This window comes from Pipistrellus kuhlii, unplaced genomic scaffold (assembly GCF_014108245.1).
Source record: "Pipistrellus kuhlii isolate mPipKuh1 unplaced genomic scaffold, mPipKuh1.p scaffold_m20_p_20, whole genome shotgun sequence".
In the NCBI taxonomy this organism is placed as follows: Eukaryota; Metazoa; Chordata; class Mammalia; order Chiroptera; family Vespertilionidae; genus Pipistrellus; species Pipistrellus kuhlii.
The window spans coordinates 11,899,154-12,019,004 of record NW_023425516.1 but is presented as its reverse complement, the minus strand read 5'-3'; the positions used below and the strand labels follow the sequence as shown (position 1 = coordinate 12,019,004).

At 50.4% G+C, this 119,851-nt stretch overlaps 5 protein-coding genes and 1 long non-coding RNA gene across 17 annotated transcripts in view; 2 read left to right on the top strand and 4 right to left on the bottom strand.

Moving 5' to 3' along the window:
* Nucleotides 1–32,512: 32,512 nt before the first annotated feature.
* NRGN (neurogranin) lies at nt 32,513–38,234 on the top strand. The gene is made up of 4 exons (XM_036449421.2): nt 32,513–32,701; nt 36,550–36,776; nt 36,984–37,001; nt 37,426–38,234. Exons 1-2 carry the CDS (start codon nt 32,687–32,689, stop codon nt 36,769–36,771), a joined length of 237 nt encoding a protein of 78 aa, XP_036305314.1. The 5' UTR covers nt 32,513–32,686; the 3' UTR covers nt 36,772–36,776; nt 36,984–37,001; nt 37,426–38,234.
* Nucleotides 34,502–37,416, bottom strand: LOC123652840. Its single transcript, XR_006742352.1, has 2 exons — nt 37,121–37,416; nt 34,502–34,571 (listed from the first exon to the last, which is right to left on the bottom strand). It is a non-coding gene; the product is annotated as an uncharacterized LOC123652840 (long non-coding RNA).
* Nucleotides 38,009–44,602, bottom strand: VSIG2 (V-set and immunoglobulin domain containing 2). 2 transcript variants are annotated; one of them, XM_036449420.2, is made up of 7 exons: nt 44,459–44,601; nt 43,852–44,015; nt 42,606–42,813; nt 41,153–41,311; nt 39,648–39,767; nt 39,407–39,551; nt 38,502–38,679 (listed from the first exon to the last, which is right to left on the bottom strand). In XM_036449420.2, the coding sequence occupies exons 1-7, from the start codon at nt 44,517–44,519 to the stop codon at nt 38,547–38,549; spliced, it is 990 nt and encodes a 329-aa protein (XP_036305313.1). In that variant the 5' UTR covers nt 44,520–44,601; the 3' UTR covers nt 38,502–38,546. The 2 variants fall into 2 exon arrangements, with proteins under 2 accessions (XP_045441435.1, XP_036305313.1); XM_045585479.1 differs by lacking the exon at nt 39,407–39,551 and having other exon boundaries at nt 38,009–38,679; nt 44,459–44,602.
* A 1,789-nt stretch (nt 44,603–46,391) lies between these two features.
* On the bottom strand, nt 46,392–57,119 carry ESAM (endothelial cell adhesion molecule). Of its 2 annotated transcripts, none has more exons than XM_045585478.1 (7): nt 56,936–57,119; nt 51,878–52,065; nt 49,799–50,000; nt 49,445–49,600; nt 48,244–48,366; nt 47,826–47,952; nt 46,392–47,201 (listed from the first exon to the last, which is right to left on the bottom strand). In XM_045585478.1, exons 1-7 carry the CDS (start codon nt 57,102–57,104, stop codon nt 46,943–46,945), a joined length of 1,224 nt encoding a protein of 407 aa, XP_045441434.1. In that variant the 5' UTR covers nt 57,105–57,119; the 3' UTR covers nt 46,392–46,942. The 2 variants fall into 2 exon arrangements, with proteins under 2 accessions (XP_045441434.1, XP_036305312.1); XM_036449419.2 differs by lacking the exon at nt 56,936–57,119 and adding an exon at nt 55,775–55,962.
* A 3,044-nt stretch (nt 57,120–60,163) lies between these two features.
* On the bottom strand, nt 60,164–88,121 carry MSANTD2 (Myb/SANT DNA binding domain containing 2). Of its 10 annotated transcripts, XM_036449191.2 has the most exons (5): nt 73,153–73,618; nt 70,894–70,983; nt 67,102–67,201; nt 65,301–65,361; nt 60,164–61,684 (listed from the first exon to the last, which is right to left on the bottom strand). In XM_036449191.2, the coding sequence occupies exons 3-5, from the start codon at nt 67,175–67,177 to the stop codon at nt 60,832–60,834; spliced, it is 990 nt and encodes a 329-aa protein (XP_036305084.1). In that variant the 5' UTR covers nt 67,178–67,201; nt 70,894–70,983; nt 73,153–73,618; the 3' UTR covers nt 60,164–60,831. The 10 variants fall into 10 exon arrangements, 9 of the variants coding, with proteins under 9 accessions (XP_036305084.1, XP_036305082.1, XP_036305083.1 ...); XM_036449189.2 differs by lacking the exons at nt 70,894–70,983; nt 73,153–73,618 and adding an exon at nt 87,252–87,823 and having other exon boundaries at nt 67,102–67,357; XM_036449190.2 differs by lacking the exons at nt 70,894–70,983; nt 73,153–73,618 and adding an exon at nt 87,252–87,823.
* A 29,076-nt stretch (nt 88,122–117,197) lies between these two features.
* ROBO3 (roundabout guidance receptor 3) overlaps nt 117,198–119,851 on the top strand; it is an 18,333-nt gene continuing 15,679 nt past the window's right edge. The window contains exon 1 of the mRNA XM_045585475.1: nt 117,198–117,433. Coding sequence (XP_045441431.1) covers nt 117,268–117,433 — 166 coding nt within the window. The 5' untranslated portion in view covers nt 117,198–117,267. The remainder of the gene's footprint in view (nt 117,434–119,851) is intronic.

Sequence of the window (119,851 nt, the reverse complement as noted above, 5' to 3'; positions counted from 1 at the left end):
CACAACAGTCGTTTACCCAAGCAATCTCATACAGATGGCTTATACCAGTGGTCGGCAAATTGTGGCTCTTGAGCCACATACGGCTCTTTGGCCCCTTGAGTTTTTAGCAAAGGCCAGCTTAGGAGTACCCTAATTAGGTTCATAACAATGTACCTACCTATATGACTCTATCTCTCTCCCTTCCTCTCTGTAAAAAAATCAATAAAAAATATATATTTTTTTAAAGTGAGGAAATACCCTGCTCACCATGCAATCATAGCAATGACCTCATGTGCCCCTAATGCTACCAGAGGACAGTGAAAATTTGTGAAGAACCAGTAATTCAATTGAGTGCAGTTTGCTCTTCCTTTTCTTTCATTTTTTTTTTTTTTTTTAATATATCTTCATTGGTTTTCAGAGAGGGAGAGAGAGTTAGAAACATCAATGATGAGAGGTCATCATTGACCAGTTGCCTCCTGCACGCCCCCTACTGGGGATCAAGCCTGCAACCCAGTCATATGCCCTTGACCGGAATCAAACCTGGGACCTTTCAGTCCACAGGCAGATGCTCTATCCATTGAGCCAAATCAGCTAGGGTTGCTCTTCCTTTTCACATGCAAAGTATATTCACTCCTATCCCAAGACTCCTGAAAGGTCCACCAAATACTTGAAATGCAGGATATACATTAGGTCCAGATATGGCTGTTCTTTTTTTTTTTTTTAATATATATTTTATTGATTTTTTTACAGAGAGGAAGAGAGAGGGATAGAGAGTTAGAAACATCGATGAGAGAGAATCATCGATCAGCTGCCTCTTGTACACCCCCTACTGGGGATGTGACAGCAACCAAAGTACATGCCCTTGACCGGAATCAAACGTGGGACTTTTCAGTCTGCAGGCCGACGCTCTATCCACTGAGCCAAACCAGTTTTGGCCAGATATGGCTGTTCTTGATGTCCTGTTGTCCTTCTGCCTTTAAACATGACATCATCTCCTTTTGCTGTTGTTCCCAAACCAACTAAACAGTGACTTTCCTAATTTCTCCATAAAGTTAGCCCAGTAGTTTCTCTTGATTATAACATTTGAAAGCTTTCACCAGGTACCACATTTTCTTAAAACTGTGGTTTTCCTCCTGTAAGATCATTCCCATGTGCTTGCTTACTGGGAAGGAGAGGAGGCCATACAGGAGCCAGGCACTAATTTCCTACCTGCAGCTTTCATGGCCTGGGGATATGTCTAAAGAGCACATTACACACATAGGACTTCGGCTTTTCATTTTTAGTCCTATTTTCCTCTCCCTGCTCAAATATTAAAACGAGAGAGATCATGGTCACTTAGCTACCAGGATCAGATTTTTCTGGGGTGGCCATATGTATCGGTGATCAACATATAACGATGGCCTTATGTATCGGTGATCAACATATAATGATTTTGTACCAATTTGTGATGTGGATAAACTCATTTGCAAACTGAAGTGCTTTTGACAAACATAGCCACTGGGAGTGACATGTATGCCTAGGAGGCTCTCAGAAGTGGCCAAACCTGCAAGAGACAATACTTCAGAGTGTGACCTTATTTTTGTGAATGAAATGTTCTTGGGAAAAGCAGTGTTTTTGGGTAGAGCCAAAAATAAAAGCCTGCTGGGTGGTGCTGTTATTGTAACTAACACCTTAAGCATCATCACACTCATGACTAGTTAAGAATTATCAACATTCCTAGACCAAGAGGTCACCACAGGAAGTGCATAAACATACTGTCCCCAAAGATCAGATATGATATGAAGTCTGCTAGTACTTTAACCCCAAAGACACCCGTCTCAGAGGTTTCTGATCAAGAATTAAATATTTTACTACTAAAAAGTAGGGCTCAGTTTGAGAAACCAGATACGAAACCAATTTTGAAAGGCATCAGGAAAACTTGTTATTTGAAATCCTGAAACAAATAGAAAACATGCTTGCAGTGCTATCCGAATAATGAGTTTAGAATTCCTTGCTTTTATTTGTTTATTTTTATTAAAAAATACATTTTTAATGATTTTAGAGAGGAAGAGATATAAGCATCAATGAGGAGAGAGAATCACTGACTGGCTGCCTCCTGCACGGCCCCTATTGGGGATGGAGCCCACAACCTGGGCATATGCCCTGACCAGGAATCAAACCATGACCTCCTGGCTCATAGGTCAATGGTCAACCACTGAGCCATGCGGGCCGCAAGCTAGAGTCCTTTGCTTTTAGATTGCTTGGGTAGTGTCATGAAGGTTGTGACTTGCCCTCTTTTTCAGGACTAACGGCCACAACCTTTCTAAGAATTGCCTTTAGCATTGGGGAGCGGGTCATTGTGGGTTTTACCCTCCCTGGGGGCAGCTTCTCTCTAAGGGCAAGTCACAGCTGTGGTAAGAGGGCTTGGCCCCTTGCCTCAAATTGAGGTAGCTCTACTCTCAACCATAGGATTTGTTACAGTTCAACTTCACCCTCTATTCAGCCCTGCTTCCCTACCGTCCTTACAGGTATTGTTCCTGAATGCACTCGCCAATAAACCACCTCTACTCAAACTCTGAAAACCGTTGGTCTCAAAAACCATTCTCAGCAACCCGACCTATGACAGGTAAATTGAAAATCTCTGACTTGCACATTAAAAAATTCTTTGATTCCTCTAATATCATCTATCCAAAAACTCAGTGACAGGCATACCTGCTGGTCAGGGGCTAATTTATAATAGAAAAATACATATTTCTATTTCTTCTCTAATTAAATTATAATTACCAAAATTCCAAATAGTAATGCTATGTACTGAACTGTGTCTCCAAAATTCATATGTTGAAGCCCTAACCGTTAATGTGATGGCATTTGGATATGAGATCTTTGGGAGATGATTAGGTTTTGATGAGGTAATGAGGGTGGGGTCTTCATGATAGAATTAGTGCCCTTTTAAAAAAAGACACCAGATATTCTCTCTCCCCCATCTCTCCTTTCCCCCTCTCCACTAGAATGAAGAGCTAATGGTAAGGGCTAAGGATTAATTGATGATCAAATATTAAAATGAGAGAAGTAATGATCACTTAGCTGCCACTTTGGGCCTAATATCAGATTTCTCTGGGGGTAGCCATTTCCTAACTATTCAGTGTCACTCCCACCTCCTCCCTTCCTACTAGTACCTACCTTTTATTTTTGGTTTCTACCCTTTGTAAACATAGACCAAAAGTTGACACAGCTCTAGAGGTAAGTACAAATTGGAGTAACCCAATTGGCACCTTTCAACCCTCAGCAGGCCCTCGTGGTTTCAGAACCAGAGGAATGATGAAGGCTCATCTAATTAAGATAAAAACTCTCAACCAGTGGTGCTGTCACACCCGTCCCCCAGAAGACATTTGGAAATGGCTGAGGCACTATGGTTGTCACAACGCAGGGTGGGGAGGAGCGGTGTTACTGATATCTAATGGAGAGAGGCCAGGGATGCCTCTTAACATCCCGTGATGCTCAGGACAGACCCTCTCCCTCAAGAAAGAATTTTTCAGCCCAAATGTCTCTAGTATCAGGTCGAGAAACCCTGAATTAGGCATCAAAAAGTCAAGTGGCTGCAAGGGAGAACAAGCTTTATAGTAAAGCTGACCCAGCAGGAAGGAAGGCAAAAAGACGGCTACCGTATCTATTTCTTTAGTGATTCTGTCAGTGATCTGCTGAATCAAAACTGAAGTTCGGCCAAAACCGGTTTGGCTAAGTGAATAGAGCGTTGGCCTGTGGACTGAAGGGTCCTGGGTTTGATTCCGGTCATGGGCATGTACCTTGGTTGTGGGTACTTCCCCAGTAGGGGGTGTGCAGGAGGCAGCGATGTTTCTCTTTCATTGATGTTCCTAACTCTCTATCCCTCTCCCTTCCCCTCTGTAAAAAAATCAATAAAATATATTAAAAACAAAACAAAACTGAAGTCCCAGGATTTTCCAGTTGTGTGAGCCAATTAATTGCCTTAATTTTTTTAAATCCTCACCTGAGGATAGGTTTATTGGTTTGTATTTTTGAGAAAGAGAAAGAGAGAGAGAGAAAGAGAGAGAGAGAGAGAGAGAGAGAGAGAGAGAGAGAGAGAGAGAGAGAGACTGATCGGTTACCTCCCAATCATGCCAGACCAAGGATCAAACCCAAAACCTTTGGTGTACTGGTGATGCTCCAACCAAGCCACCTGGCTAGGACTCCCTTTAATTTTTAATAACTCTCAGCTGTAACCAATATTCTTCTAAACATGTGAGTCCTGCATTCAAGAATGGTAAGAGGGACTACAGATATGAAGAAGGAGAAAAGAGGACACAGATAGTGACTAGAGGGAGCAGCAGCTAGAGCTGGAGAAGCAGAGAAAGAAGAGGAGTCAGGAGTTACTGGAATTAACTCTGTAGAAAATGAAAGAAGTCTATAAATCATGACCCTTCCCTCAAGGGAACATAGACTTTCATCAAGAAGAGAAGACATACATTTGCAAAACGAGTGCAGGGAAGATGAGAAAAGAATTTTTAAAAATATAACACACACACAAAAAAAACTCACAAACCGTAACATCTGATACGTATGATCACATTAAAATGTAAAACCTTCATATATCAAAAACACCATAAGCAACATGAAAAACACAGCACAGAATGAGAGAAGGTATTTGCAATTCAAAAGGCATAAAATTAACAAAGGATTAGTATTCAGAATATAACTCCTACTCAGTATAAAAACTTTTGCATGGAAATGATAAACAGTAAGTTTATGATAGTGATTCTTGTGGGAGGAATGGAGAAGAAATAGAGTTGGAGAAGGGGGCTAAAGAGGTATCAGGTATATGTATGTGTTTTATTTCTTTTTTAAAATCTGAAAAAAAGTGATGAATGAAGACAAAACAATTTTATGGGGCTGGGTGGTAGGAAGATGAAGATTTTTAAAAATTATATTTTATTGATTTTTTACAGAGAGGAAGAGAGAGAGAGAGTTAGAAACATCTATGAGAGAGAATCATCCACCAGCTGCCTCTTGCACTCCCCATACTGGGGGTGTACCCACAACCAAGGTACATGCCCTTGACCGGAACAGAACCTGGGACCTTTCAGTCCACAGGCCGACGCTCTATCCACTGAGCCAAACCAGTTTCTGCAAGATTTTTTTATATTGTCCTCTGTCCTTATCTATATGGTTCATAAGACTTTTTAGTGAATTCCAGCAAATCATTAAGAAGAAAAAATTTAAAAAAAAATATGAGCAGAAGAGGAAATCTGAGTTCAGTAAACATATATAAAAAAGTTCTGCCTCTCCCATAAGAAAAATGTAAATTAAACAATAGTGAGAACCATTTCCCATGTAAAGGTTTGGCAATGCTAAGTGGGTGATATGCAACCACTGGAACTCACTATCCTGCTTTTAGGAGTGGATGTACATTGGCACAACAGCTAATAAACTTGCTGACCATAAGCATACCTGTTAGTGTTTGAGAAGGTCCACACTTCTACCCCTCTCCTCCCAACTCACATTTTGAACCAATTGAGGGAAACTAGGGAGAAATATTAGGATCAAAAGACAGTATTTAGTGCCGGAAACAAATCAGTTTCACTAAAAGAGAGATGTTGACAGGGAGCCAGGAAGGCTGGTCCACAGCCTAAATGCTCTAACCACTCACCCTTCAGTTGGGACATTGTTTGCTGAAGCAGCCTCCACCTTGTTTGTCCCATGTAAGTTTCTGTTATTTCCTGCCTAAGGGCTACATGTAAATTTCTGTGTATCTTGCCTAAGATGTTTTCCCCAAAGCCTCAATAAAAAGGATGGCAGGGCCAGAGCAGGGAGAAGTTCTCTCACTAGAGTTGGACTACCACCTGCCCTACCCCCCCCCCCCATATTGCCAACTTGAATTTCTTTAAGTCTCTTTTAATTTATGTGCGGCCCTTCTCCAGAACCCAAATCCTGAATTGGAACCCTTTCCACACAGAACATGAAAGAGATTCCTACTATTTAGCTCTAACTGGTTTGGCTCAGTGGATACAGAGTTGGCCTGTGGACTCAAGGGTCCCGGGTTCGATTCCGGTCAAGGGTATGTCCATTGGTTGTGGGCACATCCCCAGTGGGGAGTGTGCAGGAGGCAGCTGATTGATGTTTCTAACTTGCTATCCCTCTTCCCTTCCTCTCTGTAAAAAAATCAATAAAATATCTTTTTTTTTAAGATAGTATTTAGAAACAGGATATTCAGGCTACAACGGAATTTGAGCAGTAATTACTATAGCTCAGAAAGAGTGAAACCATCTCCCACATATAAATACAATTGCTATTGGACTTTGTGTCTTCTCATTGGAGAAGGAAAATGATTTTGTAAGAAGGTAGAAACATAGAGTTGATTTTTGCTGTTGTATGGAAGTTTAGCTATGGTTAGTAGGGGACACATGAATTTGAGTAGCCGAAAGGGTGGACTATAGCATTAAGCTGTTGTCCCTCAGCCTCAAACCCGCCTTCTAGTTGGCTTTGGGATACTGGGATTGGGCTCTGAACCCCACATTTCTCCTCAGCCAGCTGGGTCTCTTTGGGGCTCTGACAAAGGGGGCCAGTAAAGCTGGAACGGGAGGATGGCACATGCTCCTTTTTGTTCAACTTCCTCTTGGTTTCCTGCGCCTGTTGACTCCACTTAACATTGCTTCTTCCTCGCTCCAGAGCCGTTCAGTTCAGAAGCAGCTTTCCAGTCCAGCTTTTCCACACTCCCAGTCAGCCTCGCCTCCTCACATTCCCTCAGAGACACCAGCTGGAGCCTCAGCTTTTGGGGCCCTTTCACTGCATTTCTAAGTTTCAGTAACTCCAGCTCCTCTTTGTTCCTCCAGGCACAGGAGGGGTAGCTACTTCCTGAAGTGTCTACGTCTGAGATAGCCGAGTTTTCTTTCAGCTTTTGCAGTCACCACGTTAACAATTCTTTTTTGTGTTATTAATTCTCACTTTATTTTTAGAAAGGGGAAGAGACACAGAGAGAGAGAGAGAGAAACAGAGAAACATCAATGTGAGAGAGACACATTGATCAGTTGCTTCCTACAACCAGGCCCCGACCAGGACTGGGGATCAAGCCTATAACCAAGATACCTGCCCTTGATTGGAATCAAATCTGAGGCCCTTCTGTCGGGGACTGAGGGTCTATCCATTGAGCCAAACTGGCTAGGGCCATGGTTGGCACACTCCGGCTCTCGAGCCACATGCGGCTCTTTGGCCCCTTGAGTGTGGCTCTTCAACAAAATACCATGGCCTGGGGGAGTCTATTTTGAAGAAGTGGCATTAGGAGAAGTTTAAGTTTTAAAAATTTGGCTATCCAAAGAAATTTCAATCATTGTCCTGTTGATATTTGGCTCTGTTGACTAATGAGTTTGCCAAAAATAAACTGTCTGTCCTTTGATAAGATGGTGCCAAATTCAGATAGGAATCAAAATAGATTTCTTTCTGTTCTCTTTTTCTTTCTTTTTTTCTTTCTTTGTTTCTTTCTTTTTCTTTCTTTCTTTCTTTCTTTTTTTTTTTTTTTACTTAAAAGGGTGGATTGGAGACTTCTGGATTAAGATGAAAGACTGAACATATGCTTCTAATTCTGTATCTTCCAGAAACTCCATTAACACAACAAAACATGATTTTTAAAAATTAAGTGCATCGGAAATTGAGACAAAATCAACCAGTTTGGAAAGCTGTTAACCAGATTCAGCAGAACTCAGAGAACCAAACCCCAAAGCCAAAGGGAGGAGGGCTGAGAACCAACACAATTTGCACCAAGATGTCACCCAGGCTCGGGAACAGGCAGTATCAGTGTCCTTAGCACTGGAACTAGAGGTATTAAGGGGGGAGGCTAAATAAGAGAAAGCTGGGTAAAAGCTGAGAAGCGCTGAGATCCTTAGATTCATTTTTCATCTCTTTTTTCATCATCACCGTTGGGAACCTGCCCCACATCCCCATCCTAGCAGAATCCTGGAGCTTTAAGTCTAGAACAAACAGCATAGCCTGTAGACTAGAAGTTAGTATGGGGGACACGTGAATTTGAGGCACCATCCCCTGAGTTTGAGCAGGAAGATCCTAAAATTCCACATGAGAGATTGCAAAGTTCTTCTCTGAAGAATCTGACCTACGTCACTGACATGGGGAGTTCTCAACCAACAGCCCATCAAGTTGTCGGCAGCAGGAACAGCAGCACCAGGTGTGAGATGGTGGGGTTAGACTGGACCTGTGTTCAACAACCTCAGTATTTGAGTTCTGGCTAGAAAATAATTCGGAGTCCAGATTCAAATTGTAAGAGAACATATTTATAAAATCTCAGAGGTGAAAGAAGGAATTCCTAGAAGAAATGGGCTGAGGGAACAAGTTATAGAGATGAAGGAAGGGCCCTTGGAGCTCAGAAGTGAGGAAGGTCAAGGTGACAGGGGGATGGGAGAGGGAAGGAGGAGGGGAAAGGCTCCTGAAGGGAGAATACACTGGGTCCTCCATCCTAAGGGTTTTAAGGGGGAGATTTTAGGGGCAGGCCCAGGGAAGATCTCAACAGAATACTCAGCAGCTTTCCAGTGTGTCCTTTCAGGGCAGAGTCTCCATTGATTGGTTAGTTGGGGCATAGGAGTTGGCGGGAAACTGAACCATGACCTCCTGGTTCATAGGTGGATGCTCAACCACTGAGTCACTCCAGCTGGCCATGCTAGGGGAATTTTTTTAAAATATATTTTTATTGATTTCAGAGAGGAAGGGAGATGGAGCAAGAGATAGAAACATCAAGGATGAGCCGAAACCGGTTTGGCTCAGTGGACAGAGCATCGGCTTGCCAACTGAAAGGTCCCAGGTTCGATTTTGGTCAGAGGCATGTACATTGGTTGCGGACACAACGCCAGTAGCGGGTGTGCAAGAGGCAGCTGGTCAATGTTTCTCTCTCATCGGCATTTCTAGCTCTCTATCTCTCTCCCTTCCTCTCTGTAAAAAATCAATAAAATTAAAAAAAAAAAAAAAGAATTGAACTCAATTATTCAATCTACCCGCCCTGCCTTCGTCTTCATAAATAGTTTCTTTATGAAATCCACCTTGATTACATTATTGGAGTGTGTCAGGTGTTGCCTTACAGGCTCTAGACTGATGTAATTATAGATACCAGAAAGGGCTCCAGTAAACAGCCGCCCCAAATAGGATCCTGATATTCAATTCTCATATTTAAGAGGCACACAACTAGCCTCTGAGAGGGCAGGGTGGGGCTATCCTCCATTTTGAAACTGGACCCTAGCCCTCACCCAACCAATCAGGGTCAGCAAAAGCAGTGACATCACCACCCCTATAAAACCCTTTGATCTGCTGAAGCTCACTCTCTTCTGCCACACAGCTGTCGGTGTAAGTGGGACAGAGCCCATGCTGGCATGGAATACAGGCTTTCTGCTATTGCGTGGGACTTGGCTTCCTGGTGGTCTTTGGGGATCACAAAATCTGGGCATAATACCTCCTTACCAGGAGGAAATGGGGTACTGGTCTACCATGGCATTCACTGGCACCACAGTGAGTCAGCTTATTATTGGTGGTGACAAGGAATAAAGTGACTTGTTGTACTTAGTCATCATGGTGGCAATAGTGATTATAAAGATTGTGGAGTTACCTGGCTGCTTCTGACGGCTCCAAAGAGAGTAAACAGAGAAAAGAACACATGAATAACCAACTCAGAATCAGGTGGAAAGTCAGAGAGTCTTTACAGTAACCCTAAAGGATGCCTGCTCCAGTAATCTCCGGACTGATATGGATGTAGACCAAGCATAGAGAATGATTTTAATGGTTGCCGAGTTGAAAACCTAATTAAACACTCAAATTCTTCAGCTTCAGTCTCTTACGATAAGCTGAGGGCACTGATGGGGGAAAATGGGACACCAAGATATGGGATGGAAACATTTGTGCAGACACAAATGAGACCACGAACTTGAATGTTCAAACTCTCTTAAATTGCCCTGAATATCCAGCAACCCCATTTCCACACGATGAAACCCTTTCAATGACTGCGCCAGGGAAATGCTACTCTCCTCTGGACCCACCTCCACTACCCTGATTGCTTCCAGATCCTCAAGGAGAGTTAAATGGCGGCATAGTTCAGATTGTAAAGTGCAAGACCTGGGCCTAGAGGAGATCGGCAATATGTCAAAAAAGTTGTAGGGCTTCAGTAACTTGTGTCAGCTGGAGTCTGGGGAGTATTTAAGTGGATTCTCAGTTTGTTAAACTAAGAAGAACATAACTTATGACTTGATTAGCTAATTTTTTTATATGGGTGTACAACTGGGAATTGGGTTTTAATGTCATGGTTTGAGTACTTGGGAAGTGGTATTAATAGTCAATTATGCTGGCAATCTCAAGAGTAAGCTACAGCCAGTAGGAGCAAAATGCCAGAACTTCCCTGGCATACTACAGACAGAGAAGTTTAAATGTTATAGGCTATGAGTGCCAAATGGATCTGTTACACAAAATCTGCTCAACCACTGCCGGAGGTCCCAGAAGATGCTGTATTCTTTAGGCCATTAAGAAATGAATTGAGCCCAAACCGGTTTGGCTCAGTGGATAGAGAGTTGGCCTGTGAACTGGAGGGTCCCAAGTTCGATTCCGGTCAAGGGCATGTACCTTGGTTGCAGGCACATCCCCAGTGGGGGGTGTGCAGGAGCCAGCTGATCGAGTTTCTCTCTCATGGTTCTAACTTTCTATCCCTCTCCCTTCCTCTCTGTAAAAAATCAATAAAATATATTCTTAAAAAGAAATTAATTGAGTCGAAACTGGTTTGGCTCAGTGGTAGAGCATAGGTCTGCGGACTGAAGGGGCCCAGATTCGATTCTGGTCGGGGGCATGTACATTGGTTGTGGGCACATCCCTGATAAGGGGTGTGCAAGAGGCAGCTGGTCAATGTTTCTCTCTCATTGACAGTTCTAGCTCTCTATCTTTCTCCCTTCCTCTCTGTAAAAAATCAATCAATAAAAAATATATATATATTAAAAAAAAAGAAATGAATTGAGATTCTGGATGCAGAAAGGTAACAAACAAGCAGCAGAAAGGGAATAACCCCCAAAATAAAGTTTACTTTGGGGGGAAAGATGAATTAAACTCTAATCCTAAAACCTGAAATGCCACCTTGGTTCACTATTCAGAGTTGAAAGTCAAGGAAAAAGATGTAGTTTTCATCCTAGTCCCGTGGGACCGTGGATCTATTTCACATACTTGGATTAGATAGATTAGTCACTGGGCCAAGACCGGTTTGGCTCAGTGGATAGAGCATAGGCCTGTGGACTGAAGGGTCCCGGGTTCAATTCTGGTCAAGGGCATGTACATTGGTTGCAGGCACATCCCCGGTGGAGGGTGTGCAGGAGATAGCCGGTCAATGATTCTCTCTCATTGATGTTTCTAGCTCTCTATTCCTTTCCCTTCCTCTCTGTAAAAGATCAATAAAATATATTTTTTAAAAGATTAGTCACTGGAAGAGTCTTCATGTTAGTTCCCTTACCCTCAGAGTGAAATCTATTATGGCCAAGAACTGTTCATCCCAATACGCTCCCGGCTGCCAAGCAAGTGATCCAATAGCCAACCACTATCCTGGAGGAATAGCAGAGTTAGTGCCCTGATTACAGACTTGAAAGAGGCAGAGGTGTGAGTCCAACTACATCCCCATTTAACTTCCTGGCTCTCGCAAAAGCCATATGGCCTTGGAGAATGGATGTAGATTCTCGCACACTTGATCAGCGGGGCCACTTACAGCTGATTATGCATGTGGTGACTTCGCTGGAGCAAAACAGCGGGAGCCCTTGGAAGCTGGTACACAGATATTTGCCTAACAAATTCTCTCCATACCTATCACCAGAGGTAACCAGAAGCTCTTTGTCTTCCCGCGGCAGCGACAATAGTATCTTTTCACTGGTAATGCTCCTCCCCTTTATCATAGTCTTGGAGAAAAACTTGATTGCCTTGGTAGCCTCTGGAACATCATAGTAGTCCATGACATTGGTACAGTGACAGAAAGCTCCAGGGCAGCCCTAACCGGTTTGGCTCAGTGGATAGAGCGTCGGCCTGTGGACCGAAGGGTCCCAGGTTCGATTCCGGTCAAGGGCATGTGTGCAGGAGGCAGCTGATCAATGTTTCTCTCCCATCGATGTTTCTAACTCTCTATCCCTCTTCCTTCCTCTCTGTAAAAAAATCAATAAAATACATTTAAAAGAAAGAAAGAAAGTTCAAGGGCATGCCACATCAGTGAAGTTCCTATGGCTCTAATGTGGATTATTCGTGTCAGGATAAACTCTCTATAGTAAAAGGCAATGGGTTGCATCTATACACACACACACACACACACACACACACACACGAGTCACAATGCTTGGCAGGACTCTTTGGCTTTAAAGACAACATGCCACATACAAGTGTGTGGCATCTACCCATTTATCAGGAAAGTCATAATAAGGCCATCGGTTTGGAGTGAGGGCTGAACAAGAAGAGACTTTGCAATAGGCTGCCAAGTGAGCCATCCTGCCACTTTGGGTTGCATCGCACAACGCACATGGGTGGTAAGTAGATGAGACAGGCTGGGCATTCTCTGCAAAGAGTATTTTTGCACAGCTACGGCCCAGGAGAGCTTCTTGGGAGGGTGAGCGGGGAAGAGGAACGGGGTCATATGTTGGAAAGGAAGAGTGAGTTCTTTCTAGTCCGGGGAATAGCTCACGTGTTTGCATTTGGCTTTGTTTCACAAATAACCCCAGTCCCGGGAAGAAGTATCCTTAAATCAGAGGGGTCCCCTGAAGCTCAGGGTTTCCTGTTCCTCTGGTGACAGACACAGCGAGGATTAGGAACCATCATCAAGCGCTTCTGCTCCCCAAGTTCTTCCAAACCCCGAGGCAATCATCTATGTTGGAAAGGAAATCTAGCAGCGCCCCCTCCGGCCAAAATGGGCATCGGGCGGTGAGACAACATGGGGGAAAAGACCTTAAAGTCCCGGGTAAATCCATCTGCCCGGTGCAGAGGTTGTGTCCACTCCTGCCTGGTGGATCTCAGGATGATGACGAATTGTCTTTTATTCGATACCAACAGGCTCCTTCCAGGGAGCAGGGCTTAGCTACCTTAGATTCTCTCCGCCTCGTCTTCCCTTCCCTCTGCCCGCGGGGTGCCCGCGCCCCCATCGCCCTGACAGCTGGGCGCGCCCGGCGGACAGTCAGTGCATCATCCCCCGGTCTCGTTCTGGGACCAGCGGAGGGTAATCGGGACACAAGCTGCAGCAGCCCCCGCGCCGCCCCGGGCTCTCGCCTCCAGGATCTCTCCGGAGGGAAATGGATCAGAACCCGTCTGCCAGTCGGCGCTGCGGGAGGCGGGAGCGCAGTGAACCCCGCAGAGCCCCGCTTCCAGGCGGAGGCAGTGGTGGAGGTGAGGGTGCAGGGCTAGGCAGGCTGAGCACCGCCCCAGCCCCAGCTCCAGCTCCAGCTCCTGAAAAAAGAGCAGATTTTCCCGCGCCGCCGCCTGCGGGCAGGGCCGCAGCCCCTTTCCCGAGGCCCCCAGTCCCTCTCCGCGGAGGGCCCCCCTGGAGGCAGAGCCGGCGTGGGAACAGGGGGACAGCGGGGTACAGAGGGGGCAGTGGCTGTTTTCCTCGTCTTGGTGAGCACGTGGCAGCCCTCCCAAGACTCTGCCTGCGGGGAGACCTGGGTCCCAGCAAGCTTTCCCTCTGTCCCCCCTTCCCCCTCCCCCTGCGCATCCCGGCCACCGCGTTGCCCGGGAAGGCGGGCGGGCGGGTGGCACGAAGGTACTAATTGTGTTAATGAAAATGACAAACACATCCTTCCATCTGGCGGTGCAATTACCCGCCGCCGCCAAGAGTGAAAGATGTGTCAGGTTTTAGCAGGTTTTAGCAGCAACACTAATATCCCCGATTACTAGGACGTCACGGAGGAGATGAATGCAAAGTGTCTTTCCTGGTTTGCAGGAAGGAAGAAGCTGTCACGCAAAAACCCACGGTGCCATGTTCCCCAGGAAGCTCTGCCAACCCCAACAGGCGGCTGCCATGTCTGAGGGTTTAGGGTGGCAACGCTGATGGCTTATGCCGCTGGTCCATGGGTGGGCATGGGCACCCTGGCACTATCACCCGGGGTGTGTATGTGTGTGTGTTTGTGTGTGTGTGGGGGGGGTGTCCATCTAGACCTGTGCCCCCAGGACCCCAGAGGGCTCTGGACACATGTCCCCAGACCTTCGTGACTGGATGTCCAAGGATCCCCCCCCACACACCCCTGTGGCCACCGCGTCCCTTTTCCCACGCCAACCAACCTCCCAGGTCTCCCGTAGCAAGTGGCGGCACCCCACTGTCGCCCAGATATTTCCGTGATTTCCAACATTATTTTCCTTCGTGAAATTTTGTATATAGCCAAGCCGGTGTGCTTTAGGCGCAGCATATGCTCCATAGTTATCAGAATAAGTTATTTAGTTCCTTAGCATTCTGTTCGCTGATATTCCTTATGTTAAAAATATCTCGGCTTCCCCCCTCCCCCCAATACTCAGTAGTAGGCAGCTGCAGTTCTTTGCAGGTTTTTTGTGTGTGTGTGTTGTTTTTTTTTGGGGGGGGGGGGGGGTTAGAAACCAGAATCTGCGCCATGCCAAGCCCAGGAGAGTCGCCTGTGCCCGTGAGGAGGATGACCTGACTGCCCAGCCACCAGTTTCACAAAGATGGATATCATTTCACGAAGATTGATATCAGGCAGCCCAACCCCAGCGAGGGAAGGCTTTTGCTTTAGAAATGAAAAAGCCAAGGCCAAATGCTCTCACTGAGGGATTCTGAATTCTTGATTGATGGATTGACTTCAGAGAGGGAGGGAGAGGGAGGGAGACAGGGAAACATCAATGATGAGAGAGAGTCAAGGATCGGCTGCCTCCTGCATGTCCCACATGGGGGATCGAGCCACAACCGGGGGCATGTGTCCTGACCCGGAATCAAACTGTGACCTCCTGCTTCATAGGTCGATGTTGAACCACCGAGCCAGGCTGGTGGGCGGGATTCGGAATCCCGACTCCTCTTGCAGGTCTGCAGAACGCTCTCAGTGTAGGAAGCAGAAGAGGATCTGAAGGCTGCAATGAGCCTGTGACTCGGGGAGATGGCACATCGGTTCAGTGGGGGCCCGCTTCCCAGGAGGAGTGGGTGGGGATCCCCTGAGGATCGCACAGACCCAGCCCACAGCGCCAACAGCCCCAGTGATTTCCCAGAGGGCCCGTGGGGAGGCCATCCTCCCCGCCAAGCCGCCAGGAGACGCCGGGAGCTTCTGTCTCAGCCACTGGGAACTGACATTTATGACAACTCCAGCAGCAAGAGAACCAGAAACAAGCCAAAACTATCCACATTTTGAAAACAGAATTTGGATTTAAGATGGTAGAATTAATATCCAAACTCATATGTACATGTGTGCTTATCTATGCATGTGTGTTTGTGTATGTGTGGAGAGAGAGAGAGAAAGAGAGTGTGTGTGATCGTGGGTTGGGTGATGTATACAGCTACGAGGGGAGAACAAAGCAGTTTTTGGAGGAGACCTCAGTGCAATATGCCCTCATCTGCTGGAAGAGAGGGAGAGGGATGAAGTTGCCAAGGTCAAAGCTGACTCTATTTCACCGGCCCCCATAGTCCTCAGAGATCTCTTTTGGAAGACCTTCCCCCTCTAACCCACTTCCTCAAATGACCACAGCTTGTTGTTTGCCCTCTCTGAGCCAAGACACGGTCCAGACCTGGGCTACAGGTCATGTGGCTGGGTAGACCCTCTAGCAGATGGGGTACCCATCCTGGATCCTGCCCTGTTTTCTCCCAGCCTGGCCTCAAACCGATTCTGCAACAAGGCCAAACAGGAACTCCTTATGTTTCAAATATTCTTTTGTAAGCTGGTTTTCTTTCATTTGAAATGCCGCTTCTCACATAAACAACATGAGTTCTTTCATTCGCTCAGCCATTGTTTACCAAGTGGCTACTCTACCAGGTGCTGGGGACATGATGGCAGAAATAACACACCTAGAGGTTACATTCCCAAATCAGTTCATTAAACACACACACACACACACACACACACACACAACAACCACTATTAACCAATAGCAAAGGCAAGCTGACTTGTGTGTGGGGGAGAATTACATTCTGAGCGCCATCTTGGGCTACCTGGAAAATAGCATCCCCTGTCTTGGCAAAAGCAGTTGAAATCCCCACCTGGTCCCTGAGCAGCAGCAAGCACAAGTCAGAAGCACAGAAAGCACAAACGTTCCACGCCTGCTGTGTGTCTGGCTGTGCTCGCACCTGACGTACAGCGAAGAAGAGATGGCTGCATGAGAGAGACAGACGCAATTGCTCTCAGTTTGCAGATAAAAACATCCAATTCTGCTGAAACCGGTTTGGCTCAGTGGATAGAGCGTCAGCCTGCAGACTGAAGGGTCCTGGGTTTGATTCCGGTCAAGGGCATGTACCTTGGTTGCGGGCACATCCCCAGTAGGGGGTGTGCAAGAGGTAGCTGATCGATGATTCTCTCTCATCAATGTTTCTAACTCTCTATCCCTCTCTCTTCCTCTCTGTAAAAAATCAATAAAATATATTTAAAAAACAAACAAAAAAAAAAACACATCCAATTCTCAGGGCTTACGTTGCTGAAGATGCCCAGGCTGCTGACACCAAAGCCCATGGTCTTTCTCTAGGGGTGTCGAACTCAATCAGAGAAGGGGCCAAAATCTAAAATCCAGCCTAAATCGCGGGCCGAATGGTTTACTGAACAGTCATAAACTGTCATTGTGATGGAAACGCAGCGGAGTGCAGTGATGACAGCGCGGTGCGGGCCACATTGCAAGGCCTGGCGGGACGGATTTGGCCCGCGGGCCTTGTGTTTGACACATGTGCTTCAAGCCATCAGCTGACTGCCTTCATTGGGGCTTTGGCCCAGAAGGGCGGAGCAGCTTGGGAAGTGGAGGGACTGGGGGCACCTTTCCTGGGCTGTGGCCACAGGGGTGACCCAGGGCCACGGAAAAGGGAAGCATGCAGACATCGAGGTCCTTTGTCGCCAATGCTTCTGAGAGGAAGCTCTGAGGACAGCAGCCGTTCCCCTGGCCTGGCTTGTAGCTGTAACACACCTGGCTCCCTGTTCCGGAATCCTTGCGACGGACCACGCACTCAAATTGCCAAGACTCGGCTGGGACTGAGGACACCCTTCTTCCACTGTGTCTGCCGGTGAGATGCTGGACACTTGCAGGAGAAAGGGAGTGTGGGCAATAAAAGAATGGCTTCTGTGACAGGAGCTCACACCGCTTGGGGCAGGGGTCGGCAAACTCAATAGTCCACAGAGCCAGATATCCACAGGACGACGATTGACATTTCTTTGGAGAGCCACATTTTTTAAACTTAAACTTCTAACGCCAGTTCTTCAAAACAGACTTGCCCAGGCTGTGGTATTTTGTTGAAGAGCCACACTCAGGGGGCCAAAGAGCTGTGTGTGGCTCACGAGCCACAGTTTGCAGACCACGGGGTCTGGGGCATGACTGCTCCGGGAGCCAGCGAGCCAGGATTCCAGGGTGCCGTACCAAGTTCTACACTTGGATCTGCCCCCTCGAGCAAGTCACCAACCCTTGTCCGGTCTCCTCCTAGGAAACCTAGCCAGCTGGTACTCTGCCTCCCCTTTCCCACGGAGAGACTCCACGGAATGCCTGCATCGTGGCCACCGGGAGCTGCGTGCATCCTGAGTGACAGACATCCTCCTGTTCCTCCCCCCTGCGATACCTCTCACATCCTCAGATGCTCATTTTCCATGGCACTCCACGGCGGAGGGAGGGGCTGCCTGGAAAATAGCATGTAAGGTCTTTCAAATGTCTTTAGACTCGTTTGATGAGCCGGAGAGGAGTGGTCTCCTCCCGGGCGCCCAGCAAGGGGATCATGGCCTCTCATCGCTTTGCTGTGTGCAGACCATGGCCAGCAGCAGCTTCACCGTGAGATGGGATGAGTCTTGGCCTGATACCTGTTCTCTGGGTTCATCTCTGCCACGAACCCATCTGTGTCCTGGGAAGTCTGCCTCCCTAGGCCTGTTTCTTCATTTGCAGCAGAAGGGATTCAACCCGGTGTATCGAAGAGTCTTTGCAGTGTCCCTACGTGGATCCCCTTACCTGGGAAGCTGAGCAGGTTTTTTAAAAATATATTTTATTGATTTTTTACAGAGAGGAAGAGAAAGGGATAGAGAGTTAGAAACATCGATGAGAGAGAATCATCGATCAGCTGCCTCCTGCACACCCCCAACTGGCGATGTGTCCGCAACCAAGGTACATGCCCTTGATCAGAATCAAACCTGGGACCCTTCAGTCCGCAGGCCGATGCTCTATCCACTGAGCCAAACTGGTTTCAGCTGAGCAGTTTTTAAACCTCCTTTTCATTTCATAACCTCCAGAGTGACAAGGCTCCATGGGTTGCTTCAAATGGACACAGAGAGACATGCGTACAAACCCAGGCCCTTCCCCATCATGCAACTGGTTAGACTCCCTCGTGTCAGGTTCTGGAGGCACCATTCCGACCACAGCTGTCAAGGGGTGTCTTAAACCAGGGCGGCGGCTGTCTCCCTGGCCTGTACCTCCCCCCTCTGCACCATCCTCTGCCTCAGGCCAGTTCATGGAGGCTTTTTCGGGCACAGCTGGTGGCTGCCCACCAGACAGGCTCTCTGGGAAGTTAGAGGAACGAAGCTGTGACGGGAGAACTTCCTCGCCCCAGCCACCAGCATCTCAGCCCCAGGACAGCTTTGCTCTGCTCCACACGCCCTGCGTGGGCCGGCTCCTGTTGCTAGGAGAACCTGACCATTTGCATTTCCGCTGCTTTTATTTAGAGCAGCAGCCACTGCTGCAGGAACACAGGGTATTTTAAGAAAGACGGGAAAGGGGAGGGTGAGGGGAGCCCCTAGCCTGGGTCCTCCTTCCCAACGGCCTCCAAAGCCCCCACATCCAGGTGGCGCCCGCCCCAGGCCCCCACCCCACTCAGATTTCTTGCCTCCTCTTCCCTGAACAGCTCTGTAGAGGGCCGCCTGAGAAGGCACATGCACATCCTTTAAATTGTCAGCTGAGCCCGAGGCATTGGCAGAGTCCAGTCTCTGCCCCGGATACACCCCCCACCCCCATCCAAGAGGGCGGGGAATATTATTCAGTTTCTAACTTACCTTTGTCTAGGTGTCAGCAGGGGCGGGTCTAGATATGTAAACCCAGTAATGCTAGGGCCTGGTTAAGAATGCAAATAAGCTCCTTTGACCCTATAAACTAAACCTGCTGCCTGGCTCCAGTCCCTCGCTGCCTCTCTATCAGAGAGGATGGCGCCCACCTAGAGCCCAACTCGATGAATCTATTTCTGCCTCTTGGTCTCTTCTTTTTTTCTTTTATTTCTTAATCCCCCAGCTCCTCCCCTCAGGAACCTGACTGTTTCCTTTTCCGTGATGGAGATGGACACGGAAAATAGAGAAATAGCCCCCCGCACAACTCCATCTCCCAGTCCTGACACCTTCACAAGCACCTTCCAGTTCAGGAACAAAACAACGCAATCGCCTTCTAGACAATGGCCAGGGCCTTGTGCTCAACCTAACAAACACAGAGCATCCGTTTCAACATGTGAAAACAGATAGGAAAACTTCTAGATGCCATTGCAATTCTCCAACCATGCAAAACACAGACAGCTCATGTTTTCTCCTTTCTTCTTCTTCTTGTTTTAAAAAAATATATTTTATTGATATTTTACAGAGAGGAAGGCAGAGGGATAGAAAATTAGAAACATCGATCAGCTGCCTCCTGCACACTCCCCACTGGGTATGTGCACGCAACCAAGGTACATGCCCTTGACTGGAATCGAACCTGGGGCCCTTGAGTCTGCAGGCCGACGCTCTACCACTGAGCCAAACCAGTTAGGGCTCTCCTTTCTTCTTGCCCCTTCTCTCTCAGTCCCTGCCCTGAGGATAGGGTTTGACTTTTCCTTCAAGGTCTCTCACCAATCAGTTACCTTCCCAGATCCCCCTCCTCTGTTAATCTCTCTCTCTCTCTGTTCTAAAACTACCAGTAGGCTAGGAACTCCCAGAAGCCAGTGTCTACATCACTTTTACTTTTTAATTCCCCTCTTAGTCCTAGAATATTTTGCTGACAGTAGCTGCTCATTAACACTTTTTAAAATTTGTTCATTCACATCAAACTTGTATTGGGCCTACCCAGAGCTATCTGGGGCGGGTAATCACGGAACAGTCTCTATCATTAAGGAGCGCTTTGCCCAGTGGAGGAAGACAAGTAAAAAGTTTTCAACGATATGATGAATGTCATGATGAAAATAGACTCAGAACTGCAAGAAGTTTCTTGTGGCAGAGGTGGGGGTGGGATGGAGTACGAGCAGGAGAAATCAGGAATGGTTCCATGGAGCTAACTCATAAAGGGGATTAAGGGTCTATCATGGATTGACCACTCCAATGAGTTGACCACTCTTGCTTCTTACCTAGAAGACAGATGTTCAGCTAAGATGCTAGCCACTGTCTTGAACCATGAGATGACCTCAAAGATGGGTACCTCATGCTGAGGATGACATTGTCGGCATCGTACCAGCTCTGATGGAAATTCACAACTCTCTGCATGCACAGTTTTGCAAACAATTTCCAGGGTGTCATGAGCACTAAAACCAGTGCGTGCACCTTAGGTTAAGAATCTTTCCTTAGCCCAGCCAGTGTGGCTAAGTGGTTGAGCATCAGCTCATAAACCAGGGAGGTCACAGTTTGATTCCTGGTCAGGGCACATGCCTGGGTTATGTGCCCGATTCCCATTGAGTGGGGGGAGGGGAGCAGCCAATCAATGTTTCTCTCTCATCGATGTTTCTGTTTCTCTCTCCCTCTTCCTTTCTCTACAGTCAATAGAAAGAATTTTTTTTTTTTAATAAAAGAATCCTGCCTTAGAGATGTAGGGCAAGTCAGCTCTATCCCAACTTCTGAGATGATGCTTGTTAAAGTGGGAGAGACTAGGATTGCATGTGAGCATCCTCTGTAACCTGACAAGCCCTTTTCTCCCCTCCTGATTTCCAGCATCAATACCTCCCTTGCCCCATTCCTCAGACTGGTTCTGAAGCTGCCCATCTCCCCTCCGCGCTTCTCCCACCCCCTCCCCAGCCATTCTTCCTGGGCTGCCAATCCCACTCCAAAGTGACTTATTCAGGAAGGAAATTAGCATTTGTGTTGGGACAGAAACTGACACTGTTCAGCTCCCGCTGTCATTCTGCTCTTAATTAATATTTAACCTCAGATAGATTGCGTAGTAGACGAACCGGTTGATGGGAGAACAAAGCCTGGGCTGGCTTTCCTTTTTAACACCGTCTCCTCCACTTCCGGCTCTTCTCCCGTACCTTTGGGCTCCGAAGGACCCCAGCCAGCCCTCTGGGATGTGAGGAGGAGTGGCAGGGGCCAGCCCTGAGGACCCTCGATTTGATTGCACTGGATGAACTTGTCTTTTTTTTTTTTGGTTAATCCTCACCTGAAGATATTTTTTCCCATTGACTTTTTTTTTTTAGGGACAGATAAAGAGAGAGAGAGAAACATCAATTGGTTGCCTCCCGCACATGCCCTGACCCTGCAAACACCGGGGATCAAACCTGCAACCGGGTATGTTCCCTTGACCCAGGACCCTTCAGTCTGCAGGCAGATGCTCCAATCATTGAGTCAAAAGGGCGAGAGCTGAGAAAATGAGAGCAGCAGAACCCAGGGCTGGCTTCTGGTGTCCACAGCTAGACCCAGGCCTGGCCAGCCAGAAAGGATGAAGAGACAGGCGAGGGGGGAAAAGCAATGCAAATGTGCCCCTCAACAGATTATGTATAGGGCGCTATTTTTAGTTGCCTTCAATCCCTTGGGGCTGTCAGGGCGGTTGCAGCCCCACTCCCCCGGAGAGGAAATGACAGGCATTATTACCCAGCCCAGAACTCTGGAGCAGTGCGTGGTGGGTGGGGGAGGTGCTGTCTTGCCAGCTCCAAAATTTGGGAACTGAACTTCCACGGGGAAATTGAGGACACCAAGGAAGATCGGGTTACAGGCACAGGGCCCCCCCAGGACGTCCTCCTCCATGCCCAGCTGGCCTGCCAGACCATCCCCAAGTCCACATGCACTGGGCCCGGACCAGGAGTGTGGGAGTCGCCTCAGTCCCCAAGCGACTCGAAAAGTAGGTTATACAACACCCCTCGCTGCCAAGTTCTTCCTTCTCTCTAATCTTAGTTCTGCCTTCGGTCTCAGCCCATTTCCCCTCGCAGGCAGAGGCACTGGAGGACAGCTGGTCGCCAGCCCCCGGCAAGAGAGCCCCTTCCTTTCCCCTTCTCCAACCTGAGTCATCCCAGCTCCTTTCACCTTTCCACACATGTCATGCTTGTAGCTCATCTCCTTGTCACTCCTCTAACCTGGCTCTAAATATATCCCCAAGTTCCTCCTTGGAAGCTGAACAGACACTGGTCCTTCTCCAGGGAACACCTGAGCATCATTTTGAACGGAAGAACTGATCGCATCCTGTCTCTGCTAGGCTTTCTAGTTGTCTTAGTTATCCTGCCTCGCCACGGGACCAAGCTCTCCTATAATCACGTGCTCCACTTCTGTGACCTTCTCTACACTCAGCTAAGTGCAAGGCTTGTAAGAAGCGGTGCATGCATCGTCATTGTGTTTAGGTTTAAGTGAGACGCATTTATAAAAATAATGTCAGCAAAGTAGTCATCATTTACTTTGCAGATTATACAGTGGCATCTAAGTGGTGACTTTTATTGTTGTCAGACCTCTGGGCAATGCTTTTTTCTTCTTCTTCTAAACCATGGCATTCTATTCAGTCATTTAATAAATATACAGTGAGTTCCATCTGTGTCGGGCACTATGCTAGATGCTGAGATGTCAAAAGAAGAGGCCAGATCCTGGTACTCCCAGTGTTCGTAGCCTCCTGAGAAGGGTGAGAGGCAAACAATTATTGGGTGGTGCGGCAGCTGCTAGGAAAGTGCACGCAGCAGGCCCAGAGAGATGAGCAAGAAAGGGACGGACCACAACTCTTCACAATCATGATCCCACTCATTAGACATCGATGCGGGCATGTTTATGACTGCCGGCATCTCGTCTTAGGGTTGGCCAGCCTGTTGTCCTGGAGCGCTTGTCAGTTATGTGGGCACATGCCCAGGAAGGGCAGTGCAGATCCCACTCATGAGCAAAAGCTTTCCCAGAAGAGCTCTCAGCAGGAATCTGCTTATATCTCATTGGCCACATCTGGGCCTTGTGACCAGCTCTTGCGGTCATACAGCTGAGAAAGTGGAAACAGGTACAGACACATGACTGCCCAACAAAATGACAGTTTTGTTAGCAAGCAAGAAAGGGAATGCATGGATATTGGCAAGGTAACCAAAGGTGTCTGTCTTGATAGTTTTAAGGTCTACACATCTTTTTTAACATGTTTTTTTTTTATTATTATTATTGATTTCAGAGAGAAAGGGAGAGGGAGAGATATTCAATAGAAACATCATGATGAGAGAGAATCATGGATCAGCTGCCTCCTGCACGTCCCACACTGCGGATCCAGCCTGCAATTCATGCATGTGCCCTCACCAGGAATCGAACTGTGACCTCCTAGTTCATAGGTCAACACTCAACCACTGAGCCACACCAGTTAGGCAAGATCTACATATCTTCACATAGTATCCCAAATATCTACACCTCTTCACATAGTAGCCCAAATACGGAATTTTCCTGTTATTGAACTGACATGTGTTTAGCAAATCATAAAGCAGCATAGCTCAAACATCCTGTTCCCGATAGAAGCACTCTCTTCTTAAAAGACCAAGTCTTACATTCTTTCACCGTGAACAGCATCTACTATTATACATAGGACTGTGTCTACTGTCTAGGTCTTTGACTCTGTCTCCCAGGTGTATGGGAACGCTGATCACCTGTCGAGAGACTATTTCAATACCTTACGGCTTCAGGGTCAAAAGGACAAAGTGGTTTTACCCAATATGACTTCTCTTTAAGCAGCAGGAACATTTTTACCAACAATCCAATCCAAAAACAGCTCATGTTCCTGCACTCCCCACCCTCACCCGACTCCAACACACAATCCCACGGCAGGCACAGCAAAAATAACAGAAGTATGTCAACCTAAATAACTATCAGTACTTACCTCCTTAACCCGCTCCACCCAAATGACAGAGGAACAAAAGTCAGTCGCTATTAATCCTTGGCTTCCCAATGCTCAGTCTGACCAAAAAGGGAGAAGAAGAAAAAAAGAAAAGAAAAAAAAAAAAAACAGACAAAATAAACATCACTTCTCAAGATTAGAGCCAGGGTTAATCTGGTAGAACTGCTCAAAAACCTTTAACCAAATTATCAAATTCCTGCCGAAACCGGTTTGGCTCAGTGGATAGAGCGTCAGCTTGGGGACTGAAAGGTCCCAGGTTCGATTCTGGTCTAGGGCATGTACCTTGGTTGCAGGCATATCCCCAGTAGGGGGTGTGCAAGAGGCAGCTGATCGATGACTCTCTCTCATGGATGTTTCTAATTCTCTATCTCTCTTCCTTCCTCCCTGTAAAAATCAATAAAATATATATTTTTTAAAATTATCAAATTCCTGTGCCATAATCTAGTCCTAAGGGTGCATGATGTGTTTTTTTCATGTTGATTGGTGCCATTCCAGGAGCTTTCTCTTACAGGTAGCCCGCCACCAAGCCCTACAATGGCTGAGTTCTAATATCTGTTCACCTATACCTTGGCCATACAGGATGGCAGACTGCTAGAACAATTTGCCACACCATCTCCAGCCAGGTGGCTGATCTGTATTGGTTTAAACAAAGTAATAGGTATTAGGCTCTTGGTTCCTTGTAAATGGCAATGTCAGGCTGGTCTTCATCCACCCAACAGGCAGAAGTCATTAACACAAACTCATTCAAGGGTACTGAGATCAACTATGATCTCAGGCCACCCCAATGAAAGGAACTTCCCACTTTTAAAAAATAAAAATAAAACCGCCCTAATCGGTTTGGCTCAGTGGATAGAGCATCGACCTCAGAACTGAAGGGTCCCAGGTTCAATTCCGGTCAAGGACATGTACTTTGGTTGTGGGCACATCCCCAGTAGGGGGTGTATAGGAAGCAGCTGATTGATGTTTCTCTCTCATCGATGTTTCTAACTCTCCATCCCTCTTCCTTCTTCTCTATAAAAAAATCAATAAGATATATTTTTTAAAATAAAACAAAATAAAACCCTCCAAGACTATCAATGGAAAGAGAGATGCCAAATGGGACAGAGCAGCATGACCACAACTTGACTCTGACTCCCTGACAGCCAGCTTCCTCTTGAGATGCTTCACCGATGACGTGTGCCACCACGTTGCTTGTTTTGTCTTGGGCTCTCTGGCCCATGACTAAGTATTACTCAGTCTTCAATGTAAAACTCTTCCTTCAAAGTCCCCTTGAATGGCTAAGTCAAAGTTGAAATGCTTAACAAGACAAAGGAAGGAAATAATAAAACAGAAAGAGGTGGAAACATTAAACTAGAGAAACTGGTTTGCAGGCATGGCTCCTTCCCCGACTCTCAGGCCCTGGGATGTTCTATCTCTCATGCTGTTCCCATGAAGCGGGGCCACCTCGTGTGTCTATAAACGTAAACGTGTATCTGTATGTCTCAGCTCCTCAGAATGGAAGCCCTGAGACTGCATCTCAGACGGGTCAGAAGTTGCCTCCCTATGTAAGGACCACCTACTGAGTTCTTACTGAAGAGATCCTCTAACAGAATTCATGCCAGACCTCAGAAATATGCACTTTTCTTTATTCCTTGCTCCCTCTTGACACTATTATTTATTCAGCCCCTTATTCATATGCCATTTGAAAAATACTTATTGAGTATCCACTATGTCCCAAACAATGCACTAAGGCTACAGTGGGGGGGAAAACAAACAAACTCTAATCTCTTTCCTTCTGAAGCTGTTCGTCTAATAAACATATGCTTTAAAAATAGGTTTTAAAGAGTCCTTATATTTGAGAGACACATACTTAAATATTTATGAACTAGAGGCTGGGTGCACGAATTCATGCACAGGTCCAGTCTGTCCACTCCCATCAGGGCTGATCGACCTGGCCAGCCAGGGAGAGGGGCAGTGGCAGTTGGCGGCTGGCCCTGCCCCTGATTGGGGTAGGGAAGGAGTGATCAAGGTTGGGGCCAGATCGAGAGAGAAGGCCATGGGCGGTTGGCCAGTCCCACCCCATGGTCAAACTCCAGGTGGAACTCCCAGTTGAGGGGACAATTTGCATATTAGCCTTTTATTATATAGGCTAAGCTGGTAATTAGGAGTATAGATTAAATAAGTTTGATGATGAGCTGGGAATTATTGAATGTGGGTGGTGGGTACAGTGAAGCTTATCATAGACTACTTACTTTTGCGTGTGTTTAAATTTTTCTAAAACAAAGCAAAAGGGTTTAAAAAAGTATTCATGTGGCAGTAATGGTCAGATGCCAATGAATATCAGTCAGTGCATTCCACGCTCTCATATTGGAGCGTCAGCCTGGAGGAGTGTGGGGCTGGGATACTGACCACATACACACACTCCAAGAGATGCTCATTCCGGGTGGCTTTAAGAGCGTCTCCATGTTCTGGGTAAGAATTTCCCCCTTCTGCCCTGAGGTAGACAGTGAGGGAGAAAATGGCCTGAATGCTACTTGACACACATTGCTGGTAGAACCAGGAATTTCTTCTATCTAAGCATCCTGTTAAACCACAAAAGGAGGAAGGGCTTTTAAATGGACTAAGGAATAAGAATTATACAAGGTGTAAACCCTTTTATAAAAATGAACTTGTCCTACTTGGTTTGGCTCAGCGGATAGAGAGTCAGCCTGCAGACAAAAGGATCCCGGGATGGATTCCAGTCAAGGGCACACGCCTGGGTTGCAGGCTCGATCCCCAGTGGGGGGCCTGCAGGAGGCAGCCGATCAATAGTTCTCTCTCATCATTGATGTTTCTATCTCTCCTTCTCCCTTCCTCTCTGAAATCAATCAAAATGTATTTTTTTAAATGAATTAAAACAAGCATTATTCAAGGCAACTGAGATTAACTATGATCTCAGGTTATCCCAATGAAACGAACTTCTCACTTTTTAAAATAGAAATAAAACCCTCCAAGACTATCAATGGAAAGATTTTAATGAGAGCCAGGAAAATTGAGGCAGTTATTAGGTTTGTGCTAGAAATTTATTAAACTATTAACAAAATCATTGTTACCTTGTTATAAAATCGATTGTGTTGGCCCAATTTTCACAGGCAGGATGTGTAGGCCCAGGATTGCTTGACCATTACTAGCTTCCTCTTTTTTAATATATACTTTTATTGATTTCAGAGAGGAAGGGAGAGAGAGGAAGGGAGGGAAGAAAGGAGGGAGGGAGGGAGGGAGGGAGGGAGAGAGAGAGAGAGAGAGAAACATCAACGATGAGACAGAATCCTCCTGCATGCCCCCCAATGGAGATCGAGCTCACAACCAGGCCATGTGCCCTGACTGGGACTCAAACCATGACCTCCAGGTTCTTAGGTCGATGTTCAACCACGGAGCCATGCTGGCTGGGTTGTCACTAGCTTCTTATGCACACAGAACACTGAGGAAAGGGAAGTAGAGTGGTCTAGAACGAGTAGATGTTTGGGGCAATATACAAACAAGTTGCAAATCAGATCCAGGACTTTGAACTCCACGGAGACACAGAGAAAAAGGGCGTGGAGGGGAAGGAAGCAGACAGGTGCAGCACCGGGAGGAGAAAGGCGTAGGCGTGTGTTCGAGCTCCAAGGGACAGCAGGAGCCCATTTCTGGGGAGCTCCTGGCGGGCTCCAGTAGGTCACCATAAAGTCGGGGCACTGAACTTTGACATGAAACCATGTGTGAGGGGAAGGAGACTGGGGTCGCTGTCCTTCAGGCTTTTCTGGACGAGGGTAGCGTAAGCTGACAGTGACGCTAAATGTAGTGCCTGGCTCACAGCTCTGCTGCTGCCTGAAATGTCCTCCCGCCCAGTCCCCGGCCCTTCCCCTTCCCTCCCCTGAGTCCTCCTCTTCCTCCAAACCATCCTTTTTCAGGAACCTTTCCTTGATCGTCCAAATTCTCGATCACGGTCTCCCACACCGCAGCTCCCATACCATTTACCGTCGGCACCATGCGTTTGGACTGATCATTACTTTAGAAAATAGAAATACATCTCATACATAGATACATATTTATACAGATCTATATGTGTGCACATCCATATGTATTTTTATCATCACACTGGAAGATCCAAGAGGGAAGAGACTACATCTGATTTGTAACCACGGCGACCCATTCCACCCAGCCCCATGCAAGCGGCACACAGCAGTTTCGAGGTGAACGTGCACGGAACTTAAAAGTCAGAATTCCTGTGTGTTTAAGCCCGAGTCCTGCAAGTCACTAGCGCCATGGTTGGCAAACTGCAGCTCGCGAGCCACATGCGGCTCTTTGGCCCCTTGAGTTTTTAGCAAAGGCCAGCTCAGGAGTACCCTGATTCAATTCATAGCCATGTACCTACCTATAGAGTTTAAGTTTAAAAAATGTGGCTCTCCAAAGAAATGTCAGTCATTGTCCTGTGGATACTGGGCTCTGTTGACTAATGAGTTTGACGATCACTGCACTAGAGGTCTGACATTGGACAAGTCACAGGTTACTTAGAGGTCTCCTCATCAGGAAAGGGGTTAAAAATGTCGAATGCTCCCTCAGAATTAAATGATGGAGGCGGAAGCACTTTGTAAAGCACTATTGAGATTTAGGATAACATTATTCTGCTCTGAGTGTTCCTCTGACTGTGTAGCCTTGGGCACGGTATTAACCCCTAGAATCCTTCACTTCATCATCTCTCTGTAACATAGGAGACATACTGCCAGCGCACTGGGTGTTTTAGGAATGAACTGAAATGGCACAGACAGTGTGCCCAACACAGCACTCGGTGCCCAGTGCTGGCTCAGAAGCCGGCTGCCTCCAGTCTTAGCAGGCCATTACCTGAAGCCTTCGTCATGGGTCCCTAGCAGTGCCCCGCAGAGTTCAGACGTATTTACTCTCCCTGATAATGCTGCTAAGAAGGATGATGCTGACGGGGATTCGTAAGAACTGTTGGCAAAGATGAGCTATTAGTCACTGAATGTCCAGCAAACCTGCTTTACGTTTGCATACACACACACACAGCCCTGCACGGCTCCCCTTCTCCTTCATGATATGTGGGTGAGGGTGGGAGGAGGCCTCCAGTCTGGCAGCGGCCCCTTTAAAAATGTGCCTGGGCTCCTCCTCTGCCAACCGAGTTGCTAAAAATACTATCACAGCGAAGCTGAAATATTTGCACAGAAAACTGAATTTCTTTGCTACCTCCACGCCTTCCACTCAAACGGGTAGAATCCTGACCTAAGAAGCCCCCAGATCGGCTCTGCCGACGGCACAGGCCTCTCCTGGCCGTGGAGTCCCTCCGTGGGCTCGAGCCATGGGGTTCTGCTCAGATGGTGCCTGCTCCGAGGAGGGGGAGCCACGAGCATTGGCAAATAGCTTACCATGTTCTTTGGCGTTTCTCTCCGCTTCCAAGGACCAAACCCTCTCCAAATCCCCTCCATCTGTCCCAAGAAGGATCTGTGTGGTACCCCAGAAGCTTCCCTCTAATCCATCTTTCATCCTCTCTTTCGTCCAACCACCTCCTCCTCCTGGCCTGGGCTTCTAGGCAGTGCCCCTCCCTCCTTGCTGGGCCCAGCCCGCCCACCCACCTACAGGCCTGGCTCCTTCTCTCCGCTGGCCCTTCTGGAGCTCATCTGCCTGAAGTCCTTTTCCTCCTGTGGCTGCGGGGGCCGAGAGGTTTGGGAATGGAAGAGTCAAGAAAGACCCAGGCCCAGCTAGTTAGTAACAGGTAATTCTCCTAGAGCTGAACTGGACACCAAGGCCGTTCCCCTATGACTCCTCAGAGGGGAGTGTCACGTGGCACAGCTCTGAAAGGTCCAGAGTCTCGCCCTGACTGGTTTGGCTCAGTGGACAGAGCCTTGGCCTGCGGACTGAAGGGTCCCAGGTTCGATTCCGGTCAAGGGCATGTACCTTGGTTGCGGGCACATCCCCAGTAGGAGGTGTGCAGGAGGCAGCTGATCGATGTTTCTCTCTCAAGTTTCTAACTCTCTATTCCTCTCCCTTCCTCTCTGTAAAAAAAAAATAAAAAAAATCAATAAAATATATTTTTTTAAAAAGGGTCCAGAGTCTCAGAGCAAGGCAGCCATTCCCCAGCTCCTGCTGCTGAGGTCCCTTTTCCTAGCGCATCCACTGGAGGCTCAGCGGCTCCGAGTTTGACCCAGCCCATCTACCTGGCCTCCTGTCCAGAAGAGGAACCCTTTCCAGGGGGAGCATGTCCCTGGCTTCGTGGTGGAGGAGGAGGGGTCCGCCTCTGGGCATGGGCAAGGATGTGTGTCTGCGCTTTCTGGGTCTGTATGGATGTGTTATGGATGTTTGAGTTTGCGCCTGTCTGCCTCCTCATCACCGTCTCTGTCTTCCTCTCTACCTTTTTTCCTCGCCCCAGAGCCTGCCCATCCCCCAGGGCAAGCTCCTGGCCAGTTCCCCGAGTAGGCGCCTCAAGTGGGCTGCTGCTGGAATGGCTGTTTTGCGAATGAAAAAAACTGACAGTTGCCGTACCTGGTCCCCCACGGGCCTGCCAATGCTGAGAGGCACCCTCGCCCCACACAGAAGTGCCTTTTGGGAAGAGGGGAGGACTGTGCTGCCTGTGTGGGAGTCTGGATGCCAGGATACCCTCTCCCCTTCAACTCTGACCGGCAGGAAGGGCGCCCAGAGGCAGCGCACGCAGGCTGCAGAGGGACCGTTGCCTAGCAACTTGGGAGACTTTCCTGCAAACTCACTAAATCCCGACTTCTAATTTGGGAAGAGAAAAAAAGCACAGGGTCCAGGCCTGGTATCCACTCTGCCCCCAGTTTCCTCCCTTTTCCCCCTCTCTATAGTCTGGAGTTCAAGTTCAACCGGAAGTGGCACAACTCAAGGGCCCAGCTGTGCACATCAGTTGGGCCAGGGCCTGAGTTTCCCCCGAGGACATCCTGCCATTCGGTGGAGGTGGGGGATGGAGGACGTGCCAGGGACAGATTGGAAAACAGATTTTCAGCTACAAGGTGGGTGGGTCCCAACCATGCTTGGGAGAGAGACACCCTGACACCCCTCGCCCTGGAGCCCCAGCCAGCATCCAGCTCAGCTCGGGGGGGCCCAAGCCGGCCAACAACCCTGTCTGCATCACGAGTGGCCACTGGAATGTCCCTCCTCCCACTCCTCTTCCCTTTGGCAAGCAAAGCCCACGGCGCTAACGTGCAGGTAGGAAGGCCGCCTGGAGCAGCCACGCTCTGACGGGCCAGCGGCCGAGGACTCACTGCAGGGCAGTGTCAGACTCCTCGGTCCCAGCCATGTCCCCAGAACATGCTTCCTCCTGGTTCTGTCTCAGTCAACAGGCCTGAGGAGCAGCCTGCCTTCCTTCCTTCCTTCCTGTGGGATGTTAGCGGCAAAAGACGGGATAGGTTTTTCAAACATGACCCACCCAACCCATAGAACAAGCCTCAATGATGCTCTAGAACCCGGACAGGGTGGAGGAGGCTGGCGGCCACAAGACTGGAGGCTGCTCCTCCTAGATGTTTCGGCCATATCTCCCCTTCCCAGCCTCTTGGGAAGCCCACATCCTTCCGCTGGGGTTTGGGGTATCTGTCTTCCCGGGGGAAGAGTGAGAGGGGCCAGTTTTCCTCTTACTCGGAAGCAGCGGATCGAGAGATTAGGGAGCCTACGGTACGGAAATCGGGAGGAAAGGGTCTTTTCCCCAAGTCAGTATCCATATGTACATGCCTACAAAACGAGTGCTGTGCACCTAAGACTTTGGAGAAACGCATACGGAGAGATAGAAGGGTGGATGGTAGAAACAGAATGCAGACGTTACATGTGGTTAGGGCGGCCGCCTGTGTAGAGAGGTCTGCGTGGTTATTCCTGCAGGTTTTGCCTGTAGGGTTCGCAGGTTGACGGTGCACATTTTAGTGAACCTGGGGGAACCATATATAGGACACGTGGGCTTGTGTTTGTGCGTCCACGAGGCGGTTGTATACCGACAGCGTTCTCCATTGCGCAGCTGTGTGTTGGTGGGGCTTTTGAACCACACTGTATGTGGGGCTTTTCTTTGAGGACTGAGGGGGGAGGGAAGCTAGAGGGAGCCCTATGGGGGGGACTCTGGCTAGGTTGTGGAAGTGTGAGGAGGTGGGGAGGGGTGTTTTCCATGTATGGGCGGGAGGGTGCTGTGCCCAGATGTGTGTTTGCGCCTGGATGTGTGTGTTGGGAGGGGGAGAGAACCTCCATCAGCCTGGCAGTCTGCCGCCTCAGCAGCAGCAAGGGGCTGGATAGGGGAGGAGGAGTGTGTAGGAGGAGTGGATGGAAACGTGTGGGAGGAGGGACTGGGAGCAAGGCGGAGGGGGGCGTGGCCATCCCCCCAGCTTTCCCCGCCCACCTTGCCCGAGGCGACTCGTGATTGGCTGCCAGGCCGCAGGGCTCAGGTTACATTCGCGAGCGGAGCCGAGCGCGGGAGAGCGGGACCGGGAGCGCAGCGGAGGGTTCGGCGCGGGTCAGCCCGCTCTGCTCGGCCCCCCGAGGCTCCACCTGGCACCCCTCGGACCCCCCACCCCCACCCCTGCCAGCTCCGCCCAGGCGAGAACCCCCCAAAAAAAACACCAGTATGGACTGCTGCACGGTAAGTTAGAGGGCCCGGGGGACGGGCACCCGGAGAGTCCTGGGATCCCCCGGAGGGCAGGGGCAGGGAGAGAGGGGAGTGGGTGCAGAGACCTGGGAGCAGCCATAGGTGTGTGTGCCTGCTGAGACCCGGCGGAGGGCGGTGGGAGGCACCCGCCTGCCTTGGCAGCCCTAGGAAAATGCTCCCCAATTTGCGGGGGCGTCCGGGCGTCTGGGCGCCCATCCTCCAGGCGGTCTGGGGTGGGACTGGGAGCTCGGCGTGGCTCTGCAGAGCAGGGAAGCTGCAGGTTGGAGGAAAAGAGAAACTTGCCCCCCCCTGGAGAGCGGGTAGAAACCATCGCCTAGGGATGCTGCATCGGCTCCCTTCTGACTCTTTCACGGCCCCCAACCCGTTCCCCATCCCACTGCCGCCGAGGTGGGCGGGCGCCCGGTGGGACCCTCCGGAGCCTCGAGCCCCCGTGTGGCGCAGGGTTAGGAGAGCCCGTGCGTGCTGGTTAGCTTAGTGATGAGGCTGGAAGCAAAGAGCCTAATCCGTGTGGTTCTGGGGAGGAAGGCTTGGCCCGGCTCCCAACGCCTCCTAAGCCCCGAGGGGACTGGGTGACCGCGAGAGAGCCCTGCTGGCGAGAGGAGGAAGTGTCTGCAGCTTGTCAGCGCCCACGGAGACCTACATGCCCAAGGGCCTCTCACATCCAAGTAGATTGCTCTCCGGGCGACTCTGGTAGGGAAGTGCCTGGCTCACTAGAGGAGTGCGATGATCAGACCTACGTAACATTTGTTTTTCTTTTTCAAATGATCGATTGTTAGCCCCTACGTGTGGAGAAAGAACGACTGCAAAGTCCTTGCATTCTCAGCTATTCAGGCGGTCCCACCAATGATACAAGAGCTTATGACTTTGCTTGCTCCCCACCCTCCACCCTTAAAAAAAGAAAAGAAAAAAAGAGCGAGGTTAGGAAGGAAAGGATAGCCCAGATTATAAAAGGTGAGAATTCCTTGTAACTGGGTAGCAAGAGGCAGAGAGAATTTAGGATTAAGAACTTAACATCTCAGGTCGCTGTGGATGTTACGATGATTTCAACTCATGTTAATATTAATATTAATAATGGTTGTAAATGCTTACCATGTACCTAATAGTTTACATTTCATCATCACGATGGCCACATGAGGTAGATATTATTGTCCCCATTTTACAGATGTGCAAACTGAGGTTTAGAAAGATTGAATGATTTGTCCATGGAGGCACAGCTTCTAAGTGTGAAGGCGGGGCTCCAACATAGCCTTGTCTGGTGCAAATACATTGCCTCCCCTCTACATATTTACTATTTTCCTCATTATAAAAGGTGATTTGCTCACACGAGAAAATGTAAGAACTAAAGATAAGCATAAAGAAGAAACCTGTCAATCATCTACAACCCCACCCCCCGGAAATGCCCTGATAACATTTTTCACTCCGGTCTTTTCCTTTTATACTCCAGGAAGCAATTTTTGGTTGTGGAAGGAGGACTGGGCTCTTAATGGAGGCTCTTGGGTTCCCCGGAGGAAGGGCTCCTTCCCCCTAACCGTATTTTATAGAGAAAATACGTGGATGGAGGGTTCTGCATGTGTGGAATGTGGGGGGTGGGGGCAATATTGCCGAGATGGGAAGAAGGATGGGGAAGGGAAAGCAGGCAGCACGGTGAGTGAAAGGAGGTGAGACAGCACAGAACCCAAGAGGCTGGGGAAGGCGTGAGACTCACCTCAGGTGGCGCCTGCGGGAGACAGCAGGGTAGAACGTTGGGTCTCTGCCTGAGGGCCCTGGTTTGCCCTGCCCATGCTCTTGAGTGCCCAGATAGCCAAACTGAGTGGCTGGTAGGCATGTCGGGAAGGAGAGTCCCCTGAAAAAAAGGAGAAGCTGCTCTCCAATCACTGCAGAAGAGGCGAACACACAGTTACCCAGGTGTTCTCGCCGGGAGGGCTGGCGGCCAGAGAGGTCAGTGTCAGTTGCTGGGGAAAGAAAGGCCTTCCTCGGTTCCAGCTGCGGAGAGGCGGGCTGGGCTGGTGTCCGTCATTCTCCTCTTTTTATTTATTTATTTATTTATTTATTTATGTATTTATTTTTAAACATTCTATTTTGTCTGGAAGATACTCTCATGTTTTTGTTTGTTTTAATATATTTTATTGATTTTTTTTACAGAGAGGAAGGGAGAGGGATAGAGAGTTAGAAACATCGACCAGCTGCCTCTTGCACACCCCCTACTGGGGATGTGCCCGCAACCGAGGTACATGCCCTTGACCGGAATCGATCCTGGGACTTTTCAGTCCGCAGACCGACGCTCCATCCACTGAGCCAAACCTGTTTCGGCTCATTTTCCTCTTTTGAGGGGAAACTTCCCAGTTCCCTGAGAATATCCCAAGAAAGGCTTAAGCAGCGTCACTTTGGTTTCTAGGTGGGGGATAAGATGTCGGGGAGAGAGCACAAGACGGGACACATACACACACACACACGACACAAAAAGTGTGCCAGGCCCTTCATGATCACACTGGCCCCTTGATAATTCCCTGTCACTGCATTTAACTACCGATGGGCACACACCGAAGAACTCTGAGACCTATGAAACCGAGAGTGTCCCCCGGAAGCATGGCGAGGAAAGGCGTCTGTACACCTGTGCTCAGACCTCTGGGGTTTCGATCTGGGGCAGGACCTGGTTGGGCTGGTGGTCACTGATCCCCACCCCGCTTCTGTGACCTGGCTGGGGAAGCACACAGAACGGAATGACCACGTGAGATCTGGTCCTCGCGAGATCTGGTCCTCGCGAGATCTGGTCCTCGCACACCCAGGGAGCAAACCCAGTGAGAGCAGTGGAAATCCTCGGGCTAAACAAATGAGGGCAGATTCCTAGAAGCCAGAGGGTCAGGTCCAAGGAGAAATGCTCTTCTGACTTCAGGGGAACCATCTGGATCCCAACCTACATTGACGCTGAGCACACGGGGGCCAGGGGCTCAAGCCCTCTCCCAGCCGGAGCCTTGCCTCTGAAATCACTGTGGGGGGAGACACAGAAAGCAGGGGTGTGGGGTGAGTCTGATTATTATTAGGTTGAACCATATGACATTTTTTATTTAAAAAAAATATTTTCATTGATTTCAGAGAGGTAGGAAGAAGGAGAGAGGGAGAGATCAAAATATAAATGACGAGAGTCACTGATGGGCTGCCTCCTGCACGCCCCACAACTGGGGATGGAGCCCCCAACCTGGGCATGTGCCCTGACCTCCTGGTTCATAGGTTGATGCTCAACCACCGAGCCGCCATGCTGGTTGGGCTGAAATTATTAAACAACTAGTTCGCATCAACTCATTATTCAAGCGAATTCTAGTAATATCTGCCACTGATTGCACGCCTAGATTGTGCCAGAAACGTTAAGCCTATCCTGTTGTTTATTCTTCCTCACAACCCACAGAGGTAGACAGTCTCCTGACTGCAGCAGGGAGGGGCCCTTGGAGCTGGAGGCCCCCCTGAGGGCTGGGAGAGGCGGCCACACCCAGGGGTGCCTGCAGTACACATGGCTCCTCGGACCCCATCCCCTCCGGTCCGCCCTGCAGCTCCCCATCTCCACTGACGGCGATGGGCCCTTTGGCCACTCGGGGGTCCCCTGCTGCCTGGCATTTCATCCCACCACGCGCTTCTCTTTCCTGAGTGGGGAATGCAACTGTGTCCACCTGAACCTGAACCGTGGAACTGTGTCCTTAATTCCAGCCACTACCCAGGAGGGACACACACACACACACACACACACACACACACACACACACACACACACCGGCCCTAACCCTTCACCCACACCTTCCCTGCGCTTCCTGCCCCCGCCCCGCCCCCAGGAGAGCGCCTGCTCCAAGCCGGACGAGGACATCCTGGACATCCCCCTGGACGACCCCGGCGCCAACGCCGCCGCCGCCAAAATCCAGGCGAGCTTCCGGGGCCACATGGCGAGAAAGAAGATCAAGAGCCGGGAGAGCGGCCGGAAGGGCCCGGGCCCCGGGGGGCCAGGCGGAGCCGGGGGCGCGCGGGGAGGCGCGGGCGGCGGCCCCAGCGGAGACTAGGCCAGGTGAGTGGGTCCACCCCACCCCAACCCCAGCCCCTCCGAAGGAGCCAGGCAGACCGGGGGGTTTGGGAAGCTAAGGGTGGGGGGACTGGAGATATGGGACGGGAGGTGGAGGGGGGGCGAGGGAGACAGCTTAGGGCGCTGCAGGCCCGAGAGCTCACCTATTCCTCTCTCCACGCTCCTCTGTGCCCCTCCTCCCCCGGACCGAAGAACTGAGCATTTTCGAAGGTAACGGGACGACCTGGCGGAGGTGGGGTGGGAACCCGAGTGGGAGGGAGAAAAGGATCCAGTCCCCATCCCTTCCCTCGGCCCGCCCTTAACCCTCCCGGCGCCGCGGGGAAACGCACCGTGCAACGGGGGGTAGCGGGTGGGACTTCTGATCCATCCTGATGTCCGAGGCTGCGATGGGGACACTCCTGACCCCACAAAGACACGCAGTCACTCGGTTTGGCTGCTGGATCACGGCCCCGGGCTCTGGCGCACAGCGGGGCGCGCACCTGCCCGCCGCGCCCGGGTGCAGCTCCGTGACTCGGTGGGGCTTGGGGTCCGGGTTGCCTGGGCCCCCCTGGCGCTCCCGCGGCGTTGTCCGGGCCTGGGAAGGGGGAGAGGAAATCCCGGACAGGGCAGGTGTTCAGACCTTCTCTGTCCTCAGCTCCCCAGGAGAGATGGATGCCGCGACCCCTCCGCCGCGACGCGACTTCCCTGCAGTGTTTGTGACCCTTCCCTCTCCTTCTCGCCCAGGCAGGCTCCGTCGAGGAGTCGCCGAGCCCGTGCCCTTTCATTGGGTCCTCCATTCCAGGGGAGTCCCGTTCGCCCTCCTTCCCCACCCTAAGCCCCTGACCCCGCACTCCCCCAGCGCCCTTCCCGGCTTCTCGCCCCGCCTCCCCGCACCTGCATGCAGTTCTGCCTCCACCGCCTCCTGGGCGATCCCCCGAGTGCACGGCAGAGGGCGCCCGACCCTCTACGCTGCCGAGGACAAGCACTTGAAAAAAAGCCCGTTAGTTCCCCCGCCCAGCTGAAGGGGGCGTCTTTCCTCTCCGTGCCGTTCGCCCCCTCGCCCTCGTCCAGGCCCAGAACTTTGCATCTGGAGCGAGGAGAGAGGGGAAGGGAGATTTTATGGCGTCTGATACCCCTTGCTCCGATGGGAAGTCCCTATCCGCCCCCCCACCCCCACGCCTGCCTGTCATCGGCCCTCCGCTCACCCTGGCGCCCGGAGAGCCACCCCTCCGCCAGTTCTAGGTGTTTTGCCGGCGACGCTGAGCGCGGGGTGGCTCAGTGGGAGGAGCCTGCGGTGGCCCGGCCCCTGCCCTGCTGGCTCCGCCCCTGACGGGCTCCTGGGGCTGTGGCCGGAAGGTTTTTGTGTGTTTTGTGTTTTGTTTTGTTTTGAATCTACGAGTATGCATGTGACTGTGCTGGGTTGGAATGTGAATATGTGAACAATAAACAGGAATGTCCAAGGGTGTCAGAGGGGAGGTGTCTGGGTGCATACACAGCCGCTGCTCACAACTTGAACTTGAGTCTCCTTTGGCCCAACCAAAAAGTGGAGGTGGGAGGGGGGTGGGAAAGGGTGAGGAGCCTGGGGGAAAGCCTCCCCCTCCCTCGGACAGCCTCACATCCGGGACTGGGAGCCCACTCCTTCGCTGACTGGTAACACTCCGGGGCTGCCTAGGGGACTTGCTACACCGAGGAAGGAAGAGGGAGACAAGATGGTAGCCAGAGGCTTTAATTGTCGGTATTTCCCCCATCAGTTCCCCCCATGGATGGGTAGGGACCTCAGACAACCACAGGGAGCTTGGACTTGTTGGTCTTCGCAGAGATGGAGGAGGAGGCCTTCTCCAGGAGCCCGCTGCTAGGGTCAGCCATCCCAGAGGTTTGCTCAGAAATCCCAGGAGCAGTGGCGTCCTCTCTGGGGGTGGTAAACACATTCTTAGTGGACGCCGGAGACATCCCTCCCTCCGAGGACACTCCTCCCAGCACCCAGGGACCTGGGGATGAATCATCAGCGGGGACTAGGGTTGAAATGAAGATCCCCGTCCCCATCACCCGAAACACACACACACATGCTGCTTCCGGGATGGGGTTCGGAGGTGGCCTGACTCTGAATGTGAACAAGCTCCCGATCATTTCTGTCCAAAGATAAACGGAGCCCACAACCCGGGCATGTGCCCCTGGCCAGGAATCGAACCCTGGCCTCCTGGTTCACAGGCCAACGGGAGGACCACCCTTGGAGGACTACTGCTCTGGTCCCGAGTTTGGACCCTACAATTGACAGTGGATGACAGAGCCAGCTCTTACTCTCTCTCCTTGCCCCTCTCTCCTTGCCGCACCCCACACCCTCCCCCCGAACATACACAGAATTAACCCTCAGCAGGATGCTCAGGGCAAATCTAACTCCTGGAATCCCCGTCCTGTTGATATTTACGAAAGGCCTTGAAAACTGAAATTATAAGTAGGAGGAGGGGAAGGGCAGCTTGTATACACTTGTTAGCCCACAAATACACCCCTATACACGCCAAATCCCAGGGCTGAGCGGCACTCCATAGCCCTCCAAGATGTCACTGTTCCTGGGCTGGCATCGTCGGCCCTTAATCCAAGCCCTGTCCGCCCACTGCACTACCCGCCCTTCCGCTCACCGAAGGTCACTGCCCCCGTACGTCTCCTTAGGCCTCTTCCTCCTCTCCTTCTGGAACCTCATGAAGCAGAACACGGCGACCGACAGGGCCAGCACGGCCAGGAGCACTCCAATCACCGCCCCGGCCATGCGGCCTTTGGAAGGGTCTGCGGACACACCACACACACACACACACACACGACCCTCAGACCCTCTCCCTGCAGCCCGGGCCTGCCCGCCTGGCCTCTGCCCAGCATCCCTACCGGTCACAGACAAGGTCAGTTCGCAGGAGGCACTGCCCATCTGGTTGGAGGCCACACAGCGGTAGGTGCCCGAGGAGGCCCGGGAGAGGTTGGTGAGCACGAGCTGGCCGGACACCTCATCTAGAGAGAGCAAAGAGGAAGCAAGTGTTCCATCACCGGGCTCCCGGGGAGCGCCCTCTGTGACGAAAGCGTTTTTCATGTCATCCTGTCAGGAAGGGGACTTGCCTCGGGTTATTAGTCAGTCCCTTCCTAACGCATAAACGCCAAAGCCACTGCAGCTTCTGCGCATTTTCCACCCTACACAGCTGCCTTCTGCGGGGGCGGGGGGCGCCTGCATGGAGGGCTCAGAAACTGGCAATGGAATCGGGGTGGGTGCTTGCCGGCTGATGTCAGGTTCCTGGTTGCAGAGGGGGGAAAACTTCATCGCTAGAAACTGTAACCTCTGAGATGGCTCTAAGCTGGACCAAGTGGTTTTCTAAGCTGCTTACCTTTCCCACTTTTTTTTTTTTTTTTTTTTACAGAGAGGAAGGGAGAGAGAGAGAGAGCTAGAAATGTCGATGAGAGAGAAACATCGACCAGCTGCCTCTTGCACACCCCCTACCGGGGATGTGCCCACATCCAATGCACATGTCCTTGACCGGAATCAAACCCGGGACCCCTCAGTCCGCAGACCGACGCTCTACCACTGAGCCAAATCGGCTTTGGCCCTTTCCCACCTTTTAAAAAAAAATTATATATATATATATATATATATATATATATATATATATATATATATATATTATTGATTTCAGAGAGGAAGGGAGAGGGGGAGAGAGCTAGGAACATCAATGACGAGAGAGCACCATTCATTGGCGGCCTCCTGCACGCCCCCTACTGGGGATTGAACCTGCAACCCAGGCATGTGCCCTCAACCAGAATCAAACCCCGGACCTTTCAGTCCACAAGGCCGATGCCCTATCCATTGAGCCAAACCAGCTAGAGCTAACCTTCCTTTAGAAGGCAGAGCACACACGCCAGGAGGTGATCTGGGCCCTCTGGCTTGAGAGAGGGTGGGCTGGGGCTGAGAAGAGAGAGGGCACCGGAGCGAGCATGCGGAGGCTGGGAAGCCAAAGCTCTGAGCCAGTTGCAAGGTTCTCCAGAGAAACCAGCTACAATACATGATCAAGACAGTCCATGCGACTCTGCCTCCGTTTCGAAAATCTCCAAGAAACCGCTCCCAAACAGACAAGTGGGAATCACAGAATGCCCCCATGCCTTCCGCGCTCTTCCATAACATCAGGAGTCCATGGGGCGTGAGAAATGCTTCCAGGATCGCGCAGACCCAGACTGTGCAGGGAGACAGGTAGGAGGGACCAAGACAGGAACCGAGAAAGATGCAGAGAGAAGGTATAGCGTTTGGCTCAGACACACAGGCCTGGAGCTGGTGCAGTGGGGGTGTGGGGTTTAGAGACCAGGTTTGCCCGGGTCCTGAGTGCCCACTTCCTTGACGCCCGGGCCCTTACCTTGCACCATGCTGCCAGGAGGAGGCGTCGGGAGAGATCCAAGGCGGGCCCAGTTGTACACGGGCCTGGGCAATCCTTCGGAGGAACTGCAGCTCAGGGCAGCAGAGCCCCCCACAGACATGTCACCAGTCTGGCTGCACCGGGGGTCGCTGGGGGCCGCTGCAAAGATCACAGAAAGAACCTCAGTCTTCTTCCGATGCCCCCTCAACAAATGCTGGGTTTCCTCGTTCAATACTCCTACCAAACAGCGTCCACTTTCGGTGTGGAAATCTGGCGGACAGGGTCCCGTGTCTGCGCCCCCAGGATAGGACTTGGAAATTCTGATTGCTAGAAAAATCTTCGTGTTGTGCCCAAATCTAAGTGCATATCTCCCCATTGGTCCAATTCCTGCCCTCTGGGCCCACAGGACAGATTTCTGAGTGCAGCTGCCATTTGCCACCTCCTAAGTCAGTGGTTCTCAACCTTCCTACCGTAATGCCGCGGCCCTTTAGTACAGTTCCTCATGTTGTGGTGACCCCGACCATAAAACTATTTTTTATTTTTTATTTTTATTTTTTAAATATATATATATATATATATATATATATATATATATATATATATATATATATATTTTACAGAGAGGAAGGGAGAGGGATAGAGAGCTAGAAACATCGATGAGAGAGAAACATCGACCAGCTGCCCCCCCCCCCCCGCACACTCCCCACTGGGGACGTGTCCACAACCAATGTGCATGCCCCCCACCAGAATCGAACCCGGGACCCCTCAGTCCACAGGCCGACGCTCTATCCATGGAGCCAAACCGGTTTTGGCCATAAAGTTATTTTCGCCGCTACTTCATCACTGTAGTTTTGCTACGGTTAATGAATCGTACGGTACATGTCCGTGTTTTCCGATGGTCTTAGGCGACCCCTGTGAAAGGGTCATTCGACCCCCCCCACCCCAAAGGGGTTGAGACCCACAGGTTGAGAACCGCTGTCCTAAGGGGTCTCTTTTCCATCTACACATCCCCAGCGCCTTTAGTAGACTCTCCTGCTTGCTCCACTCTGGGGTGAGATGGAAGCTCCGAACACAAAATTGGTGCTTAGTGGGTAGAGGCCCTTGTTCCTTTAAGGGTCACCCTCCTCCCCACCTCTACCACTGCCCTGGGGAGGTTCCCGAATCTGAACCTCCCGAAAGATGGAGCGGGTTGGGGGCCCGACTCAGACCGTGTATGCGGGACCTTTGTTACTAGGGCCTGAGGGAGGAGGATCGCCCTGTGCATGGTGGGGCAGGAGCAGGACTGGCTGGATCAGAAGGCTCCAGGAAGGAGGGCTTTCTCCCCCTCCTTCCCCCCCCCCCCCAGGGTCCCCAGTGCAGCCGTGTGCTTGGGCTGGAAATCAGGATATGGGGGGGCCATCAGGGCCCGCATTAGCCTTTCAGGCTGTGTGGCCTTTCAGGGCCCAGCACTTACCCAGCACCGTGAGGTTGACCAGCCCCAGGCCGTTGGTGTGGAAATCGGGTGGGTTGTTGACTTGGCAGAGGTAGGTCCCGGTGTCTGAGGGGTGGACGTCGGCCAGTTTCAGGGTGGCCACGCCCCTCGTGGGGGGGTTCTGAAGCAGGCTGGCCCGCTTCGCCTTAGACCCGGTGGGGTACAGCTGCCCGCCGGTGAAGTACAGGATCTGGGGAGAAGCAGAGGGCACACGCACGGGGGCTCCTTTTCCTGGCTGGCATCCACTCTGCCGTTCCTTCTCCCAGGGCCCTTCCCTCCCCACAGCCGGGGAAGCTGACATCATAGCCGGAACCAGGAAGGTCTATCTCCCCAAATACCAGCCCTTCCCAAGTGGGAAATGAACTATATTCGTTGCTTCCAACTAAGGATGGCTCTCCACAATACACATGTTCGTGGAAAGGGCAGCATTTTATCCTGCTTTCAGTCACAACAGCTGAGCGCCCCTCACTAGCTTGTATTAACGGCAGCTGGGCCTGCACGGACGGACGCGGGGGGCTGCATAGGGCAGCGGTGGGCACACGCATTAGCCCACAGAGCCCAATATCAACAGGACAACGATTGACATTTCTTTGGAGGGCCACATTTTTTTTTTTTAAGCTTAAACTATATAGGTAGGTACATTGCTATGAGCTTAATTTAGGGTACTCCTAAGCTGGCCTTTGCTAAAAACTCAAGGGGCCAAAGAGCCGCCTGTGGCTCCCGAGCTGCAGTTTGCCGACCCCTGGCGTAGGGCGCTGGGGGATAGGTAGGTGGCTAGAGAAGCTGTGCATGGGACCTGGGGGTACCCAGATTGCTATCCTCAGAAGATCTAGGGTAAGGTGACCAGATCGTCAAGGTGTTGGCAGGACAGTCCTGATTTTTAACAATTTTTCCCGTGTCCGTGGCATAAAGTCCCGAGTTTTGGAAAGAATCTTTCCAATGTTTCCAATCTTTCCAAAAATCGGGACTGTTTTAAAACGCCACGGGACGCGGGAAAAATTGTTAGAAATCAGGACTGTCCCGCCAACACCTGGACGATCTGGTCACCTTAATCTAGGGAGAGTCCACTGCTTTTGTCACCCAAGCACACTGACCTTTCTCATCCACGCACCCTCTCTGCCCTCAGCCTGGGTGGGCTCCCAGGTCCTGCCTCACCGCAGAGCCTGCCCAGCCACAGGCCAGAGCCGCCCCGTGGCCCCTTCCTCCCCCACCCACACCCCCAGCTCACAGGCATGGACGCAGAGAGGGGCTTCCCGGGCTGCACGAAGCTCCACTCCAGGGCGAAGCTGTCGGTCACGGAGGTGCTGTAGGTGCAGGTCAACTCGGCCGTCCTGCCCTTCGGGGCGCTCAGGGGCTCCGCGGGCACCTGCACCTCCACCGCGCGCCCTGGGGCTGGGGGCGCACAGGGGGGCGCTCAGAAGGCAGCCGGAGGCCTCCGGGGAGGGGTCGAGGGGCCGGACTCCCAATCTCGGGGGTGAGGGAGGAGGGTCTGGAGCTCGGCCCACCCGTGGGTCTTCCACGAGGAGGCTAGAGGCCCCCCCTACCTTTCCCTTCTCGAAACCCAAAGTTTCGGAGGGAGGAGCGCACGTCGCGGTGGCTGCGTTTTGTGGGTGAAAGGACCAGCCTGGCCAGGTAGGAGGGTGTGTTTGTCCGGGGAGAGGAAAACAATGGTTCTGCCCCGTGGCTCAGCCCTCCCTTCCCTCCCAGGGAGGCCCAGCTCGCTGGCCGCCTGGAGCGCCCCAATCCTGCCCCCCCCCCCCCCCCCAACCCCCCCCCCCCCCCCCCCCGCCCCCCCCCCCCCCCCCCCCCCCCCCCCCCGCGCGGCTCCTGCTCACCCGCCAGGCAGACCCAGCCCAGCAGCGCCCCGCACAGCAGGGGCCCCGGGAGCAGGGCCATGGCGAGTCCTGCCTGCCGTCGTCCTGGGTCCGGTGTCCCGGGTGCAGGAGGGAAGGCGGTGCCCGCGGGGCAACCTGCGCGCCAGTCGGGCCCGGACTGGCTATCGCAGAGCAAACAAGGGGCGAGGCCGGCGCCCTCGCGGAGGGAACGCCTCGCCCTCCTCCAGGCACAGTCCTCCTCCTGTCCTCCTCTCCCCAATGTCTGAAGCTGGGGGCCCTGGGGAACAGACCGGACAGGGGTGTGGGGTGGCCGTCTGAAGGGCAGGGGTTGGCACTGCAGCTCTGCAGGGACACGCTGCCCCGCAGACAGAGGTAGGTGGTAGGTGGTCTGACGGCTTGGAAGCAGGCTGCAGACAGCACCGCGTTGGGGCTTCACCCCAGAGACCCTTTCCGATGCCCTGAGAGATTCCAGTTCCTTCCAAGCCCCTCCTCTTAAAAAAAAATTTAAAAAATATATATATATTACTGATTTTTTTACAGAGAAGAGAGGGTTGGTTAGAAACATCAATGAGAGAGAAACATCGATCAGCTGCCTCTTGCACACCTCCTACTGGGGATGTGCCCGCAACCAAGGTACATGCCCTTGACCGGAATCGAACCCGGGACCCTTCAGGTTGCAGGTCGATGCTCTATCCATTGAGCCAAACCGGTTTCGGCCAAGCCCCTCCTCTTCTGCGAGATCCCTTCTGGGGCACTTTTATCACTGGTGGATGCGAGTCTCCATGGAAACAATAGCTGCCTCCCACCTCCATAGTTACTTTTTAAATATATATATATATATATATATTATTGATTTTTTACAGAGAGGAAGGGAGAAGGATAGAGAGTTAGAAAACACGAATCAGCTGCCTCCTGCACACTCCCCACCGGGCATGCGCGGGCAACCAAGGTATTATACATGCCCTCGACCAGAATAGAACCTGGGACCTTTCAGTCCACAGGCCGATGCTCTATCCACTGAGCCAAGCCGGCCAGGGCCATAGCCACTCCTTTTTATGGGCAGGAGGCTGAGACGTGGAGGAGTGTGTGTGTGTTAAGGGTTCGGTGGTCTGGCATCGGGGAGCCCCTTCTCTGCCCTTGAAGAGGAAGCAAGAGGTTAAAAGCCCCCCCCCCCCGAAAAAAAAAACTCGGCACCCAGGCTCCTGCAGAAAGTGCACCCCTTTCATTCCCTTGCTACTCTCTCCCATGGCACCCAGCAGCAAATGACCTTTAACTGACCTGGAAGAGGCCGTGCCGGTTTGGCTGAGTGGATAGAGCCTTGGCCTGGGGACCAAAAGGCCCCGGGTTAGATTCCAGACAAGGGCGTGGTACTTCGGTGTCCAGATCCCTGGTCAGGGCTGGTGCGCAGGAGGCAACCAACTCATCCATGCCTCTCTCACTCACATCGATGTTTGGCTCTCGTTCCCCTCCTTCCCACTCCCTAAAAAAATTAAATGGAAAACTATCCTCAGGTGAGGAGTCACAAAAAATAAAGGCTTTAGCTGAAACCGGTTTGGCTCAGGGGACAGAGCGTCGGCCTGGGGACTGAAAGGTCCCAGGTTCGATTCCGGTCAAGGGCATGTACCTTGGTTGCGGGCACATCCCCAGTAGGGGGTGTGCAAGAGGCAGCTGATTGATGATTCTCTCTCATCAATGTTTCTAACTCTCTATCCCTCTCTCTTCCTCTCTGTAAAAAATCAATAAAATATATATATTTTTAAAAAATAAAAAATAAAATAAAAATAAAGGCTTTACACGAGCTTTCCCCAGCCAGCCGGTGGAGGCTGTGGGGAGAAGCCGGCCTATGTACACGGCCTGGGTAAGGGGTCCTCTTGGCACCATCCCCAACTTCTCCCGGGAATCCCAAATTGAAAGAGGGGATTCGATTCAATATATCTTTATTGAGGTTTGTAAAATAAAAATAAAAAAACAAAACACATCTTAAAACACACATTTCAAGTTAGTTTAACAAATATCTGCCCTGTCCCCTGGCCCAGCAAAACCCAACCAGGCCAGCAGGACGGGGGATACGAATGCAGGGAGCTGGAGCGGGGGTGGAGGGTGGTGTTAGACGGGGGGTGGGATAGAGGTCAAGGGGGCGGCCGGGAGGACTCACTGATGGGCAGTCTCCACCAGGGCTGGGTTAACCAGTCTCAGCAGCATCCCTCTGCTGTATTAGGGGGGCCCCAGGAGGGGGTTAAGGCTCTTCCCAACCAACCCCAAGTCCGCTTCCTCTTCTTCTTCTACCTCCTGGAAGTTCGAGTCTTAACGAAGACCCCGTTTTCCCATAGTCAAGAAAGGTGGGTGCAGAGGACTGGAGATCTAGAAGGGGTCCATCCCCCCCCCCAACCCCCAGACTCAGGCCTTTATGCTGGGGGAACCTCCATAGTAAGGACTACAGGAAGGAGAGAATCCAGATGGCTCTGCCCACACATGGCGGGGCCGTCACACCAGAGACCCAGCCTGGTTCTGGGCGGGCACCATCACGGGGACAGCGCCCTTGCGACTCAGGGCAGAGGGCGAGACCCAGCCGTGGCTGCGCGTGGGGGTCATGGGGGTCGAGGCGGTGGAGGCACCGAGCCTGGAGGGGCGGTGGGGCGGTCTGAGGGCTGGTGACGAGGTGACGGAGGACAGCGTCCCGTTCTTGGAGATGGTGTCTGAGCCCTTGGGCCAGGGCAGGGTCCGAGGCGCAGCAGCATCTTCCCTGGTCACCAGAGAAGCAGTGAGGTCGGAAACGGGGAGCAAGGGGGTGTCTCCACGCCTTGTCTCACGCTCCCCCTCCCCCGCGTCAACTCTCCTTGCCCTTAAAATCTACCCATAGGTAAGGTGACCAGATGTCCCGATTTTTAACGATTTGTCCCGAGTCCCACGGTGCTTTAAAAAAGTCCCGATTTTTGGAAAGAATCGGGACTTTTAAAAAAATATATATATCTTATTGTTTTTTTTACAGAGAGGAAGGGAGAGGGATAGAGAGTTAGAAACATCGATGAGAGAGAGAGACATCGGTCAGCTGCCTCCTGCACACCCCCTACTGGGGATGTGCCCGCAACTGAGGCACATGCCCTTGACTGGAATCGAACCCGGGACCTCTCAGTCCACAGGCTGACACTCTATCCACTGAGCCAAACCGGTTTCGGCAAGAATCGGGACTTTTTTAAAACACTGCGGGACAAATTGTTAAAAATCGGGACGTCTGGTCACCTTACCCATAGGAGTGAAGCTTCAGCCATGGCCCGAGCTTCCATCAGAAGCGAGCTGTCTAAATGCCCAGCCTCCCTGGTGGCTACTGCCAATTAGGGAGCTAGGAGAGCCCCGTCTGGGCACTTACTTGATGTCATTGGCCACCTCCTCTGGGGCCTTGCCCTGGCGTTGGTACAAGAGGACCAGTCCGGCTAGCAGCCCCAAGCCAACCAGGGTGCCCACCACAGCTCCAGCAACCACGGCAGCCCCAGGCCCTGGAAAAACCGGGGTGTCAGAAGGCAACATCCAGCTGTCCCCCAGCCCTCTCCAAGGCAGCGACCCCACGGCCAGCATCCACACTGGCCTTCGTCTCTGTTAAGAAGAGGCGGCTGCCAAGCAGAAAATGGTCACTGGCCAAATATTTGGACAAGCGTTTGATCAGAACAAATGTGTTGCCCTGTTACAAGGAGAGGCCTCGGTAGACAAGTCTCCCCATCCCCCCTCTACTGCAACCCCACCGGACCACTGAGCAGGCTTCTCCGTAACCCCACTTACCCCTCACTGACCTGAGCTCACTTCCAGGGTCACGTTGCAGCTGGCGCTGCCCACCCTGTTGGTGGCCTTGCAGACGTAGACGCCGGACATAGAGCTGGAAAGGTTTCGGAGGCTGAGGAAGCCAGATATGGCATCTGTGGGCACAAGGGAGCCATCAGGCAGGGACCCTATTTCCCATTAAAAAAAAAAAGAAGAAAAATCCTACCCTTCCTCTGGAATGTTCTTTTTGGCGTGGGGGGGAGGGGGAAGGGAGGGAGGTGTGACAGTAAGCACACTGGGTTCTGCTGCCTCAATATTCCTCTCCATTCCCAAGGCTCAGTGTCCCCAACTGATTCTGAAAGGAGGCTAAAGGAATGATAACCAGCCCTAACCGGTTTGGCTCAGTGGATAGAGCGACGGCCTGGGACTGAAAGGTCCCAGGTTCAATTCCGGTCAAGGGCGTGTACCTTGATGTTTCTAACTCTCTCTCTCTCTGTAAAATCAATAAAAATATTTAAAAAATAATAAAACTCAAGCTCCTTCATCTTTTTTTTTTTTTTAAAGAAATAAATGATAACCAGCCCAGCCCAATGTGTGCTCAGTGGCTGAGTGTGGAGCTATGAACCAGGAGGTCACAGCACACGCCTGATTGTGGGCTCGATCCCCAGCGTGGGGCATGCAGGAGGCAGCCGATCAACGATTCTCTCTCATCCTCGATGTTTTTATCTCTCTCTTTCTCCCTTCCACCCTGAAATCAATAAAAATATATATTTTTTTAAAAAATGAGGAGCCGAAACCGGTTTGTCTCAGTAGATAGAGCATCGGCCTGTGGACGGAAAGGTCCCAGGTTCGATTCCGGTCAAGGGCATGTACCTTGGTTGCAGGCACATCCCCAGTAGGGGGTATGCAAGAGGCAGCTGATCGATGTTTCTCTCTCATCAATGTTTCTAGCTTTCTATCCCTCTCTCTGTAAAAAATCAATAAAATATATATATATTTTAAAATGCTAGTGAGCAGCAGAGCTCCAGAGCTTCCTTAGTAGCTTAGTTATACATGAAAGCACCCAACACAAGCTGCACCTGGTAGCCCTCTGTCTCCACCACTGCCCACACCCCCCTCCTCCCCAGTACTTTGCAGCTCTGCTTTCCCTCTTCACCCCAGTTCCTCTGGCACCTCATCTTTCCCCAGCCCCAGCCCCAGCCCCAGCCCCTGTTGTCTCCAGAAGTCTCTCACCTAAAACTGGTGCAAAGAAAACCTCAACAGATGGGTGTGACCGCTCCCACTGGTACAGGGCAGCAGGCTTACTCCTCGGGGACTTGCAGCTCAAGGTCACGTTGGTCCCCACACGGGGCGTGCCCAGGAGATGGCAGGATGGAGGAGCTGGAGGAACTGGGGGAGGAGGGACAAGTTAAAACTCACACCCAAGAGACCGACGGACACCCACCTACACCCACACACACCAACTTCTACACACAGACCCTGTGGTCACCCCACCGCACCCTCCTCCAACCTGCGCACTCAGCGGTGTGGGAGGGAGACCTGCCTGCCCTCCTGTGGGGGCGGGGAGGTCCTGGAGAGCCTGCTCACCCCACACGTCGAGCTTTAACGTTTTGCTGCTGTGGCCCCGGCTGGTGCCTTGCTTGTCCTGCACGTTCACGGAGCAGCGGTAGGACCCGGAGTCTTTCTCCCGGAGGCGCTGGAGCCGCAGGGACACGTTCCGGGAGGGCATGGGGTACACCAGGGACGCTCCATCCTGGTTGGTGGTGACCCCACTGATGTGCGCCAGCACCTGGTGTGGGCATGACCCTGCCCGTTATCGCATGCCCGCACCGTGCCCTCCGGCTCCGCCAACCTCCCTCCCCCAACCCGTCACACCTCAGACGCTCCTCCCCTGCATGGTCCCCTCTCACCTGGGCCAGCTCCCCATCCTCCCCTTCTCCCCCGCCACCCTCTCACCACCCGCCCCAGGTCCTCTGCACCAGGATGGCTCTTGATGCCCGGTCTATGGTCTCCGTCTCCCACTTGGGGTGTTTGGAAAGGGGTGAAATGGGCGAGAGAGCCGAAACCGGTTTGGCTCAGTGGATAGAGCGTAGGCCTGAGGACTGGTGGGGGGTTGGGGGTGGGGCGGGGAAGAGGGGGAAGTGTCCTAGGTTCGATTCCAGTCAAGGACATGTGCATTGGTTGCGGGCACATCCCCGGTGGGGGGTGTGCAGGGGGCAGCTGATGGATGTTTCTCTCTCATCGATGGTTCTAGCTCTCTGTCCCTCTCTCTTCCTCTCTGTAAAAAAAAAAAAATCAATAAAATATATTTTTAAGAGAATGGGTGAGAGATCATGTACACAGGGGTGATGTCTGAAAGGAAGCAAATGCACACGTCCAGGCCCCGTGAAACCAGGATGGAGCCCTGCAGCCTCAGTGTCTTTCATGCATGGCCCTGTTTACGAAACGGCCTCTGGAAGACACGTCCTAGCCTGCAGGGGTCTTCAAACTACGGCCCGCGGGCCACATGCGGCCCGCAGAGGAGTCTGATCCGGCCCGCCAGGTTTTTTGGGCAGTGAGCGCAGCCGAGGTGTTACAGTAGGAATTAGTAGTTCATATAGTCCGGCCCTCCAGCTCTCTGAGGGACCGTGATCTGGCCCCCACTTTAAAAAGTTTGAGGACCCCTGTGACCTAGGGCTTCCGAAGGAGCCATGCCAGCGAGGGGCTCTGCCAGGGAGGTGTCCTTGGCCCTGGGCCAGTCTGCCTCTGCCCACGCTGTGAGGCCAGGGGAGGCCAGGAGGGCGGTGGGGGGAGACTGGCCCTTGCCACTCAGGGTGGGCAGAAGAGGCAGCAGCCTGTGACTGTGAAAACAGGCTGGTAGGCAACTTTTAAAAAGTTGTGTGAGGCCCGGCGGGCCCGGTGGGTGTGGCTCAGTGGTTGATCATTGACCTATAAACCGGGAGGTCACGGTTGGATTCTGGTCAGGGCGCCTGCCCAAGCTGTGGGCTCGATCCCCAGAGTGGAGCGTGCAGGCGGCCGCCCATCAGTGATTCTAACTCTTCATGGATGTTCCTATCTCTCCTCTCCCATCTTCTCTAAAATCAATAAAAATTTATATTTACAAAATAAGTTGTGTGCCCAGCCGGGTGTGGCTCAGCGGTTGAGCGTCAACCCAGGAACCCAACAGGTCACCGGTTGGATTCCTGGGTCAGGGCACATGCCCAGGTTGCAAGCTCCATCCCCAGTAGGGGGCGTGCAGGAGGCAGCCCATCAGTGATTCTCTCTCATCACGGATGTTTCTATCTCTCCCTCCCTCTCCCTTTCTCTTTGAAATCAACAAAAATATATTCAAAAATTAAAATAAAAATAAAAAATAAGTTGTGTGATCCTCGCCCTAACTCTTCCCTAACCTCCACCCCCAATCCCCAGCCCCATAGCAAAGTAAGATGCCTCTTCACCTTGCAGGGTTTGGGGCCAGATTTCTGGGGAAAGTTGGAGGAAAGAGAATCCTTTTGGGACGCCTCCAAGATCGGAACAAAATTAAACCGGTGAGGAAGACCTTGCTTTCCCCCCCCTCCTCCCCAAACTTTTTCCGTGCCCCTTTCCCTGGCTCCGCCCCTCCCCGCCTCCCCCTTCAGCGCCCTCCGCCCCCACTGGGCGAAGCGGAGGGAGGGCCTCCAGCCTCACCTGCTTCAGGTCCTTCCCTTCCTGCTCCAGGAACCACATCAGGGTGAGGGTCTCCCAGGGCCGGGCCGTGGCCGCCTCGCCCTGGAAGGTGTACCAGGCGGGCAGCACCACCTCCTCGCCCTCCATGGCGTGCACCTGGTCCAGCCCCGAGGGCACGTGCAGCTGGAACTGGGCTCCGGAGGCGGGCGCTGGGGAGGAGAGCGAGGGAGCGTGAGCTCCGACTGCCGATCCTGGCGGGGCCGGGGCGGTGTGCGTGTGCATGTGCATGCGTGTGTGCGTGTGTGTGCGCGTGCGTGTGTGTGCGTGTATGTGTGTGCGCGCGTGTGTGTGCGTGTGTGCAGGAAGCCCCGCCATTACGAAGGACCACAAGAGTCCTGTCCCAGGCCGAAACCGGTTTGGCTCAGTGGATGGAGCGTCGGCCTGCGGACTGAAGGGTCCCAGGTTCGATTCCGGTCAGGGGCAGGTACCTTGGTTGTGGGCACATCCCCAGTAAGGGAGTGCAAGAGGCAGCTGATCGATGTTTCTCTCTCATTCATGTTTGGCTCTCTATCCCTCTCCCTTCCTCTCTGTAGAAAATCAATAAATAAAGTAAAAAAAAGTCCTGTCCCAGGAGGCGCTCGGGACCCCCCTCTACCGGGAGGCGGGAACCCAGGGCCTGCCTCCAGCATCATCAGTGTCATCGTCGTCGTCGTCGTCGTCCCCCCCACCCCCACCCCAGCGCCAATTCCCTGAAATCTCAGCTTCTGGGCGTGGAGCGTGGAGGAGGAGGAGGAGGAGGAGGAGGAGGAGGAGGAGGAGGAGGAGGAGGACACAATTATGGGCCGTTAATTTGTATCCAGAGGCGCAGGATTTCCAGCGGAGAGGAGGGGAAGACACCCAAGAGGAAGGGCGGATTTAATAGTGTTGATGTCTATTCTGCGTAGCCCGCTTGCTCCCGCAGCCTCCCAGGCGGGAGGGGGTGGGGGTGGAGGGAGCGACGGGGCAGGTCGGGATCGGAGTGTTCCTGCCCCAGGGGTGGAGGGGCTGGGAGGCCACTGGGAGCCGCGGCTCCGGATGAGCAGCCTCGGGCAGAGAGCGGAGCCGCCCGGCCGTCGACTGCTGCACTCCCTCCCCTGTCCCTCCCGCCCTCCTCGCCCCGACAGGTGCGCTCCCCGGGAGAGAGGAGAGCTGGGACCCAGAAGGCTCCCACGGGCCCTTTTGGGGTTCAGGCGATCAGGGCGGGACCTCTGAGGCCACAGGGCATGTCGGTAGAGCTGGGGCCCGAATGAAGGTCCCCAACAATCTAGTGCGAAGTTGTGGCTGCCTGTGTGCGGGCCCAGGAGGTGGACTGGGGGGTGGGTTTCAGGGAGGGGACTAAGCGGGTGGATCGATGCACCTAGAAACGCTCCCTTTTTGCCCTTCGGAGAGGTGATGGGCAGAGTCCTAAGCCATTGGGGGGAACACCCTGGGGATCCCATCCAGCAGGCCTGAGGATCCTGGCGGGTGGAGGCCTGCTGCACCACCGTGGCCTCTGCAGGGTGACCAGGCGGCCCAGGCACGGACAGAGGCCGCATGCAGCCTGGCTGGGCTGGCTCTTCGCCCTCCTCTCAGGCCAGGAGCACGCCCGGCCAGGATGCGCGCCACCCCCACCGCTTCCGGCCGCGGCCCTGAGGAGCCCCCACACCTAGTCCTTAGCCTCCTCAGTAGCCTCCTTCCCATTTCCTGGCGAGGTCCCGGCAGACCCGGGCAGGAAACTTGTGCCCGGTGATAAGCTAGAAGACAATGAGGGAGGTGGGGGGGGGGGGAAGGGGGAGCAGGAGGAGGGGGGAAGCTAGGCCAGAGGTTCCACAGCTGGAAACAACCACTGCCTCAAGGAGCCCGAGGCCCCCCCGGGACACCCCCTCCAGGGGCGGGCGGCCTCTCCCGGCACGTCTGCCTGCTCCCAGAGGCCAGGCAGTTCCTACAAACGGCACGCTGCACCCTCAGATCCCAAGTGGATTTCCTTTTGCCAGAGGCGGAGGGGGTGACGATGATGGCCATGGAGACACTTCTGGGCAAAGGCGCCCTTTCTTATCGGTCCGTCTGAAACCGGGAGCTGCAGAGGCCCTACCGAGGCTTCTGCCTCCCCCCTGCTGGGTGTCCGCTGAAGCAGAGGTCCCTTCTCGCTCTAGGGTCCACCGTGTCGTCCAAAGACAAGGGGGTGGCTGGGTTTGAGCAAAGGAGACCCGAACAGCCCAAGGAAAGGACCCTCCGGCCCACTCCCCAGAGCAAAAGCCTTGGAAGACTGAGCACGGGCCTGCTCTCCAGGGCGACTATTTTTAGTCTCCCTCTTTCTCTGAGAAACTCCCCCCTCGGGCTTCTCACGCCCCAGGGGCAGCAGCGCCGGGCCACGGAGGAGCCCAGACAGCGAGGGCCTTGGGGAAAGGGAGAGCCCGAGTGCCGGCCCTGAGCCTGGGTCCCCGGCACCATTTAACCCTTGCAGAGCCGGGGAACTCCGCCAACAGGTAGGGTCTTTGAGTTTGGGCTGTCACTGTGAAAACTGGAGGTCAAAGTTAACACACACACACACACACACACACACACACACAGAGACGACCAGGAAAGCTGGGGAGATACCCAGGCAGCCAACTGGTGTTTTCCCCCTCCTTGTTTCAGACACCCCCCAGCAAGAAGGAGGATGGGGGTGGTGGTAAATAGGGGTGGAGAGTGCAGAAGGAAAAGAGGTGCTGAGGTTGAAATGGGAGGTGGGGGGGAGCTGAGACATGGAGGCCCCCTGGACCAGGCCCACCAAGCTCAAGGGGCAGGAAGCCGCCCAGATTTGGTGGCTGGGGAGCTGCTTCTGAGCCCCCCTCGGTCTGGGGCTCTCCTTCCTGCACCAACATGGGCGGCATGGACCAGGCGAAAGGGGACACACGGGAGGGTGTGGTGGGTCCGGTGCAGGCCCCATCACCGCTGGATTTCGCTCTGTACCCTCCCTAGCCTTGCTTGCCCTGGACTTGCCACCAAAGAGAGAAATGAGTTCAAGATGGCCTCGCCTAGCTCACGCTTCACCCCCCCCCTGGGGAGGAATGGCAAGAAAGTCTGGGAGGTGGCATGGACCGGGCTTAGTTCCTTCCTCGTCCTTCTCTCCCCAGTTGGGCCACCTTGAGCTCCTGGACAACCCTGGAAGCTTCTATCGCCACTCAAAGCACTTGCTCTGGGGAGGCGGCCTCCCTCTCTGACTCTTTGAGGCCCCCTCTCTCTTTCCTATGTCCCCTTGACCCTGGGGACCATGGACGGTGGTGGACCTCTGGGGGTGGGGGTGGGGGTGGGGGGGTCACCATTCCACTCCTCTAGGCACCCAGGCCCCTCCCTCCCCCACTTCCTGTATCTCAAATGACCTCACGGTTGTGCATTGGGGGCACCTCCCTTGATTCCTAGGGCAGGAAGCGGGAGGAGGGGGCAGATGGAGTGACGTGAAGTGGGGTATCAAGCCCAGTACCAGGGAATTTCCCGGGGTTTGGGGGGGAGGTGTGGGGAGGGGGCAGGAGTGGAGCTGGAGTTAAGTCCTTAAGCTCTTTAGCCAGTATCTCATCTAGCAGCTCGGCTCATCCGGCTCTGCTTGGGGGGGGGGGGGGAAGAGGGGGGGAATGGTTCCGCTAACTCACCCCAGAGGTCTCCCCTGGGGATGCCCTGGCCCTCTCTCTCGCCCCCACCACACACACACCTGGGGGACGGGGAAGCGGGAGCTGTCCCCAACCCGCAGGGATGGGGCCAGTAGCAGCCGGGATGCCCTGGCTGGGGAGAGGGTAAGAGTCCCAGGCGGGAGTCTGGTCCCACCCGGTTCCTCACCAGGCCCCCAAGCCAGCTCCCTCTGGGTCAGAGGGAGTCCCCCCATCTCCCACCCAAGCCCCCTCCTGGTTCTGGGGCTTAACTTACCCAAGGCGCTCAGCCCCAGGAGCAGAACCTGCAGCAGGCTGCTCGCTGGGAGCCCGGGCGGCGGCGACACCATGGCCTTCCCTGGCCCCGACGGGCAGGGGCGCTGCTGGCTCTGGGACGCAGGGGCCGCCAGGTGCCGAGGCCGCGGGACGGCCAGCCGCGGGGACCGGCAGGTGCGGGGCGGCGGGGCGGGCGGGCGGCCGGAGGAGCGGGCTCGGGAGCCGGACGCGGACACAGGGCAGCGCCGGCTGGAGTGTGGCGAGGCCGGTGGCCGGGTGGGGACCGGCGGGGACAGGGGGCGGGGCGCTGGAGGGGCGGGGAGGTCGCTGTCCTGCCGGGCGGGCGGGGCGCCGGGTGACCCTCCCGGAGGAGCTGCCCCGGGACCCGGTGGCTTTGACCTGGTCCGCGCGGGGCGGGCGCGGTAAGCCCGGCGCTCACCGCGGCCGGGGGCGGGGGAGACTCCATCTCTCCGCGGGGCGGGGGGCAGAAGGATGGGAGGAAGGGAGGTTTGGGGATCCCTCGGTGTCCAGGGACCACTCACACCCCCACACCGTAAATCGCAGAGCACTGGTCCCGGACTAACTGGCTCCGAGCCTAACCCGAGCGGCCTGCCTGGAGGAGGAGGAGGGGAAAGGTTTTCCCGGGACCATTGGGGCTCCCCAGGGTGCGGGGCCGGCAGGGAAGGCGCGGTACCTGGGATGACCGCTTTCCCAGGGCGGGGGGGGGGGGGGGGGGGCGGGGGCGGGGAGGCAGGGGGTGCTGGGCCGGAGCCGCGAGGAGGAGCGGGGTCAGTGGGCCGAGAAGCCCGAGGCCGCTCGGCAGGAGATCAGGCCCGCAAGGCACTCGCCTGCGTGGGGACGCGGGGACCCTGTCCTCTCGCAGGTCACCGGGCCAAGTGCCTGGTCCCACGAGCTGGGCGGGGAGAGACTGGCGGGAGGACGTGGGAGTAGCGTGGGAAACGGAAGACTCACCTTTGCAAACATCCCTCCCCTGGACCGCATGCTGCCTGGGGAGGAGGGGGATTCGGGGAGGCCGCTCGGAGCCCCTGTGGCTTTATTTCCCCCCCAATAGATCTCTTTCCTGCAAATTTAATTTATCCGCCCCTCCCTCTCCCCCCCGGCGCCCCCTGGCGGCCGCGGCCCCTCCAGGAAGCGCCCGCACCTGTTCCAGCTTCTCCGTCCCAACATCCAGAACGAAGATGCTTCCAACATCCCGCCCAGCTCAACCTCCGCGCAGAGGCCCCGAGGACACAAAGCAAACCGCGAACTCCGCCTGCGCTGGGGGCTGTTGACAGGAGAGGAGAGCCGCAGCCGGGCCTCCTGGATTCCATGGACGTCAGAGTGCTGCTCCTGTTTTGTGTGCCGGGCGCCTGCGCTGCACACAGACCCTCCCGGCTGCTGCGTCCCAGCGCGACTGGCCTGGCTGCTCTTCACTTACCGGCGGGGCAGTGGCTCCGAGAAATGCCTGTGCAAACACCGCACGGCTGGTGTCAGCTCTGGGGCCCAACACTTGGCAACTCAGTGGCAGCCAAGGCAACAGAAATGGGTAATTGCCCACCTCATACCCTTATGCAGCGACCTACACACTTGAAATTGTCACAGAGTGTGTGTGTATGGTGGTGGTGGTGGGGTGTTGGCTTGCTCTTTCTATTCTATCACAAATTTTTCTTTTCTTTTTTTAAAATATATTTTGATTTTTTTACAGAGAGAGGAATAGGGAGTTAGAAACATCGATGAGAGAGAATCATCGATCAGCTGCCTCTTGCACACCCCCTACTGGGGATGTGCCTGCAACCAAGGTACATGCCCTTGACCAGAATTGAACCCGGGACCTTTCAGTCTGCAGGCTGATGCTCTATCCATTGAACCAAACCCGTTTCGGCTCAAATTTTTCTTGATGTTAACATTGCAGACCCTTCTTGTAAACACCTCTCCTTTGTTTCCAGATGATGGTTGTCTCCCAAAATTAGTAACTTCAGAAACGCAGTACAAAGTCTCATGATTGGATAGCCCCAGGTGACCCAAGCATCCAGTTACACAGGCTGTGCGCGTCCAAGGTCGAGTCCCCACGCTCATCCTCTCTGTAGCTCAGTTTCCTCTTTGTACCGTAATTCGGGTCCCCAAAAAAGGGCGACATTGGAAGTGAAGCTGCAGTCCAAGACTTGTGGGCAGCGGCTGTTTCCATGTGACAGGCACGGGGCCTTCGGGACTCGTCCACTGCCCTGGCCCCAATCAACCAATTTCCACCGCCTCCTGTCCCAGCCCTTCTTTTTCTGAGCCCGAGGCCGTCAAAGTGGTAGAAGTTGGCACAGCGGCTCCATGACTTTAAGTTCTTGCCAGGATGCCTTTGAGGGTGAACATTGCTCTCTGGTATAAAATGAGGACACTGGCACCGATGACCTGGGTGCTGCCTGGGAACCATGTTGTGTGCAGGGGCCAAGTGCACAGTTCCATGTGAGACACTTGCAGGGGGCTAGCTTTTCTCCAGTCGTGCCTCATCCTACATCGCTAAGTGTTTTCTAATGCAGATCCTTAGGTGTGAATATAGTGCCTCTATCCCACCTCCCTCCCGAATCAGTTACAAAGCTTCATGAAGGTCCAAATAGTCCACTTTTTGTTTTTTAGCAGCACACATGTCATTTTCTGACACCCGGATGCCCTCTTTTCTAGAATGTTCTGGCCAAAGAGACTAGATAATTCAGTATCAACAAGCTATTTCTTTCCAGGTCTCCATTTCTCGATACGCGGCTTCATCCTCTCGCCGCCATCCCTCACCCACCCCAAGCCCAATGGTGGAATCAGGGACTGGACCAGTCTTGCCATCTTCCCCTCGCTGCTCACAGCGGTCTGGCAGTGCCATTCTCCGTAAGGTGAGGTAGATCTGAACCGTCGCAAGCAAGGCTCGCAAAATGCTTCGCTGGAGCCAAGTACAGCGATGGAAAGTGAAGCATAACCAGTTTGGGGGCAGATCAGTGGCAAAGTTTTAGGGATGTAGTGCTGGTAAGAATGCTTCCTCCCCCTGCAGCTCTTAGCAATGAATACTACAGGGTTATTGCCACAAGCTGGTCCATGGAACTTTATTCTGGCCAATTTAACTGCCCCTCCCCCGCCCCCTGGGGTCCCTGTCGCCCTCAACCCCCTCAACGAAGGACTACAGACTGTAGGCCTACAACAAGCCCACTGTGAGTTTAACACGCGTGGACTACAACTTCAAGTTGCAGAAAAGAGCAAACGCGTGAGACTTCCCAAGGCCTGACCCTGCAGACTGTGCCCAGGGAAAGGGCTACACTCAAACAGCCCATAATATTTACACTCTCTCTGAACTGGCACCTGTTTTTAGCAGCTCACATCAGAAAACAGTGACTTCACAAACCTAGACCCAAATGACATTGATTATAAGCTCTCTGGCCACTAGAAAAATAAGTACCAACCAACCAAGAGATAGCAGAACGAGAAAATCACTGGTGTGGGAAATAAATTATTTCTTATCAATATGTACTTTTTTATCTTCAATTGTATAGAAAAACAGGGAGAATTATAGCTCTTACCTGGATTTGCAGCCCAACTTCCAGGAGAGCACCTGAGAGCTGTTAGGGAATCATTCCAGATAATCAACCTAACAAGTCCCCACCGTGACACCAAAGTGACCTCTGACTATCCTTGTAGTAAGCTGGCTCTTAGTCATGAGTCTTGACCTCTAAGTGGAATGCTAGTTGACCCACAGAAATCTCGGAAAGATCGAAATGTGCTAGTCTTCTTTCTAATGGACCAATAATTCCCAATTTCCTATCCTACGGATCACTTAAAAGCTTTTCTGGATGTTTTTGTAGGCTCTTCTCTTTTTAAAATAAATATTTTTATTGATTTTAGAGACTGGAAGGGGGAGAGAGATATAGAAACATCAATGATGAGAATCACAGATGGGCTGCCTACGTGCATGCACGCCCCCTACTGGGGATTTAGCCTGCAATCCCAGCGTGTCCTGATCAGGAATTGAACCAGGTTCATGGGCTGAAGCTCAACCACTGAACCACGCCAGCTGGGATCTTCTTTTTTTTAATAGGCAATATAATGATGCCAATTCTCCGCTTGACTCGTTGGGAGAACTGCCCCTGTTTACTGAGTAGAAAGATGAGGAATGAAAGTCTCTTACACTTTAATGTACTCAGGGTCAGAAGGAATATCCTAGTCGTTTTTTAAAAATACAAAATGCAATGTCCAATGATCTTGGGTACACTCTGACAAGAAATAATGACAGTGGGGTGCAGACAGTGCAAGAAAGTGAAGATCTGCTGTTTGCTGGGTTTGTTCTCAGCAGGAAGCCAGAGCACAGTGCCCACTGCCAGCGTGGCCACACTCTGCCACAGAAAGCTCAACCACTACGCCAAGAGGCCAGGAATCATTTTAATTTTTTTTTTTAAAAAAAAGTTTAAACGGCAACACAACCGTCAAGTTGGTACATCACAGAAACAGAGGTCTTTGCAGGCAACACTGATTGGGAATAGCAAAACACTTGGCTGGTGAAAAAATGAAACTATATACAATCGTAGCTAAAGGTGATATTGAAAAACAGTCTTATTGACTGTGACTTGAGATTTAACTTGCCATTATCTATTGCTTATTTATTCAGGGTTGTAAATAATACTTACGTAGAGACATAGAGATGTGTAAAAAGGAAACGTCGTGGAAAAAATACAAAATTTTTCAATTTTATATGAAACTCAAAGTATAAGTTTTGTCCAATATGGAATGTACCTATGTTTGTTTATATTAGGGCTCTAATACCCATTTAAAAATGTTTTTTTTTTTTTAAAAAAAAAAACAGTCGACCCACCATGCAAGTTCGCTGTAAATCTCATTTGCTCAAAGTGAGCATTTGGAGGTGAGGTCTGTGTTGTTTGCTCAAAGTCTCGTGTGATCCTTTGCGGGTTGTACTGGCCCAGCGGTGGAAAGAGTTTCCATGGAGAGTCTGATGGCAGCATCTGCGTGAGGGACAGTCTGGGTCACAGGCAGTGAGAAGAGGGAGGTAAGAGCCGGGATCCTTATGAAGGATGACACTCAGTTGTTAAATTTTAAGCGGTACCCGATGGCTTTTTCCAGGCACTCGACTAAAGAGCCCGCGGAGAGGAAATCCCTCTCTACTTCCACAAACTTGATGTAGATGGATTTGGGGGAGACTCCGGGATCCACAATGCAGTTCTGAGACAAAAACCCATTGATCCCAGCCCAGTCCTTGCTGAAGGTCTTGGTGTTGGCTTGGAAGTGTAAAAACAAGCACTGCTGCAGGGTCCTGACCTCGGCGATCCCGAGGTAGCAGTAGGTGATCCGCGCGGGTTCTGCCTCTGCCTGTAACGAGGCTGGTGCCGAAAGGGCTTCCAGGTCACCCCTGCCCTCCTTTCCCGGGTCCAGGGAGCTCTGCTGCCCGTGGGGGGAGGAGGGCCTCTTCAGACATTCCTCATAGCCGATGGCGTACAGGCCCGGGCTCTTGGGAATGCCTCCCGGCAATAAATACTGCACGACGTTGCCACCGGTTGGTTTGGAGTGGGCGATGGGGATCCAGTCAATTTCCATGTGCAGCTCCAGGCACCGGGCCTCGCTAATGGTGATCTCCAGGAATTTGTAGTAAACGTTCTTCCAGTTCATCTTCTGCACGCGGGTCATGATGACCCGGCCCTCGGGCTTCTCGGAGTTGAAGTACTCCCGGAGGCGCTTGCCCAGGGGCACCTGGGAGCTGATCTCGGCATGATGGTAGCGGATCTCCTCTTTCCAGCGGGTGTTGTAGCCGATGCCGAAGATGGCCAGTTTGTTAGAAAGATGAAGCCTTGAGAAGTCCGTCCAGCTCTGAAACAGTTCCCATTTCAACTGCACCGATTCCAAAATCTGGACGATGTTCTGCATGTTGTCTCTCTTCCTGGAAAGAGAAATAAAAAAGCAAATTCCTCAGGGGTCTGGATGAGCACTGTCCACAGCACTTCCTGCAATGACGGAACTGTTCCCTATCTGTGCCACCCACCATGCTAGCAGCGGCACTCAGAACATGGCCCGTGAGGTACTTTTCATTATAATTTGAAGTTACGGCTCAATAAACACATGTGATTAGTGGCTTCTATATGGGTCAGGGCAGGTGGAGTATAAAATAGTATAAAATCTGAGAACACTATCCCCTAGGAAGTTTCTGGGAATGAATGATAAGCTGCCTCCCATTACTTAGATAGGCTGGCTGTATTAACCTTAGCAACTATTGATAGGTAAGACCCTAGGACCTCAGAGCACAAGGATCATGAGCTGTTTTAAGTGGCTATTATCATGCGAATGATGGACTGCAGACCCAACCAAGAGCAAGTGAAGAAAGCTGTCTGCAGAAGGGAATCTTCCTTGAGAACATTATGCTGAGTGAAGTCAGTCAGTCAGAAAAAGCTAAGAACCGTTCCATTTCACTCACGTGTGGGATATAAAACCGAAACTCGTGAGCACAAACAGCCGTGTGTTGGCTGCCAGAGGGAAGAGGGTGGGAGTCCTAATATAAGGTGAGAGGAGAAGATCTGGCTTTGGGTGGAGGGCACACAGTGCAATAGACAGATTTTGTAACGTATACAAAACCCACACCCGAAACCTATATGCTCATGTTGAACAGTGTCATTCCAGTAAGTCAGCCAAAGAGGAAGGTATACGGTGTCATTTAAAATAATGAACATCTTGACTTCAAAGTTGGAAATTCTGAAAGTGCAATAATTTTGGCCGATACATGCTTGCAAAAAGAAAAGGACATTTTCTTCTATTTGTAGAAGAAATTCATTACGTCTTCCAAACTGAAAAGAACTGTTAGTTCAACACAGATTTAAGATCTGGGAATTCAGCCCTGACTGCTTTGGCTCAGTGGATAGAGCGTTGGCCTGCAGACTGAGGGGTCTCGGGTTCGATTCCAGTCAAGGGCATGTACCTTGGTTGCGGGCACATCCCCTGTAAGAGGTGTGCAGGAGGCGGCTGATCAATGTTTCTCTCATCGATGTTTCTAACTCTCTATCCCTTTCCCTTCCTCTCTGTAAAAAAATCAATACATATATTAAAAAAAAAAAAAAAAAAGATACGGGAATGCAGATGTAAAAGGTCCCTATTAGGCTTAGCTTTTAAGAGATAAAAATTTAAGATAATAAGCCCTAGTTGGGTAGCTCAGTTGGTTATAGTGTTGTCCTGTGCACCAAAAACTGATGGGTTCCATTCCTAGTTAAGGCACAGACCTATGTTTAGAGTTCAATCCCCAGTTGAGGCATGTATGGGAAGCAACCCATCTCTCTCTCTCTCACTCCCCCCCACCCCACTTCTCTAAAAACAATAAAAGAATATGTCCTTGAGTGAGGATTTTTTTAAAATATATTTTATTGATTTTTTGTACAGAGAGGAAGGGAGAGAGATAGTTAGAAACATCGATGAGAGAGAGAGTCATCGATCAGCTGCCTCTTGCACACCCCCTACTGGGTATGTGCCCGCAACCAAGGTACATGCCCTTGACCGGAATCGAACCCACGACCCTTCAGTCCCCAAGCCGACGCTCTATCCATTGAGCCAAACCGGTCTCGGCTTGAGTGAGGATTTTTAAAAAATTTCAAGACCATGAATTGAGACTGTTCTAGAAAATATTTTATAAAGGGAAAAAAGTAAAGAAATTTTGATTCAGATAATTAACTGTTATGACAGAAAAGGCAGGGAATTCTTTCTGCATATGCTGCAGAATTCATATAACTATAAATGATATCCCATGATTCATATATATGTGGGGATATGCAATTACAAGTTTGCTTCTCAGGTATGGTAAATCTTTGATAATGGAAGATTGAAGTTCATTAAATATTAACTTAGCAACCAACTATTACCCTCTACAACAATTATAGACTTAAGCTACAAAAATACTCAACTAACCCCTCATGTACCATCAAGTGTGTACAAGAAAGAGGGTGTATGTGCCAGTTTATTAGCTTCTTGAGAGGAGACAGACCCTGGAAACTTCCTATTAAATTCTCAAATCTTCCAGGGGAAAAGCTTTTGTTAACACTGAGGGATCGCCCATGCAGTCATTCTCAGTCTGACCTCTTACTCTCCTTGACTTTCTTTGCGAGATGACAAAGATGTGACATATTTTGCTATCAGCTACTTCTTGAGGGCAAACACTGCCCTGGATTTTCCTCCACCCTCCAGCGTCCCTTGAGAGCTTCTCAAGTGTCAGAGTGGCCATCGAGATGAAATCACTGTGTTCCTGGGAACTTGTCCCTCTTCTCAGAGGACACAAAGGCACTTGGCCACTTTTCTAATATTTATAACTAGAGGCCCGGTGCATGAAATTCATGCACGGGGGTGTGTATCCCTCATCCCAGCCTGCACCCTATCCAATCTGAGACCACTCGAGGGATGTCCGACTGCCCATTTAGGCCTGACCCCAGTAGGATTGGGCCTAATTGGGAATTGGACATCCCTCTCACAATCTAGGACTGCTGTCTCCCAACCACTTGCCTGCCTGCCTTCCTGATTGCCCCTAACCACTCCCCTGCCAGCCTGATTGATGCCTAACTGCCTTCCTGCTAGCCTGATTGCCCCTAACTGCCCTCCCCTGCAGGCCTGGTCCCCACCCCAACTGCTCTCCCCTGCAGGCCTTGGTCCCCCCCAACTTCCCTTCCTTGCAGGCCCGGCTGCCCCCAACTTCTCTCCTCTGCGGGCCTGGTCACCCTTAACTGCCCTCCCCTGCAGAACTGATCGCCCTCAACTGCTCTCCCTTGCAGGCCTGGTCCCTCCCAACTGCCCTCCCCTGTTGGCCATCTTAAATTGGCCATCTTGTGTCCACATGGGGGGCAGGATTTTTGACCACATAAGGGCAGCCATCTTGTGTGTTGGAGTGATGGTCGATTTGCATATTACTCTTTTATTAGGTAGGATGTGTTACTTGTGAGGTTAAGATATAGGACCATGTTTCTCCATGGATCAATGCTTTTAAAAAAACACACACCCAAAAACTCATTTCAGAGCCACCATCCTTCCTTGTCCTCTTTTGAAATATTTTTTAAAATATATCTTTATTGAGGATCGAGATCCACAACCCAGGCATGTGCCCTGCCCAGGAATAGAACCATGACCGTCTGATTCATGGGTTGACACTGAACCACTGAGCCATACCAGCCGAGTAAGAGCATGTTTTTTGATTCCCTAAATGTAACCTAAGAAATTTACATGTCCTCTAGCCCTTCTATCATTCTGCCTAACTTCAGATAAACTCGGGTCCTGCGACTCATCTTTCCATCTTAGTAAAACATCCAGGTGTCCAGATCCACACACCCACAAACAGGCTTCTTTTCATGTAACGGATTTATTTCTTCTTGTTGTATGTAACACTGTCACCGTGTTTAGGTTAACCACGGAAAGCTTACGCTAAGGGAGTGAGGAAGAATGGCTAGCACGCTTCCTCAGTGAGATGGCGGAGGAAGCACCTCCCAGTAAACCGAGACGAATACACTTTGTAGAGAAGGAAAGTGTCTACTTACTGTGCTTCATCAGAAGACTCTTGTTTTATTTTTAATGTTCTCTTTGTGACAGGTATTTCATCTGAAAGGCAAGGTTATGGAAACAAGTTATAGTCTCCTAAGTGGTGGCATACATTTATGTAGGTAAGTAGCTATATGTGTACTGTTCATCCATCTATCCCAATTTGATGACTTGATTCTAGTCTCAAGCAGCTGCCCAATTCCAGATTTATATGTATCTCTTTTATAATGAGATGCATACATTTATATGCAAGATCAGAAACCAGCTCTACAAGTATAAAATTCTTCAAGGTCACCAGTAGATTTCTAGCTGGGAGCTTAAAGCTTAATTTCTCTGCAAACATGATTTTTAAAGGAACAAGAATGAAAATAATTCTGCGAGATTTGGATTTTCTATGTAGGTTTTACAGAGAATTACTTCCCCGATATCAGGATCCACATATTCTGCATGTTATTTCCACCCCCAAAGATTTGGGTGGCTTAAACCTCTCTGGCAAAACCAGAGTTATGGGATGCCAAAGTAATTCAGACCTCATTACTGTTTTGAAGTGAAGAGACAGTAATCGCTTAGCATCTGCCCTGTTTATTCTTCCAATCTTTCTTTTTAAAGAATAACTGGTTTTTAGAGAGAGAGGAAGGAAGAGGGAGAAAGAGAGAAACACTGATGTGAGAGCACCACATCAATGGGCCGCCTCCTGCACACCCCCCATGAGGGATCGAGGCCATGCTGGGCATGTGCCCTGACCGGCAATCCAACCAGCAACCTCATGGTGCATGGGTCAATGCTCAACTGAGCCACACCAGCCAGGGCTTATTCTTCCAATCTTAAAGTCTCTTTCTTAAATTGTGTTAGTCCTACAGTTAGAAGCCTCTTTCTTGTCTCCCTCTCTCTTCCAATATTTGAGATTTAACAAACAAAAAAACCAGCATTCACAAGAAACACTAGTTTAATACTGTTTCTTTTGAATTAGCACCAGGGATGATGATGGAGTAATGTTAATTATCTTGAGCTGGAGAAGTACAGCGATAGAGCCAGTCCCACCATACTCTCTCACTGGGGAGTGACAGCATTCACGTGTGAGTGAGTACTCATCACACAGCTCGCTATTAAGCTATAATGGTTGCAGTAGAATCGTGATTAGGACTTCCGCATCATGAAAACCAAAACTGGAGCATTTACTACAAAAAAAGCAATGCACATATACCCTCTTACTTAGGCCACACAAGCTCAGCTTCGTTTCAATTGTGAACGTTAAGACTGTGATAAATCATTTCAGCTGTTGCTGGAATCCTTTGTGAAATGTGAAGGAACATGACTGCTGATAAAGCTCAACTATGAGCCCTTTTTGAGATAAATAGAGGCTTCCCTTCATATTTTGTTCAGACCGAAGTCTGGGAGGGACCATTCCCAAATCACAAACGGGAAGGGGAAAAAGACGGTTCCTCTATGGCAGCTGGGCCAGGAGCCAGTGCGCATGGCAGGCACGGCAGAATGAAGAGGTGCAGGATATTCCAAAGGGCATAGCATTCTGTCACCCAGCTGCCTGGGTAGCTCAGGGTAAGGAATTCTCCGGTAGATTTAGGCTGTTGGCTGGTACCCAAATCACCAAACGACCAACACCAAGCACTAGCTGGTAGTTTAAGACTAAATCAAGGCTGCCCAAAATGCCCCAGATAAACAGGCTACATGCCTTGTGCTGCCAGTACAGACTGTACCAGTCCCAGTGCACATATAAAGGTACACACACACACACACACACACACACACACACACGAGTAGCAGACATGCCGGCTTTCTTACCCAATTCCTGATCTGTTGGGTAGCCATGGAGATCCTGACTGTGGTTTCCCCAGTCCTCCTGTGAATACTCCTCCATAGTGCTGCCATCTGACTCCAGCTCCTGGTACAAGCCACTACTGTTAATAAGTACAGGCTGGCAGGGCTGAGCATCCCATCCTCCCTGACCAAACACCTGTTCCAACTGTTCAAATGTGTAACTGCTCTTTCTTTTCCCAACACCATGTTCTTTCACCCGACTGTAACACCTGCGAAGGGTCTAAGACACAAAGTCTTTTGTTATTCCTTTAAAGCTGTCCTTCCTCTTCCAGGTACGGACCACAGATATTAATTACTATTAGACAGACACAGACAGACAAACAGAGACACATTGTTACAGGAATGCTACATTTCAAATTCATTATTATATTAGAAAAAAAAATTTACTAATTTAGCATTTACTCAAAACACGTTATCATTCAAACAATTACTTTGCAATTAATTATCAATTAAACAATAATTATTACAACATTATTGCATGTACCCCATACACATATTTTATACCCCCTCCCCCACTTAAAAATAAGAAGAAAAAAAAAAGAAAACAAGAAATACCAGCCAGCCAATAGGATGCACACCTGCCACAGAAGAGATAGAGCTGCTTTGGGGCCAGAATTGGGGAAAAGTGAGGGAGGGAGGACAGAAAGGAGAGTTCCCTGAAGCAAAGACTATCACCTTCCTTACTCTTACGAAGGAAGACAGGGTAAAAACAATCCCCTAAATGAATCCACTAGTGAACCGTATCACTCAAGAGTCCATACTCCTCACTAACTCACCCTGTCTTTGGGGAAGTGGCTAAAATTTAAGAGAGGTCAAATCAATAATGCTGCTGACTTCCAGTCTCAAACATCCATAATCAAGAAACAGTACACCTAATCTAAAACTCATCCAGTAAGACTAGTCTATTCCATCAACTCAAACTGCCAGCCCAACAAACAGCAAGTGAAGCCACTAATTTCTTTTTGGGGGAAAGTGAGGTGGAGGGGTGTTATTTCATTTATCTCTCTGCCTTCCAACGCACAGCATAGAAATACCATCCTGCAAGTCCACACAGAAAGCCTGGATGACTTCATTATCTCACACAGACAGCCCTTCCATTGTCTGCAGGGTCTTCTAAGGCGTAGTGCGTATTATCAGCCAGTTTCCTCAGTTGAACGATATTGCAAAAGCTAAATCAAGGACTTGGTCCCAGCTTCCAAATTTAGTTTAGTTGCTCTCAGTCTCTATCCCATCTCTGCCTCCATGTTCCTTCTGCTTGACTGGGTTTCACTCTGAGAGTTTCCTTGAGACAAAAACCCTTTTTTCCTCTGGTGGCTCCTAAACACTTGCTAACACGCCTGCGCAAAAGCAGGTCACCTCCGACTTCCGTGCGTGCTCTTGCCAGACCATGACTGTCTCCTAGATGTGAGATGACGTCCCATAAGCCAACACATCACCTGTTCTCACCGAACTAAAACAACTCAGAAGCCTTGACAGAACCTCCATGAAAGTTCAGTGAAGATACTTTGCAGATCTTCTCTTGACGCCAGAAACCCGGATGGGCAGAGGGAATCATAAGAGCATGACACTTAGGAGGATATTCCTCAGACATAGAGTGGTGGTCAGCATCACCCTGTCCCCAAACCGGCCAGCCTGCCCCCTGCCTGAGCACCTTCCTCCCTCTTCCTCTCTCGATTCTCTTCTGGTGCCTCCACTGATGCCTCAAAGAACTGGGCTTTCTCTTCCTAAGGGACGGTCACACAAGCACACAGCTCTTAGAGAACTGGGGGGGTCCCGGGCAGCCTTCAGGGGAAGGACACAGATGCCTCCCAGAGCTCGTGGACTCTGCTCTCGCCCCCGTGCTCTCCGTCCTCCTGGCAGCACTGGAACTGGAATCGCAAACATCTCCTGCGATTTATTTTTATCTCACAATGTCTCGTTGCTGCCTCCAAGAACACCCGACCACGCTTCCCGACTCCTCAAGGACCGTACATGGAGAGTCCCGGCCGTGTCCCTCTCGCCCTCCAGGGCCATAAATGGACGTGAGAACCGTGCCGCCACTGCCTGGCTGCTGCGAAAAGCACCCAGCACGAGAGGGGCCAGTTGGCTGCCACTGAGGGTGGTTCCGAAGGCGGGGACACAGCTGATGTTCCTTTGAAGGAAGGGGCCACGCTTACCGGGCTGCGACCTGGGCGCGAACAAGGCCACTGTGGCTGGCCCTCCAGGGGGAAACCACAGGGAGGATTCACTTCCTCTGAAAGCACCGAAGTGAGCTCACACTCACTGTGAGACGGTGAATAAGAAAACCAGCCACATCTAACGGTCGCCAATGTGGAAGCTCCGTCAGATGATGCGTTTTACGGTCTATGTCTCGCCTTGCAGTGTTCTTGTGAGATACGCTTTAATAGTTAATATGCTGGTATGCAAAGCGTCTAGTAGGGTCTGAAGGAAAAATGCTTGGTGACCAGAGAAAATTTTATCGTTATGATAAAACGTGATGTACTGAAAATGTTAAAAAGATTTCCAGATTGATTTTAACTCTCAAAACATAAATACATATGAGGTATCTTCTAGGTTCAGCAAAGATGACAGATCTAAGGAGAAGCTATTGAAATAGGGCATAGGAAAAAAAGTAAGAGCTCAAACTTCAGCTTGACGGCTACTGTAAGAAACCAGAGGGATTTGGAAATGACTCAAAAAGGACACATGAGGTGTCCTCACCAATCTCCCCTAAGTCAGACAGGTCACACCTTGCACACTCTCCATGGTTCACCAAAGCATGCCCTTACACAACCGTATCTAGAGTCCCTCACAGCCCAGCGTAAACACCTGCTCTGAGTCTGAAGGTAAGACCGTGCTCCAGAATCTAGAAAGAACAAAGTCTCGCCTCCCATTCCTGACAGCTGACCAGACCCTGCGAGGACCTCGCCTTAGCTTTTCCTGGAGAGCCAGTTCCTGTTTCCTGCTCAGAACAATCCATCGCCTGGCTTCCCTTCCTTCTTCCCTTACCTCACTCCTGAGAAATTTATAGTGACTTAAGTTCTTTTGTTTTTTTTAAGCTCTAACATTTAAAAAAAAACCACAACAACCAATATCTTGGGGAAGGGGGGGAAGAATTTGCTAAAAATGATTAAAGACCATTCTAATCACAATTAAGAGGGACGCTTGTCAGAAATGTCCATGGTAAACAAGCCTCTGGCCCTCCCTGGGGAAGACTGTGAGATACAGGGCCTCCTGAGTGAGGCCACAGGGATGGAGGCAGGAGGGGTTAAGGAAACCTGAACGGAGGCCCGAGAGCGTAGGTAACAACCTGAGTCGGTGGTCAAACCAGAGGACTTCTCAGCTATTTGATCGCCAGGCAATGCCAGGCGGATGCTCACTAAGTCCCCCGTGCCAACTGTACCAGGACCACAGGAGGAAAAGGACCAGAGGAAAGACTTGAAAGGTGTCCCGTTACCAAAGCAGAAAGACAAATAAGAAGGCTGACAACCGACAATTGGTAGAGGGGAAGTTTTGCCCAAGTTTAAGATCAGACGGAAAAGAAACGAGAGAATAAAGATGACATTCATTGTGGATGAATGTAAGGGGAGTCTACGGGGGTGGGGGGGGCAGGTAAACGGAGGCAGGGGTTTGAGATGGGCGGGGTGGGGGTTTCACGCAGCAATGCAGAGAAAGACCCAGGGTTACAGCACACGGAACATTAAATACAGCGCACAATGCAGCTATCTTGCCAAAGTAAGTAAATCCAGCATTGGGTGGTATAAGCAGAGGAATCACATGTAAGCTATGAAGGTGGCTCTTCCTCTCTAGTCAGCACCGGTGAGGCCACAGCTGGAGCACAGCGTTCAGTTCTGGGCATCGAACCAGCTACAAGAGAGGGAAATTGTAGAGTTCAGAAAAGGGCAAATCATACAACGAAAGGCTTGGAAAACAAGGTCTGTAAGTAGGGCCAGTGGTTTCATCAAAGCCCTTTTCTGCCGTCACAGGAACTTCTTTGGGGATACAGGTAATGTTTCTTTTGCCTCAAGCGTCCTCCAATTCCTCCTCTGACTGCCAGGAAGTGGGAAGAACGGCATTCTCCCGTGGGATGGCGAGGCCAGAAGCAAGCTAAGCCAATCGTACGGGCATATGCCAACTAATTCTGCCGCTGGCTCAGTCGTTTTCTGAAAATGTGCCCCGTGTCATCCAATCATAAAGTAAGCACCATGACAAAACCACTGTTCTAACAGAACTGACTGCGGGGGGACGGCATCCAATGGGGAGGGGTAGCCATATAAACGTATTGCGCAGCCTGAGATGTCAGATGGAAACTCAAGTCCCTCCGTGGAGGACAGCTTGGTTATCACAGCGGGAAGCAGTGTCATGAGAAAAAACAAGCAGTGAGACGGATTTCCAAAGGCCATTCTAGAAATGGGTTACATCGTTTATCTTAATCCTCTGCCAACTAACTATGACACATGTGAGGCCCTTTTAACCCAACAGATTAAGTAAAGAATACACTTACTGTGTTTGCAAACAAAGTCTTAAAAATCATATATTATATTCCACCGGAAATGGGTATTACTGGGAGTGGGTCTCCAGTGACTGATTATAAAAGTGTTGAGAACAATTCCTCTGTCTATGCAGATGTGTATTTTTAAGCAAAAAAGTTTGTGAAACAGATCTTCTTCCTTTAAATTTAATTACTTTATTGTAACTAGTTACTCTTAGTTAATTGAGGCAAAAACAACAACACTGCGTTCATTCAAAATCTTTAAGACTCAAAATTTATTTAACTGGTTTTATTTTCTGACTGTGAGTACAAAGGTAGGAAAGGAAAAAACCTGAAAGTAAAGAAACGTTTTTGTGCACAGTAAGAGAGATATAAAGAATACAGTATGCATTTCTATATCTATCTATGTACCTATCTACCTTTCCCCGAAAATAAGACAGTGTCTTATATTAATTTTTTCTCCCAAAGTTGCACTAGGTCTTATTTTCAGAGGATGTCTTATTTTTGGGGAAACATGGTATCTATCTATCTATCTATCTATCAAGACGTAACTAATGATTAGGTTATCATCTAAGGCAAAATGCATCCATCTGGGTTAGCAGAACTTTTCTCTATTTTCTTAGGATTTCATACAGTAAAATCTGGCAAACTGATTTGCCAAATAATACAAATCCTTTAAAACCACCCAAACTCCCTTTCCCCCCAAAAAAAGCACCCCCACAAAAATACAGTTGTTTCACACTCCCATTGTTCTTAGGGAAACTTAGGACATTTTGACAAATGAAAGATTTATTCTTAAATTTTCCTTTTCCTTTTCCTCTCCAGAGCAGAGAGTCTTACTGTTTTGAGTCATGGATTTCCTCCCCAGAAAAAAATACTACATAGAAGACAATTTCAAGGGGAACACGGACTCTGTGAAGAGCCCATACAAGAACCTCGTGTTAAAAAACCACTTTGGCCCCCGCCGGCCTGGCTCAGTGGATAGAGCATCGGTCTGCAGACTGAAGGGTCACGGGTTCGATTCTAGTCAAGAGCACATACCTGGGTTGCAGGCTTGATCCCCAGCAGGGGGTGTGCAGGAGGCAGCCAATCAATGATTCTCTTTCATCATTGATGTTTCTCGCCCCCCCCCCCCCGTTCTCTCGGAAATCAATAAAAATATATTTAAAAAACAAAACAAAACTGCTCTGTACCATGCAATTATTTCTTCCATAAAAGAATATAACAGGAAATAGCTAGAAATCCTAAAATAAGGTAAATTTCATTCAAGTCTTACATTTTACAAGAGATTCTAGGAACTGGAACATCCAGTTTAAGTACAATTTACCCATCTTACTCACTGTTCTGCTCATTTAAATAAAGCACCATTAATATTTCATTTAAGAGGTAAGTTAGCCAAATTCCCCTGTTTCCTAAAAGAAGCACACAAGGTTACCAACTTACTCTTTAACAAAATACAGTAATTTTTCTATTTCCTGGGAAGGAAATCCTTTTCTGAAGTGGCAGTTAAGCAATACTAAATAACTCAGAGTTATGCTGGTTACCTGTTCCGACTGTATCACACCGTACTGGAGCATTCAGTATCTGATTAACACCAACATCGGTGCTAGATAAATCTCCCAAGATAACAACTTAAAACAGGGACATTCACACATCTAGAAACAAGTACGGACATGAAATTAAGTCTTAGTAGTCACAACGGCCAAGCTTTAACATCTTCCCATTTTAACACTAAAGGGGTCTCAAAGGCCTACACTTATTCAATCCTTAATCCAAGGGGAGTATTCCATTGAAGCTGTTCATATTATGGTCAGCAAAGTCTTCTTAATTGTTTAAAAAAAAAAAAAAAAAAAAAAGTCCTCAAACTTAGTCCTTAACTCATTTGAGTTTCCCGAGCATTTAATACTATTCATTATCTGTGTTCTTATCTTTGCCAAATATCTCTTATAAAACTTTCTATAATAGCTCGGCTGGCGTGGCTCAGTGATTGAGTGTTGACCTCTGAACCAGGAGGTCACTGTTTGATTCCCAGTCAAGGCATATGCCTGGGTTGTGGGCTTGATCCCCAGTGAGAGGGTGTGCAGGAGGAAGCCAGTCGATGTTTCTCTCTCATCACTAATGTTTCTATCAGTCTCTCCCTCTCCTTCCTCTCTGAAATCAATATAAAACTTAAAAAAAAAAAAAAAACTTTTTATAATATACTGATTGACCAGGGTTGTTGGAGCTGCCTAAGGCTCTAATGACAAACCAATTCCCAACTTCCAAAATATATGGGAGTCCTAAAATGGAAAAAAATCTTAGAGATCACCTAGTCCAATGAGGAACCAAGGCCCCAAGACAAATAAGTATTCCTTCAAAAGACCTGGCATATAAAAACTACCAGGTGCCACCTGACTGGCATGGCTCATGGTTGAGCATCAGTCTATGAACCAGGAGGTCAGTCTGGTTCCCGGTCAGGGCACATACTGGGGTTGAGGGATCAATCCCCAGTGGGGGGCAAGCGGGAGGTAGCTCATCAATGATTCTCTCTCATCTCTGATGTTTCCATCTCTCTATTCCTCTCCTCTCAAACACATTTAAAAAGAAAGAAAGAAAGCGGAGCCTAGCAGCCATTTCTATACAGGGCCTGAGGGAGAAGCCTGCGCTAAGCTGCCTGCATCCTTCACAGAAAGGCCTGCCTGCACTGTGTTCTGCCATCTGAGCCAGCCTTTATGAAGGAGTTCTTGGAATCCTATTTCAACCAACAGGACTGAGACTTGCTCCACCTAGAGATAAGCAGCTATATCCCCACCAGCTTCTTCATAAATCAGAGGGGTCTCCGTTCTGACCAATCAGGACAATGTCCTTTGGGCCAATCAAACTGTGAGGATTTAAAGAGTCCTAACTTCATGAAGACCGACCAATCAAAGACTAGAAGCAGGGACTTTTGTCTCTTTAAGTCAGCTCATCTCTGGTTCTGGAAGTGTACTTTCCCTCTCCACTTAAGGCTGCCCATCCTTGGCTGAAACACCAAAGATCTCTCTGGAGCAGACTAGGCAGGCATACAGAGCAGACCAGCAAGGAGCAGAGCAGAGCTGTCTAGCTGGACAGGGGCCTTGCCTCAGGCCTTAGGAGTACTATTTACACAGACATGCTCTGTCACAATTGAGCTGTTTGCACTAAATAAAGTTTCCTTCTTTACTGCATCCAAACTGGAATTCCTGTTGGTGTTGAATTGACGCCAATGACCTGACCTTTGATGACGTTAAACATTACTATCCAGGCCAGCCGTTGAGTGCTGGCCTATGCTCCAGGAGGTCACGGTTCGATTCCCAGAAAGGGCATATGCTCAGGTTGCAGGCTCAATCCAGTGTGGGGTGTGCAAGAGGCATCAGAATAATGATTCTCTCTCATCATCGATGTTTCTCTCTCTCCCTGAGATCAATAAAAAAAAAATATTAAAACAAAAACAAAACCCTACCATCTCTAATGCAAAAACAACCTATTATACAGATTTTTCCATTAGTAAATTTTAAAAGTGTTGTTTGTGAAAAAAATAATCTTGACACTTGGATAAAATCATGTAAAAATTAAGATTTTATAAAGATGGTTTTCTCCATTAAGATATCTAGGGAAAAGCATTAAGTCAAGATTCAGTCAATTGTGTTTTTTTTAAAAAAGGCAAATATTGAATTACTTCAAAAAGTGTGTTTGTTTTGTTTTGCGCTTACATGATATAAACTACAGGTCATAAATGTGTGAAAAAGAACACATTGACACATACTCTTCCTAGGAAAACCTGAAGATAAGCATGTTTTAAGTTTATACACTTATTCTTAGGCAACCTGAATTTATTTAGAAAGTTATTAGAAAGAAATTCAAGTAATCATTCTACGTGTTTTTAAAAAAATCTTCACCCAAGGACATATTCATTGATGAGTGAGAGAGAAAGAGAGAGAGAGAGAGAGAGAGAGAGAGAGAGAGAGAGAGAGAGAGAGAGAGTGTGTGAGAGAGAGAGGGAATATCTTTGATGTGAGAAACATCCATCAGTTGCTCCCCAATTTGCTCCTGACTGGGAATCAAACCAACTACCTCTTGGTGAATGGGATGATGCTCCAACTAGACCAGGTCAATCATACTTTTATAGCTCATTTGGTAGCATTTTATTCTTATCTTTATGAGGATTGCTGAAAGCAATGGCCATATGAAAACAATGTCTGTACTTCTATAAAAATCAAACATTTTCCATATACGGCTCAATGTCCCATGTGATGAAAGTAAACTATTACTATTTTCTCAGTGCCTACTGTGCGCTGAGACTGGGGCTAAACAGTGTACATTTATTATTTCTCATTTTGGTAATAAAGCTAAAAGGGAGGGTCCCAGAAAACACTAAGGAGAATGTGTGCAGGTTTACTGTGAGACTGAGCAGCAGCAGCACTGGGCAAAGAAGCTGAGGTTGGAACAGAGGCGTTAGCTAATCCCACAGTGAGGTACGGAACTGAGGCAAGGAGGCCGTGCCTTTGTATTTCAGCACTGGCCACTCAGTGGACTCGGGCTGCCACAGGACAGGGAGCCTAACCTTGGGGAAGACAGCTCCCTCGGGCAAAGAGAAATTCCCCGGAGGAATCCAACCAGAAGCCATCACCAATCAGCGCTCCAATGACTCATGTCTCGTTCCTGGAGGAGGAATCTGGGCGGTGTTATCAGGTAAGTACAGGAGGTGTGTGATGCATCCTTATTTCACAGAAAAGAGAACTGAGAGGTGGCAACTTATTCAAGGTCACTACCAGAGGGTATTCAAACGTAAATTAATCTCTGGTTTCAAAACTGGAACTAGCTATGCTTTTCAGCAGACACTGAAAAGTAGTATATAAAGTCACTGTATTTACCTTTCTGCTGAGAAGTTTATAGCTCATTTTAATATTTAGCTAAAGTAATTGTATTTATCTGGATTATTACTATACTCTCTGCACTGATTTCTTTTCTCATTCTTTTTTAAAAATATATTTTATTGATTTTTTTATAGAGAGGAAGAGAGAGAGAGAGAGAGAGAGAGAGAGAGAGAGAGGGAGAGAGAGCTAGAAACACTGATGAGAGAGAAACATCGATCAGCTGCCTCCTGCACACCCCCTACCAGGGATGTGCCCGCAACCAAGGTACATGCCCTTGTCTGGAATCGAACTTGGGACCTTTCGGTCTGCAGACCGATGCTCTATCCACTGAGCCAAACCGGTTTTGGCTCTTTTCTCATTCTTATTTAGCTTTCTTTACATGCATATCCTTTTTGTTGGTACAGTCCTGTGATTTATTACAAAACAGTCCATCTCATCCCATCACCTATGTTGCTATGTGATTTTGCTGTTGCATTTATGACCGTTTACACTCTCAGACTATTACCAAAATATCACTTCAATTGTCAAAATTTAATAAAGCTGTGCTGATAAGGGAGCAATATGTACAACCAAGCAGTTAAGAGTATGGAGTCAGACTGCTTGGTTTAGCTTCCCTATCTACTAGCTTTGTGACATTGGACAAATTAATCGCTCTAGTGCCTCAACTTCCCCACCTGTAAGGTGAGGCTAATGACAGTACCTCATTCATAGACTTGTGTTAAATAAAAATGTAACCAATGCATTTATAACAGTGTCTGCCCAATAGCTCACACTTCGTAAATATTAGCCATTGTGATTATTACAAAAGTGACTGTCACACAATATGGAGACCAAGGTGCCTTATGGAGAGGTTAGTTCAAGCAGAGAAAAATTAGCAGCAAAGTTTTATCATAAACTTAATGGTAGGAATAACCATCTCAAAGGACCTAACTGCAGCTCTCAGTATCAAAATCTTGTTTGGAAAAGTAAACTCTGCTTTCTAAGTCATAAAACAGATCTTTCCATTTAGAGAAAGGTATTTGCAGATTCAAAATAATAATAAAAGCAGTTTGGGGTAGATATAGACTTTTATTCTGGTTTTATTAATTTCAATTACAAACATAATTGAGTTTTCTGATAAATGAAGTAATCTGAAAGTAGATAGTAGAGAAGCAATAGTGTGAGTTTCAAAAATTTAGGCTATTACAACAAGGTAGTCTTACACAGGCTGAGAAAATGCAGCTAGAAAACATCTAAATGAAGAACTTCCCTTCTACTGTATCAATTTATTTTGAATGAAGTGTTATTTGGTAGCTCAAAATATGTAATTTATGAATACAGCTGAGAACACTTACATAAAAAATGATGGCTGTTATGCCTAAAATGTCTGAAAATAAACACAGGTTTGCATTTTCCTAAGGAATAACAACACAAGCCACCAAGTGACAAGATAACACCCACTTGATTTATTTTTTTATTTATTTATTTATTTTTTTTGCCAAGGGGGAAAAAATTCCATTAGTGCAAAAAAAATTTATTTTTTCAATTGGCTCTCAAGATCCCTCCCAAAATTAGGTATTTATACAGATTTAAATACATGTCTTTTTCCAATATGCAGGCACTTTTCAACTATTCAGAACTATAGGGAGTAAGACTCTGCACAGATTATAAACTCCAGGTCATTTTTAACATATGCTTGAGGCTCAGATCCGTTAAGCCTTCATTGTGAACACTGAGTCAGTCAGGTTTCTGCAATGGTAAAGAGCAAGCAGAAACACTGCATGGACCACCCAGCAGAATAAATGGGAAGAGTACCTAACAATCAACTGTTTACAATCTAAAGCTCGTAGTGGTACTGATCTTTGTGTTTGAAGCTCAGGAAGTTTTTTCCTCCCATCTTTCAAAACATTTTTAACCATTACACTATGAACCTCCAAACATTTTTAACCATTACACTATGAACCTCCAAACATTTTTAACCATTACACTATGAACCTCCAAACATTTTTAACCATTATACTATGAACCTCCAAAGGGGGCAGGCTGCTATTCTCCCTTAACCTAGAGATATGAGCATACGCTTCAGAGTGCCCTCAGACAATTAACACCTGAGATTTTAGATCTTAATTTTAGTGCCTGCCCTCTCATAATGTTTAAAAAGAGAAAGAGCAGAATCCAAGTGTCTGTAGAGACTATTTCCTAGAGGTAACAGAGGCAGGGCTGTTCTAAAATGGTGTTTGAGTTGGATGTCACTGGTTCTAAAAACTTAAGCTATGAAGTACTGTATGATCCTTGAGAACACAACGAAGAACCCTGTGTGAGTTGGCACAGCAGCAAAAGTGGGTTTTGTGACAGGTTAGGATCTAACAAATCCTATAAATTTGTATTTTCAGATTCTCCAAGCAGCCCCCTGAATACTGATATATTGAAATCGGTTCTCTTCTCCCCATTTTCATGACCACAGTTTTATTCACTGCTTGTCTAGAATACTGCAGAAGCCTTCCGTGATCCTGGGCTTCCAGTCTTAGCCTTTCCAACTCATTTCCACATGAAAGCCAGTTCTAGAACCTAAGACTAACCGTGCCACCCTCCAGCTTAAAATCCCGTGATGATGAGGATCAATCCCAACTCCTTGGCACACCAGCCAATCTCTTGCTTATTATGTCTCCAGCACCGTAATGTAGGTGCTCTCACTTCCCACCTCCTCTCCCCTTCTCCCCTCAAATCCTAGGCTGCGACTATCTCGAAGTACATAGCATAACACATTTCACCAGGATATAATTAATGTTTCTGGAGTTTGAATACCTTAAGTTTAAAAGAGCACAATGACTAAAAAAAAAAAAAAAAAAAAAAAAAAAAAAATCGATCTCACCTCATTTTCTAACCCTCTTTTATGTAACTGCAGGTTATGGCTCATTAGTTGGGAAATTGATTTTGTGGGCTGTGACCCCCTTTCCAAACACCCCAAGTGGGAGACGGAGACCATAGACAGGGCATCAAGAGCCATCCTGGTGCAGAGGACCTGGGGTGGGTGGTGAGAGGGTGGCCGGGGAGAAGGGGAGGATGGGGAGCTGGCCCAGGTGAGAGGGGACCCTGCAGGGGAGGAGCGTCTGAGGTGTGACGGGTTGGGGGAGGGAGACTGGCGGAGCCGGAGGGCACGGTGCGGGCATGCGATAACGGGCAGGGTCATGCCCACACCAGGTGCTGGCACACATCAATGGGGCCACCACCAACCAGGATGGAGCGTCCCTGGTGTACCCCATGCCCTCCCGGAACGTGTCCCTGCGGCTGCAGCGCCTCCGGGAGGAAGACTCCGGGTCCTACCGCTGCTCTGTGAACGTGCAGGACAAGCAAGGCACCAGCCGGGGCCACAGCAGCAAAAGGTTAAAGCTGGACGTGTGGGGTGAGCAGGCTCTCCAGGACCTCCCCGCCCCCACGGGAGGGCAGGCAGGTCTCCCTCCCACACGGCTGAGTGCGCAGGTTGGAGGAGGGAAAAAGTGACTAAAGGGTCCGTCGGTCTCTTGGGTGTGTTATATTCATTATTATTTTTCAATATTTGTTTCAGTTACACAAATATATTATGGGAATACTAGGCCACAGGGTAAAATGTATTCTTGTTATATGTTCAAAAAGATGCATTACCGTGGTTTTTCTTTTAGTACATACATTAAGGAAAGAGATGTATCATGGGTATTTGCATAATTGCAATTCAACACTATAAAAATGTTATTTAGCAAAACTCATAAAGTATCTGGAATTGGTACTATTACGTGCCAAACTATCTTTCCCACCCTTACGCATGTTTCTTTATGAGCCACCAACCATTCATTTGTAGCTTGTAAATTATACCTTCACCAAATGCCACTCTATGGCAAATTTTCCATTTATTTTTACATTAATCCTCACCCAAGGGTATTTTTTCCACTGATTTTTAGAGAGTGGAAGGGAGGGGGAGAGACACGCAGAGAGAAACATCGGTGGGAGAGAAACACATAGATTGATTGCCTCCTGCACACGCCCTGACTGGGGCTGGGGCTGAAACCTGCAACTGAGGTATGTGCCCCGGACCAGAATTGGAGCCGGAACCCTTCAGAGCATGGGCCCATGCTCTACTCATTGAGCTAAACCAGCCAGCGCAAAAGACATGACTTTCAAGCAGCTGATCGTGTGCAAACTGCTTGAAACAAGTGCATTTTTTGGATGGGTTGTTTTGGATTCTTGAACAAAATGTATTTTAATGAATTTGCAGTTTGTACCATTTTAAGTTATACGGCTTCTGGGCCCTTTCCCCAACTGCTCATCTGTCTCTAGTCCCTTCTGCCAATTCAGTCCCCCCTCACCTTCAGGACCCACCTCCTGAAAGCCTATGAGATGCCCTTCCTGTGGGCACCTGTAGCACCATGAGCTTAATGCCAACACAACACACAGACCTTGCTCACAACACTGTGACTGGTGTGTCAGTAGTCTGACTCTCCACTGCAGGTGGGCACAGTGAGGGTAAGTGGTACCTGCTGTATTCCTAGGACCTACTGCAGAAGACACCCAAATCTGTACTGGTAAATATAAAAAACAAAGTCCTTATTTCAGACCTCAGCACTTATAGAAACCCCAAGACCATTCTGTCTACTGTGTTAAGAGGGAATGAACATGATCTCCAAGCCCTCCCCCAGAAGCCTGGATTTTAGCCAAGATTTAGGCTGCACACCTTTCCCATTTCCTAAGGGCAGTGGAATTCAAGGGCCCACTCATCGGTCAAGAAAGAAGCTCAGAGTTCTAAAGCAGTGGTCTTCAGCTGGGGTATCCATACACCTTCTTTAATGACTGACTGATCAAGGAGCCTTAAAACCTTAGGGATTCCTGTCATTCCCAGTCTTGTATTTGTCAGGTGTAAAGCTTGGCTCCTTAATTGAGAATAACCAAAGCAATACAGGTTAGTAATATTATTTCGTTTAAATGTAAGTGGAGTCCTGGCTGGTGTTGCTCAGTGGTTAGAGCTTCGGCCCCACACATCTCAGGGGCACATGTCTGGGTTGCAGGTTCCATTCATGGGGTGACTGTGGGAGGCAACCAGTCGATGTGTCTCTCTCACATCGGTGTTTCTTTTTTTCTCTTCCCTCCCTCTCCCTCCACTTTCACTCTCAAAAATCAATGGAAAAAATATCCTCAGGTGAGAATTAATAAAACAAAACAAAAAATAAGTGGAATGGTGTCTGATCATCAACATTTTCAAGATACATTTAATAGAACATACAGATAAGAACTTTGGATGAATTTCTCACCACATTCAGAGGATACTATTCAATAAATTTTATAGTTAATCCTCATCTTACTTATCTCATACAAGATTTAACATTTTCTATATCCTTCCTTACAAACATATTAAGAAAACATTTTTAATTTCAGCTTTAAAATGTTCAAGTACATGGGTTTCAAAACTCTTCTGGGAATACATGAGCAAAAAGTTGGCCAATACATTAACCACTAGCCACAAATGAATATTTAAGGGTAATTAAAAATTCAGTTTCACAGTCATACTAGCCACATGCCATATGCTCAACAGCCACCTGTGGCTAGTGGCTACTGCGCAGTGGCGATTGGACAGTGTAGACACAGAAACTCCTATCATCACAGAAGTTCCATGGACAGCACTGTCCTAGAACCAAGAGTATGACACTGCCCAGCCAACTGAGGTGACAGCACTTTCTTCCTTGCACTAAAAGCTCTTCCTCCTACAATGGCGAGCATTTTCTTGACTTCTACCAAGGCTCCTCCTACTCAGGGGTAAAGTGGCAGAGAGTGCAAGAAGGAATCCTTGTGTGTAGCCAAGCAAATCCTTTCATAATAAAAAAGACTTTTAATACTCTGAATAACAAGCTTTTCCTTACACTATTCAATATGGTGGGCACTAACATGTGGCTACTTATAATTCAAAATTAAATTAATTACAATGAAACTGGAAGCCTATTCATCCAGTTTCAACATGTGCTTGTTAAATCCCTTACCTCCAAAATGGAAAGCCTAAATATAAGCAGTGCATGGCTGGTACTCTAAGTCTATGGTCATGCGCAGTTTAAGGATGAAGATACGCTCTGAGAAATATGTTGTTAGGCGATTTCCTCATTGTGGAAAAATCAGAGAGTGAGTGCACTTACACAAACCTGGATGTACCGTAGCTTCCTACTACTAATCATATACACAGGCCATATGGTATGCCACCGTCACCTATGCGGTCCATTGTTGACTGACATGTCGTTATGGGGTGTGGGACTATATTCTTTTAAAATACACATCAAGCCCCCATCAGATTCACTAACAGACAAGCAAACTGAAACACACCAGCTTCTGGATAACAGTGGCAGGGGAACAACAGACACTGACTACGTAAAATAATGGAAGGAAGCAAGTCTGACTGAATCTTTCTTAGGAACTATCTGATAGTATACCATAATTTTGGGAAAGCTTTCAACGATAATGCAAAGGAAAAGTCTTGTCTGCAAACACAAGAAAAACGTCCTCAGAGATGGGAAGAGTCTATTAAAATGCTTAGACAGAAACAAGCAAGTTGGTCCTCACAAATAAAAACTAGGCTGGACAGGGCGGCTCAGTGGCTGGAACATCGTTCTGTAAACCAAAAAAGGTTGTGGGTTTGGTCACCAGTCAGGGTGCTTATGGGAGACAACCGATCCATGTTTCTCTCACATCAAAGTTTCTCTCTCTCTCTCATCAATAATCCTTGGGTGAAGATTAAAAAATAATACTAATAAAAAAAGATTAAACATACTATACTGTGATTAGTCTGCTAAAGTAGGAAATTAGTTGCAAACATTATGACAATCACTGATGAATAAATCTAAGCAATGTCTCTAAAAATTCAGTCTCGGTGTTTGCTGGGTAGAAGTCTGCCTACCGTGTGTAAACAGGTGTGATGAGCACCAGCACGGATTCAGCAGAGACAAGTCAGTTTGCATTTCACCTTCAGCTAGACCTACAAGAACACAACTGCTTCAGAGACAAAAAGCCAACTCTCAAGAGGCAAATTGTTGGATAAAACCCTCAAATATGGGACTTGGGAATGAGTTCTGTAGTGCATCAGATGAATTGATGAAGTGTGAACAGAGCACGTGGCTCAGAAGTGAATGTTTTCATGAATTGCCAATCTAGAGAGCTCTTTCCACTACTGCGGGATGAACTGCGATGTGCTCTCCCCCTCCTTTGAAGTCATCACACCTATTGTCTGCTTTAGAACGACTCAAGCATTTCAGTAATGACCCTTAAGCAAGGACTGCATTCCAGACCATTCCTTGTGTTGTCTTGCACAGCTTTTAACTCTCTGATGTGTGTGTATACAAACTTCATCTGCATTGTAAGCTCTCAGACTGTGTGTTACTGTTCTTTTTTATTCAGTCTAACATCTGGCAGATAACCTTGCACATAGTAAGCGCTTGAATATTTGCTGAATGGAGATATGAAGAAAAGGCTTACATATACAAAAGGATAAAATATCATGTAATGACTACACATACATAAAAAAACAACACAAAAAAAAAACCCCTATTTGTTACCTGGCTCCAAAATTAGGCTGGAATTGGTAGCAGACAAATTTTCTTCTGGCAAACAAACAAAAAGCAATAAGACATCAGAGCCAAACAATAGTGCAGGCAGCAACAGTCTCAAACACATCCATTTTATCCAAAAGATTAAACAAATATTAATAATGACATGTCAGACAGACTTCTCAATTAAATTCTTTGCAGTAATAAACAAATGCTTATATTTGACTTTAAGTTAAAATCCTGTGTGCTTAGAGATATACATAATCACTTGGTTGGTATTTAAAAATTGTACTTTGGTAGCTAAATCCAAAAACTCTTAATTCAACTTCAATGTTTACATTTTAATACTTCCATCCTATATAATAAAAGGCTGATATGCAAATTGGCCAAATGGCAGAACTGGTCGCTATGATGTACACTGACTACCAGGGGGCAGCTGCTCAATGCAGGAGCTGGTGGTCAGCAAAGCGCCACTCAGCCAGAAGCTGGGCTCAGGGCTGGCGAGCACAGCCTCTGCTGCCTCCACAGCAGCACTAAGGGTCTAACTGCCCTCAGATGGACCCCGCCCCCAGGGCTCCCGGACTGTGAGAGTGAGAGGGCCGCAGGCCAGGCACAGAGAACATCCGCCCTGAGGACTGTATAAAGGCTGGCAAGATCATTTGGTCTGGCCCTGCCAAGGCAGTAGGGGTGAGTTAATTAAATGTCTGGCCTGATATAGCAGTCTAATTTTTTAAACTGCTTCTTATTTATAAGTTTTATTTATTTTAAATCCCATCCAAGGATATTTTTCCATTGATTTTTAGAGATGGTGGGGAGAGAGAGGGAAAGACAGAAATATCCATGTGTGAGAAACACATCTGTGAGTGGCAGCAGGCTAATATTTAAACTGATAATTTTGTATGGCCTGCAAAAGATGCTATAAATATCCAAATGGCCCCTGGAAGAGAGCAAGGTTCCCCACCCCTGTGGGAGGCACTGGCGATACAGCAGTGAATAAGTGACTAGAACTTGCCCGTACGGAGCTTATAATTCCAGGGTTGGTAAGGAAGAAGCCTGTTCCCCAGGGGAAGTCACCTATGGAGTCCAGCCCTTAACAGTTACCTGTCCTCCTTGTCCACTGCCATTGTGGGTCACAGAACCCATTGTCATCAGCTACGTATCCTCAGAATATTCTAGGAGCTTGAGGTCAATTTGGTCTTATCCGTTTGGGGACAGGTACACTGATCCTCTAAAAAATATTCTTCAGAGAAGCTCAATCTCCTTTCCTTGTTTTAGGTTAGTTTCTCATAACTGGACAAAGACACAACTCAACTTAAGAGATTTCCTAGTCACCTGAGAACAATTTCATCGATAGTTATATACAGTGAATTTTTGATTGCATAACACTTTTCCCTGTTGATTGGGAAATTCTGTGGACAAAAATCAATCAAGTTAAAACAGTCACAAATGCCTAAGGTGCACTCATAAACTCAAGAAAAGTTCACAGATAGAAGCTAGTGGCACAATGCAAAAACTCCGCCTCTTGACTGTCCTTGAACAGAAGAATGAATGAAATTCAGAGAACAGTGTCATCTATTAGCTACTATAGTTGATCCCTTCAAAACCCAGAGGTGAGGAGCACTGACCCCACATGCAATGGAATCCAGAAAATAACTTTTGACTCCCCAAAACCTCAACTACAGTCGGCCCTTTGCACCTGCGGATTCAGCCAACCACGCTGGAGAACGCGAAAATAAAGTACCGTACCGTTTTGAATCAGGGTTGGTTGAATCTGGGAATGCGAACTTTGATGATATGGAGACCGACTCTGTATTTATTGAAAAAGCACGCATATAAGTGGTCCCCCACAATTCAAATCCTGTCTATAAACGCCATTATAATGACATCCTTGTTGAGTGGTTTTTTTTAGTTTTTTTTTAAAGGGGGGGGGGGCGGGGATAGGTCATGCGACCCAAAGGTACATTTTATCAAGTAAACCAATTTAATTTTGTAATTGAGAAATGGTGTCAAATTCCTTGAACAACAGTTAACAGATTTGAAATGTCCTGGTTTCTGGACGAAATTTTTTGAGCCAAGACCTCTTAAATGTTGGAGTAATCTCCTCCTTCAGGGTGATTACCAGTTTTGACTTGGTTTTTACCCCCTCCCCGAGGAGTTCCAAAAACAGTGTCATCCCCATCAGAAAAGAAACACAGAGATACTATGGCTATGAAGGAAGGAGAAGTGGGTTCAGTGAACACTGGAATCCTACCAGAACCTTTTGGCGGACACTGCGATGAGGGAACTAACTTACCCCTAAAAAACAACTCCGTATCAACTTATAAAACACACACAAACTGGAATGCCTACATTAAAAAGCCAATAAAAAACAGCAAAAAACGATAACCACACAAGGATAGCTAGATGCACACGGACAGCTTTACCGGGCACCATATCCCGCACAACAACCCCATCCGGGGAAAAGGAGCTTTCCAGGAAGGAGCTAAGTCAGAAAACATCCCTCAAGCCGATCTAACTCTGGAGGAGGAGGCACTGACACTCCAAATTCTAGACCGACTAGCGGGCAAGCTAACTTCGCCCAGAACAATGCACTAATCTGGCTCCAATCACGCCTTTCCCATGCTCCAAAGCATCTCCCGTTGGACTCGTCCTTCGCAGCTCCAGTGAAGAAGCAAGGCGACACAAAGGCTAAGTCACCCGAAGGCGCTCTCCGTGCGGCTCTGCCACCGCGCTCCTTTGGAAATCCCTAACCTGGGGGCTCACCGGCGCCCCCTCTCCCAGCCCCCCCGCTGCCCTTCCTCAATCCCGCGGGGGGTAACCTCTGCCTAGGAGCCCCCTCTGCCTGGAACAAAACGAGGCCCCGGCGGTGGGGTGAGAGGTGCCGGGCTCGGGGAGGCCCACGGCGCGCAAGGAGAAACCCGGCAACTTCAGAGCGCAGGAGCGTCTTCCATTGGCAAGAAAGAGGGGCGGCGGCAGGCACGCCCAACTTCAAACTCAGGAAACCTACGGGCTGGCGGCCATCTGGAGAAAAAACAAAACAAAACAAAACGAAACCAAAAAAAAGCCCTTCCCAAGGAGAGAAGAAAAAGGCGGAGAGATGCGAGTCGCCCCCCACCCCGGGCTCCGGAGGGAGGGAGCCCCCGAGCTGGGACCGGCCCCGGCCCCGCCCCCCTCGGTCCGCGCTCCCCGCCTCCTCTCCGCCTCGGGTTCGCGGCCCCGGGCCGGGCGGCCGGTTACCTTGATGCGCTCCCGGCACTGGGACGGGGTCCGCTCGTAGCCCAGCTCGGCCAGGGCCCGGGACACGCGCTCGTACATGGCCGGCCCGGGGGCCTTGTTGCCGAACACCGTGCCGGCTCCCTCCAGCTGCTGGTACCGCGCCTCCACCAGCCGCTCGTTGCCCCACACGGCGATGAGCGCGTTGGTCTCGGCCGGCGTCCACGACATGCCGCGGCAGGCGGCCGCGGGGGCGCCCCAGGACGAGGCGGCGCCGCGGCCCCCCAGCCCGAGACCCCCGGCCGCCGCCGCCCCCGAGCCGGCCGCGCTGCCCGGCCCGAGCGGGGAGGCGCCCCGAGGCGTGGAAGGGTCGGACAGCGAAGGGTTCCCGTCGCTCAGGCCGCCGGGAGAGGCGGGGGACAGCACCTCCATCTTTGGGATTTTAAGCGGCGAGTTGGCGGGCCGCTCCGAGCCACAGGGCGCCGCCATCTTCCTAGCGGCCGCCGCTGCACCGCCCGGAAGTGACGCGCCTGCGCTTCCGGCCGCCGCGCTCCCGGGGGCCGCCCGGGGCCCTGGCTCGCCCGGAGGAGCCGCGCGGCTCAGGGTCTCCGCTGCCCGGCGCGGGCCTTCGGCTCCCGGCGGCCTCTCCCCGCGGGCCCGCCCGCGCCGCCCGCTCCTCTCCCGGGGCGAGGGCCAGGGAGGGGGCGCGCCGGGGCGCCGCGCGGAGGAGAAGGGAGGGGGCATGAGGGCGCCGCGGCGCGGACCGAGCGGAGCCGCCCCACTTCCTCTCCGGCCTCAGCCCCCGCGGGGGAGGAGGGCGCGCGCGGGGCCGCGGGGAAGGGGGACTGGACCAGGGCGCTCCTCCTCGCCGCCCCTCGGCCGCCCCTCCCTCCAGCCCGGCCGGGGGCGCTGGGCCGCCGTCCAGGCGGAGGCCGGGGAGCTTCCGGAGGTGCATCCGTCCAGGGAGGCGCCCGAGGAGCTGCAGGGCGAGCATCTCTGGGTCGCGTTTTGCAGGAAGCACAAGCGCCTTCTTGAAGGAACAGCAAATCTTGATTCCAATTAGGATAGATTTTTTTTTCCTCCAGGCTCTTGAGGGTGGGTGTGAGCGTTTGTACGAAAATTGGAAAACGTGCTGCGTTGGTGCAGTGTTATCTGTAGCTTAAACAGAGGTTGGGGTTCCGGAGCCTGGCAGAAAAAGTTACTTCCCAATACCATGATCCATTCTCTCTGATCTGAAAGCAGAATAGTTGTCCCACTGTTTGGCACACTCTTCAGGGTAAGGGATGGGGGCAGGGAGGGGATAGGGGCCCCTGGCAATGAGTGTTAATGTAAATAGTGCCTGTTCTGTTTTTATTTTATTGATTTTTTACAAAGAGGAAGGGACAGGGATAGAGTCAGAAACATCGAAGGAAGAGAAACATCCTTCTGGGGATGTGCCGGCAACCAAGGTACATGCCCTTGACCGGAATCAAACCTGGGACCCTTCAGTCCGCAGGCTGACGCTCTATCCACTGAGCCAAACCGGTCTAGGCATGTTTGTTCTTTAAAAATAAATAAATAAATAATAATAATAAATAATAAATAATATATATATATATATACATATATATATATATATAGTTGATTTTTTACAGAGAGGAAGGGAGAGGGATAGAGAGTTAGAAACATTGATGAGAGAGAAACATGGATCACCTGCCTCCTACTGGGGATGTGCCTGCAACCCAGGTATATGCCCCTGACCTGAATCAAACCTGGGACCCTTCAGTCTGCAGTCCGACATCTATCCACTGAGCCAAACCGGTTTTGGCTGTGTCTGCTCTTTCTTGATCAAAGAAGGTACCTTGGACCTGGTCACCCTTTCTGGGCACTGACCCACCTCCAGGAGTGTGCCCCAGGCATGCTGATCATTCTGTATCCCCGGAATGGGCTGAAAAGAATAACTCCATTGTTCACCTTGGAGGCAGACACACTGGCCATGTACCCGGCAATCCCCATGCTACCATACCCTCCCCACTGCACGTACCATAGCTTTTCTGCCCTAGCCCTATATAATCAGGCAACTGGAAGGAGATTAAAAAAGAGAAGACTTCAATTATGACAGCGTTTGTGACCTCTAGTAATTAGTGTATTAATCGCTCCAGAAGGCTCCTTAAAGTGGTACAATTTAAGGGACACAGCACGGCAAATGCAATACATAAGCTGTGAGTTATTCAAGTATTTTTGAAAGCCAAAAATCTAGTTGTTTAGCTTGGATCTTTAACTTAAAAACCTCAGCAGATTTCCCCCAAAAAAAATTTTGAATAAGCTATGCAACACTTTTTAAAATAGCAAGCATGTGTTAGGTTAAAAAATAGAGCTGAGGTCAGCTACATTTATAACTTTGCAAGTCATTCAAGAGGATGATACAGCTGTCATTGAAAGCCAAAGGGATAAACAATAATGATAAAGTAGAGGAGATAATTGTCTCAGTATGTTATATTAAAACTAAAGGCCCAGTGCACTTAATTTGTGCATGGATAGGGTCCTTAGGCCTGGTGGGCGATCAGGGCCGATCTGTGGGGGTGACTGGCCAAGCAATAGGGTGGTCCCTGCTGGCACCCGCCTTGGCTGGCCTGGGACCTGCAGACTGGGGGCAGCTCCTGTGTTGAGCATCTGCCCCCTGGTGCACATCATAGCGACTGGTCGTTCCACCAGTCATTCCGATGTTCAGTCAATTTGCATATTAGGCTTTTATTATATAGGATGCCACCATAGTTTCTAAGTACCAGTATAGAGAAGGGGGTTCATGCTATTTCTTCCTCTTTTTCTAAGAAAAAGATATTGTCCAACACCTTGGTTAAGATTATGGTTTCTAGAGTCAGAATGCCTGGCTTCAAATTCCAGTTCTGTGATCTCAGCCAACTTACTTACCCAACCTCTGAGTACCACAGTGTCTTCATCTATACAGCATTCTTGTGAGAATTAAATGAATTAAAACAGGTAAAGCCCTTGGAATGGTGGCTGGCTCACCGTTAACATGGTGTGATCTCTAGCTACTCATCTCCCTTGGTCTATGCTCTAGTTACTAGAATCCTCCCTTCATCACTTTCTCTCTACTACTGGTTTCAGTGTTCTCCCATTCAGTTCTCTTATGGACTCTAGGGGGTCTCAAACATCTCTCTAAGCAAATTCATTCAGTCCAACAGTAAGGTTTTTTATGTTCTATTTAGTGTGTAGAAAAAGGAGAGTCATGCCTAAATCAAACACTAAATCCAAAGAGTTTTAAAATCACTACTCAATCCCATTCTCATTTCCCCACCAGTCAGAAAAACAATTCTCTCGCCCTCTCTTGTGAATTCTGGATGATTCTCAAATCAGCTATGACTCATGAGGGAAGCCTTCCTAGATAAAGTGGGTTGACTGAGAAATTTCCCTTCTCACAAACTTCTGTTTCTAGGTATTATTTCTATATAACCCTCTTTATTACCACATCCATCAGTCTACCCAATAAGGAAAAGCTGTTATCAAAATAATAATTTTAAAAATCCAGTAACATCCTAAAGTGAAAACTAAGCCAATGCCGTACAAGTTATCAGTGTGTATCACACAGTATAAAGTCCTTGTGATATAGGCAACCAGGATCCCACATTTTTTGTCTTGGCTTACCGTGGCTGATCCTGGATTCCAGGATCGTGTGATAGGCCTGTTGAGGTCTTCACAGTTCGATCAGAACGTATGGAATGGCACTGTGTCTGAAGTAACGTACTACGCCTTTCATTGTGGATTGAAATGATAGTCATACGTTGATTTAAAAAAACCTATTTGAGAGATGATGTATGAAATGTCTCAAAAATAAAATGTACAAAAGAGTACAGAACAATGCATATTACTATCCTACCTGTAAACTCTCAGCTACTCCCTTTCATTGAATTATCCCCGCGACCATTTTCTCCATAGTCTGTGTCAAGTGTTTGTTCTCCCAGCTTTCCCACGACCCCTCCCCTAAGCAGTTGGACAGAAGCTCTCCATCTGATACCCACTCACGCAGCCTGGCATTTGCAAGCTTAGATAATCCTATTGCATACGTTCTTCCTGTGTTTTATGACTGTCAGTGTGTTTGTTGTTTTGTCTTTTTTTTTTTTTTCTCCCTTCACACTCCAGTTCTGTTACCTTTAACTCTAAAACATTTTCCTAAACCTGACTGCTTCTCCACCCTAGTCTAAGCCTCCACCAGGTTTTTACTGGAAAACTGGAATTCCTGCTTGTACACCAGTCTGCTTACATAGCAACAAAAGAGAACTTGGCATTTTTACTCTCTGTGGTTCCCGTTGTCCGTGGCCAACTGCAGTTGGAAAATATTAAATGGAAATTTTTTAAAATAACAATTCAGCCTGGCCAGCATGGCTCAGTGGTGGAGCATTGACCTATGAACCAGGAGGTCATGGTTTGATTCTCGATCAGGGCACATGCCTGGGTTGCAGGCTCCATCCCCAGTGTGGGGCATGCAGGAGGCAGCAGATCAATGATTCTTATCATTAGTGTTTTTATCTCTCTCTCCCTCTCTCTTCCTCTCTGAAATCAATAAAAATATATTTTAAAAATAAATAAACAGTTCATAAGTTTTAGATTGTACAGTGTTCTGAGTACTGTGATGAAATCTCTTGGCATCCACTGTGTTCTGCCAGAGACATGACTCATCCCTATGTCAGCATCTCCAAGCTGCCCGATCCCCACCAGTTAGTCACACGAGATCCTCCTCTGTCATGGTATCTCAGTGCTTGTGTTCAAGTCCCGTTATTTTACTTAATGATGGCCCCAGAGCTCAAGAGTAGTGAGGCTGACAGTTTGGATATGCCAAAGAGAAGCAGTAGAGTGCTTCCTCTGAGTGAAAAAGTGCAAGTTCTAAACTTAATAAGAAAAAAAAAATGTATGCTTGGGTTGCTAAGATTTGCAACTTTCTACCCATGAAGTTGTGAGGAAGGAAAAAGAGATTTGTGCTAGTTTGGCTGTAGCACCTCACACGGCAAAAGTTATGGCCACAGTGCGTGATATGTGCTTAGTTAAAATAGGAAAGGGATTAAATTTGTGAGTGGAAGACATAAACAAAAAATGTGCTCTGATTCACGGTGATGTGTTGAGCCAGAAACTATTGAGCCATATGAACACTTCAGCAAAGGGTTCCCTGACAGAAGTGACACCACACCATTTACCGCAAGTAAGAGATGGTTATAAGACATTTATGGAGGGTGAGGAAGAGAGAGAGAGACAGAGAGAGAGAGAGAGAGAGAGAGAGAGAGAACATTCACTTAACTTTTATTGTATTGTACTGTTACAATTGTTCTATTTTATTTTATTTATTTTAAAAATATATTTCTTTATTTTTTTTATTAAGGTATTATATGTGTACATATCTTACCTTTGCCCCCCCACCCCACTCCCATACATGCCCTCACCCCCCAGAGTTTTGCGTCCATCGATTATGCTTATATGCATGCACACAAATCTTTTGGTTGATCTCTTATCTCCCCCAGATCTCCTTAACCTTCCCGCTATAATTTGACAGTCTGTTTGATGCTTTACTGTCTCTGTATCTGTCTTTTTGTTCAACAGTTTATAATTTTCTTTATTATCCATAAATGAGTGATATCATGTGGTATTTTTCTTTCATTGACTGGCTTATTTCACTTAGCATAATGTTTTCCAATTCCATCCAGGTTGCTGCAAATGAATTATTCTATTTTATTAATAGTTATTATTAATATATTACTTTGCCTAATTTATGAATTAAACTTTATCATAGGAATGTATGTATAGGAAAAAACAGTATGTACAGGGTTTGGTATCATGTGAAGTTTCAGGCATTCACTAGGGGTCTTGGCGCGAATGGCATGTATTGGCATGTACGCATGCATATTTCCCGACACTCTTTCAACAAGAAGTCTGTTCCCTCCCCTTGGATCTGGGTAAATCTTTGTGACTGCCTTGAGGAAGCAACTAGGGGGAAGCTTCTTCCAGTTTCTCTTGAGACACTTGGTTAGAAAACCTTAAGCAACCACGTAAGAAACTGGAAACCACAGAGAGAGACATATGTTGTTGGTGAAATTCAAAATCGGTATAACCTCCGTTAAGGTGACTTAGCAATATTTCACAAATACACATTTGCATTTAACTCAGCAAGTTCGCTTTTTGGAATTTCTTCTCAAGATGTATCCACATGTTAGCGCAAAGATGTCTGCTATCAATTGAGAAGCATTGTCACAATATTGTGTCACTCTTTCCATTAAGAGATGAGCCTAACCACCAGCGAGGCTTGTAGCTTCCATTCTCTTGCTCTTGGAATTTTGCCCCTACAACAGCTGGTGGTTAGAAGCTGGAATAACACCAGAAAGGCTGTTAGCAAAGACTGGGGGAACGGTGAACAAACAGTTGCTGGAGGCTGGGAATGCAGAGAAAATGGTTAGCAGAGGCTGGGGAAAGGACAACTTGTGTTACGTGGTGATGTAATCACTGGCAAAATGTTTACATGAAAGAAAGAAAATGCACCTGATAAATTAAAAAACAAAACAAAAAACATAGTAAGATCTTCAGACAGAATGATAAAAGTGTTTCTTCTTTCTCAATGTCCAGGACGAGAGAAATGAGCTGAAGAAGGAACTACTCAACTTCCAGGCAGAATCTAGAGAAGAAATGGAAGCCCAAAAGATTCAGTGGGTCCTCACTGGTTTGGCTCAGTGGATAGAGTGTCAGCTTACGGACTCAAGGGTCCCAGATTCGATTCCGGTCGGGGGCATGTACCTTGGTTGCGGGAACATCCCCAGTGGGGATGATCGATGTCTCTCTTTCATTAATGTTTCTAGCTCTCTATCCTTCTCCCTTCCTCTTTGTAAAAAAATCAATAAAATATATTTTTTTAAAAAAGATTTGGTGGTTTGGCAAATACACCTGTCTCGTAAGATCACCAGTGTTTCCAGCTGGAATTAACTTCTCAAAGTTAAAGGAGCATAAGGTCAAAAGTCAAATCAAGGGCATGGCTATAAGAACCCTTGCTAAGACCCCTGAATGATTTAAGGCGATGCCTACAGGACTCTCTCAACTAGGGCTTCTGAGAACATTAGGGATGCTCTCTCACAGCAGCCTCAATGTATCACCAAAGACCTTGATTATTTTGGTTCACATAACATTAAACACCACAAAGTTGCCCTGTTTCTATGGCATTATGTTAATTGGATCACTTAAACACCAGTGGAGAGGAAATAAACCCTAAAATGATCCAGGAGCCAGCAATACAGCGAAGGTTGTAGGGGCCAGTTGTCGGAAGCACACCAAAGCATCCACTGAGTTTGGGGACAATTATTTTTTTAAAAATATATGTTATTGATTTTCTTACAGAGAGGAAGGGAGAGAGATAGAGAGTTAGAAACATCAATAAGAGAGAAACATCGATCACCTGCCTCCTGCTCACCCCCTACTGGGGATATGCCTGCAACCAAGGTACATGCCCTTGACCGAAATCGAACCTGAGATCCTTCAGACGGAACGCCAATGCTCTATCCATTGAGCCAAACTGGTTAGAGCGAGTTTGGGGACAATTATTGTACCTTGCTCCTATGTCTTAGAGGCAGAGTACTGGTAGGCTTCTTCTGATTATGGAGACAGCATACACCACATTTGGGAATACTGCACCAATCAATGTATTGGGAGACTCTGAGGATACAAGTTTTGAGGTGAGCCCAGAGCAAGAACAGACTCCGCAGCAGGTCCTGGCTGCAGTTTCAGTGGCCACATGGCCAGTAGATTCCATGGCTGTTAGTGATGCTTGTGGTAGATGTGTATGCATGGAGAACCTCTTGTAAGTTCCATTAAAAAAAAAAAAAAGCTGCAGTGGGCTGGCTGGCATGGCTCATGGTTGAGCATTGACCTATGAACCAGGAGATCATAGTTTGATTCCCAGGCAGGCACATGCCCCTGTTACAGGCTCCATTCCCAGTAGGGGGCATGCGGGAGGCGGCTGGTTGATGGTTCTCTTTCATCATTGACGTTTTTATTTCTCTCCCTCTCACTTCTCCTCTGAAATTATATATGTGTGTGTGTGTATGTTGAAAGTTCTGCTGTGTGGCCATGCCTGTAATAGTTAATGTTCTCCGAAGCAGATCTTAACCAATGATGGAGGGAGAGTTGGTAGATAAATATCCCAACTTCCTGGCTTCTCATATGGGATAACTCTGAAGTGTGCCCTACACTAGCTCCCGGGTTCCCTGATGGAATTAAACCCCAGTTACTCACAACGCATCCTTTATTGGCTTTCTTCCTTTTTCTCCCACACTTCTAGCTCCTACTGGAGATCCTTCCCCCCAAATAAAGTCCTCACATTCTAGTCCCCGGAAGGCCCCAATCAGTCAGTGATGAGGAGGGAAAGAGTCTCCGACTCTACCCAAAGTAGAGCTTTTTCTCCGAATGGAAAATTCTTATGATGCAGAGCTTTTAAGTTCCTATGCTCACACAGGCACAGAGACATTCACATATATCAGTCCCAGTGTGGGATGGTTTACATAAGGGCTTCCTAGGGCAAACGGAGTTGTTGGTTTTGCATCTCAAATTAGTTCCTGCTAACCTAGTAAACTAAAGCAAATTCCTTCGTGAAAAAAAAAGTTTCCAAGCGTGACCTGGTAATTGTTTTAATGGATTCTCAATGGAGGGTGAGGTTCCATGCTGTATGCCCTGCGGGCATTCCATAAATATGTTTTGACTGACTCTGTTAACAACCCACATAGAAAAAAACAAAACAAAACACCAAATATGTGCTATCTCAGTTATCTTTTTTCTCTCATAGGCTCTGTCTTTAGGGCAGCTATCTACAAGCACGTAAGGTGAACAGGGGGCTGCTGCCGAGGGGATTTACCCATGAGCACTCTAGGCTGGCAAGTTTCACCTCAACTGAGATTGTCTGTGGGCACCAGGGATCTGCCCACCCCAAATGAGGGGGGAGGCCTCACACGGACCCACTGAGAGAAGTAATGACCCAGAAGGGTAATTTCCCACCTACGTTAGAGAACCTGATATTGGTACAGACAATTCCCTGTTTTCTCCGCCAGGAATAGATCTGCTCTGACCTTGGCCCTGTGGTGGGTACTAAGATATTGTCAGTATCTGATGTACGTGCACCTGAGATAAGAAAGGTGTATAAGGCGTCTTCACATCCTCTTCTCCCAAAACATTCATTGAGCCATTTTATAAGAACGTACATGTGCGTTCAACTGGTGTGGCTCCGTGATTGAACATCGACCTATGAATCAGGAGGACATGGTTTGATTCCCAGTCAGGGCGCATGCCCAGGTTGGGGGCTTGATCCCCATCGTGGGGCATGCATGAGGCAACGGATCAATGATCTCTTGTCATTGACGTTTCTATTTCTCTCTCCTCCCTTCTGCTCTAAAATCAACAAAAAATATTTTTAAAAAAAGAATATGCATGTGTAACTCTTGCTATAGGTATAGTATGTTGAATGTCATCTGAGGGCCATGATCATTTGGGGCATAATAAAGACCATCCACCTGCCCTGACAGGTTTGACTCGGTGGATAGAGCGTCAGCCTGCAGACTGAAAGGTCCCAGGTTCGATTCCAGTAAAGGGCATGTACTATGGTTTCGGGCACATCCCCAGTAGGAGGTGTGTAGGAAGCAGCTGTTCAATGTTCTCTCATCGATGTTTCTAACTTTCTATCCCTCTCCCTTCCTCTTTGTAAAAAAAATCAAGAAAATACATATTTTAAAAAAAGTTACTTCAAGCAACTGCTCTCCCTGCCTCCACTTCTGAGTCACCGAATCAGAGAAAGAAGCTCTGGTCACGGCTCTCTCTGATGGGAAGGGAGTCAAGTTTAGGCCTGGCTTCAAGTGTGGGCACGGTTAATGCTCATTCACGAGGCAAGTTCTGCCACCTGGCGGTAAGAAAATGACAATAGCTCTTTTCATCTAATCGCTACACAGTATTATTTTAAATTCCATTTTTGCAAACCCACCCATAGGCTCTGACCTGGGGCTCATTTGTTTGCCACCAGCCAAAGACCCCCTGACTGACACTAGTGACACTGACACATTGGGGAGCATTTTCCCACAAATATCTGGAGCTCAGCCATCTTAAACACCTTTGAAATGCGTTGGGAGAGCTGGGAGAAATGACGGTGAGGAGGAGGGGGGGCTGGCAGGTAAAGAAGAAAGAAAGCATGCATGCATTCATTCATACACAATCACTCACTGAGTCACCATTGAGTCCCCTAACCAACAATGATTAATTTACAAATAGAAATGTGTAAGACACCACACACACACACACACACACTCTTTCAGTGACAAGGAGACAGGGGATGGCTGCTAGGTTAGGTTGGAAAGATAGATCAGATGGAAATTCTTGCTTCCTTGGGAAGGCCAAGGAGAGGGTAACATCACTAAGAGTCCATTAGGGGGCGTGCTAAGTCTCCAGGAAGGAAACACAAACTGGGCTCATTCAGGAAAATGCCCACAATTCCTCGGGGACTCAGCCTATTATCCCTCCCAGGGAGTGGAGCTATGCCAGCACCCCCAGAGAGCTTCCAAGAATCTTCTCCAGGGCTGCAAACACTCCCGTTCCTTCCTCTCTCACCAACCCTTACTTCTCTCCTTCTGGGCTCGGAGCATCAATGGTTCTGAGCAGCAATGCTGTCACCACCTGGGAAACTTTTAGAAATGCAAATCCTCAGGCCCTGCCTCAGACCCAGTGAATCAGACACCCCCAGAGTGTTTTAACACCCGCCTCGCTCATTCCCCAGCGATTCTGATGCATGCTAAAGTTTGAGGACCACTAGTCTAGAAAACCTTATCAGTAGGGACCAGGGAGACTGGTGGGAGTGAGTTGCAGTCAAGGAAAGAGCAATGGACCCCATAGGCCAGTGGTCGGCAAACTCATTAGCCAAAAGAGCAGGAAAACTGAGGCTCTCGAGCCGCAGTTTGCCGACCACTGCACAGGCCACTCTAGTTCGCCCCACAGAGTGTGAGAAGAAGCTGAGGAGCCGCTGCAGAGGGAGGTGACAGGCATCGCAGAGGCTGCGGCCAACTCAGTGTGGCACCTGTGCCCGGACACTGACCCCCACACTCACCCTCTGTCAGCTCCCTTATGGAGCCAAGCTCTTCAGACCGGAGACGTGGCCTCAGCCTTCAACTCCCACTGCTCTAGTGAGGGGGCCCTACCGTGTCCAGGGCAGGGAGGACAGAGCAGGGCTAGGCCCACCCAACCCGCGCTCAGCTCCAGCTCTCTCCACTGCCTTCCAGACCATGGGGGCCCCATCCCACCTCCCCGGGGGCCGGCTTGGTGCAGTGAAAACCCCCTCCAGTGGCAGGTACTCCTGGACTGAATACCACCTTCATCAAACCCCACAGGCACTCTGCACCCCGCTTCCTCCTCCCCTGAAGGAAAACAAACAAACAAACAAACAAACAAACAGAACCCTACTTACTAGCCGAAACCGGTTTGGCTCGGTGGATAGAGTGTCGGCCTGTGGGCTGAGGGCATGTACCTTGGTGGCAGGCACATCCCCAGTGGGGGGTGTGCAGGAGGCAGCTGATTGATGGTTCTCTCTCATCGATATTTCTAACTATCTATCCCTCTCTCTTCCTCTCTGTAAAAAAAAAAAAAAAAAAATCAATAAAATATATACTTAAAAAAAACAAACTACTTACTAAAGGGAGTCACTACTTAAGTGCGGGGCGTTGCAGTCCATGTGGTGCCACGAGGCAGGCACTGTTCCTTCTTATTTTCCCTGCCACCCTTCCTCGCCCTCCAGCACCGGTCTGGTTGTGCCTCCCGATCTGGTATTCCTAGCCCCGAAGTGGGCACCTAACCATGGGACACAAGCAATGGAAACATGCTTCTGCTAGCTTTCGGATTTGTTTGTAGCCGCTGCCAAAATGTGCCAGCTCGGAGAACAGGGCGCAGACTTCGCCAGTCTGTTCAGGAAAAACTACCACTTTTAAAAATATATATATATTTTTTATTGATTTTTTACAGAGAGGAAGGGAGAGAGATAGAGAGTTAGAAATGTCAATGAGAGAGAAACATCGATCAGCTGCCTCTTGCACACCCCCCACCAGGGATGTGCCCGCAACCAATGTACATGCCCTTGACCGGAATCGAACCCAGGACCCTTCAGTCCGCAGGCCGACGCTCTACCACTGAGCCACACCGGTTTCGGCAAAAAACCACCACTTTTTATTTTATTTTAGTTTTTAAAATATATTTTATTGATTTATTTTATTTTATTTTATTTTTTACAGAGAGGAAGGGAGAGGGGTAGAGAGTTAGAAACATCAATGAGAGAGAAACATCGATCACCTGCCTCCTGCACACCCCCCACTGGGGATGTGACCGCAACCAAGGCACATGCCCTTGACCGGAATCGAACCTGGGACCTTTCAGTCCGCACCTTTCTATTCACTGAGCCAAACCGGTTTCGGTGAAATCACCACTTTTTAGGCGAAGAGGGAGACCTAAGCTCACTCAGCTCCCTGCCCCCGCGCGCCCCCTCCCACGCTGGGCCTCACAAAGAGCAGAGCCCCGCGGTGGAGGGACAGGCTCGGGATTCCAAAGTCCGGGGGCACCTGGGCCTGGAGCCCATCGCACTCAGCTGTGTGTGGACTAGGAGGCGGGCCTGGAGGGGCCCACTCCCCACCCCCGACACCCCCACCCCACCCCCCACCCCGGCCGGCCGGTGACTGTCAGGTCGCATCTGCTCCAAATTTATGGCTGGTCCCCGGGCCGCCGCCGGCCTCTCCGCGGCCTCTTTACCCAGCGCAGCCCCAGCTGAGGCCCCTCCCGCGGGGAGGGAGGGCGCGCCGCCCGGGCCCGGGGCTGGGAGCGGGCGGGAGCAGGTGCGGCCGGTCACCCTCCGGAGCGCCGCGGGGACCCCGCCTCGCCCCCGCTTCGCCCCCGCGCGCGCAGACAAAGGCGCGGGGTCTGGCCGAGGGCGGCTCATTGCCCCGGACCCGCCCGGAGCGGGTGATGGAGGGGGCGGAGCGGGGAGGGGGCCGGGCGCGCCCGGGCGCAGAGGGCGGACCCCGGGGCGGAGCGCACGGGGAGGGGCGGGGAGGGGGCGCGCCACGGGTCTGCGGCCAAGAACCCATCCGAGCCGAACCCCCTAAGGCCAGCTCTGACCTGGGGTCCCACGGCCGGGGAGAAGGAGCAGGGACAATGAGGGGCCCCCGGGGCTGTGCAGGGACCCGCTGCCCGGCTGATGGCTATTGTCCGCCGCGTCCCCCCTCTCTCCCCAACACACACCCCCCCCACCCCCCAGGGTCGCTGTCTGCGGAGGGAGGCGGGTGGGCGCCCTAAGACCCCAAACAGCAATGGCACGGTGGCCACCTCCAACACATCCACGGGTGCCTGCGGAGGAGGGGATTCCCAGCTCCCTCCCCAGATGCTCTGTCTCCTCCCATGGAGACCCTCTCCTCTGACCCTAGCGGATCTAGGAGGTCCCCGCCTTTATTAGCACTTTTTCTCTGATCGCTGGATGCCTTTGTCTGGGCTCTGGGATGCTGAGGTAGAAGGTGGAAGGTTACTAACTAACTAACACAGTAACCATACCATTATGGCCCCTAAAAGGTATAATCCGTTTTCAGACTTCCCCAACTGTCTCAATTCTTTTTCTTCTTGGTAGTGGTTGTTCGAATTAGGATCCAAATGCGTCCCTTGGAGTGGGATGTCTCTTTAACCTGATGTTTTCCCCCTTAATCTCTCTTCTTCTGTCTCTCTCTCCCCCCCCCCCCCCCCCCCCCTTCTTCTTCCTTGCAATTTATTTGTTGAAGAACCTGGGTCATTTATTCTGTAGCATTTCACAGTCTGGATTTGGTTGAATATATCCCCGTGGTGTCATTTAACATCTTCTTCTGCCTCTATATTTCCTGTAAATTGGTTGTTAGGTAGAAGAGGCTTGACCAATTAATATTTGATTCTTTTTTTTTTTTTTAAGACCACTCCATCAGCAGCATTGTCTCAGGAGTGATGCCTGCCTGTCTGTGCCATTGTTGATGCGGTGTTAGCAGCCAGGCATGGTCATGGCCCACGTCCATGTGTTCATTAGAAATTGGCCAAATCATGGCCTTCTGCTTCGATGAGTCCATTTCCCTGTATCTGCTGGGATGCTTCCCTGAAGAAAACTGCCCCCCAAATGTTTATCCTGAGGTGCCTTTGGGGGTAGGAATGGTAGGTAAATACTCGATCCGTTTCCTTTACTCATTATTTCTCAAAATTATAGGTTGACTCTCCAGCATCCTCCCGAGGTGAGCAATGATGTTTTGAAAACATGGATTGAAATATATCACACCAAGTGCCTTCTGGTTCCATGAATCTTTTATTTTATTTAAAAATATGTGTTTATTGATCTCAGAGCGGAAGGGAGAGGGAGAAATAGAAATAGCAACGATGAGAGAGAATCATTGGATGGGCTGCCTCCTGCACGCCCCACACTGGGGATCGAGCCAGCAACCCGGGCCTGTGCCCTGGCCGGGAATCGAACCGTGACCTCCTGGTTCATAGGTTGATACTCAATCACTGAGCAGCACCGGCCGGGCTGCATGGATATTTTAAAACTAGGAGGTTTCTTATTAAAAATCCTGAGTCCTGCCGAAACTGGTTTGGCTCAGTGGATAGAGTGTCAGCCTCTGAACTGAAGGGTCCCAGGTTTGAATCCGATCAAGGGCGTGTACCTTGGCTGCGGGCACATCCCCAGTTGGGGGTGTGCAGGAGGCAGCTGATCGATGTTTCTCTCTCATTGATGTTTCTAACTCTCTGTCCTTCTCTCTTCCTCTCTGTAAGAAATCAATAAAATATAATAAAAAAAAAAATCCTGAGTCCTGGCTTCTCCTCTGGCAACCCTGGCCCCTTCCAGCATGGCCAGAGCAGGCTGTGGCTGAAGGGCACTGCCCTCTGAGGCGGGCATTTATTCTTGCCCTGGTCTGCTCAGACCTTTTCTATCTCCCTGGCCCCTGCTGTTGTGAGTTTATAAAGCAGTTTCAATCTGTGTTTCATCTGACGGATGACAGAACTATGAAGTACCTCAGCCCACCTAGGAGGAGAGTCTCCTGGCTGCCCCGCCAGAGGAGAGAAGCAGCCAGGCTCCGCCTGACCTTCAGTGGGGTTGAGTCAGAGACCTTGGAGCACCTGGGCGTAACCTGCCTCCCAATGCCCAGAACGCCCTTTGAGAGGAAACTTGGGACGGTTCCAAACGCCTCTCCCTCTCTTCCTCCCACACACACTCAGTCGCCTACCGAGAATGAGCCTCTCCGCCTCCATGTCTGCCCTCTCCAATTCCTCCTTCTCGCTCCAAACTGTTTTCCCCAAAATATAAGTCTCATCATGTCACACTCTGGCTTTAAAATCCAGGACTTAACACCCGTCAGCAACTCCTCTTCACATTTAGGTGAGACCTAAGTCAACAAGGCCCCCAGGACCCGGGTCTTTGCCACACTCGCCTCCGGACCCCATGCTGTGCCAGCCAAGCCCCTGCCTCCACCCGGGCTGCACATGCACAGTCCGCTCCGTGTGGTGTGCTTTGGGCTTTCTGTGTGCTTCCTTAAGCGCCTTCTCCCGCCAGCGGATCCCCACTCCCGCTTGCCCCTCTTCAAGCTTTCATCTTCTTGGGAAAAGCTTTTCTGGCAGCACTCGTCGTCCTGCTCTGCACGGCTCTCGCATCCTGTGCTTTCCGTAAGAACTGCACTTGCATGGTGTGTGTGTGTGTGTGTGTGTGTGTGTGTGTGTTTCTGCATGTGTGTGTATGTGTATAGGAGTGTGGGAAATTGTGCGTGTATGTTTATGGGTCTGTGTTTCTGCACATGTTTGTTTGTGTGTATATGAGTGCAGGAGATTGTGGCTGTGTGTGAAAATGGGTATGTGTTTCTGCATGTGTATGTGTGTATGTGTATATGAGTGTGGTAGATTGTAATTGTGTGTGTGTGTATGGGTGTGTGTTTCTGCATGTGTGCATGTATATGTGTATATGAGTGTGGGAGATGTGTGTGTGTGTGTGTATGGGTGTGTGTTTCTGCACGTGTATATGCGTGTGAAAGATTGTGGCTGTGTGTGTGTGTGTGTGTGTGTGTGTGTTTGGGGGGGTACCCTCCTCCTCCCGCCGGGAGGATAATTAAAGCGCCAAGCTGCAGGGCTGGCAGGCAGCGCTCCCTGGGGAGCGTTTCATGGGGCTGATTAATGAGGCCAGGGAGTTAATGAGGAGAGAGCTAAACGGAGGAGCTGAGCCGGGAGAGGGGGCCAAGGGGGCGGGGGGGGGGGCTCCGAAGGCATCTCCGCCCTTTCTTCTCTGGGAGGCTGAGTGCAGCCGCATGGCGCGTGGCTCTGCGTGCCCGCCCGGCAGAGAAGGGGCGCCTCACATGGGCTGCAGTGGGCACTCGCCTCTCCCTCCTCTGTGAGCGCCCAGCGGACAGGCAGGGAAAGAACACGCCCTGGCCACGGAAGACACGGCTGGGGGCCGAAGGCGACCTCCCTCTTCTCACCTGGAGGGCTGCTGGGCGGGGCTCCCGGGTCACCTGCAGGCTTCATTCCCACCTGAATGGAGAACTCAACCTGTCGTGCTGAGTAACCTTAGACACGTTACTCAGTACGTGGAGCCTCAGTTTCTGCATCTGTCAGATGGGACCATACTCCTTACCCCACTTAGTGTGTCCCAGACATTACTGGCCAGTGGTCGGCAAACTCATTAGTCAGCAGAGCCAAATATCAACAGTACAGCGATCAATGCCCTAACCGGTTTAGCTCAGTGGATAGAGCGTCAGTCTGCGGACTTAAGGGTCCCAGGTTCTATTCCAGTCAAGGGCATGTACCTTAGTTGTGGGCACATCCCCAGTAGGGAGTGTGCAGGAGGCAGCTGATCAATGTTTCTCTCTCATGCGTTTCTAACTCTCTATTCTTCTCCCTTCCTCCCTGTAAAAATTCGATAAAATATATATTAAAAAACAAACAGTACAAAGATTGAAATTTCTTTAGAGAGCCAAATTTTTTAAACTTAAACTTCTAATACCAATTCTTCAAAATAGACCCACCCAGGCCATGATATTTTGTGGAAGAGCCGCACTCAATGGGCCTAAGAGCCGCATGTGGCTCGAGAGCCGTGGTTTGCCGACCACTGGACTAGGCATTTGGCATGTATAATCTCCTTCGCTGTTCCCCAAAAGTCCAAGAGGTAGGCTGTGTTATTATCATCTTTATCCCATGGATAAGGGCATTGCGGCAGGGAATGGGACATTACCTGCGTCAGGTCACCCAGCGACACGCCTGGGGGACCCAGCCGCTAAGCCGTGGAGCTCAAAGTGACCCCAGAGCCTGTGTCCTTTAGCCCTGGTGCTACTTCACAAGCAGGTTTCAGAGATCTCATCATATAACCCACAAAAAGGACTGTGTAAACTGTAAATGCTAAGTAAATGTGAGAAGCCAGTCTTCCTCTTCTTCTTCTTCTCCTCTTCTTCTTCTTCTTCTTCTTCTTCTTCTTCTTCTTCTTCTTCTTCTTCTTCTTCTCCTCCTCCTCCTCCTCCTCCTCCTCCTCCTCCTCTTCCTCCTCCTCCTCCTCCTCCTCCTCCTCCTCCTCTTCCTCCTCCTCCTCTTCCTCCTCTTCCTCCTCCTCCTCCTCCTCCTCCTCCTCCTCTTCTTCTTCTTCTTTTTTCTTTCATTCCCAGTTTTTAGCCAAGGCAGTGAGGGATCCAGCCCTGAACAGACAGAGAACAAGCAGGGTGCCCCTCGGCAGTCTGTGGCTGTGTCCTAACCCAGTGGTCGGCAAACTCATGAGTCCACAGAGCCACATAACAACAAGACAACAATAGACATTTCTTTGGGGAGCCCGATTTTTAAAAACTTAAACTTCTTCCAACGCCACTTCTTCAACATAAGACTCGCCAGGCCTCGGCATTTTGTGGAAGAGCCACCACACGCAAGGGGCCAAAGAGCCGCATGTGGCTCTCGAGCCGCAGTTTTGCCCACCATAGTCCTAACCGAAGTGAGGGATCCAAGCAGAAAATGACCTCGGCCTGAGCCCCCCTATGCACCCTCAGTGCACACACCTCCTGCCGTCAGGCGCTGGACACACCGAATGGTCTTCGTGTCCCCGTAGGAGCGGCGGCCTCGGTTTGAAAGGACAGAGCCCGGCGCCAAGGGATGGGGCCGAGTGTGGACCCAGAACCAACCGAGTCCAGATGGGATCCGCGATTGCCTACCGGGGAGTGAGTTGCTTGGTGACGCTGAGCCTCACCTGGCGGCTGGGAGTCACAGCACCCAGCTTCCCGGGCTGCTGCAGACAGACCAACATGAAGCTTTCTCTGTGTGTGAAAAGCCACTGTAACTTGGCGTGGTGCTTTGGGTCTAGAAATGGTTGGCAGGGCAGTCCCTTCCCCAGGTGTGCCAGGGGATTCCACCAACAGGCAAGAGGGCAAGGTGCCTGGGCCTCCCCATCAACACCCCTCCTGCCCCGCGCCCACTGCCAGGGCCCTGACTTTAGGATCTGCAACAACTCATCGACCTCCACTCAAGAACAATTTGAGGCCAGAAGCCAATCAGCTCCAACCATGTCTTGATGAGCTTGGAATGAGCCAGGCTCCTCCGGCTGAGTTTCCCCACTCAATCAGGGAAACCGAGGCTGCCCAGGCACCCTCAGCACACATCCGTCTGCCCCCCTCCTGTAAGACCCCGCCGCCTCCCCACCAACGAAACTCTTAGAAAACTCGGTGCCTCACGAGTGGGGCTCCCACCGCCCACCCCCTCCCTCCCTGTGGGAGCCGCCGGCGCTGGCACCACGGGGGCACATCAATAATTTCTCTGAGAGGGAGCGTGTGTCTGGAGAAACCAATATTTAACATCCCCATTTACATTGAAAGCGTGGTTCTGATTATGAGATGGTAATGAGGGGATTAGCCAGAGGAGAGAGGCCCCCCCCCCCCATCGCCTTTTAGTGGGCTTATTCCTGAAGGAGGAGGTGTGGGGGAGGGTGCGGGCACTCCTACCGGGAGAGCATCAGAGATGCCAGCGCAGGGCAGGGGTCCTCCAAGGCCCCTGACTAGTGTCTGGAATCAATTAGTCTCGGGCGGGGTGATGGGTGAACTCGGATCCCCTGATTCTGAGGGCCTCCCGTTGTTTTCCGCTGGGCTGAGCCGTCCTGAGACTCCGAGGAGTTTCCTCAGACCGGTCAGGTTCACGTGACTGCTCTGCCTCTGAATAAGTCTGTTGGAAGAACTCTGTCTTGGTTCCTGGCTCTTCCGGCTTAACCTCAAAGCCAGCCCCTCCCCTCAGTCCCTTGAAATGGCATCCTGGTTCTCTCCCTGTCCCAGCCCGGCCTCTTAACCAGGCGGCAGATTATCTCTGGCTCTTCCTGTGGGATTGGGGGGGTTTGGGGCGGGGGGGGGGGGAGGACAGAACCCAAGGGGGTCACCCATCCTGAGGCCCATTTGTTGGCGGACAATTGCGCTCCGACGCGATAATTCAGTGTGTGATTGTGGTCACGCCCCCCCTTTTGTGCCCCTTTCAGAGCCAATCTCCCAGGCCCAGATGGGTTAATCCATAATGCAGACGAGCAAGTAATTGGCTGTCAGCCCGGCCCCCCCTGCACCCCTTCCCCTATTAGTGCCACTGCCCTAATGAAGCCCAGCTTGGAGAGCCCCCTTCTCAATGAGGCGCCGGCCCCAACTCAGCCAGGCACACATGTGTCTCCGCTGCTCTGCCCGGAGCCTGGCTCCCTTCGGGGACGTCCAGCTCGGCCTCCCCGGGGTGACCCAGCTGCCAGGGCTGCAGCAGCCCAGGGGGAGGCTGTGATGGATGGGAGGGAGTTAGTTAATAGAGCCAAAAACACATGGGCCCTGTCCCCACACCGACCCCCCAACACACACACACACACACACACACACACACACACACACACACACACATTCAACTTCCTCTGCCAGCAGCCCGGCCTTTGAAAATAGCCGGTGGAATACCCCCCCACACCCACCTCCTACCTAAGCTGCGCCGAAATGGGGCCCACGTGGGGGCTATGAAGCTGCTTCTTTGGACAATGGCCCAAGTCATTGCTGCCCAGCCTTCCCCAACCTCTGCCGACCGGAGCCCCCTGTGGGGTTGGCAGAAGGCAGCGTGAAAAGACGTGCTGGGCCCTCAGTCTCCGATGTCTCAGCTCAGATTGGAATCTTACCAAGAGGGGTTCTTTTCCTTCATTCTTGGACTCCGTCATCTTTTTTCTTTCCTTCCTTCCTTCCTTCTTTCTTTCCTTCCTCCCTTCCTTCCTTCCTTCCTTCCTTCCTTCCTTCCTTCCTTCCTTTCTTTTAAGTATATATTTTATTGATTTTTTTACAGAGAGGAAGAGAGGGATAGAGAGTTAGAAACATCGATGAGAGAGAATCATCCATCAGCTGCCTCTTGCACACTCTCCACTGGGGATGTGCCTGCAACCAAGGTACATGCTCTTGACCAGAACCGAACCTGGGACCCTTCAGTCCGCAGGCTGACGCTAGTCTATCCACTGAGCCAGACGGGTCAGGGCCATCTCTATTTCTTGATCTGACTTCTATTCCTACCCACTTCCCATCCAATTTTTTATGTAGACACAGAACTAGAGCCACGCCCCTGACATGAGACAGGTATCCACGGACAAGGGCCTCGTAGCAGGCTTGTACCAGGTTTCCCCATCAGCTTATGAGCTCCCTGCCTCTGCAAGGATTCAAGTCAAGCCCGGCAAAGATCTGTTTAAGTATCTTAGGAGAGAGTGTGGGGAGGGTCTTTGCAAAGGGACCTCCACTCTCTGATTCCTTGCACTTACTTCCTCTCCCCACCTCTCCGTGCCCCCTCCCCTCAACACAGACAGCTTTGCTGGTCCCTTTTCCAAACCAAAGGAGGAAAGGAGAGACTGACGGGGTGCTGCCTGGGCTGGAGCTGCTTTGTTTGCCCATCGAGGAGGGAGCTCTGTGTCCTAAAGAGACTCCTCGACCCATAATGTGCCTACTAGCTTTCTCTAATTAACCCTTTAAAATGGATACGTTCATATTTTTCATTATTAATAACAAAATATTTTTACACGGGGAAAATAAAGATGGAAAAACATATACCCTCACACCTAATTTAACCATTAATTGCACTTTGGTTGTATTTTCCACTTTTATGTGCCTAGAGGAAATCGCTCAGCACCACCAGAGTGTGTATTCAATGTCTTCTGTGTGTCAGGTATGGTGCTTACAACTTTTCTACCTGGGTCCTAACTCCAGGTCCATTCCTAGCTTTCCTTCTCCTCTCCAAACGCCAGGTTATTGCCATGGAATATGTAAACCTTCTCATCATGGGTGATTAGAAAATTCTCACAGTTAGAGACAGGGTCTCGGGTTTCTGTCAAGATTGGAAGCCATAGGGGCACCAAAGCCGCAGTGGGCAGCCGCTTCATGATTAAGACCGAGGGGAGGAAAGGATGGCCCCACGCTGATGAGCCCAGGGCTCAGCGGGCGGAGGCAAGTGACCCCGAGGAAAGTGTAGGCCCATTTCTGATTAGATGGGGGAACAACACCAAAGGGTGAAATAGCATTCTGAGGTTGCTTTCTAGGAAATGCTGAATATTTATGAGCAATGCAATCAAGGCCTAGGAGGTAAGGCCTTAAACATAAGCAGGCAGTGGGAGGGGGGGAGGGAGGACGGAGAGAGACATGAAAGGGACACAATGGGAAAAAGAGAGGGACACAAGAAAGGAAGTAAAGGTGCCCTGACTGGTTTGGCTCATGGATAGAGCGTCAGCCTGCGGACTGAAAGGTCCCAGGTTCGATTCTCGTCAAGGGCATGTATTAATACCTTGGTTGCAGGGCACATCCCCAGTGGAGGGTGTGCAGGAGGCAGCTGGTAGATGTTTCTAGCTCTCTGTCCCTTTCCCTTCCTCGCTGTAAAAAAAAAAATAAAAAGAATTTTTTAAAGAAAGGAAGTAAAGGAAACGTATGTTTCCATGACTTGTCAGAGGAGAGACTTCCCTGCATGACTCTAAAATCCAGTTGCATCCTACCCGTTGTGTAGATAAGGTCACAATGAGGCTGAACTTTTCCAGGTCAGACTGTGCTTCTCTGGGGGAAACCCAGAGGTATCTTGGACTCATTTTCATTTCAAGGAATTTAGCTCCAGGATATTTTGGGGAAACAACACCCCTGATGATGTAATAAGGCCCTTGATGATGTAAGAAGGTCACTGTGGGAAGAGGGACCCCAGGGCAGAGGGATCCCTGCAGATACTGGAGATAGGCCCAGTGTTCTAGGAATACAAATACAACTACCAACAGCCACACAAGCAACCCAAAAACACAGGCTAAAGACTCAGCGGTGTAAGGGGGAAAGCCTCTCACATGTGTATTCAATGCAAACACATCTTCCTTTGAATGTAAATCATTAGAGGCCAGGGAATTATCCTTTCTCATTGAAGAAGGGGACATCTTTCTTTGGATGTAGGGGATTTGAATATATTAATGAGTCTCTTCCTTTGTGAAGTTGGTGCTCACCTACAGAGAGAGAGAAAGAGAGAGAGAGAGAGAGAGAGAGAGAGAGAGAGAGAGAGAGAGAGAGAAGAGAGAGAGAGAGAGAGAAGAGAGAGAGAGAGAGGGGGGGGAAGGGGGGCATGGAGACAGACAAATTGAAACGGAGAGTAATACAGAATAGAGTCCACTTCTGACTCACTGCAGGAGTGCCAGCAGTCCCAGAAATGAGCAAATGCAAAGAGCAGCAGGTTTAATTATTGATGGGTAGCAGAGACTAAGGGATTTAGGAACTAAAAACAGAACGATAGAGAAAGATCTGGCGGTCTTAGTGGATTATACTCAGCAGAAGACTGGAGAAGTCATTCTGTTACTAGAATTACATATGTGTGAGTTACATGCTGGAGAGGAGGGGAGCAGGGCGAGTCTTCCTTCTGCTACCCCCGGATGCAAGTCTTTCACAGATATATGGTATATAAAACCTACTGGTGTAGGGCCAGCCTGTGTTTAAATCCTGGATTCTGCCAAAACCGGTTTGGCTCAGTGGATAGAGCATCAGCCTGCGGACTGAAAGGTCCCAGGTTCGATTCCGGTCAAGGGCATGTACCTGGGTTGCAGGCACATCCCCAGTAGGGGCTGTGCAAGAGGCAGCCGATCAATGTTTCTCTCTCATCGATGTTTCTAACTCTCTATCCCTCTCTCTTCCTCTTTGTAAAAAATCAATATAATATATTATATTTTTAAAAAAATCCTGGATCCTCTATTCACTAGCCAAGTGATTTTGGGCAAGTTACGTAACCACTTTGTACCCATCTCCCCGTGTGTAAAATGAAGGTAACCACTGTAGCTATTCATAGCGTTCTTAGGAGAATTAATGAGTAACCCAGTTAGAACAGCCCTGGCGATAGTAAGTTCACAGGAGATGCTACCTACTATCACTCATACCTTCATTTACATTAAATGAGAACCGACTATATGCTACACCTCATGTCCGGCACCAGGGGTACAAAGATGGATAAGCGCCTGGCTAGCATGGCTCAGTGGTTGAACATCAACATATGAACCAGGAGCTCGCGGTTCAATTTCCGGTCAGGGCACACGCCCTGCTTGTGGGGGCTCATTCTCCAGTAAGGGGCATGCAGGAGGCAACCATCAATGATTCTCTCTCTTCATTGATGTTTCTTCCTCTCTCTCCTTCTCCCTTCCTCTTTGAAATCAATAAAAATTAAAAAGAAAAAAAAATAGCCAAAACCAGTTTGGCTCAGTGGATAGAGCGTCAGCCTGCAGACTGAAAGGGCCCAGGTTCGATTCCGGTCAGGGGCATGTACCTTGGTTGTGGGCACATCCCCAGTGGGGGTGTGCAAGAGGCAGCTGATTGATGATTCTCTCTCATCGATGTTTCTAGCTCTCTATCCCTCTCTTTTCCTCTCTGTAAAAAAAAAAAAAAAAAAAAAAAAAAATCAATAAAATATATTTTAAAAAAATATTTGCTATATTTGCAAAGTGTCTCTCCCACAAGCTCCCCCATAGGCAGTAATCAGTATGAGATGGTGGGAGGGTAGGACTGTCCTCAGATGGAGAATCAGATGTAGTTCCTGCTCTCCAAGGGGAAGTTGCAGCTTATGGGGAAGATAGACGTGTAAGCAAAAAAATTGAAACCTCTAAAAGTTATACAGCAGGGGATAAATCAAGTGGTGTGGGAGAAGAGCCAGGGAGGACTCACTAATCGGATGACTGAAGTGGGACTGCCAAGGATGAAAGGAGCCAGCAGGTGGAGAATGGAGGGGAGAGGGGTTTCAGGAAGAGGGAATGGCAAGAGCAAAGGCACACAAGTAGAGAGAGCACCTCACATTAAGGATAGAAAGTAGCTTGGTGGTGGGATACAGATGGCCAGAGGGGAGGAGGGAGGGAGGAAGAAGAAGATCTTGGAAGGGCAGACAGCATGCCCACAATGGTGATTCTTGTTGCCACATATGTGGGGTCTATCCCACAGGAATTGAGGAGCCAGCATAATTTAAGTGGGCCGGTGATGGCCTTGACCGGAGTTAAACCTGGGACCTTTCAGTCCACAGGCCAACGCTCTATCCGCTGAGCCAAACCGGTTTGGGCTCTGAACCAGCACGCTCCAGTTCCAGGTGCTGTTCTGTTTTGTACCAGGCTGTGCACACTTCTGCTCCTTTGCCTCCAGATTTCCAGACTTGCTGGAGCGAGTTGCAAAGTATCTCCCCAGAGGCTCCCCCACTGGAACCCTGTGGGGAAAGGGGTACTCTTAGGCGCGGGGGGGGGGGGGGGGGGGGGCGCTTATTATCTCAGCAGCTACAGGGGGTGAGCCAACAGACCCTGGCTCGGGCCAGGGGTGGGCGCCTGCTGTCTGCTTTCCTGCAGATGCTGTTTGCTTTCTGATTCCCCCTCCTGTGTGGCCCTCTGGCCCTCGCTGGCTGGTCACTGCCCCCTGGCATCCTAACTCGGAAGCCAGCAACCCTGCTGGTCATTCGCAGGCACAGCCCAGGGAGGGTGGGGGACAGATGTTAGTGTCTTGTCTCCCCGCCCCCCCCCCCCCAAACACACACATATGCTCAGTGCGATCAATGCCCTGGGAAGGGGCCAGGCAGGGAGAGTGATGGGAAGCTGCAGGCTCCAGGGGGATGTAAATGAACAAGGCGGTGTGTGTGTGTGTGTGTGTGTGTGTGTGTGTGTGTGTTGGGGAGAGACAGTGGCAGTAATCAGTACGAGATGGGGGCAGGATTGTCCTCAGACTGCCCTCTGGGGAAATTACATGCCAGCAGCTTCAGCCACTACCAGCTGGCATGCGGGCTGGGGACCACCAAGAAGCCTCCAGCCAGCCTCCAGCCTGGGCACTGAGATTCCCAGCCACATTCCCTGGCCAGGGTGCTGGCACTGGGACAAGAAAGTTGGCCTGGTGGGTAACTGTTCTCTCCCTCAGCACACTCACAGTCACACACACACACACACACACACACACACACACAGACACACACACAAAGACACACACAGACACACATAGGTACACACAGACACACACATAGATACACACACATAGAGACACAGAGACACACACAAAGACACACACAGACACACATAGGTATACACAGACACACACATAGATACACACACAGAGAGACACAGACACAGAGACACACACAAAGACACACACAGACACACATAGGTACACACAGACACACACATAGATACACACACATAGAGACACAGAGACACACACAAAGACACACACAGACACACATAGGTATACACAGACACACACATAGATACACACACACATAGAGACACAGACACAGAGACACACACAAAGACACACACAGACACACATAGGTACACGCAGACACACACATAGATACACACACATATAGAGACACAGACACAGAGACACACACAGACACACATAGGTACACACAGACACACACATAGATACACACACACACACATAGAGACACAGACACAGAGACACACACAAAGACACACACAGACACACATAGGTACACACAGACACACACATAGATACACACACACATATAGAGACACAGACACAGAGACACACACAGACACACATAGGTATACACAGACACACACATAGATACACACACAGAGACACACACAAAGACACACATAGACACAGAGATACACACACACACATACACACACAGACTCACACATAGAGAAACACACATGCAGACACTTCTTCCCAGATGCCATAACACTATCAGGATGAATTTACCCTCTACCTCCACTTACTCACCTCTCCCAGCCTCCTGCCACTCCCTCCTTTTTCTTCCAATCCCCCTTCTCAACCTCCTTTTCTCTTTTCTCTCCTTTCTATAGATAAAACCCGAAAGGAAGCAGTTTCCAGGGGCAGCGAAGAGGGGTCCGGGTCTGCACTCAACTCGGATTCTTTCTTTAGCCTGTGAAACTTACAAGCCCCTGGGCTGGACCCCCGCCAGAGAGGGCCCTGCAGTCACAGCGCATGCCATGCGGTGGGAAGGCCCTGGTCGTGGGTGCCGGAAAGAGCCTGTGGCCTGCAGGGTAAGAACGGAGGCAGACGCAGTGAGCTTCCTGCCCTCTCCAAGCAGGAGGCAAAGCGGAGCTGTGTGGGCAGTTTGGGGGGAGGGAGTGAGGAGAAAGGGATGGAAACTCCTTCCAGAGCGGCCTAGGTCACACACCAGAGAGAAGCTTAGCCTGGAGAAGGTGCAGGGCCAGGAGGGCGGGGGGGGGGGGGGGGGGGGGGGGGTAGAGATGGGGGGTGTGACCCCTGCCCTGCCCCCCGCTGGGCCAGAGGTTCTAGGGACATAGATTGGGGGAGGGGGAAAGGAACTAAGGCTATGGGGGGAGGTTTTTATTCTCCAGCATAACCCAGCTGAGTGCTCCACCCTCTTTTGGAATTAGGTCTGAGTTGGTTTAAAGGGAGAGCATTCCAGAGATACAGAGAAGGACAAAGAGAAAAAGACCAGACAGGAACAAGCATACAAGTAGGGAGAGGGAGCCGAAACCGGGTTGGCTCAGTGGATAGAGCGTTCGCCTGTGGACTGAAAGGTCCCAGGTTCGATTCCGGTCAAGGGCATGTACCTTGGTTGTGTGCACATCCCCAGGGGGAGGTGTGCAGGAGGCAGCTGATCGGTGTTCCTCTCTCATTGATGTTTCTAACTCTCTATCCCTCTCCCTTCCTCTCTGTAAAAAAATCAATAAAATATATATTTTTTAAAGCGGGGAGAGGGAAAAGTATGGCGAAGGTGCAGAAGAGGTCTGGGAGATTTGGGCCAGACAGTCCTGGAAGGAAGGAGAGGGACCCAGCATTGGTCCGGCCTCCAAACCCAGAAGATGGAGCTCGGGAAGCAGCCGTGCCCAGGGGCTGACTGGCAGCCTCCACTCAGAGAACCCTGAGCAAATACTCCCTGATCCCCACATAAAAGGCCAATTAACTGCGACGCCTCCGCGAACAAATCCGCTAACAGGGCGACAAGCCCCTAGACGCTGGCTGGGCCCGTGTTTACCGAGAGGCTGATGGGGAGCAAATCGGGGGATTAGGATGGGGCAGGAGCCGCTCTGCAGGGCTCGGTTTCCTGTCTGGACAGCCCGCCCTGTCCTGCAGGACCCCTGGGGTTCTGGCCTGGCTCAGCCTCTGGTGTGATGGAACCCAGGTGACCCAGGTCAGCAGGAAGAGGAGCAGAGGCCCCAACCCGAGATGGGGAGCCTCGGGAGCAGAGCACCTGAGGTCTAGAGTGGCGATGCTTCTAACTGGCCAATAGAGGATTGGACCCCGCTTCTGGGCTCATCATCCCAAATCTACCCTTACCGTCGCTCTCACGGGATGCACTCTGGCCCCGGAGCAGGGACACATGCCACGTGCCATCTCTTGGTGTGCTGGCCCTTTCCAAAGAAGAGAGATGTGTCACTACCCCCCTTCCCACCTGCCTCAACTCTCAGCCTCAAGCGGGGCTGGGACGGAAGTCCTCAAGGGAGGGGCTCAAAGAACCGGTCCCAGGGGGCTGCCTTCCTCAATGGGACCACCAAGCCCTTAGCACCTTGTGTTTGGCCCTGCAGAGTCTCAGGCAGAGCTGAGGCAAGTGGAGACACCCAGCCGCCAATTATGCTGAGGCCTCGGGGCTGGCCTGTGGGCGGAGAGAGGACAATCCCCCACCCCCTGAGAAAGTATGGGGCTCACTGGAAGCCTGTGTGATACCTGAGGTACTCCAGCCCTTGCCTCGGCTCACTCTGGAGTCTATGACGGGGCAGCATTCACTTCCCTGGCTCTAGACCTGTTCACCTGCCCCCGCCCTGGTCAGAAGCCGTCACCCAGCGAGGTGATCTCATCACACCTGTGAGTTAGCCACAACCCCACACTCACCCATCAGCGAGGCCTGACCCCAGATAAGAAAGCTGGCCTCTCTCTTCCTCTGACACCCCACACGCGCCTCCCCTCCCCCATGCTGTCCCAGCCTGGGAGAGAGAGAGAGAGAGAGAGAGAGAGAGAGAGAGAGAGAGAGGGAGGGAGAGAGAGAAAGAGAGAGAGAGAGAGAGAGAGAGAGAGAGAGAGAGAGAGAGAGAGAGGGAGGGAGAGAGAGAGAGAGAGAGAGAGAGAGAGAGAGAGAGAGAGAGAGAGAGAGAGAATGAATGAGAATGGAGTGGGGATGTGGAACAGGGAGATATTCAGGTAAAAATAACTCCAGAAAAGTAAGAAGCCAGCTGGGACTGAGTGAAAGGTCATGTCCCCCTCCCCAACCGCAGAGGTGTGTATCAGGGGTGTGTGTGTGTGTGTGTGTGTGTGTGTGTGTGTGTAAAATTGATTTTTTACAGAGAAGAAGGGAGAGGGATAGAGTTAGAGACATCAGTCAGCTGCCTCTTGCACACCCCCCACTGGGGATGTGCCCACAACGAAGGTTCATGCCCCTGACCTGAATCGAACCTGGGACCCTTCAGTCCTCAAGCAGATGCTCTATCCACTGAGCAAACCGGCCAGGGCCAAAGTCTCCAGTTTTTAACAGATCTGCAGGAGTTTTGCTTCAAGCCCATCTCTCCGCTTCCCCTTGCCCTCACAGGATAAATATCGGTCTTTGTCTTCCTCTGACACTCGCTGGCTCTCCATCCGTCTTCTCAAAAAGGCCAAACAATTTCATAAAAACACGCTCTAGCAGCGTCGTATGCAAAAGTATGCAAATCGATGCGAGCGGCTGGGCGCCCCTGGGCTTTATGCCCGCAGTTTTATCCCGGTTCTGAGTCTCCTGCAGGAACCGCTAGATGAGGGTCCGGACACCACCACCCCATCCCAAGGCTCTCCGCGCAAACCGGGGACTGCGGGCGCAAGGGGTGGACAATTGCCCCCCCCCCCCCATCTCCTTCCTCAGACCTCCCCAGTTCCCCCACTTCACCCCGGGGCCTGCGAGGAAACGGAGCCGGGGTTTGGAGAGCTAGAGGAGCGAGCTTGGGGGCTTTGCCTCAGTTTCCCCGAGGGCCCGGGAAAGGGGGATTTCTGTGCTAAAGTCAGGAAGGATTTCTGTTCTAAAGTCAGGCGGGACAGAGTCCGACGGAGCCTGCTTTCTCATCTGGGGGGAAAGCAGGAAACTCTGCAGCGACGTCCAGATCCCAGCTAGGGGCTGGGGCTCGGGGCTCGGGGCGGGGACTCCAACTCTGGCTGAGCGCCTCCCGTCTCCGGCCCCGCTCCTGGCCGCAGGGGCGGGGGGCGGGGGGCGGGGGTTGGGGTCCGGGGATTGGGGATGGGAGGAGGAAGGGTGTCGGATTAATCCCTTCATTACGCCGTGGTCGGGTGGCACCTGCTTTCCGCCGTCAGCCCCCCGGGACCCCGGCGCGGAGGGCGGAGAGGAGGACGGGGCAGGCGGGCGCGGAGAGGCGCGCGGCGGCCGGCGGAGGGACAGCGGCACCGGCACCGGCACCGGCACCGGCACCGGCACCGTGGCTGCGGCGGGGCGCACCGGCGGCCGAGGGGCTGGCAGCTCCCGGCCCGCGGCGGGTCGCGGACCCTGGGTCCGGGTCCCGGGGCCCCCGCCCCTGTCCCGGCCGGGCCGCGCCATGCTGCGCTCCCTGCTCCACGCGCTGCTGCAGATGAACCTGTTCGCCGGCTCCCTGGCCGGGGACGCGGCCAACTCCAGCGAGCTGCTCCCGGGCCTCAACGCCTCCTCGGGGGCGGCGGCGCTCAACCACAGCCTGCTGGCCCCGGGCGAGCCGGCTCTCAACGGTAAGCCCCCGCCCCGGCCCCGGCCCCGGGGGGGACGTGGGATCCCCGGATGGGAAATTCCAGAGGAAGGGAGTCTGCAGATGGGTCTGCAGGAATTAGGGGGTTAGCGCGGGCCGGCAAGGTGAGCCATGCACGGAGGGCGGCGTGGAGGAGGAGGCCAAGCGCTCTTGCTCCTCTTGGAGACCCAGGGGCGCCTCCCTGAGCCTCGGGGATCAAGGGGTCCTATGGGGGCTTGGAGCACCTGAGTGGGAGTCCCGGCGGGGGTCGAGGGTTTGAGAGGGAGATGGTAGCTGAGTCCATTACTCCCCACCTCCCTAGGCGACCCCAGGCCATCCCAGGCGAGGGGAGAGACATGGGTGGGTGCGGGCAAGTTCGGAGCTAGGAGAGGCCGGGAGCCCCTGCGGGGAGGACAGCGGAGGGCCTGGGCCAAGCCGGGCCGCTGACTGACCCGCCCCGGTAGCGGGCTTCCCACCGGGAACCCAAGTTTGCTAAGAACTCCAAACTTTTAGGACGAGGGCGAGGAAGCCCACATGTTGGGGTGCGTTGGCTGCAGAGGCGGCGGCCGTTTCAGGGAACTTGGGAGTGTGCCCTCCCCCCTCAGAGGCGGGCTCGGTGATTAATAAATAATCCGCGCTAATGACTGTGATTAATAAATAATGGCCCGGACCAAGCGCTCCTCCGTGTCCCGTTAGCAGGGAGCGGTCCGGGCTCGCCCCCTGCCGGCCGCGTCGGGAACTGCCACGTTCCCTGGCACTTGGGCCGGGGGTTCCCTCTGGTTCTTCCCCAGCCCGGGGCCCACTGGCCTCCGCCAACTGGAATCGAGGGCCAGTGCTGTGCTGGAGACCCCAAGGCGACGAGAAAGGAAACCTGGGCAGTGGTGTGTGTGTGTGTGTGTGTGTGTGTGTGTGTGTGTGTGTGTGTGTGTGTGTACTCAGGTGCTGGGGAGAAGCCCCAGAGCCCCATTAGCATGACCCTTAGCTATTCATTAGCTTTTGGGGAAGTCTCTCCGGAGACCCTAAATGACAGGGAGGACATTCCAGGGAAAGGGGGCCTGCAGATGAGTCTGCAGGAATTAGGGGTAAAGCGCGGGCCTGCAGGTGAGCCGTGCATGGAGGGAGTGGAGAGGAAGATGGGGAAGGGGCTGGAATTCTCCAATCTGCTGCCCTCCCAGGCCCCCAGGAGGCTCGGCACAGAGCCCCCCTTCTCACAGACACCTCGGTGCTCTCACAGAGTGCGTTCGCTCAACACCGTCCCCGTGAGGTTTGCAGGGAAGGAACCGATGGCCACGTTCATGTGGAAGAAGCAGATTCAGAGAAGACAGATGGTACCCGAGTGGGCACCAAAACAGCACAAAGCTTGGCTATAACAGACCTGCCTATTCCCGGGACGTATGATGGTTAGGTAAAGGGCAAAGGGGACCACCGGGGCCTGGCAGAATCTGATTCAGTTAAAGACTATAGGAGCCAAGGTCAGGTCAGGTGGGTGAGGTGGAAGAACCCTTATGTAACCTTAGTCCAGCCACAATTCCTTTTGGGGAAGTGCATTGTGGTCTTATGACGGACCTATCACTGTTCTTTATGACTATAAAGAAGCCGAGACTCAGAGAAGTTCAAGAACTGCCCACGTTCTCACAGGAGTTAGTGTCGAGGCCTGAGGCGCCCGCCCTAGTTAGTTCCAGCCAACCCCATTCCAGCGCTGCTCTCCTGAACGGGCCTGGGATGGGATGGAGGGGAATGGGGAGAGAGTCAGAAGTTTCCATCTAGAAGGGAAGTTGAGAACATGATTCCCTTTCCCAAGTGGGACGGAAACCCATCTCCCTGCCGGGTTAAGCACACGCTCTCCAGAACAAAACCCCAAGGGGCAACCCATCCAGCGTCCTCTCCATGGGGACTTCTAAGAGCAGAGGTGGGGAAGTGAAACCCAATCTCACGCCGAGGCTGGAAGTCGAGGTTCCCCGGATTCTGGGACAGAGAGGAGAAGCGGAGGAGGGGTGGGGAGGAGAGGTGGGGTGGGGGAAGAGAAGCCGGTTCCATGAGTCCTGGTTAGTGAAGAGCACAGGTGCCGTGAGCCGGTAGCGGCGCCTACTGGACGCCAGGGGTCACGAAGCCACTTTGGATCAAGCTGGGGTACCTGAGTCTGACGGACTCTCCGGCCTCCTGGACCCCAAACCATTGCAGAAGCCAGGCGAGCAGAGGGCAGCAGGCCGGGGGAGGGCAGGAGCAGAATGCGTAGGGAACAGAATCGAGCGCACCAGGGAAGGAGAGCAATTCCTTTCCCCATGGATGGTGGTGGCCTTCACCAACCTGAGGACAACCTGCTGGCACCTGTTTCCGCCCAGAAAAGCGCGCCCCTCACATTTCCCCCGCCGTCTGCAGTGGTTCCGTTCCCATGGCTTCCCGGGAGCCGGGAACAGGATTG

Excerpts from the sequence above, each read along its gene's own strand:
- VSIG2 (XM_045585479.1), bottom strand. The coding sequence starts at position 44,519 with ATGGCCCTGCTCCCGGGGCCCCTGCTGTGCGGGGCGCTGCTGGGCTGG. Across the intron at positions 42,814-43,851 it reads CCCTCTCTGCGTCCATGCCT|ATCCTGTACTTCACCGGCGG; the intron begins GTGAGCTGGGGG and ends GCTTCTCCCCAG. Across the intron at positions 39,768-41,152 it reads TCCTGGCAGCATGGTGCAAG|ATGAGGTGTCCGGCCAGCTC; the intron begins GTAAGGGCCCGG and ends TGCTCTCTCTAG.
- ESAM (XM_045585478.1), bottom strand. The coding sequence starts at position 57,104 with ATGGAATCCAGGAGGCCCGGCTGCGGCTCTCCTCTCCTGTCAACAGCC. Across the intron at positions 49,601-49,798 it reads GTTAAAGCTCGACGTGTGGG|TTCCTCCAGCTCCTCCATCC; the intron begins GTGAGCAGGCTC and ends CTCCTCCCCCAG. Across the intron at positions 48,367-49,444 it reads TTTCTTTGCACCAGTTTTAG|ATGCCATATCTGGCTTCCTC; the intron begins GTGAGAGACTTC and ends TTGTGCCCACAG.
- MSANTD2 (XM_036449189.2), bottom strand. The coding sequence starts at position 87,716 with ATGGCGGCGCCCTGTGGCTCGGAGCGGCCCGCCAACTCGCCGCTTAAA. Across the intron at positions 65,362-67,101 it reads CCCAACAGATCAGGAATTGG|ATGAAATACCTGTCACAAAG; the intron begins GTAAGAAAGCCG and ends CTTGCCTTTCAG. Across the intron at positions 61,685-65,300 it reads GAGTCTTCTGATGAAGCACA|GAAGAGAGACAACATGCAGA; the intron begins GTAAGTAGACAC and ends TTCTCTTTCCAG.